The sequence below is a fragment of the Thamnophis elegans genome, chromosome 15, assembly GCF_009769535.1.
Source record: "Thamnophis elegans isolate rThaEle1 chromosome 15, rThaEle1.pri, whole genome shotgun sequence".
Lineage (NCBI taxonomy): Eukaryota > Metazoa > Chordata > Lepidosauria > Squamata > Colubridae > Thamnophis > Thamnophis elegans.
This window is the reverse complement of record NC_045555.1, coordinates 25,161,714-25,269,273: the sequence shown is the minus strand read 5'-3', so window position 1 is coordinate 25,269,273 and position 107,560 is coordinate 25,161,714. Positions and strand designations below refer to the sequence as shown.

General features: G+C 43.0%; 3 protein-coding genes across 9 annotated transcripts in view; 1 reads left to right on the top strand and 2 right to left on the bottom strand.

The window, feature by feature from the left end:
• Positions 1-27,020: 27,020 nt before the first annotated feature.
• Positions 27,021-57,070, bottom strand: GLUD1 (glutamate dehydrogenase 1). Its single transcript, XM_032231818.1, is given in 18 exon segments — positions 27,021-28,411; positions 30,778-30,840; positions 32,092-32,159; positions 32,162-32,182; positions 32,513-32,636; positions 34,400-34,480; positions 34,569-34,706; positions 35,650-35,787; positions 38,033-38,187; positions 38,190-38,211; positions 43,490-43,581; positions 44,147-44,213; positions 45,289-45,330; positions 45,332-45,345; positions 46,224-46,268; positions 46,271-46,303; positions 56,616-57,039; positions 57,041-57,070. Coding segments are annotated over 18 exon segments (1,662 nt in total). The 5' UTR covers positions 57,056-57,070; the 3' UTR covers positions 27,021-28,291.
• A 133-nt stretch (positions 57,071-57,203) lies between these two features.
• SHLD2 (shieldin complex subunit 2) lies at positions 57,204-99,159 on the top strand. Of its 5 annotated transcripts, XM_032231814.1 has the most exons (11): positions 57,238-57,326; positions 72,739-72,796; positions 82,871-82,916; positions 83,470-85,546; positions 87,641-87,748; positions 90,317-90,511; positions 92,103-92,237; positions 93,666-93,866; positions 95,331-95,565; positions 97,729-97,844; positions 98,879-99,159. In XM_032231814.1, exons 4-11 carry the CDS (start codon positions 84,127-84,129, stop codon positions 99,049-99,051), a joined length of 2,583 nt encoding a protein of 860 aa, XP_032087705.1. In that variant the 5' UTR covers positions 57,238-57,326; positions 72,739-72,796; positions 82,871-82,916; positions 83,470-84,126; the 3' UTR covers positions 99,052-99,159. The 5 variants fall into 5 exon arrangements, with proteins under 5 accessions (XP_032087706.1, XP_032087707.1, XP_032087705.1 ...); XM_032231815.1 differs by lacking the exon at positions 82,871-82,916 and having other exon boundaries at positions 57,204-57,291; XM_032231816.1 differs by lacking the exon at positions 82,871-82,916 and having other exon boundaries at positions 57,236-57,315.
• Positions 99,160-105,718: 6,559 nt separating this feature from the next.
• The window catches only part of NRBF2 (nuclear receptor binding factor 2), an 8,136-nt gene continuing 6,294 nt past the window's right edge, over positions 105,719-107,560 (bottom strand). For all 3 annotated transcript variants that reach the window (XM_032232066.1, XM_032232065.1, XM_032232064.1), the window contains one exon: positions 105,719-107,133. In XM_032232066.1, coding sequence (XP_032087957.1) covers positions 106,402-107,133 — 732 coding nt within the window. In that variant the 3' untranslated portion in view covers positions 105,719-106,401. The remainder of the gene's footprint in view (positions 107,134-107,560) is intronic.

Here is a 107,560-nt window from a genome sequence, read left to right as displayed (position 1 = left end):
CATGACCACAGAAATGTCTTCGGACAGCTCTGGTGCCTTGGCTTTGAAACAGAGATTAGCACCACCCTTTAGAGTTGGGAATGACTAACACATAAGTTCTAGGGGACCCTAACCCTAACCAAATCCCTAAAAAAACTCATTGGAATTTATACTAGAGACTCTACTGGCCTCCAGTATAAACTCTATTCGAGTGGGTGGGTTTTTGGAAAGCTAAATTAACTTATTTTGTTGTTGTTGTTTCTTCTTCTTCTTCTTCTTCTTCTTCTTCTTCTTCTTCTTCTTCTTCTTCTTCTTCTTCTTCTTCTTCTTCTCCTCCTCCTCCTCCTCCTCCTCCTCCTCCTCAGATTGAAAGAAATTAACCTTCTTCACAACTTCTACTATATTATGAAAAGTGAGAAGATCAGGAAGAAATGCAGGCCTATTAGAGGATGCAACAGCAGGGAAATCTTTCCTAGTCCTAAGTTAACTTCATGCAGCATGACCAATGCTTGCTTATCTAATTCTCACCTATCCTAGCTGGGTGGCAAAACTCTTGATTGTACGTTTTAGGGCAATTCTATGTGTCTCCCTTTGTGTCTCCTTTGTGGCTTCCTTCTTTGCCCATCTTTGAGCCTTCCAAAGTGTGGTTTCAGAGCCATTTCACACCCTTGTGGTGGGAATCACTGATTCATGTCCTTTCGGCTCATTAACAGCAGCACTTGATTTCCCTAGAAAGGGTGGACTTTTTTTTTAGAGACAAAATAAAAACTTGTTTCAACTAAGCCCTTGTCTATCTATTGTTGTTGTTGTTGTTGTTGCTGTTATTATTATTATTATTATTTCATCAGGCTCAGGGATGGGTTCCAGCAGGCACTACTGCCAGTTCGCTTGTGTGCACACTTTGTTCGTGCACGCTTGATGCGCGCTGCATGCACATGCGCAGTACAATTAAAATTGTTCTGGGCATATGCAGAACCAAAAAAGAAGATGGCAGCACTGCCAGCGCCAACCAGAAAGCTGGTTCAGGGACATGGCAGGCCTGGGTCGCAGTCTGTCAAGAGTGAATTTACAACCATAGACCTTATCAAGCTTGGAGAGCTGCCAGGCCGATATCTTCCAAACGCCAATCTGTAGCAGACAATACTTGGCAAGGAGCCTCCGAGAGTCACAAACAAATCTTCACTCTAATGAAGCGAACAAATTGTCTCCTGCAAACTCCACTCCCCTTTCATTCCTCTTTATTCCCTATAGGAGGGGCCATTCACTGTCCACCGGTGCCTTTACTCCTGAATCGGCCCCTTGTTCTTTAACTGTTCCTTTCTACTGGCAGCTCTGCACATGCACACACTGGGAACAGGCTCCAGCTGTTCTTCTGCCCCACTGATCTCCAACTCCGAAGGCAGTTGATAACTGTCAGACAGCTCTGGCCTCATCTCTGACTCCAACTCAGAGCCCTCATCAGAGGCTTCCCCAGATTCCAGGATTGGCCCATGTTCCTCCCCAACCTCCTCACTATCTGAGTCTGCCACCAGCTCCACTGGCCACTGGTGGGCCACAATACCTATGGGGAAATGAAAATAGTGTAAGGACCACTATTTCTGATATATATTTTTCCCAGAAATACAAAATACAGTTGCAATCACAGCTTTTTGTTTTTGCACATTTAATAAGTTTCCTTTTAGCAATGTCACCATCCCCTAAATGAGCTGGTGATCCATGGACCACTGGTGGTCTGCAAGAAAATTTTAATGGTTCGCAGAAAAATTATTTGCATTTTTTATATTGCACTAAATCAGGGGTTCTCAAACTACGGCCCCTGGGACAGATATGTGCAATGAATGCTTGTGTTGCTGCAGAGTCTCCCCCTTTGGGGTCTTTTTGTGTGAATCGAAGGGGAACAGAAATTCCGACATGGGGTCTGATTCAGCCTCCTGGTGGGGGGCTTTCGGTAAAGGCTGGAGGGAAGCGCCGCTGGTGGAGAAGAGCCGGAAGGCCTTGTTCCTGTAGGACTGTATCATGGCCTGGAACTGGCTGATCATCTCAGCCCACTGAGCCTCCAGGTGGGTTCCACCACAAAACCGCGCTCGACCTAAACCGCGTCCGACCTAAACCGCGTCGCTGATGTCATCAACAGGGCGACAACAGCGCGGAGACAGAAGCACGCTGTAAACCCTAAACCTAAAATTAACCCCTAAACCTAAACCTAACCCCCTAAACCTAATCCTAAACCTAACCCTAAACCTAATCCTAATCCTAACCCTTAACCTAACCCTAAACCTAACCCTAACCCTAACCTAACCCTAAACCTAACCCTAACCCTTAACCTAACCCTAAACCTGACCCTTACCTTAAGTTGAATTGGCTTGCTTTCAAAGCGCTATTTAAAGCGCCCTTCTTTCTCCGCGCTGGCTGTTGTCGCCCTGTTGATGACATCAGCGACGCTGTTTAATCGGGCGCGGTTTAGTTGAGCGCGGTTTTGACGGGTCACGTCCAGGTGCTGGTACCTGGCTTTGCACTCCTGCAAGTCTTCCCTCTACTTGGAAAGCCTATGCTTGTAGTCCTCAGTGAGGTGCTTCTGCTGAGCCTCCTTCTCGGTCAGATCCAATTTGAACTGAGCCGGTTGTTTTGCCAACTCTTTCTCTTGGTGGATGCTTAGTTCCAGAAATGGCTTCCTGTTGGGGCCCTAAGGAACCCAGGCGGGCGGACGAGGAGTGGCGAGTAGAGGTTGGCAAGGTGCCACTCAAAGTGAGTGACATCAAGTTGGCCACACTCACCCAGTCACATGACCACCTAGCCACGCCGACCCAGCCAGTCATTAGGCAGATCATATTAGTAGTCCACAGGATTTAAAATTATGAATATAGTGGTCTCTGAGGTCTGAAAGCTTGGTGATCCCACCCTAAATGACAGGAATGTCCTCTTTCCATCATTTCAAGATGCAGGCCTGCAGTTCATGCCCTTTTTATGATGACATGACAACACACGCATTGTCACTTGCTCCCTCTGGGAGGCCCGCAACCAGAAATGTTAGCTCAACACATTGGGAGAAAGCTGTAGTAAGGAAACTCCTAAACAGCTTCATGGAAACTATTATTGCAGTCCAAATTTCCAGGCAGGAAGACGAACAGCAAACATTCGTCTAAGGGTCGATGGAAAAGGAAGGCAATAAGAACAACCGGAAAAGTCCTGTTTTTAGAAGGATGAGGTAGTCATTGTGAAATGGTACTACTCCCAAAAAAGTGGTGTTATTAGCCATCAAACCTCAAAAATACACTTTTCCCAAAGGTTTCCACAATTTTGGCCACTACTGTACAACTGAAGCCTCAGAAATATTTAGTGTGTGTGTGAACTCCAGGAGAGGAGAAAAAATCTCCTATAGGTCCTACCAATCCAACATTGTTAGTGACCATATTTTCAGAAGCATCCAAGAACATGTCAACACATATAATATGACATAGGGCAAGTACATCACAGACAGAAATGCCCCCTTCCACTCAACTGTCCATCTTTCGCTAACATCAACTCAACTGTCTGCTTCCTGATGTTTCAATGTCCAACAGATTTCTCCTTTGTTCTTACTTCGTATAATCCCCGACCTCCGGTCCTTCCGACGCACCCTAAAAGTTGGCATTTCCAGCAAGCCAGCCTGGCCTGAACAAAACAAAATAAATTTATTGAGCACTGTTAATTTTAATTCGAATTTTTTTAAAAAAAAATGTCATTGTCAATTTTAATTGGGTTTGGGATATTCTATTTAATTTTTTTTAACTTTTGTATTATGTGTTTCTTTTAATGTTGTACGCTGCCCTGAGTCCTTGGGAGAAGGGCGGCATATAAATCTAATAAACCTAAACCTTACTGAACTCTCTTTGCTGCTGCTGCTGCAGCTACATGCATGTAAAGATGAAAATCTCCTGTCCATCCTAAGGTAAGGTTTCCCTCGCACATATGTACTAGTCATTTCCACTCTTAAGGGGAGGTGCTCATCTCCGTTTCTAAGCCAAAGAGCCAGCACTGTCCAAGAATGTCTCCGTGGTCATGTGGCCGGCATGACTAAAAGTCCAACAGAACTAAAACATCCTGTTTTTCTTTTTTAATATCTTAGCCTAGCCTACAGCCCTGAGAATTCATGGTGGCCTCCCCTTCAGCTGCAGAGATTCCTAGCCTGGGTCAGCTTCTTTTCTTTAAGCTTACCTGGGTGCTGGATGTCTAGGGAGATCTCAGTCATCCAGGTCCTGGCTGTCCCAAAGGTGCTTTTTCAGGAGGCAACTGGACTTTCTTTGTTTTTCTTTTGAAGATGTTTCATTTCTCATCCAAGAAGCTTCTTCAGCTCTGACAGGATAGTGGGGAAATGAAGGATTTATATTCCTTGCAGACACCTGGACTTTTGCATCCTTTAGAGCAGTGATGGCTAATCTTTTTGTTATTGGGTGCCAAAATGCAAGCATGTCGTGCATGTGATAGCATGTGTGTGTGCCGGCACCCATAATGCAAAGCATGCCTCCACATGCGCATGCATGCACAACCCCCACACACACACACACACTCCCACACACACACATACGCACTGCACTGCTTGCCTCCAAGCTGAGCTTGGTATTTCCTCCAGGGGGGCAGGGAAGACCATTTTCGCCTTCCCCAGGCTGCAGGAAAGCCTCCGGCATCCAGAAATGGATCATTTCTGAATTTCCAGTAGGCCCATCGGGCCTGTTTTTTCGCCCTCCCCAGGCTCCTGAAACTTTCCTGAAGCTTTTGGCCCTCCCAAAGGCCAAAAATCATGAGTGCACGCATGCGCGCTGGAGCTGATGGTTTGCATGCCAGCAGAGATGACTCGCGTTGCCACCTGTGACATGCGTGCCATAGGTTCGCCATCATAGCTTTAGAGGGGCAATGAAACCACATGCAGGTGCAGCCATGAAGGCTCCACACTCATTTGCACCATTCAGGTGACCCTGAGGACAGAGATAAACCTCCAAGTGTTTCAAGGACCCTCTAAAAGGATGCAAATCAACTGTCTGCAAGGAATATAAATCCTTCCGTTGCCCACCATCCAGTCAGAGCTGAAGAAGCTTCTTGAATGAGAGGGCAAAACATCTTCAAAGACAAAACCAGAAAGCTCAGTTGCCTCTTGAAAAAGCTCCTTTGGGACAACTGGGTGCTACTATTTGGCTGGTTCTTCAACCAGGAGCTATTAATAGGAGTCTTTGTGTCAGTATTTTGTATGGTTTATTTGTATTCAGATGGAGTTAAGGATTGTTTTCTTAAAAATCAACAATGTTATGAATGCAAAGCAGAGTGAATAGTCCGCTGGCCACATAGCATGTTTCAAATACTGTTTGAACTTAGTGTGTGTATCAGGTGTATTCTCAGCCTTCCATCCTTCTGAGGTCGGTAAAATGAGGACCCCAAATTGTTGGGACGGCAATAGGCTGACTCTGTGAACCATTTAGAGAGGGCTGGAAAGGACTATGAAGCGGTATATAAGTCTAAGTGCTGTTGCTATTCTGCAAAAAAAAAATGTTTACCGTGAATCAATGATGTAAAATTGCCAGGAGACACTACACAATATTTTGCAAACAATCCAATTCCATACAGATCCAAGCTTATGTTGTAGATGCCCCAATTTATGTCACCACCATATACTTTTCTAGCTTAAAAACTGTAACGTTCCAGCTCGAATTCACAGCCAGCTTATTTTTGCTTAGTTTCTGTTTACCATGTTTATTTCATATACCTCTGAGAAGTTAACATGTCGGGGTGTGTGTGTGTGTTGTGTGTGTGTGTGGTGTTGTGTGTGTGTGTCCAATTCCCTTGAATCTGGCCACGTAATGTTCAATTTCCAATCTCCCGATGTCTGTTTTGCTCTTTTTCCTCACTGAAATTCCAGCTCAAAAGACTGGCGCCAGTATGGTGCTGCATTAAATGGTGAGCAAGCATGCCTGATTACCAGAATAAACACACTTGGGTAATGCAATTGCCTAAGTCAATATTGGCAATGATGCCGATGAAGCATAAAGACCATTGACCTAAGCTCAACAGAATTGGATGGGAAGTTCAGCTTTGGCTTACCTGATTATAAGGCAAAAGCAAGCCATGATTGATTAATTACCAATAATCACAGGGATATTATTTATTCTCCTCTACGTTATGAGGCCATCGTTCGATAGGGTTTGGGGCTGACCCAGATCAGCCTTTGCTCAACCTTTTGAGGAGGGACTACAACCACGAAAATGATATCGTCAACACAGATTATTGACCGATGGTAATTTGGTGAATGCGATATGATCATCCTTTGTCACTTCACTGGTTATAAAGGGGTACTATAATTATTACAAACAACAGGGTGACACCACAGTTCTCAGTTCTTTAGTTGACTTATCATTCATATGTTTTTCCCAAGAACCTAGAACCGTGATGGCAAACCTATAACAGGTATGCCAGAGGTGTCACACTGCACCCTCTCTGATGGCACGCAAGCCATGCTCCAGTTTAGCTCCGACGCACATGTCTCTGCCACATATGCGCAGGGGCGGGTGCATGCAGGGGACCACGCATGCATGCATGGGGGGGGGGTGCACGGAGGCTATGCACACATGCACGGGGCAGGGCATGTGTGCAGGATGACACACACAGGCACGGGGGGGCAAGGTGAATGCATGAGGGTCACACACACATACATGTAGGTGGGGGGCATGCAGAGGGGTCGCATACACATCTGTGGGGCCTGTGTGCACACAGGAGGAGGCGCACACGTGCTCGGGTGCACACATGCCTGGGGATGCACATGCCTGGGGGTGCACACATGTGTAGAGGTGTACACATGCACAGGGCATACACATAGCAGGGTGCACGCATGCATGGGGCACGTGTGGGGGGTGGCATGGGGGGTGGCATGTGCATGGGGGGGTCATGTGCACAAGCACAGGGGTGGGAGCATGCATGGGGGCGCATCCAGAGAGGGTTGCACCTGCATGCATGGGGGATAGTGTGCATGTTAGGGGGGCACTGCATTTTGGGGGGGGGTTGGGTGCATGCACACTTTGGACACGGGGCCCGGAAGAGGTTAGCCAACACTGACCTAGAATATCATAATGTACAGGTAATCTATGACTTACATACATTCATTTTGTGACCGAAGTTACGACGTCACTGAAAAAAGTGACATAACCATTTTTCACACTTACAACTCTTGCAGCCTCTCTGTGGTCACATGATCCAAATTAGGACAGTTGGCAACTGGCATGTGTATATGGACGGTGGCAGCATCCAAGGTCACATGATCACCGTTTGTGACCTTCCCCATCCACAAAGCAAAGTCAAGGGGAGAATCCAGATCCGCTTAATGACCGCACACGTCACTTAACAACTGCAAATGATTTGCTGCCTAACAATGGCAAAAACTTTGTCAAGGGGGAGAAAATTTGCTTACCAACTGTCCCACTTTAGCAACAGAAATTTTGGGCCCCATTGTGGTCGTAAGTCAAGGACTGCTTGTACTGACCCAATGTATGCCTGGATCCAAGCAGCGAGGCCTTTTCTCATTGACAGATGGGAATTGGACAACGTGTGTATCAGTGGTGGGTTTCAATTTTTTTTAGAACCTCTTCTGTAGGTGTGGCCTGCTTTGTGGGAGTGGCTTCATGGCCATGTGACTGGGTGGTGAATTGTAAAATGTGGTGAAACTCACTTAACACGCTCTTGCTTAGCAACCAAAATGTGGCTCAGAAACTCTGGCATTTGAAGCACGCAAGTGTTAAAGCTGTCAAGTACATAACCCTTGCACCCCTAAACCTTTAGGGAAAAAACCCAGGAGTGTTCAAACCTGACAGCTTTAAGACTTGTGGACTTCAACTCCCAGAATTCCTCCTCTCGCTCTTCATCTTGATGATGTGTGGACAGGCAGTGGGAGGGAGCTGGAACCGGTTCTAAACGACACTGTAGATTTGTGGAACCTCTTCTATAGAAGAAGTTAGAACTGGCAGGAACCCACCCCTGGTGTGTATATTATTGTTTTACAGGACATGTGACGTTATTGCATCCCAGCAATTTCAACACCAGAGGGAATTCAATCCAACCTGCAGAATTAAGAAAAATAGCCATTACAGGGGAAGAAAATCATGTTGCAGTTTTGCCTTTCAACCACAAGAGGGAGCACCAAGTCCACAAAGATGTGCAGCTGACTTATTTCTGTTTCCCGTGGCATTTTTTTTTTAAAGGAAGGAAGCATTCTGAGATTAAACACAAAGGCTACCATTATTGTTGTTGTTGTTGTATTTGGATCAAACTGATGCAAAAGATATAACAAGAAAAGCATGGCTCAAATCCCTCTTTGGCTATGACAAGTCACAGGAAATTTGGAGGCTGCACACTGGTACAGATGTTATCCTAACCTCTGGAGCAGCTTTGCAGACAACAATGAGCCCTTTGAGGAAATGCTGGATGGGACAGTGGTGGGATTTTAAATCATTTAACAACCGGTTCTCTGCCCTAATTGATTTCTCCCAACAACCAGTTCACCAAACTGCTCAGAAAGTTAACAGTCGGTTCTCCCGAAGTGGTGCAACTGCCTGAATCCCACCACTGGATGGGACATGTATGGTAGGTCCTAAATGTTGTTGCATTTAAACCGTTTATATGTTTTAACTCAGTAACTGAGTTCACGGGTTTCCTGAGGTCGTACCATCCGTGGAATCAAACAAGTTTGCAAAGCACATCAAATCAGGTTTGCACAGGTAAGTACAATGCTAGATCACCTGATCTGACCTGCTGAACATGTGACTCATCCCATAACCCTCTTGTTTTTCAATTATTCATAATGATATATGTGTGGAGCTTAGCCTGACTGATAGAAGGTGTTTACTGCATGAGAACCAAGAACTGAGACACATGGTTCAAAGCATCAGTGCTGAAATAGATGCCCTGTCTCCAAAGAATGACACCACCTCGATGGGGAAGAGGATCTTCTCTCTCTCCTCTGCACCAAAAGCCTGGAGCTTCTGCTTGGGTTTTAGGAAGTTTTCACCCACCCTTCTCACAGAAGAATGAAATATCCTGGGAAATATTAAAAAGGCAGAATATTATATTTCCCTGGCTCAGAAATGAAGAAACATGTTTTTAAACAGGAAGCAGACTCACTCTTAATACCCCCACCTTTGCCAATGAACCATTAAAAGCCTGAACCAGTCTAGTCTACATAACAAAGATCTCCCCCCTTCAGCTCCAGGGTGATGGGATTTAAGGCATGATAGTATTAGCCCCTTTACCCACCTCACAACAAGGCGCCTGGGGAAAGCAAGACTCACCCTCCTTGACTTGGACTCCAACTCCCAGTATTCCACAGCCAGCCATGCCAGCAATTTACTCATACTGTGCCCCGTTTCTGAATTCAGCCCACACTCCCACCTGCAGCACTTCCAGTCCCACCATCCGTTTCTTCTCTTGTGCCATATCCATCATCGGGCGTTGGCGATCATGTTGGCAGTCCTATTTCTGTCAACAGCCTCACGAAAAAGTACTGTTGAGTTTGTCCAAACCAGTCCCTTAGATTTTGAAGCCGTGATGTTCTTCTTCTGCCTGGACCTCGTTTGCCTTCAACCTGTCCTTGAAGGGTTAAGTGAAGGATGGCGTATTTTTTTGAATGTCGCATCACAGGTCCGAAATATTAAAACTTTTGTTTTTAATGATCTCCCTTGCCTTTCCCAGGTGGCTTATAACCTCCTCATTTCTGATTTTGTCAACCCAGCTTATACATAACAGCCATCTGTAAATCCACATTTCAAATGCTCCTAGTCACCTGATGGCAAACCAGTGGTGGTTTCAAAATTTTTTAGAACCTCTTCTGTGGGTGTGGCCTGCTTTGTGGGAGTGGCTTGCCAGCATGTGACTGGGTGGGAGTGGCTTGCTGGCCATGTGACTGGGTGGCCGTGGCCAACTTGTAAAATGTGGTGAAACTCACCTTAACAACGCTCTTGCTTAGCAACCAAAATGTTGGCTCAGAAAACTCTGGCATTCGAAGCATGCAAGACTTAAAGCTGTCAAGTTACAACACCACTAACCCTTTAGAAAAAAAAACCAGGGTGTTCAAACGTGACAGCTTTAAGACTTGTGGACTTCAACTCCCAGAATTCCTCCTCTGTTCTTCATCTTGATGATGTGCGGATGAGCCGGGGGAGGGAGCTGGAACCGGTTCTAAACGGCATTGTAGATTTGTGGAACCTCTTCTATAGAAGAGGTTAGAACTGGCAGGAACACACCCTGTGGCGAACCTATGGACCTGTGCCACACAGGTAGCACGCAGACCCATTTGTTAGGGCATGCGATGGCATTGCCCTGTCAGCTCCAGTGACATGTGCCCGCTGGCCAGCTGACTTTGGCCTTCTTTTAAGGCCGTTTCTCTCCTTCAGATGCTTCAGGGAAGCCTCCTAAAGCCTACGGAGGCCCTTGGGGGGGGGGCTCCTAGAAAGCCTCTGGAGCCTGGGATGGGCGAAAAATGGGTCCATCCCAAAAATGTGCCCATGCCTTGGGGAGGGTGGGGTCACGTGCACATGGCGCAGGGGTGGTCGCATGTGTATGCGCAGGGGGGATCACGCGCATTGCATTATGGGTGTGGGCATGCCTGCACAGAACCCCCCTGTGCTCCCCTGCTTTTGGCACGTGATGGGAAAAAGGTTAGCCATCACTATTCTGGTCTCTTCAAGTGGCTTTCTGTCAGAGACCAACTCTCCACTCCGTAGAGCAGGATGGAAAAGATGTAGCATCTGACAACCCTACATTTTATGCCGTGACTGCAGAAGACCTTTTTCAGTTTGGAGAATGCTGTTTGAGCTTTCTCTATCCTTGCCTTGACTTCACTGATCATGTCCCAGCTTCGTGTCAATTAAAACGAGGTACGTGATCCTTTCAAGTTTTTCTAGTGGTATTCCTTCCGAATTTATCAGTGGTAAATGAATGGGTTGTTTGCAGATGGCCATGATCTTGGGTTTTGAGGTGTTAAGCTTCGAGTATTTTTCAGATATTTCTCAGACATTGTTGATGAGGAGCTGAAGGTCTCCATGCTTACTGGCATGTCCGTTTCTTACTTTTTTCTAAAATCTGGGCCAGGCTTGTTCTGTGTCTGTATGGCAGGGTAAACATTGGCCCCATTCATGCCATGGTCACTCCCCAAAAACAGGCTAGCCAACATCCTGCTTGTGTCCAACTCTCTAAAGCTCTGCTGCATTCCAATTCAGCAATAGCCCCACTCCCACCCCCGTGTCCAACGGGACGGTTCTCAATCCTTCCAGGCTCAGGCTGTCCTAGATCCTTCCTCCTGTCAAACCTGGAGCCATCTTTGAGCGTCCTCAGAGTTGCCACAGCAGGCTGGCTGGAGCTGTGGGAAAGGGAGGGGGGGAGTAGAGATAGCTGGGGGGAAATGTGTATCCAAAAGAACATTCTTTCTTCTGGGAATCAAGGACATTCTCACCAGCACCTGGAAGGGGCATGGATGGGAGGCATCTGTTGTGGCCCACCAGTGGCTAGCGAAGCTGGTGGCAAACTTGGACAGTGATGAGGTTGGGCAGGAACAAGGGCCAGTCCTGGAGTCTGGGGAAGGCTCTGATAAGGGCTCTGCGTTGGAGGCAAAGATGGGGCCAGGGCAGCCCGACAGTTATAACCTGCCATCGGAGTCTGATGGGGCCGAAGAACAGCTGGAGCCTGTTCCTGTTGTGTGCATGCACAGAGTTGCCAGATGAAGGGAACAGCTAAGGAACAAGGGCCGACTCAGGAATAAAGGCACAAGTGGAAGGTGAATGGCCCCTCCCATAGGGAATAAAGAAGAGCGAAAGGGGAGGGAGGAGTTTGCAGGAGGACAATGAGTTCAGTCCATTAGGTGAAGATCTGTTCCTGATTTCTTGCCAAGTATTGTCTGCTACAGAGTGGCGTTTGGAAGATATCAATCTGGCAACTCTTCAAGCCTGATAAAGGTCTTTAGTTGTGAAATCTCATGAAAGACTGTTGACTTTGCTGGAGAGGAATTCCCTTTAGCCTAAATGAAAGAGATTTTATCGGGACGAGGAGTCAGCTTCATGATCTTGGGAAGCCTCGTCAGAACAGCATCTGGGATGGAGAGAAAGACCTGATTGGGGCATGTGATCGTTGTGTGTGATGGGGGGCGAGAAGAACTCTGGATTTTGAACTGGGTGGGGGAAACCCGGGGGACTTCAGAGTTGGGTTTTCACCTGCCATGCTAATATGACATGCCTAATAATTTTATACTTTAGGAACCCTGCCTTGGAGTTTTGATTTCCTATGGACTGTTACTTGGAACTCTGACACCTCCTCTGTAAGATGCAAATGTTCAATCAATACAGACACCCCGATAGCACAGACTTACATACTACTTGAATAGTGCTCTACAGCCCTCTCTAAGTGGTTTACACTGAGGCATGGTGGCATGGTGGTTAGAATGCAGTACTGCAGGCTAATTTTGCTGACTGCCAGCAGTTCGGCAGTTCGATTATCACTGGCCATTTTTTAAAAGAAATAATGACATTTTTATGCCAGAAAAGCAGTGGTGGGGCAATGGTTAGAATGCAGCACTTCAGGTTAACTCCAGCAGTTTGATTCTCACTGGCTCAAGGTTGACTCAGCCTTCCATCCTTCCGAGGTTGTTAAAATGAGGAACCAAATTGTTGGGGGCAAGAGGCTGATTCTGTAAACTTCTTAGAGAGAGCTGTAAAGTATTGTGAAACAGTATATAAGTCTAAGTGCTATTGCTATTACTACAGAGTCAATCTATTGCTCCCAACAATCTGTGTCCTCATTTTACTCAGCTCGAAAGAATGGAAGGATGAGTAAACCTTGAGCCGGTCAGGATCAAACTCCTGGGAGTGAGTAGTGAGTCAGCCTACTGAATACTGACCACTGCACTTATACAGCTCACACATCACTTTTTGGTCCATTTTTTTCATTTTTGTTTTGAAATGCATGTTGAGAGGTGCTGATTGTGGACCAGGGCAGTTTTGTTAAGTAGGAAGAAAGCCAACACGGTTATTGGTCTTCTCTGAGCTTGGTTGTTTAATTGCAGATGTTCCGTTACCCAGACTAGGTGACATCATTAGGGCAAGTCCTAGTTTGGATAACAAAACATCTGCAGGAAAATAAGCGAGCTCAGAGAGGACCAAGGACCCATCATTCCAACTCTGAGTTACAACTATTCTCAATAAAGGAGAATATTTGTAGCTCAGGGTTGTGATGAGGGGTCCTGGGTGTTTCCTGAGTTTGCTTGTTTTCTTGCAGCACTCCTTACTAGCCCTGATGACGTTACCTAGTTAGGGTAATGAAACGTCTGCAAGGAAAGAAGCAAGCTCAGAGAGCACCAAGGACCCCCCAAATATTCTCCTTTTTTATGTGTATCTTTTTTGTTACAAATTTTAAATTCTTTTTCTGAACAAAGTGTCATCCAGGTTTTCCCCCTTTTACATTGTCTCATAATTCATTTGACATCATATTACCATTTCCAGTTTCAGCCATATTATTTTCTTCCCATATTTCCATCTTAAACTTATTTTTTTCTTAACAAATAGGCACTATCATTTTTTGCCCCTTCAGGAGCAAACCAAATTTATCATTTCATTTTCTATTTGTTGTTCTATTTTCTATAGGTAGCATATATCCTCAAATTCATTTTTAACATAATAAACATTTTACTTAATTAGTTATCCACAATCAACAATGTTAATATAATTCCCTAACATCTTATTTAGCTATATATCATTAACAGTATTAAGATATTTCATTTTTTTTTCCTACTGATACATCCCTTATATTCTCCTTTATTGGCACACGGTTATTTATTTTCAGATCACAGAAGCAGCAGAATCCAAACTGCCAATTTCATGACATCAGGCCTGTAAACAAGAGGTAAGATAAGAGCCTTTGCACTCCATGGATGGAAACATTGTTTTTGTGAAAGAGAGACACATTTTGTAACCAAATGAAAACTGGAGAAAACCATCCCAAACCTTCCAGCAATCTTCTCTTCTTGCAGAAGGTTCTCCTACCTCAGGGGTGTCAAACTCAAGGCACAAGGGCCAAATCCAGCCCACGGGGTGCTTAGGGGAGCACCCTGGAAACAGTGAAGGACTGGCCCACAGTGCCTTGGCCAGCAAAAATGGACCAACAAAAGCTCCGTTTTTGTTGGCAGAGGGATGCAGGAGGATGTCGTAGCCAAAAACGGAGCTAAGGAGCCCGTTTTCTCTGGCAGAGCACTCCGGTAACCAAAGGCACCCCCAACATGAGTGACATTGAGCTGGCCATGCCCACCCTGGCCATGTCTATCCCAGCCCCCCCCCCCCCGAGGTCAAAGACAACCCTGATGCAGCCTCAATGAAATCGAGTTTGACACCCCTGTCTTACCTCGTCAACTTTCAAAGGTGTGGACTACAAATACCATAATTCTGTTCGGTTATGGGATTAGGGGAGCCGGTTTGCACAATTTGCCCAGATTAGGAACAGTTTCATTTTTTTAAATTTAATTTAATTTTTTCAATTATTTTATGTTTTCAATCAAAGCTACTCATGCAACACTGGATCCATCAGACCAAGATAGCAATAGCACTTAGACTTATATACCACTTCCAAGTGCTTTTTCAGCCCTCTCTAAGCAGTTTACAGAGTCAGCCTATTGCCCCCAGCAATGTGGGTTCTCATTTTACCCACCTCGGAAGGATGAAAGGCTGAGTCAACCTTGAGCCGCTGAGACTCGAACTGCCAAACTCCTGGCATTCGGCAGTCAGCAAAAGTAGCCTGAAGTACTGCGTTCTAACCACTGCACCACCACACCTCATAGATCCCATCAAGAAGACCCAGAAGGAGGCAGGGATGAAGGGCCGGCACTCACTTCCCTTACCACTTGCCACCAACACCTCTGTGGGATGGAGGGTTACCTGCTCCCTCCCTGCTGGCTACAGCCTGGGCCCTGCCTGCCCTGCTTAGCTGGACAGTTGGCCGGGAAAGCAGTGAGGAAGCAAGCGGCAGTGAGTGGTGAGAGAAGTGAGCGTCGGCCAGCATCCCTGCCTCCATCCTCTGAGAGCCGTGGCAGCATGGGAAACTGAGGCTCCTTTGCCAGCCTTCCAGCTGGCAAAACAAATTTTTGCGGTTCTGTGGGCGTGGCTAGGTGGGGGGCATGTGACTGCATGTGTGTGAGTGATGCCAAGTAGGCCACACCCACTCAGTCACATTCCTCCCACCTAGCCACACCCACAGAACCAGTGGTAAAAAAAATTGAAACCCACCCGTCCTATACCATTTCAGACATGTGATTGTCCAGCCTCTTTTTTAAAAAAGCTCCAATGATGATGCACCCATAACGTCTGAATGCAAGCCATTCCACTGGTTGATTGTCCTCACTGTTAAGAAGTTTCTCCTCAATCCCAGGTTGCTTCTAACCACCTCCAAAGTGTTCCCTAAAACCCAAGGTTTAAGATGCATCATTTGCATCTACCAGATTCAAAGAAGGTCTGTCAGATCTTTTTTTAAATGATTGACCTGCAGCCCTTCCATTATTCTCCCCTTTTATAGCCCCTTTTAACAAAGAGCAAACGATCTTATCCGCCAGGCTGGGTTTCAAGGAATCACGAGGCTGCAAATTTGATTTAAAGTTGAATCTTTGCCCAGCTTAGCAGACCCCGATCCTTGGCAGTTGTTAGCCTCTCTCCACCCCTTCCATCCGTTGAAAACAATATATTTTTATTTTTATTGTGGCCATAGAGTCACCAAGTCGTAAACCTCCCACTGGAAATGTTTTTGAAGAGCCAGGAAATATGTCTACCTTGCCAACACTCCAAATAAGAATTATTTTCATTTTTGCTGCTATGGAAAACTACATTTGAACTTTCCTTCCTTCTCTTCTCTCTCTCTCTCTCTCTCTCTCTCTCTCTCTCTCTTCTCTTTCCCTCCCTCCCCCCCCCTCTCTCTCTATGTCTCTCTCCGTCTCTCTCTCTGTCTCTCTGTCTGTCTCTCTGTCTCTCGTGCTTTTAAGCCTAACCACACCCTCTTCCTCCAAAAGGAAACACTGTAATTTCAAACATTCCTGTTTGCTTTTGAAACTGGAAACTAGCTACCAAACAAGAGCTTGGAGAGAGCTTCTCCGTGTGCCCTCTGGGAGGGGTTCTCTGTTATAAAACCCCAACAGATTTGGAAGCAGAGCAACCAGCCCGGACTCCATTTGGAAACTGAGAATCTACCGCTGAGCAGACAGCAAGGCATCCCCCAACGGACAGAAAAGATGTTTAAATTCAATTTGTCAGAGGAAACATCCAAGATAGGCAACACTGCACAGGGCACAGGTAAATAGACTCTGGTTCACCTCTTGTCATTTTGGAATCTTTTCAATGCCCTTGGTTGATATCTAGCCTTTATAGGTGGAGAATTCCCTTCTAAGCTCACCGTGGTCTTGGTGTCCACATCTTGCTGGCTTTGGCTGATCTGGAGAATGGGTCGACCTGGGTAGTACAGGATGGGAGGCCACCAAAGAATTGAGAGTTGCAAGCCAGATTTGGAAGCTACAAAGACCTCCCAGAGAAAGAGTGGCCAAACTTGCGTAGCACAGCCAAGAAAAATAAACCAATGTGTCAAGTCATCAGGAGTTGAGGTCAAGGGAGGCTGCTCCCCACCCCAGTGTCTGTTCCTAAGTTGGAGTGTGCAAGTTGGTGTTAAAGGAGAGAAAATTGTTCATTTCCGGGCTTGCTTGGAGAAAGGGATATGTCCAATAAAATAAAAAAGGAAAGTTTGTGATATGTCCAATAAAAGGAATGTGAGATAGACCTGGGAAACCTTTACCTGTCTGCATTTTGGGGAAGACTCAGATAATGCCAGATAATGCGATACGCTTGCCAAACAGTTTAATTTAAATAGGTAAAGTGGTAGCTTATATATTTTTCCCTGCTGATTTTTAATACAGCTAGATTCAAAACATGGATCCTTCCTTCCTTCCTTCCTTCCTTTCCTTCCTTCCTTCTTTTCTTCCTTTCCTTCCTTTCTTCCTTTTCTTCCTTGGGATCTTTTGTTTCTTCACCATTGATGTCCTCAGTTTCTTCCTCCTTGTGGCATCTTGGGATGGAGAGAAGTGAAAAGGAGTGGAAAAAAATAAGAGCTCTGCGGGGAATCATTTCGTAGACCTGGTCTTTATTTCATTTCAAATCATTTTGTAGACCTGGTCATGGAGCCTTCCTTCCTTCCTTCCTTCCTTCCTTCCTTCCCTCCCTCCTTCTTTCTTTTCCTTTCTTCCTTCCTTTCCTCCCTTCCTCCCTTCTCCTCTCCCTCCTTCCTTTCCTCCCTCCCTTTTCTTCCTTGGGATCTTTTGTTTCTTCACCATTGATATCCTCAGTTTTTTCCTCCTTGTGGCATTTTGGGATAGAGAGACGTGAAAAGGAGTAGAAAAAAATAAGAGCTCTGCAGGGAATCATTTCGAAGACCTGATCTTGTATGTGAAATTTTAGAGAGGGGAAGAGTAAAAAACAAAACACCTCTGTCTTTTCCCCTCATGATTTTTTGGGGTGGGGTGAGTTGTTATGTAACACCAGTACCCATTTCAGATGCTGAGGGTGCCATGACCTTGTAGATTTCATAACTAAAAATCAGAGCACAGGGATGTAGGTTGAATAGAAACCCAAGAAATGTTTTAACAAAGAATTTCTTGTTTATTAGAAACTGAGAATGTTTGGTTTTCATCTTTATTCTCCCAGAACTGTGTCACCCTGAGGCATTATCTTGCCTTTTGCTCTCTCTTTTTTCCCAAAAGGTGTGGTTCAAAAATTGAAAGACACACTCACAAACGACATTCTGTAGCTTTCCATTCAAGTCCTGTCAAGTCACAAGATGTTATTTTAAACTTCTCCAAAGGGTAATAATTATATACATTTATATATGTTCACCACCTGACCAGAAATCAAGGTGACTTACAGAATTCTCAAAGCAGCAAATTTTACAGCTGGGAGACAAAAATCAGAAAGAATTAAATAGTGCCGTTTAAAAGTAATAATTCTTACTATAAGGCCCAAGCTTAAATTCCTTGTCCCTGATTCCTTGTTTTTGACTTTCACTGACTAATGTAACTTTCCCAGAGTTCAGTTATGACTGAAGACAGGATTAGCCCTCATAAACATAGATTTTGGCACAAGGAGTCCACCAATTATATTTTCTTAAACAGTTTTCTCATAGTTTTTCTTTTCTTCTACTTAAGAAGCCTCTGAGCCTCTAGCATCTGTTCACCTAACTCTTTTTTTGGGAGAATTTCTGCTAAGCTATGCATGGGGGGAAATCTGCAATTTCTCAGTTGTCCTATGCTGCCTCTATTTTCCTGATCCATTTTAAAAAAAAAATGACATTTTTATGCCAGAAAAGCAGTGGTAGGGCAGTGGTTAGAATGCAGTACTTCAGGCTAACTCACTTCTTACTCCAGCAGTTTGATTCTCACTGGCTCAAGGTTGACTCAGCCTTCCATCCTTCCAAGGTGGGTAAAATGAAGACCCAGATTGTTGGGGGCAAGAGGCTGACTCTTCTACATACTTAGAAAAGCACTGTGAAGCAGTGTATGAATCTAAGTGCTATTGCTAGTGCTATCCAGGTCATGTGGTTCCACGCAGAATACCAGAAGACATATGTGTATGTCTGTGTATATCTGTATGTGTGTATGTCTCTCTGTGTGTGTGTTCCAGCATAACTCTGGAACGCCTCGAGCAATTTCAACCAAACTTAGTACACAGATGACTTACTCTTTGGAAATAAATACTGTGGGGGTAAGACACCCCTAAAACCCCTCGGGGTGTGTGTTCTGTTTAGATACAGCCTGTTGTGCCTTAAATGGATTCTACTGTACTGCCGTAAAATGGCTTCTACTGTACAGTGCAGTGGAGTTGCCATGGTAACAGTTTCACAGTACTCCACAAGGGGGCTCCCCCTGGTAAGGGGGAAAATCCAACATTAGAAATTACATTTGGTCCTGATCTTTTCAACAAGGCTTTGATTTTTGAGGACAAATGTACGGCCAATATTACTGCAATTCTGCCTCCATTACAAGACCATACTTCGTACAGATTACATACGAGAAAAGAACTACAACGTTGAACAGCTTAGTGCAAATGTCATGGACAAGCAGTCACTTCTAAATTAAGTTCAGAAAAGAGCATACCAAATGATCATGGATCAACTAGCAGAACATCAAAGTGGTATCACTTTCCTTGACACTTCGGGGGCACAAGGAAAACATTTGCAACTAATTTAATTGCTGCTGAAATCAGGTCTTTTCCTGTCTTAATACAGGATTAGGATAAATAAATACCTAGGCAACGCCAGGTTATCAACCAGTTAACCATAAAAGCACAGAAAGAGAAGGAAGAACCAAACAGCCATTGAACTATGACCACCATCAAGCTTTCAACATTCCCTCTGCACCATCTTCCAAGGGACCAGTGAGAAATTATTGGGCTTCACTGGTATTTCCATAAGACAATGTTTTGACAAAGGAGACAAAGAGAACAGCAACATTTAAGAAGACTGGAACAGCAAGAATTCCATATAACTCCATTGACATAACCAAATGGTTTCTCCCTTACTTTCAGGTTTCAAACATCAGAATTAATTTTATTACTCGGAGAAGGGTTACCAAGGATGGAGAAAAGCCGTCTTGAACAACCAAATAGTTTGGTTTGGTAGTCAGTGAAACACAATAGAAGAGAATATTTGTAGCTCTGGATTGAACCGAGGAGTCCTTGTTGCTCTCTGAAACTCAGTAGTTCAACTGCACATGATGCATCTATCCACTGTGAAACATAGCCCAACTAGAATATGCTATTCTAAGAATTCAGAGGTCCTTTGCAATGCACTCTTTTGCTACATTCAGGATTCAATGCAGCATTCAGCACCCCACCTCTTGCCCTTTCCAATGAACAGAACTGAGCACCATCAGCTACTTGAGTTGATCTCCAAATGACCCCGGAGAAGGCTTGAGTGGGCCACCAAAGGGCCCTAGAAGTTGATCCCAATATACCTTGGACGCTGATGTTCAGACAGTGATTACTCCAGAAGCTTGAGTTGACCTGAAATGACCTCTAGAGGATTGGGTTGACCCTCCCTGATGAACCCTTGAGGCTTGATTTGACTCTCAAGTGACCTCTGTAGGCTTGGGTTGGCCACCAAAGAGCTCTAAAGTTGACCATAAATAAACTTTGGAAGTTGGTGTTAAGACCAGGATCACTCCAGAAGCTTCAGGTGACTTGGAATGACCTATAGAGCTTGGTTGATCCCAGAGTTAACCCTGGAGGATTTATTTGAATGACCTCTGGAAGCTTGAATTTGCCACCAAAGAGCTCTAAAGTTGACCCTAAGTATTGCTTGGAAGCTGAGGTTGAGATCAGGATCCCTCTAGAACACGGGTCATGCACAAAACGTAACTTTGTTTCAGAAAAATTGGAATGTAGTTATGAGTAACCTAATTTATTCCTACTACTGGGAATTTTTATGCTAAATAGGTTGTCAGTGTTCCAAATGTTATCCAAAAGTAAATCAGAGTCCAAAGCAAAGTTCCAATTTATTAAGAGAGCCATGATGGCACATCTGGGAAAACCCGAATCTGAAAGCCTCCCGGTTTTCCCCTCTTGGTTGAAAGTTCAGGATTTTGCCCCCACAACCACAAGTCCATGCCATGGTTCAATCTTCCACTGCCATCCTGGCAGTTCCACCCATCCAGTTCTGGTCAGGTGTAGAGACAAAGGATGACCTTGGCTTTCTAGAAAGAATTTTGTTATGGCTTCAAAGCATCTAACTCCTACAACCTTCCCTCCCATTTTCCCACAATAGAAAATGCACAGCAGAATAATAGAAAGTGTGGCAGGCCAAAGATCCAAAAGAAAAGATGGCTGCAGGCCTGACATAGGCCTTTCTAAATAGCATTGTTTTCACTGTACATGCTAGTTTGGCTATTTTTTTTTTAATGTAAAATGAACTGCTTTAGGCAACTGGTGTTTGATTGTTGTGATAATAATTTATGTTACTGTTTATGATTGCAGTTAACTCAGCAGGGCAGGCTGTGCAGCATGTTCTGGATCAGGTAACAGAAACTGGTCAGAAAGGTAAGGCAGACAGTTTATATTCAGTTACAAGCAGCACCTTTATTCTTACAATAAAAGAAAATGGTACATTTTTTTTCCAATTTGGAACAGTTTGCCTCCTGTACAGACATCTAACTAGAGAAGTCAGGTTCGATCTTGCTTGTAATAAACTTGTCTTCAGTTAGCCTATACCAGTGATGGGGAACCTTTTTGGCATCCGCAACCTGGAAGAAGAACTGCCCAGGGGCATGCGCACAACCAAAAATGAACTTCCGGTTTCCAGCATGTGCATGTAAGCTGGCCAACTAGTCCTCTGTTTTCTGGCCCGCATGCATGCACGACGATCAGCTGGCTGACATACATGCTCATGCTGGAAAACGGAGGACAAGCTCTTTCAGTTTCTGGCACTGCCGCACACACGAAGGCCAGAAACCCAAAAGAAAAACGGGTAACGCTGTGCATGCTAGGCGACATGCCTCCGCATGCCACTTCAGGCATGTGTGCCATAGGTTCACCATCACTGGCCTATACGAAAGAACAGACAACTCTTCAAATCAAGAAATTCTGTTCTTGAAGGATAAAGTCAATGTTGTTGTTGCTGTTTTAAAAAATCAAATGCACTTTATTAGGCACAGTTTTATACTAGGCTGCTCCTGCCACCGATTGATCTTGGTTGATCTCAAAAGAGCTAAGCAGGTTCGCGTTTGGTTAAGACTTGGATAGGAGACCCTCTCAGCATTATTGGTGAGACTGAGAAGCCAGAAGAATTTTACCGATGAAGAAATAGCAAATCACTTCTGGATCAGTGCCAACTTCAGTTATAATGGCAGGGTTATCAAGAGTGAACTTGATGGATGGTGGGCTTAATTTTTGTTTCTTTTTGGAAAGCCAGGAGGAGCTTCAAGTTTGTAAATTATCCTAGAAACTATCAATACTCACAGGCAATGGAAGATTACTTGTGTCCTCCATCTTTCTGAGTCTTCATGCCCCCACCTCCCACCCACCCCGGTGTTGGGTCGACGTTTGGGGCTCAGGAGTTTTAAAGAGGATTTGGACTAATGTCAGGGTTCCAAGTAACACCCCAAACGAAAGAAGACTCCGAGGCTTGAAGTTCCTCAAAGTTCCACTTAATTAGAGATGTTATATTGGCACATCTGGGAAAAACCGAATCTGAAAGTTTCCAGGTTTTCCCCACCCAAAAGAAAGTCCAAGCCCCTGCCCAGCACCCACATGTCCATCCCATGGCCCAATCAGGCACCATCCCAACTGAAGATGCCTCCCAGTCACACCTTCAAGGTGCAGGGCAGAGTGGCCTTAACTCTCAGAGAAAGGAATGTCATTATGACTATATAAACCCATAATCCATATAATCCCCCCTCCCATTTTCTCACAGCATTAAATGTGGCAGGCCTGAAGGTCCAATACAAATATGGATTCCAGGCCTGACAACTTGATTATGAATAGGATTAGGGTTCAGGGATGAAAACATGAAGTCATAGAAAATAAAATCCAACAATGACAGGTGTCATCTATTTTCAAAAGATTGAAACTGAACCATTGACAAATTGGTCTGGTCAATGTTTAATTATTTAGGATTTTTTTAAACTCATTTTGAACAAATCAGCATTATACTGGGGAAAAGCCAAATGGTATCATTAGGGAGTTTTCTGTTAAGAAAGGGTTGAATGGGATGGTATCTCTTGAGAAGTGTAATTTGTTAAGTGGACTGGATCACATGGATCTGGGAACCTTAAGAATTATCAGCAGCGTCCCAAGATCACATGGTTTCGGCAGATTTTAATAGGGGTGTCAAACTCGATTTCATTGAGGGCCGCATCAGGGTTGTGATTGACCTGGGGAGGGGGGGGGGGTATGACCAGAGGGTATGGCCAGGTCAACATCATTCATGTCAGGGGCTCCTGTGGCAGCCCAAGCGCTTTGCCAGAGAAAACAGGCTCCCATTTTTGGCTGCGACAGCCTCTTGCAATCCTCTGCCAGCCAAAATGGAGCTCGGGAGGGTCATGTGCGGCCCTGCCGAGCTCCATTTTCACTGGCAGAGACACCGAAGCCTGGTGCTTCACTGTTTCCAGGGAGGCCCTGTGGGCCAGATCTAAGAACCATGCAGATCAGATCCGGCCCTCAGGCCTTGAGTTTGACACCCTAGATTCTAATATAAAAGGCTCTGGGAATCTATCCTCGGAAGAGACTTCAGAGATAATTTATGACAGACTTCAGGAAAAGTCAATTTTGCTATATCCCCAGGGAGGCAAAGTTCTATATTAGGGGTCCTTAACCCTCTTGTGATTTCCCTTTTGTTTTATAGTTATTGATGACACCTGCAAAACGGCACAAGATACTGGTGAAAAAGCTGTGCAAAATGTCACCGGTCAGATAACGGCGTGGGGTAAAAGCTTTGGTGAGAGTGGAGAGAAGAAGGAAGAAAAGAAGAATGTTTCAACCTAAATGGGGTGGTCTTCCTTTTGGCTTACCTGGCACATTTGAAACGATGCAACTATCTTTTTATGCATTGGAAATTATCTTCCCATGGCTACCCTATTAGATGTATTTTACATCTTTGTTGGTTAAATATATATTGCGCAAATTTTGTCGCCATATCAAACATTAAAATTTTTAATTCCAAGTGAATGGGGACAGCTTGTTTCTGATCATTGCTTTCCATGATTATATCCTGCAGAGTGAAAAGACTAAATGTAAAAAAGATGCCACAATATAAAAAAGATGTGGAGACTCTAGAAAGAGTGCAGAGAAGAGCAACAAAGAGGATTAGGGGACTGGAGGCTAAAACATATGAAGAACGGTTGCAGGAATTGGGTATGTCTAGTTTAATGAAAAGAAGGACTAGGGGAGACATGATAGCAGTCTTCCAATATCTCCTGGGCTGCCCCCAAAAAGAGGGAATCAAGTTATTCTCCAAAGCACCTGAGGCTTCTCGCTTCTTGCAATGGGTGGAAACTAATCAAGGAGATAAGCAACCCAGAAGGAAGGAGAACAGTTAGAACAATTAATCAGTGGAACAACTTGCCTCCAGAAGTTGTGGATGCTCCAACACTGGAAGTTTTTAAGATGATGTTGGATAACCATTTGTCTGAAGCGGTATAGGGTTTCCAGTCTTGGCAGGGGGTTGGACTAGAAGATCTCCAAGGTCCCTTCCAACTCTCTTGTTCTATTCTAAATCGTACAATGAAGAGCTAAGGCAACATATGCTTCGCCTATCAAAGGATTAGGGGTGACATGAAAGCTCTCTTCCAGTATTTGAGGAGGCAGTCACAGAGAAGAGGGGGATCAACCTATTCTCCAAAGCACTTAAGGGCAGGACAAGAAGTAATGGGGTGGAAGATAGAAGGGACCTTGGAGATCTAGTCCAGTGATGGCAAAGGTTTCTGTCCTCATGTACCTAAATTGTGTGCGTGTGCCCCACATCCACAATGCAGTGCCCCCACCCCCGTGCACGTGTGACACCCACCCAACCCATGCTGGAGAGGAGTTTTTGCCCTCCCCAGGTTCCAGAGGCTTTCCTCGAGCCTCTGGGAGGGCGAAAACTGCTTCTGAACTCCGGAAAGCCTCTAGAGCCCAGGGGAGGCCATTTTCACACACACACACACCCAGAGGCCTGAGGAAAGCCTCCACAGCCTGGGGAAGAGCGAAAAGGGGACTTCCGGAAGCTCTGTTTTTTGCCCTCCCTAAACTCCGGAGGCTTTCCTGGAGCCTGTGGAGGCCCTCCGGAAGCCAGAAATGGTCTGTTTCTGAACTTCCGGTAGGCCCTTTTTCGCCCTCGCCAAGCTCCGGAGGCTTTCCTTGAGCTTGGGGAGGGCAAAAACGGCCCCCAGCCCTCTGGAGAGGCCAAAAATCAGCTGGCCAGTGTGCGCATGCGTATTGGAGCTGACATAGGGCTATGGCTCATGTGCCCGCAGAGATGGCTCTGCGTGCCACCTGTGTGCACAGGTGTGCCATAGGTTCGCCATCACGATTCTAGTCCAACCCCTTGCCCAAGGCAGGAGATCTTATTCCACTCTTGACAAACCTCTTCTTGAAAAATTCCACTGATGGAGCATCCAACAACCCCAGAAGGCAAGCTGTTCCATTCGTTGGATTCGTACTCTCAGGAAATTCCTCCTTAGTTCTAGGTTGACTCTATCCTCCACCCCATTACTTCTTGTCCTGCCCTTAAGTGAGGGAAGCAGTTTTCGCCCTCCCAGAGGCTCAAGAAAGCCTCTGGAACCTGGGAAGGACAAAAACTCCTCTCCAATGTGGGTTGGGTGGGTGTCGCACGTGCAAGGGGGTGGGGGCACTGCATTGTGGATGTGGGGCACACGCACACAATTTAGGTACATGAGGACAGAAACCTTTGCCATCACCGGACTAGATCTCCAAGGTCCCTTCCAGCCATGATTCTATTATATCAGGAAACTAAGAGGACTGTCTTCTCAAAGCGTACAGTGGAGGAATCTGAACAGAGAAAACCACCAAGCTCAGAGGGTACCAAGGACCTTTATTTTAACCCTGAGCCACAAATACTCTCCTTTATAAATTCCCATGAATGCCAGGGCTGGAATGATCTCCACATCAGGGGAAGGAAATGGATTAGTTGTTTTTTCTTTCTTTGTAATCTGAAGTGTGGACATGGGGCTGCCCCTGAAGAGTGTTCGAAGACTACAGTTGGTCCAGAATGCAGCCGCCCGAGCGATAATGGGTGTACCTAGATACACCCATGTTACACCTATCCTCCGCGAGCTGCACTGGCTTCCCATTGGTCTCCGGACCCGCTTCAAGGTGCTAGTCGTTACTTTTAAAGCCCTACATGGTATAGGACCTGGCTACCTGAGAGACCGCCTCCTGCCATTCACCTCCCAACGACCAATAAGATCACACAGGTTGGGCCTCCTCCGGGTGCCGTTGACCGGACAATGCCAGCTGGCGGCCCCCCGAGGGAGGGCCTTCTCTGTAGCTGCACCGGCCTGTGGAACGATCTACCCGTAGAGATCCGGACCCTTACCACTCTCCCGGCCTTCCGTAAAGCGACCAAGACCTGGCTGTTCCGGCAGGCCTGTGGCTGTTGTTAATATCCAGCCCCACTTGATTGAATGGATGTTGTATTAATTTTAATAATTGTATCTTTTTAAATTTTAAATGTTTTATTTTTGCTTGTGAGCCGCCCAGTCCCAATGGGCGTGGGCGGCATACAAATTTTATTAAACTCAAACGCAAACTTTTCATTTTGAACTGTAAATCACTTAAAGTAACATTGAGCTGGGTAGCCATATAAGTTCATTTAAAAAAATAAACATGAATAAAATGTCCATGTTTATCACTTCTTTTGGTTGAGCTCAAGTTGCTTCTGTCCAACAGGAAAAAAGGCATTCACTTTAAATATGCTTATTCACTATATTACCAAACTATTTGCTCACAACTGATTATGATTATGTGGATGGGTGAGCGAATACTTTTGGCAATATAGTGTACGTACGTATGGGATGTGGTGGCTCAGTGGCTGCGGAGCTTGTCGATCAGAAAGATCAGCAGTTCGGCGGTTCGAATCCCTAGTGCCACATAACATAATGAGCCCATTACTTGTCCCAGCTTCTGCCAACTTAGCAGTTCAAAAGCATGTAAAAATGCAAGTAGAAAAATAGGAACCACTTTTGGTGGGAAGGTAGCAGTGTTCCATGCACCTTCCGCATTTAGTCATGCCGGCCACATGACCACGGAGACAGCGCTGGCTCTTCGGCTTTGAAACGGAGATGAGCACCGCCCCCTAGAGTCGGGAACGACTAGCACATATGTGCAAGGGGAACCTTTACCTTATATGGACGTAATTTCTGGGAATGACTGAAAAATTCTGGGACTGTGTCAACAGGACCTGTGGGAACTGGAGTCTTCTCAGCCACATCCCAACCCGTCTCCACCAACGCGGAGTAGAAAACACACAGACCAGAGCATGTTTCAAAATGTCAACTTTTAATAATTGCTTTTGTTTGCCATGTTATGTCATGAGTTATAAAGGAGCTAGAAAAAAAAATAACCATGAATTTTCAAGAGGGGCTGGGGTGCATTTTAAAAACAACCTAACTGATTAGATAAATACATCTGGCACTTTATAGAATTCATCTGGACACAAGACCATGTCAAGACCCACAAGGCAGCTACGGGAACAATCCAATCCTGATTCGAGGCTCTCCCTCTAACCCATTTTTCCAGGCTCAGCATTTTCCAGATGAATGGAGCAAAAATTGTGTCGGTGTGCCTGCCAGTCTTCTTGGTAACGATAATTTCTATGTTTTAATTGTTCAACGGGCCAACGCTAATGCTAAAAGCACTTCAAAAACTAAAGTACAAGAATAAAAACTTACAAAAATTCTTCAGACGTCCCAAGGTTATGCTCAAGTACGTGTTATCCTCTTTTTAAAAAATAATAATACGTAAGCTAAGTGGATATGTAGTGACAAGAAGCCGTTCTCCCATGGTCATCTGTGAATCAACGATGCTTGTTCAGCTTATAAAAAGAATTTCTGGAACTCCTCTTTTTATGCACAGCTGAACAGTGCTTAAATCAAGGTGAGGCTAAGTACATGATTTAGAGGAAGGCCTGTAGCAGGAGCAAAGTTGTTGTTTTTTTTTTTAAAAAAGGAAAGAAATAACAGAACAGCGACTTAAAGGGAACAAGACTCTCCTGTAACTGTAAAAATGGGGAAAAAATCTAGGTTATTCCCTGAAGGTCACCCATTCAGTCTTCAGAAATGATCCAAGAGCTATTTACTCAAAAGTGCCTAAACTACAAGTATAGCGTTGCCTGAAGCCAAAGTGCTTGAACAGTTAATATTTCCTTCAGCGTTATACATTGTCAGAAGCGATGCTAAGTTTGCTAATGGTGGCAAGGCCACGCTTCCGTACAAGAAAAAAAGGGAACAGGTTTTAACGTCTCAAGATGAAACCTACAAAAAGAAAAAAAACTCTAGGCGGTGCAGAGGAGCTGGCTATCTGTAGTCGTCTCTCAACGTGGAACCTTAAATCTATGGTTTTCCCCTCCTCCCTCTCCCCAATATTGCATTTTAAAAAAAGGACTAGCTTGAACGGAAGCTATCTGAGAATCAATTCCACTATGGTTAAGTGAGAAAGGGAGTTTTTCTGTGTAAACTTCTCATAAACCTTTTTTTCCCCAACGGGACTCAGAACACGGGGGTGACAGGCTGAAGACGGGAGGAAGCCGCTTATGTGAAGGTCAGACCGGCTTCGTTGTACACTTTGAAGACTTTCTCAATCGCGTTGACGTAGGCAGCTGTTCTCAGGTCCAGACCCAGGTTGTACTTCATGGCGGTACGCATGATTTGCTACGGGACATTAAAAACCGCAGTTAGGGACTCCCAGAGACGTTGGCTATGCATTTTTTTAAAAAAATATGTGTGGGAAACCGTTGAACAATCATGGAGATTTTTCCTTCGTGTATTTTTTTTCCTGAAAGGCTCGTGGGTAATTTGCATACTGGTAAATCAAACCTGGGAAAACAAGGCTCTTGGGAAGATTACTGGAGTCCAAATGCTATTGGTGTCAGCTAAAACCCTGGTTCAGAGAGTAGAAGTTGAAAAATATCTAGAGCAGCGAATGCTGGCTGGGGAATTCTGGGAGTTGAAGTCCATACATCTTCAAGTTGACAAGGTTGAGAAACACTGATCTAGAGCAGGGGTATCAAACGCGATTTCATTGAGGGCTGCCTCAGGGTTGTGATTGACCTCAAGGGGGGCAGGGATGGGGGGGCATGGCCAGCTTGACAACACTTGTGTCAGGGGTGCCTGTGGTGGCTGAGCGCTTTGCCAGCGAAAATGGCCTCCCGAGCTCCGTTTTCAGCTGCAATGGCCTCTTGCAACCCTTTGCCAGTGAAAAGAGAGCTCGGGAGGACCGCACACAATCCTTCCGAGCTCTGTTTTCATTGGCAGAGGTACCGTGGGCCGATCCTTTACTGTTTTGCAGGGCAGCCCTGTGGGCCAGATCTAAGAATCCCATGGGCAGGCCTTGAACTTGGGAACTTTAAGACTTCTGGACCTCAACTCCCAGAATTCCCCAGTCAGTCATGCTGTCGGGAATTCTGGGAGTTGAAGTCCATAAGTCTTAAAGTTCCCAAGTTTGGACACCCCTGATCTTAGAGGGTTACCCATTATGGTTTTCTTCAAAGATCTATCTATTCCACTCTAATTTTCTTTTTTTAATGGAGGAATTCAAAACACAGTTATAGTTGTGAAACTGCATGAAAATAAGGATGCAGTTAAGGATAATTTCCAATGGCCAACTCCAACACTGGAGATTTTTAAAGAAGAGATCTGAAATGATTGAGCTAATTCTCGACTTATAAGAGTTGAGTTTAGTCATTTGACTAAACTAACAGTAATATAGTGACTGTTGAAAGTTACAACAGCTCTGAAGTAAGTGACTTATGGAGGTTTTTCCCTACTTATGACTGTTGCAGCATCCCCATGGTCATGTGATCAAAATTCAGATGTTTCGGAACTGACTCATATTTATGACGGTTGCAATGTATCGAGGTCATGGGATCCCCCTTTGAAACCTTCTGACAAGCAAAGTCAATGGGGGAGCCAGATTCACTTAAGAACCGTGTTACTAACTTAAGAACTGAAGTGAACCACTTAACAACTATGGCAGGAAAAGTCATAAAAAGGGGCAAAACTCACTAAACAAATGTCTCACTTAGCAACAGAAATGCTGGGCTCAAAAGTGGTGGTAACTCGAGGTAGGGGGCTGGACTAGAAGGCCTCCAAGGTCCCTTCCAACTCTGTTATCCTGCTTGTCACAAGACAGCAACCAAGAGAAACCAACACTTCCTCTTGCTAAGCTGATACTTTTTAAGAATGCAATTACTATATGCTTATATTGAGCTCTTCTCTTTTCAATAAACATCTTCATGGCCCGTTTCCCCAGTCGTGTTTCCAGGAATTCTACCTTCTCATCTAAATACAGAAAACCTGACTGCTAATGGCAACAAATCATGGCTACCCTCTGGTTTTGATTGGTAATGTGTTTTGGCCCCCTCAGTGGCCTGCGGAGCTGGCAGCAGATTCGGACAGTAAGGAGGTTGGGGAGGAACCTGGGCCAGTCCTGGGGTTTGTGTCAGAGGGTGAGAGAGGGCCAGGGTCACCCCGACAGTTATCAGCTGCCTTCGGAGTCGGAGATCAGTGAGGCAGATGAACAGCTGGAGCCTGTTCCCAGTGTGCCCATGCACAGAGTTGCCAGACGAAGGGAACAGCTAAAGAACAGGGGTCAACTTGGGAGTGAGGCCACAGGTGGATGATGAATGGCCCCTCCCAGAGGAAACAAAAGAGGAGCGAAAGGGGAGAGGAGTTTGCAGGAGACAATTAGTTCGCTGCGTTCATGACACTCCGAGACTCCTTGCCAAGTTCTGCAGATATCGGCCTGTCAGCTCTACAAGCCACAAAAGGTCTGTGACTGTAAATCCTCCCTTGAAAAACTTTGCTGGATGTGAATGAGCAGAATTCACAGTCAATTAATAAAAGGGGTTTTGTCGGGACAAGGAGTCTGCTTCATGCTCTTGGGAAGCCTCGGTCAGAACATAATCTTCCCACCATAAGGCAAGCAAAATAAGGCAGGAAGAGCTGACCAATGACTCTGACATCTCAGATGACCATCCATAGTAGCATTTAATGTTTCATAGCTGTGCAATACCTACCCGTGCGGATCGCTCCATGGTGTAAGCCAAGCCCGAATGCACAATGTCTTTTTCAGAGGCACCCTGTGGAAAAGAACAGCCATCACAACCCAGTCAAAAGTCACCAACCAGAGGCTGGTTTGGCTTAAGGGGTCAAATTCCCCTTTCTAATGTCACTTCTATGTACTGCCTTTTCATGGAAATTGGTTAATTGAAAGAGCTGTGGTGGCGCAATGGTTAGAATGCAATACTGCAGGCTAACTCACTGCCAGCGGTTCGAACCTGACGGACTCAAGGTTGACGCAGCCTTCCATCCTTTGGAGGTGGGTCAAATGAGCCCCAGATTGTTGGGGGCAAGAGGCTGACCCTGTGTATAAGGCTAAGTGCTATTGCTATTTGAACATCAGGTCAAAAACAGGGTTTTGGTTTCTAGTCAGAATTGTAATACGGATAGTCCTTAATTTACAGCCATTTATTTAGTGACTGTTCAAAGTTACAACAGCACGGCAAAAGTGACATGACCATTTTTCACACTTGCGACCATTGCAACTTCCCCATGGTCACATGATCCAACATTCAGATGCTTTATGATGGTTGCAGTGTCCCGGAGTGACCTTTTGTGATTCCTTGACAAGTAAATTCAATGGAGAAGCCAGATTCGCATAACAAATGTTTTACTACCTTAACACCTGTAGTGATTCACTTAATAACCGGGGCAAGGTAGGTCATAAAATGTGACAAAATTCATTTATCTGTCTTGCTTAGCAATTGAAATTTTCGACTCAATTGTGGTCATTATTCAAGGACTACTTATAGGTCCATTTATTTATTTTAGTTTGTGTGTGTGTGTGTGTGTGTGTGTGTGTTGCAGCATAACTCTGGAACGCCTCAAGCAATCTTGGTATACAGATGACTTACTCTCTGGAAACAAATACTGTGGGGGTAAGACACCCTAACACCCTTGGGGGGTATTCTGTTAACATACAGCCTGTTGTGCCTTCAAATGGCTTCTACTGTACAGCGCAGTGGAGTTGCCATGGTAACGGCTTCACAGTACTCCACAAGGGGGCTCCCTCTCATAAGGGGGAAAAGCCAACATTAGAAATTATATTTGATCTGGACATTTCCCCCCTATAAATAAATACCCAGACAACGCTGGGTTATCAGCTAATTTATTATAAATACGAACTAAGCCAAAACTTCAGCTTTCAACAGAGTTAAATGCAGCATTTTAGCTTCCTTCCTTCAGATTTCCCTGTGGGTTTTGTTGCTGCAGGATGGAAAGTTTGCTTAGATCTACATATTAAGGTAATAAAATTTGCAAGAGCTACTTACAGATATTCTATCCTGGAATTCTGCAGTAGGCACAACCGGAATACTTCCCCCGTGTTTCCCAAACTTCTTTCCAAGCTCTCCTGAACCGACACTAAAAGAAAGAAAACAGCCAGTTAAAACTCCTGGCCAAGGGAACTAACTGGATAATCAAAAGACAGTTCTTCTCAGAGTAGAATCAACTTTTTTAATGTGCTGCCAAGGTAGATCTACTTCCACGTATGGAGGGGGGGGGATTTCCTCTTAAATCCATTAATCTGCCAAAAACATTCAGCAACACAAGGCCAAAAACCCACCAGTCTTGTTTCCAACCAAAGCCTGCTAAAACCATTGGGCAAAGTGTGCCCCTGAAAGTGATCAAGGAGCCCAGACATGCCCACCAGTGGGCGAAGGCTGTATTATGGACAGAACCCATTAAACGTACTTAGTAGATGGTAGTTTGAGTCCCTTTCGTACTTGAAGGTCAAACGGCCGTAGCTGACGTGGTTCAGGTTCTTCAGCCATTCAAAATAAGATACAGTCACACCGCCAGCATTTAAATAAAGGTCCTGTGGAAAGAATAAGCGAGAAAATGAAAAAGAAGCAGACAAGTTAAGCTCAAAGGAGGGGCCAAATGCATCATCAGTCTTGAGTCCCTTGGCACCCACAAGAGATAGAAGTCCAGCCCACCTTGATTCTTAATACGTTGATTCTTATCTACCACCAATTTGCTTTGGCCACTAGTAGTTCAGATTCTTGTAGAGAGCCTCAGCCTGAAATAAACCTATATATTCATTTCAACTGCCTGGATTCCTGATTTTACAGTCATCGACTTAACAAGTGAAATGACAACTACAATTAAACACTTATTAACAGGTAGATCAAATTAATGTTTGGCTCCAGGTGAGATCAAGGAGCTAAATGAAGAGCAAAGAATTCAAAAGGAAAAGAATTCACTGTTGATAGAATCTCAGGCGTGTCTGTGTTTGATGTTTATTTTTATACTTCTTTCGTTGTATGCAGTCGCTTCTTGTGAGGTGGGTGGCCGCACATATTTGATACACGACTAAGTAAATGAAATGCAAGGCACTGAAAAAGGGTAAGGAGGATTCACTCGGCAAAGAGTAGCAGAAAAGAATAAGTAACCTGGGTGGATAAAAATCAATGATTTTTTAAAATTTAAATTGGAATTAAATCAAATTTATTATAATAAAATGCTTTTAGAGTAAAAAAATCTATCTAAAGATAGTTTTCTATTCAAGATACATTAATAATTTAGTTTATTCAGCATGAAACGGAGCTGAGTTATGTAGCATGAGGCTGTATATTCTGCAATATTGGTGAGTCAACAGCGGGTCAGAGGAGGAGCCGCTGCAGGGCAGAGATGACAGCTGCTCTTTGAACATTATGATTTAGATTAGTTGATTTAAATCAAGCTTTTTTACTACTTCGCATCCTGCTCAGCAACCCAGGAACCAGTATTGTGGTTTCAGGGAATGCATTTTTACTCCCACCCAATTGGCTGGATTAATAACTTGCCTGCATCCCTGGCTCTGAGCCAGCATTCAGGATGTAGTCCACAACAACGAGGAAGTCTCTCAGAAAGTTTCCTTCTCTTTGTTTAATATCTTGAAGTCTCCTCAGGTTAAAAAGCCCCCCATCAACTCGGTTAGCCAACTAACCCTGAACGCTTCTGGGAAACACAGGATGGAATTATTAGGAATCAAGATGAAGGTTGGGCCCCATCCACTAGCTGAGTAGCTGAGGAATTTTGGGGGAGTCAACCAAGCAAGGGGATCATGGAGATCCAAAGGTCCTATCTCTGCTTTATGGTGGCTGACGATGGCTGAGGACAACTCAGTCCTGCTTCTAAACTAAGCCATGGGCAAAGAGGAAGAGTGGGGTGAGTTCAACAGAACTTCCTTCCTTGTAGACAAAGATCAAAGACTTGCTAGGCTTGCAAGGGTCCTCCCACCTTGGCAACTTTATGGCTTGTGGACTTCAACACCCAGAATTCCTCAGCCAGGAAGTCCACAGGTTGTAAAGTTACCAAGGTGGGAGAGCCCTGTGCTAGGATATGATTGAGGATGAAACAAAAACATATTTTTTTTGTATCCAACCCAGCCAAAGGCAGACAGCCTTCATCTAATTTGCTACTAGTAGAGCTATTTGCCAGTTACATTCCTGGAAACAGATTAAAATCCATTCTGTCTATTTCAGAAAAGTCCTGCCGAATGATTATGTTTAAAAAAAAATATTCAGAAGTTATCTCCATCAATCAACTTAGCATTGTTTTTCCACCCAAGACAACAACTATCAAAAAGAACCTTACTGGAATAACCATGATGTTCCGTTCCAAGAATATCTTATCGGCTTCGGGGGTCGTGGGTCCATTAGCACCTTCAGCAATGATCTGGAAAGAACATCAGAGCATCACCGTTAAGCCCAGGAAATCTTTTAACGGAGGCAGCAAGAAGAGCTGGTGGAGAACAAAGTCTTACTTTCGCTCTGACATTGTGAGCGTTGGCTTTTGTCAACTGTTTTTCGCTGGCTGCTGGGATGAGGATGTCACAATCAGCTTCAAGAATGTGGCAGTCAAGAGCCTTAGCTTTTGGATAGGTGAGAATGGATCCGTGTTGCTGTTGAGAGAATGATGGGAATTACAACTGTTTAGTCAGTGTCTTAACAGAACAGAGTAACAAAGTTGGAAGAGACCTTGGAGGTCCTCTAATCCAACCTACTGCTCAAGCAGGAGACCCTTTCAGACAAATAGTTGTCCAATCTCTTCTTGAAAGCCTCCAGTGATGAAGCTCCCACAACATCTGAAGGAAAGCCATTCCACTGGTTAATTCTTCTCAGTAACAGGAAATTTCTCTTTAGTTCTAGGTTGGTTCTCTTGAACTAGTGGGATGCATGGAAGAAAAAATGGGGTGCACAGAGGTGGTGGCAGCAATGTTGGAGATGGGCGGTGATCCCCGCAGCCTGGAACAGCTGATCGGTGATATTCCAGGAGGCCGATCCAACCACCAATCAGCTGCTAGTGCTAAATTAGGCTGTGCTGAAGCTGACCAGACTGTTTGCTGCAAGGAAGCAAATTGCTGGGAGGCAGAGGCTGAAGGGTGGCCGGCGGCAGGTAGTCCGGGCTTCTGCAATTTTGCTCTATAAGACGCACAGACATTTCCACCCACTGGGGGGAGGAGTGCGTCTTATAGTCCAAAAATATAGTATGTGTGTTTGTGTGTATGTATGTGTGTGTATTCTATTTTGGTTAGGGTTAGGGTTATATATAATCTGTGTGCGTGTATATGTGTGTGTGTGTGTGTGTGTATTCTATTTTGGTTAGCTTCCGCATTTTTTGTGTGTGTGCTCCACCTCAATCAACATTCCCATTTGAGCTTCGTCCTCTTGATACTTTCTAAAGACCTAAAGTTTGAGTGCCCCACTCAAGCAAATCTGATAACTTCTTTCCAATCTGAAGCCTTTGTTTTGTTTACCATAAAGGCTTCTAATGCAGTAACAGAATGACTAAGCTTCATAGCCAGCGCAACAGGACAATAGACAATGGCAAACCATTTTGCATACCAGTTTGTAATCTTCCAACTCCTTTGGGTCAAGTCCATCAGGATTCCAGATAGCACCATCTTTTTCTCCAATAGCTACACATTTTGCTCCATAGCGATGAAGGTATCTCATAGAATGCAAACCTACGTTGCCAAACCCCTATTTTAAAAAAAAGTGAAAATAAGTTTTTAATTACCCTCCCTCGAACCTTTATTTTTCTTGAAGTAGCTTCATGAAGTACAACACCTTTCTAAAGAGTCCTTGTAGTGCAGTGGTTAGAATGCAGAATTGTAGACTCACTCTGTCCACTGACAGGAGTTCGATCCTGACTGGCTCAAGGTTGACCCATCCTTCCGAGGTGGGTAAAATGAGGACCTACATTGCTGGGGGCAATAGGCTGACTCCATAAACAGCTTAGAAAGGGCTGTAAAAGCACCGTGAAGTGGTATATAAGTCTAAGTGCTATTGCTAAAAAGCTTTAGAGTCAAAGCCACTTTATTCATGGCCATTCGTAGGTGAACAGCTAATACAATGGCCGGACTGACATGACAAAAATGCCATTTATATGTTACTTATAATAATCATTTGGCTGAAGTTCACTATGCATTTAATGCGAGAGAAATATTCTTCCAATATTTTATTTTTATTCAAAAATCAAAGCTTGACTCTTAATGACAAGGATATATAGCGATACTGTATATCCTTGCTATTTTCTTGGCTTGATATATCAATAATTTATCATTGCCACCTCCCGAAATGCACTTTTCCTCTTGTGACTTTCTGACAGATGGCAGTCCAATTTCTTCTTGAAAATTTCCAATGATGAAACCCCCATAACTTCCAAAGGCAACTTCTGTTCCGTTGGTTGATGTTTCTCACTGTCAGAAAGTTCCTTGTCTGGCCTTCAGGTGCTTTGGGAAATAGCTTGACCCCCTTCCTCTCTGTGGCAGCCCCTCGAATATTGGAAAACTGCTATCCTGTCTCCCCTGGTCCTTCTCTTCACTAGACTAGCCATGCCCAGTTCCTGCAACCGTTCTTCATGTTTTGGTCTCCAGTCCCCTAATCATCCTGGTTGCTCTTCTCTACACTCTTTCTAGAATCTCAACATCTTTTTTTAGTGTGACAACCAAAACTGGATGCAGTACTCTAGGTGTGGTCTTACTAGGGCTTTATAGAATGGTATTAGGACCTCATTTGATTTGATTGTATCCCTCTGTTAATGCAATTTAGGATTGCATTGGCTTTTTTGGCTGCAGCTGCACATTCCTGGCTCATATTTAAGCTGGTTGTCTACTAAGACTCCAAGATCCCTGTCACAGTCACTACTATTAAGCCTGGTTTCTCCCAGTTTATATGTCTATCTTTGGTTTTCCTGCCTAAAAGTAAGACTTTACTTTTCTCTACATTGAATTTCATTTTGTCAGATAGGGCAGTGTTTTTCAACCACTGTGCCGCGGCACACTAGTGTGCCGTGACATAGTGTAAGGTGTGCCGTGGGAAAATTATATATAGTCAATATAGGCACAGAGTTAAATTTTTTTAACATTTTCTAATGGTGGTGTGCCTCGTGATTTTTTCATGAAAAAAGTGTGCCTTTGCACAAAAAAGGTTGAAAAACACTGAGATAGGGCCCAGGGTTCAAGTCTGTCAAGATGGGAACTTGAGCCTATCTTCTAGGGCCAGGATGGCGAACCTATGGCACGCGTGCCACAGGTGGCAGGCGGTGCCATTTGTCAGGGCACGCGAGGCGTTGCCCTGTCAGCTGGCCAGTGTGCATGCGTGTGCTGGCCAGCTGATTTCAGCCTTTTTTAAAGCCATTTTTCGCCCTCCCCAGGCTCCAGAGGCTTTATAGGAGGCTGGGGAAGGCGAAAAGAGCCTCCCCTGCCCCCTCGGAGGCTTCAGGAGCTTCTCTGAAGCCTCCGGAGTGCAAAGAAACGGCCCTATGGGCAAACCGGACTTCTGGTTTGCTCGTAGAATTGTTTTTAGTCCTCCGGAGGCCTCCAGAGGGCCTCCGGGAGGGCGGGAGAGGCTGTTTTCGCCCTCCCCAGGCTCCTATAAAGCCTTTGGAGCCTGGGAGGGGGTGAAAAAGCATGCAAAAATGGGAGGGGGTGCGTGCCTCTCATGCACACTGGGGGTAGTGGTCGCGTGTTGAATTATGGATGCAGCATGCCCGCGCACGACCTTCCTGCACTCCCCCCTCTTATGGCACATGAGCCGAAAAAGGTTCGCTATTGCTGTTTTAGGGTATTGGTTATTCCTGCCAGCTTAGTATCATCTGCAAATTTGGTAACTTCCCCTTCTATTCCCTCATCTAAGTTGTTTACGAAGGCCATCTCAAGGCAATCCAAGTCTTAAGGCATCATTGCCCTTTCCTTCCCCATGTGACTCTTGTAAATCCACTAACCTGGATGGCAAAAGTTTTATCTCCAAATCCTGGAGTCATTCCCAAGAGGCTCATGTACGACGCTTCATTGATGAAGTTCTCGATCCCGTGAAAGACGCCACGGCCCGTGGCTGAGATGCGGCCGTGGATGCCACCCTGGCTGATAGGTTTCCCGTCACACAGGCATGGGCATTGATGTCCTGCAAAAGAAAGAAGGACATTCAGGTGGAATGGGATGGGCAGATATTCTCAAAACATCTACTGTCAGGTCTGCAAGGTTTGGCTTGGCGCCTCACAGGGATCCTGCCATCAAAGGCTACAGGGGGAGGGAGAGGATAGAGGGACAATAAAGCCGTACATGACGGGAAATAGGGAGGGAGAGAATGACAGGTGATAAAGCTTGGAACCAGTTTGTACCAGCATTCAAGGCAAGGCACCCTGAGAAAGCATGTGGATTACCCTGAAACAGCTCAGCGTTCTCAAAACACTTCGGGGAGTTCTGATTGGCTGAAGATGGGCTGGTAAGGGGGGGGGGGGGCAGGCAGGGAGAGAGCTGGGATAAGGGGAAGCTTTTCTGTATTTTTTGAATGCGAAAAACTCAGATCCACCCCGACTTTACTGCCGCCAACATCTTTTATTAAAAGAACCTTTCACTTCAACCAAGTGGAGTCAGGAGTCTTCTTTCTTAAGGGATCAGATTGGGGCAGATCTGACGTGTACCCTGCCACGTGTTAATGTCTCCTCTGCTGACTTTTATCTTTACTGGATTTCGATATCCAAGAATGAATTTAATCACAACCCATGCGAGGAGTTACTTCTACAGAGTCATCAGATTACGACAAAGCAAAAGATGGAAAAGTCCTCCAGGTTTTGTGAAATCATTTCTTTTCCAGGTTTTGCTGACCTGATTTTTCAGAACAGTGGGCATACTTACTTCACTTCGCCCTTGCTGGAACCAACTCCAAATGTAGCTGGGTTATTTCTACTTTCACACATGTTGGCATTCTTCAAAGAACAGTGAATTGCAAATCACTAGAAATGCAAAGTCACTCCAAGAAATGAAAATTTGGGGTCATGATCCAACTTTACAAAGTCACAATTACCAAGCCATATTCCAATTTAGGAGTTGTGGGTTCACATATTGTGTCACTGCCTCTAATGCAACAAAATGGAGAGTCAATTTGCAACTTTACCAATGTTCTCTGAATTTCTGAAATGGACCAGATGGGCTAAAATTCAGGAATCTATTATATAAAAACAGCCAGCTGCAAACTTCCCCCCCTCCACTTCAGTAATGGATCACAGTAGGGCCCTTAGAAAGAAAATAGAAACATCTCGGCTCTACAGTAGAAAGGCAAATTGCTTCTTAATGAGGAACAGTATAAAAGTTGCTCAAATCCCGTCTCAAGGCGGCTTGCTAAAGAGAGCCCTTGAAAATTGTGCTAAGAAACAACTTTTTTCATGTTTTGGCAGCTGCCAAAAAGATTGACACAGAACGTTCCAAATTTATCTCCTATTGTATTTGCTTTACATTTTTTTGTTCTTCTTTCGTTTACATTTGATGGGAATTCTTTCAAAATGTAAATGTTCTTCCTTCTTGTCTTGAGTTTTGAAACATCTGACTCACTGCTTCCACTTATTATTTTCTTTGGGCTGATGAGTCAGAATAATACAAAATGAAGCTCTCGCTTCATTGTAGAAAGTGTAGAATGCTATTGTCATAGTTCCCATATTATGCACTGTAAAACACTGTGGCGTATTCTGCTCGGCCGTGTTGAGCTTTGCAATTTGAGGCTTACCCAAAGAGAAGAGTTTGCAGGGCCTAAGCAGGGGGAACAGATGTCGAAATTTTATCTATGTGAAATAGAAGCCTCTGTGCTCCATTCAGGCTCTGGTATATATTTTGATGATAAATGTTGCATCTACAATTCATCAGTTTCTGTGCCAATCTTAATTTATTTATTCAGCTCCTTGGAATAGCAATGAAACAACAAACTGTTTATCTAATCTTAAATTATAATTTAGAATAAGAGAGTTAGAAGGGAACTTGAAGGTGTTCTAGTCCAACCCTCTGCTTAGGCAGGAAACCCTACACCACTTCAGACAAATGGTTATCCAACATCTTCTTAAAATGTCCAGTGTTGGATCATTTACAAGTTGCTCCACTGATGAATTGTTCTAACTGTCAGGAAATTTCTCCTCAGTTCTAGGTTGCTTCTCTCGATTAGTTTCCACCCATTGCTTCTTGTTCTACCCACAGGTGCTTTGGAGAATAGTTTGACTCCCTCTTCTTTGGGGCAACCCCTGAGATATCAGAATATTGCTATCATGCCACACCTAGTCCTTTTTTTCATCTAATAAGCTTTCAATCAGAATCCCAAAGATGCTTTTTCAAACTGCAAGTTGATTTTCTTTGTTTTGCCTTGAAGATGTTTTGCTTCTCGTCCAAGAATTTTCTTCAATTCTGACTGAATCAAGAAGCTTCTTCAGCTTGACTGAATCAGAATTCAGTCAGAACTGAAGAAGCTTCTTGGATGAGAAACAAAACAATTTCAAGGAAAAAAGAAAGTCCACTTGGCTTTTGAAAAAGCACCTTTGGGACAACCATGACCTGGATGATTAAGAATCTCCATTGACTTTCAATCAGAACATCCTATAAACCACATATTTTTTAAATCAATTCTTGTCTATTAGTAGCTTTTGAGTGTCACAAAAATCTTTGAAAAAGCAAAGCAGACGAGATCTCACACTTCAAATAAAGAAGCATTTTATCATACACAGCTAATCCGTATCAAAAAAGAGAAATCTTTTAAATTCACAAACTGCACCAGTCACATGAGCAATAAATTAAATCCTTTATGCAACAAACTATGGATTATATTCCCAATTATGATATAAAATAAGGAGTTTTCAGTGAAGTGTTAGACCCAAGAGCAAGAATGGCTATTTTTAGCAATCTGCTACATCAGAGAAAAATGCCAGCTCATCAAGGCAGCAAAACTGCTCTTAATAAAACTAGCCAAAAAGGGAAAAGTTATTTAGAGCTGCAGCTTTACTGACTAGAATACTAAAGAGCAAATTGTTCTCTCCTTCTTTTCTTCTCTCCACAATGTGTGTGCAGGAAAACAAACATTGAAGGCTTTTTGCATGTACCATTTGTCACTTAATTGAAACTTTATAGTCTTGCAATCCGGAGTGTTTTTTTTTTTTGGCCAAAGTTTAAAGTATCCATCTCAAGTAAAATTATGTGAGAGAAGTCCACAGAGTCATTCAAGAGGCTGTTTAGAAAACAGTTTCCATGGTCACCCTGAATAAGCAAAATGTTAACTCAGATGAACCGAAGTGTAATATAATTTAATTGCTTGCTCATGCATGAATAATTAAAAGAATTTTGAAAGAAAGCACTTTTTCTTGGTGGCCAAAAAAAACCACCCTCGTCTCCAATTTTCCCGTTTTCTAGTTGAAAATGATTACAAAACTGAATTCAAAAGAAAAGCTGGCACTGTATTTCCAAAAAGATGATCTTGCCTAGTCGATGATAACACAGTTGTTAAAATCAGAAAGCAGAGCTTTCTATTATTATTAAATACTGACCATTTTTAGAATTGGGCATGGTCTCATTACAGGACTAATGCAGCCTAGATGTAATTTATGTCAACAGATTAATTGTTTTCATAATTTTATGTCACTTTGTTAACAGCTAAAGACACATTATCAACTCTGCAAAAACAACCACCTCAATAAGTGACTGCCAGGTATATTGCAATGAACTACAAATTACTAGTACAGTTTATTATGGACTGGTTTTCTCAAAGTCTATATTATTTAATTTCAAGCGGCATCTATGGCCAACTCTCAGGGCATCAGTCTTTGCAAGCATGCCAAGATCTCCTCCTCACTGTGCATCTTTATGATTTATAGCTCCAATACAGAGAAACTAGCACAGGGAAGAGAATCCAGTGCGGCCTTTGCATTTGAGTCGATACATTATATTAGGAGGAGCCGATGGTCTGGGGAGAAAAAGGATGCGACAAGGGCTTGCCCTACATTATGGCAGCTTATAAAACAAAATGATAGAAATTAACCGATTTGCAAGTTTCCAAGGAGCAGGTGCCGTGGTAGAGAAGCTCTCGTATCCCCTGCGTTAGGAGACCCCACTCAATCACATAGCACAGGGATGTCAAATTCAAGGCTCAGGGGCCAGATCTGGCCTGGGAGTGTTTAGATATGGCCCAGAGGGCCGCCCTGGAAACAGCAAGGGACTGGGCCACCGTGCCTCTGCCAGTGAAAATTTTTGCTAGCAAAGGGTTGCAGGAGGCCGCTGCAACTGAAAATGGAGCTTGGGAGCCCATTTTCGGTGGCAGAGTGCTTGGGCCACCACTTCCGACACGAGTGACACGCACCTGGCCAGCCCCCCCCCCCCGAGGTCAACACAACCCTGATGAGGCCCTCAATGAAATTGAGTTTGACACCTCTGACCTAGCACATTGCTAGGGAGGACAGCAGGCACACAGATGCAGCCCCCTATCATGTTGGAAGAGAAGCTCCACATGGGATTGAGAGTTAAAAACTAGATGGACATCATTCTGCAAACAGAGACGATTCCTGAAGGATGCTTCCTACATTACAATTCTATCTGGAGAATGTACTTTATGAAAGAGTAATCCCGGTTTCTGACGATGTTACCTAGTTTGGGTAATGAAACATCTGCAAGAGAACAACCAAGTTCAGAGAGCACCAAGGACGCCTCCTGTATAAAGCAAGTAGCGTGTCAGAGATACACATATTCTCCTGTGCATTTCCAACTAAACTATTTATTTGGGGAAAGACACTCATTCAAAAGTGATGCTTGCAGACATGTAGACCTTATGTTGGTCTTATGTTGCTTATCCAAAGAACTGCAAATCTGTTCTAAGGTCTGTGTTAGTGTTGTGGCCCGCCAGCGGCCAGCCCAGATGGCAAAAGATTCGGACAGTGAGGTTATCAGTTATAACAGTGACAGTTATCAGTTGCCTTCAGAGTCAGACATCAGTGAGGTAACTGGAGCCTGTTCCCAGAATTGCCAGACGAACGGAAGAGCTAAGGAAGAAGGGTCAACTTGGGAGTAAAGCCATAGGTAGATGGTGAATGGCCCCTCCCACAGAGAATAAAAGAGGAGTGAAAGGGGAGTAGACTTTGCAGGAGACAATTAGTTCATTCCTGCATTCTTACAAAGTATTGTGGCATCTGAAAGATATTGGCCTGGCCACTCTCCAAGCCTGATGAAGGTTGGTAATTGTGAACTATCTTGAAAGACTGTGGGCCGGGACTTTGCTGGAGAGGAATTCACTGTAAATTAAATAAAAGGGATTTATCGGGACAAGGACTCAGCTTCATGCTGCTGGGGAAGTCTAGGTCAGAACAGTTAGATTGTACAGAACTTGAAGAACAGGTCGGAAGGCCACTGCACCATAAGGGAAGCTTTTGTTCAGAACTTACATAGTGCCCTATGGTATTAGCATAGGTGTCTGCAATCCACGACATCCTTTCACCGGTGCTCATGTCAGGAGCTGGCACATCCACACCGGGCCCTGTTTGGCACAGCCGGGAACAAAGAGGGGACACCATTAAACACAAATCCGTTCCATCCAGGGAAAACCAGAAGAATCAGCTGTGATATTGCTTACAGTTATGTTAGGGTTAATGCTGCCAAGCCATTGGAAGCAATGTTGTCTTTATTCATGGATGCAATGATTCATGGTCTAAATGGAGGGAAACGTCTCCATTCAATCATTTAGAGCAGGGGTCTCCAGCCTTGGTAACTTTAAGCCTGGAGGACTTCAACTCCCAGAATTCCCCAGCTAGCTTTGCTTTATGTTGAAAATTTTGATATGTCTGTCCTCGCTGAGGGACTGAGTCAAAAGCTGGGGAGCCCTAGCAACAGAGCTGTGTCCTCCTCTAAAGCTAACATGTGTCTTATAGTGTAAAAAATACAATAATTAAAACAAGGAAACAAAAGCATTCTGTCCTTCCGAGTGTCTTCACAACAGGCACTACCACATTCAAAAAAAAATTTTTTTGGGGGGGGGCACAGTTGTACTATCTACTGCTGAATTATTCTTCTCATCCAAATCAATACATATATTCCAGCATTACATACCAATGAAGCCTTCTTTGCCAGTTCTATGGTAAACCGCCGTGTGATTTTTTCCAATTCATTATCCTACAACACAAAAGAAGAGAATGAATATCTGGGAGATGAATAAGCAACGCCCAAAGTCCACACTTAACTTTAACAATGACTTTTAATGACATCAACTGCCACTTTAGGATTGCTAGAAACACACCATAAATAAAATAAGGATTACATTCTATTGCAATGATTCTGAGCCACCCTGTATGTTAAAACCTTGCGACTGGGATAAATCCCTTTTATTTCATTTATCCTAAGCGTTCATCACTGCACAGCACATACCCCCAAAACATATGTTAGCTTGCAAAATAGACATTCTACATTCTAACTGTGTAGAATGACAACATATTAAGTAAACTGGTTGTTTATTGGCATATTGGCCAAAACATGCAACTCTGACCATACTGCAGTCCTTCCTCATATACAGGCAGTCCTCGACTTACAACAGTTCATTTAGTGACTGTTCAAAGTTACAACGGCACTGAAAAACTCACTTATGCCCGTTTTCACACTTATGACCATTGCGGAATCCCCATGGTCACTAGATCAAAATTCAGGATTTTTTGGCAACTGACACACATTTATGACAGTTGCAGTGTCCCGGGGCCATCTGATCAATTTTTGCGACCTTCTGACAAGCAAAGTCCATGGGGAAGCCGGATTCATTTAATAACCATGTGACTAACTTAACAACGGTAGTGATTCACTTAACAACTGTGGCAAGAAAGATCGTGAAACAGGGCAAAACCTACAACAAATGTTTCGCTTTGCAACAGAAATTTAGGCTCAATTGTGGTCGTAAGCCAAGGGACTACTTGTAGTGATATGGGTACAATTCGGCTGCTTAACTAAGTCATTCCTTTTATTTGAGAAAAAAAAGATGACAGCCTCAATTGACAAAAAATAATTGCAGGCAGCATTCATAAGTTTATCTGGCAACTTTCCTTGTGATTATTGCTTATCTGAAAGGTATGATAGGCATGAACGTATGCAATTATCTCTCCAGCCCAAGAACATATATAGAATTCTAGTGGTCTATGTTAAGAAAACAGCTCCTCAGATATCATGCCGATTAAAAGCATATTTTTCTGGAATTTGAACTTACTGTATATAGCCTAGGATTGATCTTAACACCAGCCTTTGCACCATCCAAATGGCACATCTGAAAACAAATGTTCACGCTTAAGTTAAAAAAAAAACCAAAGGACAAGAATGTAAAGATGGTAAAGATTTATTTTATCGCTAACTCCCCTGTCTGGTCTTTTCCACTTTTAGGAATTAGTCACAGAGATATCAACAGAAAAATGAAAAAGAAGGAAAGAAAATGCAATACGACAACAATGATTTAGTTTAACATAATTCACCATAATGAAAAGACGAGATTCAGAATTTTTTTTTACAAGAATTATTTACATATGAAAAACAGGATAATTCTTTATATAGTGTAGCATTTAATTAAGTGTGGAAACCTCTACAAAGGTTTAGTTGTGCCACGTAACAGTAGTTGAAGAGCATCTGAATTCAGGCCTTTTTAAGACCAGTGGCACCACTCTTTCTTGCTTTGCTAATTTTGATCAGCTAAGACAGACAGAGTTTAAAAATCTTGCATTACATCAGATTTAATCAATTTTTTCTCTGTTTCATAAACTGAAAAGGAGCTGCGTGCTGAGGCTGGATGAAGGCTAGAAATGTTATCTCTAAAATGCCCCCAAATTGGCAAAGCAGACATCTCTACTCCCAGGGACATCCTTCATTTCAGGCCCAAGAAACAGAAAAGAAAACTTAAAATCCCCAGGAAAGCATAGACATACTTTACAAGCTCAGCCCACCCACGCCATCTGTGGAGAGAGGTCACCTCCCTCACAGGCCATTACTCCGCATACGTTCTCAAGGAGCTCACTAGAGCAAGATAGATCTTTCTTACTCCCTCAAACTCCTAGCTCTTATATGGGAATAATATCCTACACAGCTCATAAACATCTTCCTGACAAAATTAAAGGCCTTAGGGCTTTAGAGTGAAGTTAATTTAGAATTACTTACCAACTACTGCACACTTATATGTCATAAGAGAAGCTAAAGCTTTACTTCATCAACACTCACTTCCGTGCTGTAACGAATACCTGTTTAAAGAAATATGAATGTTAGCAACTGATGCCCTGTGTCACCTGTCCAGTAAGAAATCAGCCACCAGCACAAGAAGGAAGAGAACCATTAAAAAAAGCAATTTAGCAGGGAGGTCAAATACAATGAAATCTACCATGTTTCCTCCCCAAAAATAAGACCTCCCCGGATAATAAGCCCAATAGGCCTTTTGAGCGCATGCGTTAAAATAGCCTTCTCCCAAAAATAAGACCTCCCCAAAAATATTGCAACACAGCAGCATCCATGAGATGACCACGCTCGCCGTCTCCTGCACATGAAAAAAATTATAACACCTCCCCAAAAATAAGGCCAAGGGCTTATTTCAGGGGTCAAAAGAAATAAGACCCTTTCTTATTTTGGGGGAAACACGGTATTTGCGCAATCTTTTGGTGATAGAAAAAATAAAAGCAAAATTTGTCACTAATTCTACCAGCTCTGATATTTGTTCCACCATGCAATCCACAACGTGAGTCATTTTGTTCAAGGATTGAATTATCATCTTCACGTCTGGTTTTAAGCAGGAATCCAACCTGACTACAGACCCAGGTCCCAACTTCGCTTCCATAATTCTGTAAAATACTTTTTTAATTAACCTAGTATTATTCATAGGGCTCATTTTTCAACACTGTATATGCTGCTGTTCGTCTGGAAAATCCAACTGTGATCAAACCAGCACTAACAGCAGCTATTATGCAATATTTGAAGCAATAGCAGAATACTGACAAAATAATAGTAGTTGGGTTTAAGGAGACTATCACTGAATGAAAAAAAATGCCAATGATTTGCACAGAGAGCAATGAAATCAAGGAGACAACCAAACTAGAAATAAGGAGAAATTTCCTGACATGAGAAAAATCAATCAATGCAATATCTCCTCCAGAAGTTGTGGGTGTTCCAGGAAAATATTAGAATGTGCAGAAATGAATAGACTAACATTAGCAATTAAGGAGAAAGAACAAACTGATTATTAAATAATATGGGAAGTGTTTTACCAACGATCAGAGAATAAAAAAAAAGGAAATTGGAAATAAAAGAAGATAAAAAGAATAAAAAAACATATCAAGAATAAAATGGCAGTGGTTAGTATTAGTCAGATGAGAATGACTATGTTGAATGTTATTATTTTATTTTTATTAGAAGGTATGTTAAGAAAGAAATGAAGAGCTTTACAATGCTTAACTGTTCAATGTATTATGATCTACGGAAGGATGCTGCACAGAAATATTTGTACTCAGATGACCCACTGCTTAAGGAAAGATGGAATGTTTATATTTTTAAAATTGAAAAAATAAACAAAAAACTTTAAAAAAAAATCTCACTGGAGATTTATAAGATGAGATTGGACACCCATTTGTTTGGAATGGTCTCCTGCTTGACAAGAACTAGGCGGCCTCCAGCCTCCAACGTCTCTTTGAACTTCTGAACTACTATTCATAAATAGTATTAGAGTTTGTTCAGCAAGATCTATAACTTCATACCATTCATCATCATTAGTGGTTTCCACTGATGGATCTAAAACACGCCAGGTTAAAAAGTCTACAATATCCTGGATCCAACTGCTAAAATATAAAAAGTAAAGGTTTCCTCTGTCCGGTCATGTCCAACTCAGGGGGAATGGTGCCAATCTCCATTTCTTAGTCGAGGGAGCCAGCATTATCCAAAGTTATTTCCGTGGTCATGTGGCCAGCGTGACTATACGTTGAGCACACGGAACCTGTTACCTTCCCACCCAAAGTGGTGCCTATTTATCTACTTGCATTTTGCATGCTTTTGAACTGTTTGGAGCAAGGAACGGGAGCTCACCCTGTCGTGCAGCACTCGGGTCCTGAACCCAGGCTGTCAGCTTCAGCGTCTTTAACCGCTGAGCCATTATGTCTCCCTTTGGCAGAAGTGGTGTTCAGCAGGTTCTGACCAGTTCTGGAGAATCAATGCCACCTCTGACTGGTCCCACCCCCATCTATTCTCTGCCTCCCGAATCCCAGCTGATTGGGAGGAAATGGGGATTTTGCAGTAACCTTCCCCTGTCACACCCACTAAGCCACATCCACAGAACTGGTAGTAAAAGTTTTGGAATCCCACCACTGCCCTTTGGCTAAAAATAAAACATGCTAACACAAGTGTAGAATGTCTCTGGTATACGCCAACTACTGGTTCTATTCTGTGTTATCTGGTCAATCAAGTATTTACTTTTATGAAAAAGAGATGAATTACTTTTTAATGCCTGCAGTGACAACTTCATTTTGCAAAGTCTGCTGTACAGGAAGCTATCACTTCCTCATTTCCAGCTTTCTGGCTGCACGTTCATCTGAGGCAGCCTGTTTCCTGCTCTCTTATTTAATGTTCCCTAACCTTCCACAACTAAGCAAGGAGCAAGTTCACAGCCACTCTCATTGCACTCTTCTTTTAACAATTAAAATTTACCAAGTTGGAGCCACAAAGCATTGAAACATAGCATGCTATCCACCAACTTAAAAGCAATGGCAGTCACTGAACGACATAATGGAAATCTCCCATTAACTAGAAAGAAAGAGAAAATGAATGTACCTCGTTTGATAGGATTATAAAAATTATGGCTATTAAGAAAGTGTTTTTGAATGTAATGGAGAGTTTGGTTATGCACAAGGAATAATAAGAGACACATTAAGAGAATATGTTATCAAAATGGTATTTGGGAATAAATAGGAACAATTTTGAAAACAGAAATTAAGTACCTAATAACGGGGCCTAACTTATGCATATGAATCTTTTACTCTGCCTTAAATCTGGAAAACTGTTTCGCGGTCCCTCAAGCTGATGTTACCTATTATAATTGCAAAAAGAAACATCTGCAAGTAAACAACCAAGCTCAGAGAGCAGGAAGAACTCCGCAGCTCAACTATGAGCTACATTTATTCTCTTCCATCGCCCTGTATTCATTTCACAGGCTAAGGTATGGTTAAGATTCAGTCCATCGTCCTAATCAAATTTATTGCAATTGAACTTGTCTCCAGAAGTTGTGGCTGCTTCATTATTGGAGGTCTTCAAGAAGGGACTGGACAGCCACTCATCTGAAATGGAATTGGGCTGAGGTGTCAAACTTGATTTCATTGAAATCAAGGGTTGTGTTTTGACCTCGAGAGACCGGGATGATCATGGCCGGGGGTGGCGTGGCCAGCTCAATGTCACTCATGTCAGGGGCGCCTGTGCTGGCTAAAGTACTCTGCCAGCAAAAACAGGTCCCCGACCTCCATTTTCAGCTGCAATAGCCTCCTACAAGCAGCAGTGGGTTCATATTTTGTTACCACTGGTTCGCCCTGCACCCCCGCTCCACTTGCTTCAATGCATGCGGCCAGCCTTCCATGCATCTTTTGCTCGTGCATGCACACATGCCTTCCATGCATGCAGCCGGCCTCAAAAACATGCCTAAATAGGACTGCACAGAGAAGGGGCGGGTGGGTCCACCTGCAATTTTCACTACCGGTTCAGGTGAACCTGTCCGAACCGGATGAATACCACCTGTGCCAGTGAAAACGGAGCTCGGGAAGGCCATGTGCAACCCTCCGAAGCTCCATTTTTGCTGGCAGAGGCACCATTGGCCAGTCCTTTACTGTTTCCAGGGTGGCCCCAGGGGCCCGATCTAAACACCCCAAGGGCCAGATCTGGTCCCTGGGCCTTGAGTTTGACACCCCTGGAATAGGGTTTCCCTGCCTCAGGAGGGGGTTGGATTAGAAGATCTCCAGAGTCCCTTCCAATTCTGTTCTGTTCTTTTGTGCCTTTTATTCCAAGAGATGGAATAAAACAGCCATTAGAAATGCAAGAAAAACTGCACCAAAGTTAGCAGTATTCTTGCCCAACCAAGGCTAAGCTTCACTTTGTTTAAACACTCAGGCAATTCGTTTTTCTGTTATAAAAGCCTCCGACTACAAAATGACTCACAGCCATGGTAAACTTTCCACTGGAACTGGCACAAGATGTTGTTTGTTAAGGATTTTCTTTTCCTCCGGCACACCCGAAAAAGTTAACCAACTAGGACATCACAATCTGCAAAGAACAGATTCGTCTCCTTTGTACTGAAGCAGCAATGAAAAATCACCAAAGAATCCTGAAAAAAATGTTCAATTTGTGAGCTTTTAACTCCCTTCTGGAAGAGACAAGACTTGTAGGTAAAACTGTACGCCACACACACAATTTAGCAACTGCTTACACACTGCAATAATTTTGTGAGTAGCAAATGCAATACGTTTGTGAATAGTGATACAAAAACATGGTGAAGCAAGGATCCTACCTATAGATATTAGGAATAAATCCACATACATTGGCAGTAAAGTTGCCAATTTTTCACCCTCCGTAGGCTTCAGGAAAGCCTCCGGGGCCTGGGGACGATGAAAAAGGGGTCCAACCAGAAGTTTGGAAACGATCTGTTTCCGCCTTCCAGAGGGCCTTCAGGGGATGCCGTTTTCCGCCCTCCACTGGCTTCAGGAAAGCCTCCGGAAATGGCCTTCCCTGGCCCTCCGGAAGGCTGAAAATCAGCTGGACAGTGTGCGCCAGAGTTGAGGCTGCAGTGCCGGCAAATATGGTTCCATGTGCCATAAGTTCGCCATCACAGCTCTAGTAGTTGATCCAAAGTACAAAAACAAAGACAAAATGTCAACAGGACTATTATTCAACACGATTGTTTCTACAGGAACAATGGTCTCCTTTAAGATAGGGTATCTCTGCTAGAGTCTGGATAAAGAGTAGAGATTAACATAGGACGCTCCATTACTAGAAGGTCATTCCTGTTTCCTGTACCTTGTTAGGACACTTTTAGTTCTCTGGACAGCTGTCCATATGATAAATAGGAGCAGCTGTAGTTTCTTCTGAAGCACAACCTCTAAGCACATGATCATACAGGCAAACTAACACCAGTGCACTCTTTACTGTATTATGATTTATTGTGAATTGTTTGCATGGTTTCCTTATAGCTGAGAAAAAAGGGGGGGACAGGGGGAGAGGGAAAACAGAGAGAATAGCCTTTTAAAAAATCCTTACAAAATTAAGGCTAAGTATTTTTAATCTATTCATGATGCTGTTGCTTTTCTTTCCATTATTGAAAATGTATTTTTTTAAAGTTTTAAATAAATATTTAGGAAGCAAACCAGTTTTATTAGTTAATTTAATGGCATATCTAGAGATGCTCTTAGAAGTCACAATGTGCAGGTTTGGATAACCACAGCGTTTAAAAATGAAATCCAAAAATTCAGCGAAGCATAGTAAGATATATACCTAATTAGTCCAGTTGACTTGGAATACAGATTGAAAATATTTCTCAGGTGATGAAATAGCCTGAGTTGTTTCTAAAAGCACTCCAAAAAACCAATCTTGGGATTTGGGGCAAATATATCTGCTCTGAAACAGCCAGGCTTACATCATAAAAACATTAAAATCATCAACTATAATATGCCAAATACAATCATTGATTCTTATGAGAATGCACAGATTACAAAAGGCAAAAGAAACACTTTACTTTTATTCCACATTTCCATTTTCAATACTGTTCTTGCTTCTTGCTAAATGTCATATCAGATTTTATTTACTATGGTTTAAAGAATAAGTATCTGAATTTTCAAAAAAAATAGGGCGTAATTTATATCAAGGAATACTCAATAAAGTTTGGAAATAGATTCCTGCTTCTTGAATTTACAAAACATCCTTCCAAAAGTCAAAGTATGGTAGTCAAGAATTCCTGACTAGAAATCAAAACTTGTTCAAGGTTTTTCAACACCACAACATGTACTACTTTCTAAAGATAGGGATGTTGCCATGGACCAGCAATTCAAATTAGTTCAATACCCCAATGGAATTATTTTAAGGACCTCCAAAGATTCAAGGTTTAACTTTATTACAGATGATCAAACTTTAAAACATAGTAATTTTCTTTCATAATTTTATTTGTCAAGGAATAATTCAACGACACCCCCGAATATACCAAAATCCAAAGCATGTGAGATGGTTATATTAGAGGGGTCTCACTATTGTCAAATCCATGGACTATACCAGAAACTGCTAGTGTTGCTTCTGTACTTACGCATTATGTGAACAATGGATAATATATAAGTGGTGTGAAATTTAATGTTACAGAGAAGGAAGACTGCCTTATCCCGATTTGCAATTACCAACAAGCCTTATTAAAAGACAAATCAGATAAACAATTAACAAATTAAATACAGAAAAAGGGAGGGTGTGAAGTCCCAAATGTGCTTTTTCAAGAGACAACTGGGCTTTGTTTTTTCTTGAAGACATTTTCTTTCTTATCCAAGAATGAGAAGCAAAAACGTCTTCAAGGAAAAAACAGAAAGTCCAGTTGCCTCTTGAAAAAGCACTTTTGGTACAACCATTGACCTGGATGAGGGTGTTAAGGAAACAAAAAGAAAATTGGAGCAAATCCACAAAAAGCAAGTGGATGTAGGAAATGACCAGGCTGAGCCTGAGGGAGGGGAGTGATTAGCATCATTAGTATCAAGTCCCTTAACGCCTACAAGAGATCTAAGTCCAGTCCACCTTGAATTTCTCTGACTCTTATCTACTGCATATTTGCTTGACCATTAGTAGTTCAGATACTTGTAGAGAGCTTAAGCTTGCAATAAATCTTTATACCCATTTGAAATGCCCTGGATCTTTTGATTTCCTATCGCTTGACAGTGGGTCTATTTACTCTTGGATTACTTGTGTCTTCTAAACATCACCTAGGCCAAAAAGCAACAATGACCATAGGCACGTCATATCCATGTTATGAATCTATTATCTTTCCCAACCTTCCCTTCTTTGTAGAAAACATTCACAAGCAAATAATTAAAACACTCTAAAGCTGCTTTGGCAGCCTTGAGATTGGTATGGGAGAGTCATGCAGTCCACCACACTAAAATGCAGAATATCTGCAGGGTTCTTGGAAGCTGCTGTTATTTACCAGCACTGGGAAGCTCAAAGAAGGCAATTCAGTTTACTGAAGCTTCTCAAGCAAGACTTTTCTTTTTGGTTACAAGGATTTGGAGATCGATATTAAATGATTTGGGTTTCCTACATAGGTTGGGGAAAATATTATGGGTCTTAAGAGAATGACATTGGGATGTAGAACTTTGTCAGCAACTTTGGAGAGATTGTATTATGTGGTGATAGTTATGTCAAGATTATTGTTACAACACCAAGCACACCAAGAAAACCAATCTGGATGCCAGAAAGTGCAAGAAAATATTGCATTTGCCTTGAGTAATTTTTGAAATTATCCTCCTTCTATGTAAATGTTAAAGGACAAATATCTTGATCAAAACAATTACTTTATTCAATGTGTTTCAGTGGCCACAATGGAATTTTTAACCTTGTGTCCACACTAATCTGGACAGGCTAAACTTGGACCACTCGTATTCAAAGAATTCTAAGAGACCCTATTTCCCAGTCGCATAAACTTCACATCTGAAACCTTCCACAGAGGTTCTTCAGCGTTTCTTTTGTAAACCTCATGATCAAATAAAAATATACATTTTGATATGCTGATATAAAACCCTGAGTGTTCTTACTCTCTGAAGATCAAGCAACTGAACAAAAATAAGCACCCAAACACAAATTTTCCAGCAATTAATTGGCCCTTGGGCAACCTAGTAGTCTCTTTCAAACCTATGGAAACGGCAGGCTCCTGCAAACTCCACAGAAAACTTTTATTTTTCTTGTGAAACTCAAACAAGGAGGAACTATGGACTGCAGGAAAATTTTCGGAAACTTGCAGAAAGCTTATCACACAGGGGACTGAAGGGGGGAGCCAAATCTCCTCCAGAGGATGGTATGTCTCCATTATATAAAATATACCTTTCTAACCTTTGGCGCAGATTAGAGATAACACTCTGGAAAGGATGTTTTGCAATTCTCACCATTCTGGCCAGTTTTGTCCTTAACCAATCATCAACTGCCTGATATGCTACATATGAACAAGTCAATGACGGCACACCAAAGATAAACAAATGTCTGAGTGGTTTTTCCAATTCATTTTAACTGCAACATTCACAGTAAGTCTAGTGCGTTGAATTGGGATGGGGACAAACAGCCACACAAACCCAGTGCGTGATTGAGCCTCTTAACTCTTCCTCAGTGCAAACTTACAGAGAAACTTAGCTGTTTGGGGGAGAACTGGAGGAAGATACCTTTGAGCTCTTACAGAAAACTGTAGCTCAAACAAACATGGGTGTGATGAATCACACAATATCCAAAGATGTTCTCTTTAGCCTGCAGGGGTATATACTGCCAACTCTCAGCTTACTTTTTGCCTCCTTTAAGGGAGGGGTGGTTCAAACAAAGAGCACTGCTTACACTCCTTTTCCTTGCAAGAATGCCTGTGGGATCCACACAGCATCAAAGGGCAATCTTGTTGCCACTGTGTAACACACCGGCCTTTCTGTTTACTGTTTAGTCACACAATAACAGCTAAACTACCAAAGAAGCCATCTCTGTTTCAAGTATAAGGCTTTAATTCCCCCTCTTATCCCAGTGTAATCCTAGTATGAAGCAACTAAGGGAAAATGCTATAAGGTTCTTTGATAGCCAGCTCATTCTTACAGTGACTTCCATACTCAAGGCCCATTATCTCCTGTTTCTTGTGCTGAAGAGGACTAGCACAAGTGTAAAGATTACCAGGATAGTGTAAGCCGTGATCCTAGGAAATGTATCTATGCAAGAAGCAGGAAAGAGAAGACCTATCTATGAAACGAATTAGATCAGCTGTTACTTCCATCTTGAAAAACACACAAAAACTTTTCTTCACAGTAAGCAAACCAGAAGTCACAAATGCAGACCAAACACAATAAACACTCCCAACTGTCCACCGCACTCATACACCTTTTTCCCATAACTGAAAAATTCAGTAACAGAATCCCTGTACTATTCCGCAAAAGAAAAAAGAAGAGTTCCCTAGGAGGCCAAGCCAAGGAATTTGCCATGTTGCGGGCTGTTATTATTTCGGCAGGACCAACTTTAGAGATTTTTTTTCCATTTGTAATATCGCAGTTGACATATCCACACCATTCATACACAACTTGGCACCACCGAGAATGGAGATATCGTCAGAGTGGGAAGGTAAATTTAAAAAAAGAGAAGAGTCTTGCAAGTTACACCCATTTTTTTAAAAAAAATACACAGAATAGCCAATTTCACTAGCCAGTTTTAAAGGGGGGGGGGGTGGCCAGATTCCTAAAAGGAGAAGGAAAATCGCTTCCTGCAATGTTAAGAACCAGACAATAACTGTATATTCCACAATAACAATCAAATGCCATTGTCTTTGTCCCATATGAGAATTAAATATTGAATAATTATATTATTCAATTATACAAATATAAATTGTTTCAACTCCTACCCTCAGAAAGACGCTATAGGGCACAGCACACAACAACAACTAGACACAAGGAGTTTTTTTGCCCTAATGCCATCACTCTGCTAAACCAATAATCCCCTCAACACTGTCAAACTATTTACCAAGCCTGTATTACTATTATTCTTCTCATCCTTCCTATTACCTATCTCCTCCCATTTATGGCTATAACCATGTTGCTTGTATCTTTACATTTTTTTGGTATTTGTTTCCTAGTATGATTTGATTGCTTATTAGTAACATATTACTATCGCTGTGTTGCATCTTATGATTCTTGATGAATGTATTCTATTTTATTTTTCTTTATGTACACGGAGAGCATATGCACCAAAGACAAATTCCTTGTGTGTCTGATCACACTAGGCCAATAAAGAATTCATGTGTGTGTGTGTGTGTGTCACACATGCAGTAAAATGACAATGGAGAACCGTTTATTATCCTATCCATATAAATGTTTGTAGGGCTTTCTGTACATTAGCAAACCAATCGCTCTCCAAGAGATTTCTGCAGGATAAATAAGATAAATAAAATCCATTTTACCTCCCAGCAAAAGTACAACACAGAGAGAGAGAGAGCTCGTGCATTTGTGCCAGGCTGGACCCTAAAGGGGGAGTGCCCATTCCTTTCCTCGTATGCCACACACACGACGGCCAAAAGACACACACCCAGAGATGGGGAAGGAAATCTCCTCGGGTCACGTATGGGGAATAAACACCACCACCCGTGTTTATTTCAGAGAAGCGGCGACGCCCAAAGACCCGCGTCTGGGGAAGCCTTGCCGCGGAAGGGACGCAGGGCGGCCCCGACAGGGCCCGGATCCTTTGCAGGGGTGAGAGTAGGCGGGGCGCCCGCCCTGCACGCGTGTCTGCCTGCTTCCCTCTCTGACGCGTGTCGGCGAGGGCACGTGTGAAAGGGCTCACCTCCCTTGCAGGGCGTGCGGTGCTGGCTGTGCTGGGCGCGGTAGCCCTCCACCACCTCCCACTCGCCGTTGTCGCGCTTGATGGGGAAGGAGACGCTCAGCACGTGGTTGCAGGGCTTGATGATGCGCAGGATACCCCGCACGCGGTGCAGCTTCTCCTCCGCGCTCTCGCGGGTGCGCAGCCCGGACACCAGCTGGTCCTCCACGATGCCGGCGCCGCGGTCGAAGAAGCCCTCCACCATGCGGAAGAAGTTCGGGTCGTCCTCGGAGGCCTCCTCGCGGCTTACCGCCTGGCTGTAGCCCCGCCGGGACTCCCCGGGCGCCCCCGCCAGATGCAAGGCCGAGGCCGCGCAGGGCTCCGCGCAGGGCGGGCAAGAGGCCGAGGCGGCGGCAGCAGCGGCACGGGCGGGCGCCAGCAACTCTCCCCAGGCGGCGGTACATGATGGCGGCACTCCTGAGGCGGCGACGGGGACGGCCGGCCGGGTCGCGGCCGCTGCCTTTAAAGGCGGCCCCGCGGGGGCGGGCGGGAGCGCGCTCCCCCCCTGACGCCCTCTGCGCAGGCGTGGGCCGCGCCGGCGCCACGGCAACGCGCCGGAAGGACTGCCCCGCACCGAGGCGTGGTTCGCCATTGGCCCGCGTTCGCCCCGCTCACCGTTGCTGCGGGAAGACCCGAGCGGGTAAGATGGCAGCGCCGGCTGTGGGTGTGTAGAGCGTGAGTCTATTCTTCATTCGCTTGAGTGGGGTGGGTGTTTTGTGTGTGTAAACACACCATTTAAAAAAATATATGCAATCATATGTCCTATTTCTCTGTGTCTGTCTATCTCTTATCCATCGATTTATCTACCCTGTCTTATCTATCCATCCTATTATCTATCTATCTATCTATCTATCTATCTATCTATCTATCTATCTATCTATTATCTATCTATTATCTATCTATGTCCTATCTATTTCCTATCTCTCTCCTATCTATTTACCTATCTATCTCCTATCTATCCATCTCCTATCTACCTACCTACCTACCTACCTAGCTATCTAGCTATCTAGCTATCTATCTATCTATCTAATCTTGTGCCATATCCATCATCAAACGTTGGTGATCCTATTTTTGTCAACAGCCACATGAAAAAGTGCTGTCGAGTTTCGTCCAAACCAGTCCGTTAGGTTTTGAAGCATTGTGTTCTTCTTCTGCCTGGACCTTTTTTCCTTCAAACTTTCCCTGGAGGATTAAGTGAAGGATGCCGTATTTTTCTGGGTGTCACATCACATAACCAAAATATTCTTAACTTTTGCTTTTTAATGGTTTTGATTATCTCCCTTGGTTTTCCCAGGCCGCTTATCACCTCATTTGTGATTTTGTCAACCCAGTTTATACGCAACAGCCACCTGTAAATTTGGTTGATACCTAGGACCCTTGCAGCAACCTGTATCAATCATCAGTGCAAGTCAATAATATTTGTGATACATTTTAAAATGTTCAGTTAACTGAGTTTCATGTTCAATGAATAATAATAGCAATAACAACAGTAATAAAATACATGGTTGATATCTAGGACGCTGGCAGCAACCCATTTCAACCATTAGCACCAATCAATGGTATTTGTGACAGATCTTTAAAGGTTCAGTTGACTGAGTTTAATATTTAATGAATAAAACAAATAATAATAAGCATAATAAGCATAGGGATGTGGTTGCTTAATGGCTAGGACGCTGAGCTTGTTGATCAGAAAGGTTGGCAATTCAACGGTTCAAATCCCTAGTGCCACATAATAGAGTGAGCTCGTGTTATTTGTCCCAGCTTCTGCCAACCTAGCAGTTCGAAAGCAGATTAAAAATGCAAGTATAAAAATAGGAACCACCTTTCGTGGGAAGGTAACAATGTTCCATGCACTTTCGCTGTTGAGTCATGCCGGCCACATGACCACGGAGACATCTTCAGACAGCTCTGGCTCTTTGGCTTTGAAACGGAGATGACCACCGCCCCCCAGAGTCAGGAATGACTAGTACATATGAGCAAGGGGAGCCTTTACCTTAACAACAACAACAGCAGACATAATAATAACAAATAACTAACAAACAACAAATAAATTGGAACAACTTATATCCTCTGACGTTACCTTAACAGTTCCTAGGTCCTTTTTTAGGACTCGAGCTGTTGAGCTACCAACCAGCCCCAAAGGCTGTGAATCTCACCAAAGACTAACATAATCATCGTAATCATCATCATCATCCTCTGGAAAATGAAGCTTATAGCTAATGAAGAAGTACTGGGTGAAGTTGAAATTAAACAAGGCATTTTCCAGGGCGATTCCCTTCTACCCCTACTATTTATACTCTCAATGCTACCACTGACAATCATTTTGAGGAAGGTGAACTGTGAATACGAACTTGCAAAGAAAGCACTGAAAATTTTGCACTTGGTGTACATGGATGATTTGAAGCTGTTTGGTAAAACAAAAGCTGAACTGAATTTATTAATTGAAAGCACAAAAGAATTTAGCCAAGACATTGGTATGCAGTTAGGAATTGACAAATGTGCAACAATGGCAACCAAAGCAGACAAAGTCATAAAAGATGATGGACTAGAACTTGAGAATGAAGAAATGATAAAGGCAATAAAACCAGAAGAAGAATACTTGAGGATTTTAGAGGCCTCTGACTTAATGCATAATAAAGTCAAACAATTAACTTCAGCCAAGTACATTTGACAAATTCGCAAGATATTTAAGTCCAAATTGAGTGGAGGAAACATCATAAAAGCCATAAATACCTGGGCTATACCTGTGATTTGATACTCTGCAGGAATAATTGACTGGACCCAGATGGAGTTGGACAATTTGGACAGAAAAACAAGGAAGCTTATGACAATGAATCATGCTTTACACCCTAAAAGTGATGTTGATTGATTATATCTACTAAGAGCAGAGGGTGGTTGAGGACTCTTACAAGTAAAACAGACACTGGAAGAAGAAAAACACAGCTTGAATGATTACATCCAGAAAAGTGAAGAACCAATGATTAAGGAAGTAAATAAAGAGGCCTTTTAAAGACAACTAAGTCAAAAGCTGAATATAAGAAAGAAGTAATTGAGAAGTGAGCTGAAATTGGAAAAACAAAGGTATGCATAGCCAAAACTTGAAAAGTATTGAAGGCAAAGCTGTCCAAAAGCTAACTTGGTTAAGATCAGGAGCACTGAAAAAAGAAACAGAACGCTTTATTTTGGCAGTTCAAGAACAAGCCTTAGCCACAAACTGCATGAAGGCAAAAATTCAACATGTTATCACCAACAGCAATTGTCGCCTCTGTAATGAGAAAGACAAGACAGTCGACCACTTGATCGGTGGGTGCAGCAAAATTTCACAAACTGACTACCTACAACGCCATGACCGTGTTGCTAAGACCATTCACTGGAAATTGTGCCAAAAGTTTGGATTTGAGTACAGCAAAAACCACTGGAACATCAGGTTGAGAAGGTTTTAGAGAATGAGAAAGTCAAGATCTTCTGGGACTTCAGAATTCAGACTGACAGGCACTTGGCCCACAACACACTTGACATAACAATAGTTGAAAAGAAAAAAGCATGGTTCATTGACATTGCAATACCTGGAGATGCATGAATTGAAGATAACAGCAAGAAAAAAATCACAAAGTACCAGGACTTGCAAATTGAAGTTGAGCGACTGTGGCAAAAGAAATCGTATGTTGTCCCGATTGTAATTGGCGCCCTTGGAGCAATACCTAAGGGCTACCTCGCTATTTGGAATTTTAAATTTATCAGACTTGAACATTCTGATTCAACAAAAAAACCATCCTACTTGGAACAGCTTATATCCTCCGACGTTACCTTAACAGTTCCTAGGTCCTTGGTTAGGACTTGAGCTGTTGAGCTATCAACCAGTCCCAAAGGCTGTGAATCTCACCAAAGATTAACCACATAGTAATAATAATAATAATAATAATAATAATAATAATAATAATAGTAATAATAATAACTCCGCTGTTGCCGGTCCCAAGCCCGGATGAGAAAGGAGGAGGGTTGGGGTCAGGTTGGCATCTGGTCCCGTAAAAAAACCCCGCCAACCCATACAATATGGTGAAAAAAACAAATAAGAATTCCATATCGCATCGGTCGTCGGCGCGGGTTAACAAGGACCGCGGCGGATGTTGGGGTCCCTGGACATCCGTCGACAAGTGGGCTACAAGTGGACCAGCCAACAAAACGACAAAAATATAGTGCAGATGAAAACCGTGCCATAATGGCCTGTTACTACAACTCAGCCAGAAAAAAGAGGCTATTTAAAGCGAATGTATGAATTATGGAAACAACAATATCCAGATTCAAATGTTAGTGAACAACGACTAGCAGATCAAAGGCGATTTATTAACCCAAAAAACAATATCACAAGCGGAAATAACTGATATTCAAGACAGAACTAAAGACATTATAGTAGAACTCCCAGAAGAAGCTCTCGGGGAGGAAATAACATCACCACCACTAGAACCAGTTATCACTGAACCAACTGATGAACTAACTCAAAAACAAAAAGAATTGAAGGATAAGATCATGGAGCATTTTCTGCTTAATGAGGAAAGGCAACGTTTACCATCACTAAAAACTGTGCCTAAGAAAATTTTGGCCCCTATCATGAAAATGGTTAATGCAGTGTTTTCAACAATTGAACCGGGATCCATCTTGGAAACAAACCAGTTAATGTACAGCGCAGCTGTAATAGTCACTAATGAACTAGGCATTAAAATCAAAGTACCTAGTCACACAACAGAAAAAGCCTCAAAGCCAAAGTGGAAAATCCGATTAGAACAAAAAGTCAAAAAATTAAGGACAGATGCTAGTAACTTAAAGAACATGCATGAGCAACGGCTCAAAAACAAAAAAATCATAGATCGACTAATCAGAAGATATAGATTGGATACAAGAAACATCAATGAAGCTGTAGAGATTGTAAAACAGCAGATAACAGCAACAGCTAGAAAAATTGAAAGATATGAGGCACGAATCATCCAATATAAACAAAATCAGCAATTTCGATCAGACCAACGGCGTTTTTATCAAAGTCTTAATGTGAATGGTGACACCAAAAGTGAAAAACCAGAAAAACAGGCCACAGTTGAATTCTGGAAAAAATTGTGGGAAAATGCAAAGGACTACAACAAGGAAGCAAAGTGGATACATGACTTTGAGAAAAGCATTGGCAACAAACAAATGCAAGTATTAGAAATAACAACTGAGATGGTCAAAAATCGAGTTAAAAAGGTAAAGAATTGGACATCACCTGGAAAGGACCAATTACATGGTTTCTGGCTCAAATATCTGACCAGTTTACATGCAATATTGGCCAGGCAACTGAATGAAATTTTACAAAAGGGCCAAATTGATGAATGGTTGACAACTGGAAAAACATACTTGATTCAGAAAGATGCAACTAAAGGAACAACACCTGAAAACTACAGACCAATAACATGCTTGCCAACAACCTTCAAATTACTCACAGGCATTATTGCAGATAACATGATGGATTATTTGGAAACAAACAACATCTTGCCAATAGAGCAAAAAGGCAACAAAAGAAGGAGCAGGGGCACAAAAGATCAGCTCCTAATTGATAAAATGATATTAGAAAATTGTAATAACAGAAAAACGAACTTGAATATGGTCTGGATTGATTACAAAAAGGCATTTGACTCACTGCCACATAGTTGGATCATAAAATGCTTAGAAACAACTGGCATTAGCAAAAATATTACATCCTTTACTGAAAAGGCGATGAAACAATGGAGAACTGAGTTGGCAGTAGGGAATGAGATCTACGGAATGGTTAATATCAAGCGAGGAATTTTCCAGGGTGATTCACTTTCACCTCTTCTCTTCATCATCGCAATGATCCCACTATCAGTAATCTTAAAAAAAAATGAAATTAGGCTACCAAACAGCCAAAGAAGCTGAAAAAGAAGCTGAAAAAATTTCGCATTTACTATATATGGATGATTTGAAACTCTATGGAAAGTCAGAAATAGAAATCCAATCATTGACAAACACAGTCCGAGTATTCAGCACCGATATTTCAATGCAGTTTGGCATGGAAAAATGCGCCACTGTATCCATAATAAGGGGCAAAATCACTGCATGTGAGGGAATTGAAATGCCCAATGGCCAATTAATTAAATGCAAAGAAAATGAAGCCTACAAATACTTAGGCATTCTGCAGTTGGATAACATCAAGCATGGAGAAGTAAAAACTGTTGTCAGGCGAGAGTACACCAACAGAGTTAAGAAAATTTTGAAATCTAAATTGAATGGTAGAAATACAATCAAGGCCATAAATACCTGGGCAATACCAGTTATAAGATACACAGCTGGTATAGTTAACTGGACACAAGCTGATTTGGACATTTTGGACCGAAAAACCAGGAAACTAATGACAATGCACTACAGTTTACATCCACGTGGTGATACTGATAGACTATACCTGCCACGAAAATCAGGTGGCAGAGGATTATTACAAGTGAAGCAAACAGTTGAAGAAGAAAAACATGCACTGGCTGATTATTTAAAAGAAAGTCAAGAACTTTCAAGTCAAGAAATCGAAGTAAAGAACAAAAATCTACTGAAGGCCCAACAGACAAAACAAGAATACAGAAAAGATGTGATAAAATCAAGAATGAAGAGTTGGCAGAACAAAGCACTGCATGGCCAATTTCTGGAAAAAATAAAAGATAAAGTGGACAGTGAACAAACTTGGTTATGGTTAACAACAGGTACATTAAAGAAAGAAACAGAGTCACTAATCCTGGCTGCGCAAGAACAAGCTATCCGCACAAATGCCATTCAGGCCAAAATCGAAAAATCCTCTGATGATGCCAAATGCAGACTTTGGAAAAGAAGCTGATGAAACTGTTGATCACATACTCAGCTGCTGTAAAAAAATCGCACAGACTGATTATAAATTGCGGCACAATTCAGTAGCGCAAATGATCCATTGGAATTTGTGCAAAAATTTTAATATTAAAACAGCAACAAACTGGTGGGAACATCAGCCTGAAAAAGTCACCGAAAATCAGATGGTCAAGATCTTGTGGGATTTCCGTATACAAACAGACAAAATACTGGCGCATAATACACCAGACATCACACTGGTTGAGAAAAACAAGGTTACAATCATAGACATCGCAATACCAGGTGATAGCAGGGTCGCCGAGAAGGAACATGAAAAAATCACAAAATACTAGGACTTAAAAATCGAAATTCAACGACTATGGCACAAACCAGCAGTGGTAATTCCAGTGGTAATTGGCACACTGGGTGCTATTCCAAAAGCACTGGAATTACATTTAAAACAGTTAAAAATTGACAAAATCACCATCAGTCAAATGCAAAAAGCCGCACTGCTTGGATCTGCACGCATATTACGAAAATACGTTACGACGTCCTAGGCCCCTGGGTGGGGCCCGACTAGTAACCAATGCCAATCCAGCGAAACAACTGGCCGCTGTGATACAATTGTATAATAATAATAGGCATTAACAGAATCCCCATCCCCAATTGTAAAAGGCAGCTTTACTTGGAACAGTTTTCATCCTTTTACATCAGTGTTTCTCAACCTTGGTGACTTTAAGTCCTGTGGACTTCAACTCCCAGAATCCCCCAGCCAGCTATGCTAAGGTTGAGAAACACTGTTTTACATCATCAAGCATTCACATCTGCCTATCCCATAATAATATTGTCTTTGAGAAATTTACCATCAATCAATTGTAAAAGGCAGCTTTACTGGAACAGCTTCCATTCTGCAACAACACCTTTAATAACTTCTGCCTCTCCCAGGTCCTTAGGAAGGACTTACTAGGTGGATAAAAATGCCAAATCCAGTCTAAACATCTGGCTGACTGTCCAATGAACCATAATGATTTTAATTGTTAAAAAAGTCAATCGCAGAAGTGAATTGCAAAACTTGGAACAGCTTAGATCATGTAACAATACCTTTAATATTATTAAGCATCTACATCTGCCTATCTCAGGTCCTTGGGAAGGACTCAATAGGTGGATAAAAATGCCAGATTAAGTCTGAATAGCTAGCTGACCTGGTGACTTGCCATAATGTTGTCATTCCTATCCCATTGTGAAATGAAAGGGTTTCTTGGACGCAGCAGTGCAAGCTGAGCCTTTTCCAAGCAAAAGGACTCCTTACAAAGCATCCGTGTTTCTCAACCTCCTAAATTTCAGTTGAAGTCCACACAACTTCAGATGGCCCAGGTTGAGAAACACTGCCCTAGGGCCTGCCAAGCTAAGCCACATTAAAGAAGGGGACAGTTGAAGTACCTGGAGTTCAGGCATCCCATTTAATCTTGATTAAGGATCAGCGCCTTGCACTGTGGCTGTGCCCAATGATCTTAGGGGCCACCCTGTTAAAACCAGCTTTTTGTCCATCACCTCTCCGTTAACTCTTACCACACCTGTCAATTTACTGCTCCAGTGAACATCGCACTATAACTGTCACTATCACCTCACCAACACCAATGACATTAGTTGGCCCTTTAAATATAGCCATGAGACCTGGGGATAGCATGCCTTTCCTTCCCCAGGCATTGTCAACCTCTCCCCCCTGGTAAAAAAAAACCCAACAACTTAGAGCAAAAACTTCATGCAGTTTAAAAAGAAGAATAGAAAAGAGGGCTGCTGTGTGTTGTTTAATGGACTGCTAAGTTGGCCACACCCACCCAGTCACATGACCACCTACCCGTGCCCACCCACCCTGTCATTAGGCAAATCAAACTATCCTTTGTCGTCCCCCCAACAGTCTGAGGGACCATGAATTGGCCCCGTTTAAAAAGTTTGAGGACCCCTGGGCTAAATAAATAGGGCCCACTATTATCCATTATGCCAGTGTAACTGCTTATTCTTGGAGATCCCTTCCTCCCAGTTCAGTGTGTCAGATAAACACAGCCATGTATGAATGACTAAATGAATAGCAACAGATGAGCATTTTGCCCCAGGATGGAAAGTGCTGAATTTGTTGGATTGTTTTTACTTTATGTGTTGTTAATGTGCATTTTCCTACGACCCCATTCCCTTGTTTTGGGTTAGGTTGTCTTGGAGGATTTCCTGTTCTTTGGTCATATAAATAAATACTGGGTTAGATCAATAGTACCCCATGTAATGCCAATGCAGCTGCTAGTTGAACTGTCCTGACGAATAGTCTCATGTGAACACAACCACAGCATAATGGATAATGGATGTCTTTTTCTCGCTTGCGCTGTAGTGTCTTCAGGGCTCCTGAGTGAAAGCAGAGTTTACACGGTTGCAGCTGAGATACTGGCTGATGAAGTAAAAAAATAAAATATGAATATTTGCAGGGAGGGCACATCTAGCAAGGAATGAGGGCCAGCACTCGCTCCCCCCCCCTCCATCTCTCTCTCACACACACCAAATTTGACATTTCTAACTATTAAAGAGTTGAAACCAACTCTTAATGGGAACTACAGATTGACTGTGCCAACTTTTAAATCAGATTCTGAGCTGGATGTTGGCTTGTTTCATATCAGCTTCAATACCAATCCTTGGAGCTTTTTAAAAATAAAAACGGAGATTTGTAGAGCTATCTTTTAAGATTTCATCGTCCGCTTTTCAGAAAGGAAAACTGAAGTGAGCATTTTCAGAATTGCTAGAAAAAAAAGGGAGTCCAGAAACTCACAGGAGATCACATGTTCTCTGTGCTGTGTCCCGTTAGAAAAATAAGTGTGGAAACTTAAAGGAGAGTTACTTCTGATTAAGGCAAAGCTGAATTATTGTACAATAAAATATCAAAGCCTATTAGATATATAGCTTGATACTGTTTGCTTCAGGTTTCATTGGGCATAGGGCAGGATATATATAACCCTGACATAAATACACTTACATTGTTTACATTTCATGAAAGCAGTGTTCATTATATGCTGTATGGCAACCTACATTAATAGAATAGAATATTCTTTATTGGCCAAGTGTGATGGGACACACAAGGAATTAGTCTCCTGTGCAGAAACTCTCACTATACATAGAAGCAACAAAGTCATAAATCATAAGATACAACCCACAAAGGAATAGTCATATAAGAGATCAACAGGAGTAGGCAATAGGAAAGGTGAGAAGGATAACAATAATACAGTCCTGCTACAGGGTTAGATGTCCTTAGGCAAAGGAGTGCTGTGGGAATTAAGCGTTTAGCAAAACGATGGCATGGGGTGGGAAAAAACTGTCTTTTGTGTCTAGTTGTTTTGCCATGCAGTGCCCTATAGCGGGGTCCCCAGGGGAGTAGTTGAAACAGTTTATGTCCAGGATGTGAGGAGTCTGCAGATATTTTCTCAACCCTCTAAACTGTTGTGACCTTCAGAATGCTAGAAAGCTGCCATAGTGAAGTAACAGCTGTACTGATGCAGGTTTTTTTTCTCCTCTCTTTCCAGTGTAAGAAAAGGGGCATAGCTTGCAAAAAACAAACAAACACGTAACCGTCATGTGAAGTTGGCATTTTGAAAATCCTCCTCTTTCCATCTGTTTGCATTGAAGTTGCTGGCGCAGGAGCCATGGCAGGAAGGGCTTGCATCAGATATCCCAAGAGATAAGAAGAGTTTCCATAGTTGGCCGTGCCTGTGGACAGTCTGCATCCCTAGCCTGTGAATGGACAGGAACTGTTCCCCTCCCGACCCCCAAAATGAACCATGCTGTTTTCTCAAGTTGAGGCAAATATTGTGTTTTTGGAGTATAAAATGTACCGGAGTATAAGACACACCAAGATTTTGAAGAGGCAAATTTTTTTAAAAAAGTTTTTGCACTCTGCAGACCTCCTGAAAACGGCCCATGTTTTGCGAAAACAGGCCCGGTTTCCCCCCCCCCCAAAAAGGGGCATGAATATCCTCTACGAGGTTTGTAGGGTGCTCATGGGGGGTGGGGGCAAAAATGAGCAAAAAACAGTCCGTGTTTCGCTCATTTCTGCCCTCCGCAGCCCCCAGGAGCACTCTGAAAGCCTTCTAAAGGTGGTGTACAGCCATTTTAGTTGAGGGGACAGGGTTTCGGGAGGCAAAAATGCTGTATTCAGTGTATAAGTCGCACCCAAATTTTCAGCCTCTTTTTTGAGGGAAAAAGGTGCACCTTCTACTCTGAAAAATACAGTACTTTAAAAGTGGGCTTCTAAATCACTTTGAAGGTGGAGTAACAGCTTCTCTGAGATCTTTAAGGATGTTTGCTGATAACCAACCATACCGCATGCTATCTTTGTCTCAATCTGGAACATGTGCACTTCCTTCTTTTTAGAGGCCATTTTTCCCCCAAAAGAAAGGAGAAATGTCCCCCGAGTCCCTGATGAATCAGTGTTAACCCTCCATGAGCTGTGATGGAAGTTACATAAGTAGGAGAATTTGTTAAGGAAACTCTTTATCCAAATCTTTGGGCTCCGAATGAAACATTGCATTTCTTAAGCACTATAATAAGAGACCAATAAAAGTCAAATAAAAGTAGAAATAAAGGAAGTGTGGCCTACATTACTCGAGAATGTGTAGGTCAACCTACATTCAGTTCCTGTTAGATGCAAGAAAGAAATGGCAGTGTCTAATCCACTTATGCCAGTGACGGCTAATTTTTTCCATCACGTGCCAAAAGCAGAGTGCGGGGGGGGGGCATGCGTGAGTGTGCCCACACCCATGATGCTATGTGCAGAAGACCCTCACCCTCCTCCCGCACTTTTGGCACACAATGGACCCCATTTTTTGCCCTCCCCAGGCTCCAGAGGCTTTCCAGGAGTCTGGAGAGGGTGAAAACAGCCACCCCACCACCCCTGGAGGCCCTCTGGAGCCTTCAGGCGAAAAACGGCCTTAAAATAAGGCCGAAGTCAGCTGGCCAGCACGTGCCATAGGTTTGCCATCATGGACTTAGGCTAACATTGTACTTTGCATGTGTCATTAATCGCATAAGGCTGCATATAGAGACACAAGGCATCAGCAAAACCACATATACAGATACTCCTCGGGTTATGAATGTAATGGAGCCTGCCCATTTCATTCCTAACCCGAGGATTCGTGGGAGTGAATCTTGTACCTTGAACGGGATCACTTCCTCCTTTCACCCATGCATTCGCTAATTGAATGTGAGGCTCATAAAGTGCACAAGGGGTATTCCAGGGTGGGGCAGGCCATGGGAGGGGGGCTACTGATGGAATAGGCACCTGCTTAAGAGTACCCAAGGCTTCCCCAACCCACTGAAATGCTTCATATTCCCCACAATTGCTTCCCCCTCCAACCTGTTACGCTGGGTCACTTACCTTGTGAATATCTAGCAAGCAGTCACCTCTCAGCCATGTGCGCTCCTCTTCACTTCTATTTGGGCCTTTGTAGGCCTTGCCAAGCATGTTGCCGGCCAAAATGGAACTTCTGAGAGGTGAATCCACCTCTCTGATGCTCTGTTTGGGCCTCCGCAGGGCTTCCATGACCCATTACAGGCCAAATGGAGCATTGGAGGGGCAGATTCACCCCTCAAAAACTCCCATTTCGGCTGACAACCTTGGTGAGGCCTACAGAGGTCCGAATGGAACTGCAGAGGAGCGCACATGGCTGAGAGGCTGGAGAGGAGACTGCTTGCTAGATCCCCAAAAGTAAGTGTCCTGGCGTGGCAGGTTGTGGGGGAAGAAATTGTGGGGAGCCTGAGGCCCAAAGGGAGCTTCTGAGGGAGGGGGGAATCCCCTCCTCAAAAGCTCCATTTCTGCTGGCAACGTTCAGGATGAATGTTTCAGAGAGATTGCGGTTATTCATAAGGGAGAACAACTGCTGTGGTGCTGCAAGATTCATAGCTTTTGGACTTGTTTGCAGACACTAGGGGGCCCTTATCACAAAACTTTGAACGTTCGCTAAGGGAACACTTATAACCTGAAGATTACCTGTACTTTTCTTTATTGCAGGTATCAAAGCGTCATTAGATTCCATAAATGTTTTTCTGTCCAAGGCAAAAATAATGTAGAAAAGTTAAAATTGTCATGACCTAGAGCCAACCTATCTCGCTCCCTCCCTCCCTCCCTCCCTTTTCTTTCTTTCTTTCTTTCTTTCTTTCTTTCTTTCTTTCTTTCTTTCTTTCTTTCTTTCTTTCTTTCTTTCTTTCTTGTCCTGAATGAATGAAAGAGATCAGCTGCCACAGGGTCATGCACTCTGTACTCTGCAGCTTGTGATCACGTAGGGGCTGGGGCACAAGCTAAGGGCATGTACCTGTTGCCCTTTGCACCTTCCATTTAGTATTTTTTACTACCCGTTTAGTATTTCACATTTGGTCTCATTTGAACAATCATTTGTACGATCCCGGAATGAAAGAAATGAACTAGCGACATAGAGCAGAGATCAAAGATAGGAAGACCTTTCCCCCCCACTGCACAGCTGAACTCTCAAGCTATGCACCATTGCAAAATCAGTCAGAAGAGTTTTCTTGTCTGCAAATACATTTTTTTGCCTGCTTTGGAGTTCTCGTTTCTTCTCTGGGTAGCCATGTTGAGGCTGGTGTGTTGTCCAGCACTTTCCTTTTGTGGGGTGACAAGAAACTGTAAGGAATTCAAGAAATACATCCAGAGAGATATAGGTAGTCCTCAACTTACCACAGTTCATTTAGTGACAGTTCGAAGTTACAACGGCATGGAAAAAAAGTAAAATGGCTGTTTTTCATACTTATGACCATTGCAGCATCCCAAGGTCATGTGATCCAAATCAGACGCTTGGCAGCTGACTCACATTTATGACGGTTGCAGTGTCCCGGAGTCATGTGATACCCTTTTGCGGCCTTCTGACAAGGGGGAAGACAGATTCACTTAACAACTGTGTGGCTAACCTAATTATTGCAGTGATTGACTTAACAACTGTGGCAAAGAAAGGTCATAAAATGGAGCAAAACTCATGTAACTAATGTCTCACTTAGCAATCAAAATTTGGACTCAATTGTGTAGGTCAAGGATTATCTGTACTGCAATGAGTGGTTATGGAACTTTGCATCTCTCTAAGAGCTGGTCTGGTAAAGTGGAAAATCTGGTACAGTACTTACTCATTTTCTTGCTGGGGTGGGTAGATATTTAAAAATAGAAAATCCACCCCAAATTCTGGATCTTGTCTGTCAGTCCCAGTGACATCCCTGATTGCATTAATAGATACACTGAGAATTCAGTAGCTTCATTTTAAAGGTAATAGGAATATAGAGAGATCTTTCACTTGCCTTTACATTTTTATATAGAACTGTACAGGTAATCCTCGAGTTACGAATGTAATGGAGACTGCCAATTACATTTGTAACTCTGAAGATTCGTAGGAGTGAATTATGTAACTTGGATGTGATCACTCCCTGCTTTTGCCTTCGCATTTGCTAATCAAATGTGCGGGTTGTTAAGAGCATGAGGTATCTTAGGGTGGGGAGGGCCGTGGGGGGGTGTTTAGTGATGGAACAGGCCACCCGATCCACTGAGATAACTCATGCTTCCCCCACCTCCCTTCCTGCCACACCTGACTCACCTTCAAGGATCTGTCTTCTTTCTGCCACAGTTTCTTTGCCTTTGAGGCAGAGGAAAACAGGATGACTTTGCTTCTTGCGTCTGGTTGGCTTGCAAGTGCTTTTTGCGTTAAGAGAATCAGAATAGATCTGGAAGGGACCTTGGAGGTCTTCTAGTCCAGAGTGAAAGGTTCTGGGGGCTGTGATCTCACATGACTTCCGGCATCTCTCCACTTTTGCAGAGAATGGGTGCCTGAAGTCGCATGAGATCACGGTGTCCCCCCCCCCCCCAATACTTCATTATCGGCACGAAAAGCATTTGCAAACCGACCAGATGCTGGAAACGAAATCGTCCTGCTCTCCTCTTCTTCAAAGGCCAAGAAACCATGGCAGAGTCAGATCTTTGCAAGGTAAGTGAGTCTGGTACGGCAGGATGGATGTGGGAAGCAGTTGTGGGGGACAGGGAATAGGGTGAATGTTGCTGTCATTCATAAGGGCGAACAACTGGCGTGGTAATGCAACATTTGAAATTTTGGGACTTTGTTGTAAACACTGGGGAGGCTAATCGTGTAACTTCAGTCACTAAGTGAACTGTCGTAACTCGAGGATTACCTTTATTTCACTGCTGGTCTGAATCATTCGCCACATATGCATTCTGATCCACAGTCAAAGAGCGAATAGATTTTTTTACCAATATATTACCTTTGAAGCTGGAAACTAACAAGGTCATGTATATTTGTTTGGCAATATTGGTGTCCTGCTCAGCTCAGCTCCTAGTGATTTGCAAAATAAAAACCAAATAAATAACCTTAACGGACATAGAGGAATAAAAGACAAAACCACACAGATCTCCAAAACGTTAATCCCCCCCCCCCCCGCCTTGTAAAAAAAAATCTGGGCTTCACTGCTCAGTGAAAGCCAACAGAGGAAATGCCAGGCAACCTTCAGCACTGCAGGAAAATGCAAATGCCAGTCAAACGTTTATGAGCAGAAATCTGGCTGACCTCAGGATTTCCAGAAAGGGCATTTTAGGTGGGGGAGGGGAAGACTTAATTGGGCACTTTTTTGGTCTTGTGAGTAGCTGAACTCCAGAACCTTTGCATTGCTGTTCACAAGCAGAAGAGCCGAAGTTTATGGCCTGAATCCTAGATGGTTACAAAGAGACCTTTTGTCTCTTGTGCCGGGCTTTGTATCCTGCGCTATAACACTCTCTAAACTTTGCAATAGCTTTTGCAGAGCAGAAATATGGCAGAACCATTATCAGCAATTAAGAATAAGCCAGCGAGACAAGTTGCTCTCCTCTAACCCACCCCCCCACCAATCATTTGTTCAACAGCGCACAATTTTGGGGTTGTGTTCTGCTGGCCTCATATAATCTTACATAATTTAGCATGACGGACGTTGGAAAGGGACTCCCAATTGCTAAGAATTTTTAATCAAAACCATTTGGAGGAAAATGGGACCCAGAAATGTGAATTGTAACAAAGGCACACAAGGCAGAGGGGTTTATATCTGGTTCTTCTATTTATTTTGGAGAAATTTGGGTAGCAGTGCCCAGCGCTTTGGCCCACACAGGTATTTTGGCTTCTGTCAGATCTGTAAAACTGGCTTCTTTTTTTTTTTTTTACAGACTGCTGGAAGTTAACGAAGAGAATGAAAGGGAACTTCTTCATTAAAGGTGGACAGAGGTAAAAATGAGAAAGAAATATTGCCCTTCAGATCTGATTTTTCATGCCGAGTTGTCATTTCAGCAATCTCGGTTTTGAGCTGTGAAAGACAATGGTCTGTGGACCATTGGTGGTCCGCAGAAAAATAATTTGCATTTTTTAATATTGCACTAAATACTGTGTATCATTTTTTTAAAAAAAATCGGTATTAGTGGTCCGCGGGATTTAAAATTATGAATTTAGTGGTTCCTGATGTCCAAAAGTTTGGTGACCAGGGAAGGAGTCCTTACTATATCCCAGACAATCTTTTCTTGACAACTTTCAGCGATGGAGCACCCACAACTTCTGGAGTGGATTAATTGTTCTCACTGCCAAGAAATTCCTCCTTAATTCCAGGTTGGCTCTCCCTGTGACCAGTTTCCACCAGTTACTTCTTGCCCTACCTTCACGTGCTTTGGAGAGTAAATCGAGACTCTCTTTTCTGTGGCAGACCTTCAAAAAGCTCCAGAGAGGGCAGGAAATTCAGGGGAGTTGAGCATAGCATGCTTAGGAAAAAGAGCCCATCGTGATGAGATAACATTCTTTTTCTCATTGAACTTTTGCAGCAGTGATGTCATAAAGAGAATTTTAAGGGGCATTTCTTAAGAATACTTTTCATTCATCTTTCATCTATGTCTGTCTGTCTGTCTGTCTGTCTGTCTTTGTGTCTGTGTATGTATTTAGGGATACACACACACGTATGTACATACATACATACATACATACATACATATATATATATATATATATATTATATACATATACGCACGCGCACACACACACACACATATATATATCCCTAAAACCTCTCAAGGGGAGGGGGATAAGATACAGCCTGTTGTGCCTTAAAATGGCTTCTACTGTACAGTGCAGTGGAGTTGCTATGGTAACAGCTTCACAGTACTCTATAAGGGGCTCCCTCTGGCAAGGGGGAAAATCCAACATTAGAAATTACGTTTGGTCTGGATATTTTCCCCCTATAAATAAATACCCGGGCAACGCCACATTATCGGCTAGTCTTAAATTAAAAGACAAAATCCCACATAATAGCAATCCAGCTCCAGGGAACTCTGGGTCAAAGAAGCTTATCTGGGTGGGTGTTTACTGTCTGTGAGTCTGGGGCACAAATACTGTACTAATATTTGATCTTCGTCAAACACCAGAGAGAGGGAATATATTGCTCTGTTGACATTTTCGGTGGCTTTTGATGCCTGTTCCTGTTCCTTCGTTAGATTCATATCTGGGAGTTCAAGGCACATTTGGTAGGTGGGCAGAGGGGGAGAATTGGTCCAATGGCTGAGGGTGAAGCAGAACCCTAGTCTCCCCAATCCTACTTCAACTTCTTAGGAAGTTGTGCCTTAAAATGCCTTCTACTGTACAGTGCAGTGGAGTGGGAAGATCTTTACATGGGAAGTGGGAAGATCTTTACCTGTCTGTCTGTCTGTCTGTCAGATAGCTACATTATTTATCTATCTTATCTATTTCTCATCTCTCCATCCATCCCAGGCCTCTAGTGCATGCATCCACCCACCCATCTATCCCAGGTCTCTGGTTTGTCTGTCCGGCCTCTGGTCTGTCCATCCATCCATCTATCCAGACCTCTGATCTGTCCATTCATCCATCCATTCATCCATCTATCCATCCATCCATCCATCCCAGGCCTCTGGTCTGTCCGTCCATCCCTCTATCCCAGGCCTCTGGTTTGTCCGTCTATCCATCCATCCGTCCATCCCAGGCCTATGGTAGAGGACCCTAGATTGAGGAAGACACATACCCACCATAAGGATGAGAAAGGAATTTTTATATTTTTGTCTGTGTCTAGGTGTCTGTGTATACAGTACAGTGTGCTGTGGTGTGTGGGTGTGGATGTGGTATTTCCCACCATTATATATACTGAACTTTAATTCATAATTTCACAATCTTTTACATAAAAAAAATGATGAAGGAGCCACTTCACTTCAGAAACTGTGTCAGAAATCTACCCTGGGTAGTAATATAAACCTATTAAATGATTTATGCTCCTCCTCAATCCCTTTAAAATCTTCTGGTTGAAATGCATCCAAACCTTTCAAAGATCCCCCTTGACCACATGAGCAATTTAAGATTGCTATTGAAGAGTCCTCCTCCATCTTTTGATATTTTTTTTTTCCAAGCTAGCTTTCTGCTGAGCATAATAGTCGTCCGTTCTTGTAGCTGTCTTGTGACCGGCGAGTCCATTCCTTGCTCTCATTCATTGCATAATGCGGTCTTAGTTATGCATTCATCTTTCACATTAGTTACATTTTAATAGGAACACTACATGTTGTATAACTGTAAACTTCCTTGATTGTGCCAAAGGTATTTGTTTACATTTCAGGCCAAGTGTTCTACTTCATAGACTTCTAGGAAATGCAAAATTCTTATTTCCTAACTTCTCTCCGAGTTCCCATTGTTATTGGAATCTGATTAGAACCTATAACGATGGATGGTTTTTAATTGGAAAATTTGGGTATGGAAAGAATAATTGTGAGAAAGATTATGTCATGTTGGATTGCAAGGGATTGGTGATCCTGTCATAATTGACTTTGACATAAAATATTCAGAAACAAAGTACAAATACATGTCATTCAGAAATAGATCCTTTTCAAGTGAGAGGATTCAATTAAATGTTACGTGTTGCATTGGAAATTTTATCTTGTAATTGTTGAACATAATAAAAGTATAGATAGCAACAAAGAACAGGGTAAACTAGGTGATAAAGTTGGAAAGAAAAATAGGAGCAAATGACTAGAAGGATAAAGGAAACAGAATAACAGGAGGTATTTTAGTCAAACCTCCTACTCAGGAGTATCTTACACCATTCCAGATAAGTGGCTGTCCAGTCTCTTCTTAAAAATCTCCAGTATTGGAACATCCACAGTTTCCAAAAACAAACCGTTCTAATGATTAATTGTTCTCACTGTCGTGAAACATCAGTTCTAGATACCTTTCTCCTTGATGGAAAATGATGGTTGTCCATTCTTTTGAAAACATTGGCAAGAACATACATAATTCTTGTCAGTGTGTATGAGACTTGGCAGAGACATGGTAACCAGGTCAGCCAATGAATAGACATGGCAACTAGGTCAGCCAATGAGTGCTGTTTGAAAACTGAAACATTATTTGCTAGAGACAGCTAGGAGCTTGGGCGTGGCTTAGCTTAACTTCTGTACTAAAGCTCTGAGTCTGTGCTGAGCTTTAAACTAGTCTGCTGCTCTAAACTGTTCTCTGAAACTGTTATCTCCTCTGCTTCTGCCTGTGTTTGCTTGTATTTACTATCACGTTGGAAAACCTGCTTTTGGTATTGTATATTTGCTTCATGTGTTATATTATATATAAAGAGAAGTTAATGAATCTTGCTGAATCAATTTCCTGTGTGTGATGTGATTGTTGCAGCAAACTCTGACAGTCCTCTTATCCTCACATCTATTTTTTGAGAAAAAAAATTATTCCATAGCAATAGCACTTAGACTTATATACTGCTTCACAATGCTTTACAGCTCTCTTTAAGCAATTTACAGAGTCAGCCTATTGCCCCCAACAATTTGGGTCCTCATTTGACCGACCTCCGAAGGATAGAAGGCTGAGTCAACCTTGAGCCAATGAGAATTGATTTGCTGAACTGCTGGCAGTCAGCAGTAGCCTGCAGTACTGCATTCTCACCACTGTGCCATCATTAAATGTTGTGCCATCATTAAATGTTGTTCATCCATTGAAGTCGATGCTGGCCCGCTTTTCAGGATCAAATCTGGTTGTGTTATGTGGTATTTTCTTTGTAGACTAGACAACCCATGACCTGTTGGGTTCCTGCAAGGTCCCCATTGACTTTTTCCTTGCGAGCTTCCCAAGGAAATAAATTTCAAGGCCAAATCTGTGCTCTTGCCATCAGCCGGGTCATTGAGTGATCCCCATTGATTTTTATTTTATTTTTTAACTTGCAAGCTTCTTAGGCTTTCACATTAACTCATGGGAAGATGTCAAGGAACATGAGAATTTCATTCACATGGGAGTCACAAGTCCTGGCATTCTGTAAAACTAGCCTGTGTGAGATATGTTGGTTGAAAAGGTTTTGCCCTTTAATGTCCTTTTTCATTCAGTTAAAAGTTACAGGCATGGGAGATTATGTAGAAAGTTTCTGACTGAACCTCAGAATTTCTTAAAAAGCAGTTCTTCCTTTGATCTAAGACTTTGTCCCAAGTTTTTCTGAAGATTCTGTTTTGTTGTCATTTAAATCAGATAAATAACTTTAAAAATGCAATCAAATGAAACTGGCCAAAATATATTCCATAGGAGAAAACGGTACCGCTGAGCTAATACCCTAAGGATTACCAGTTTATTAAGTCAATTTCCTTTTGTACCTTTTTTATGCAACACCCAACTGAAAATTAAACTTGAATAATGATGCTGTTGCAACTCAGGCTTAATTTTAAAAATGCACTTTGTACTTTTTGCCTGCTAAATTTTGGCTGCGTGAGCAGCACATTATTGATAACCTAGAACTTCTCATTAAATGGTTTGTTAGTCTATAAAATCTGCCACTTGCTTATTTTTTCAGTCAGAAACTGGAATATCACAGTTGTATTTTAGCTATATCTGCCCACGATATCCAAGGTGACCCATACCTTCATTATTATTTTCATGGCACCCAGGTGTTGAGTATACATATGCTTAAGAGCAAAGTTATCTAATTTGATGCCTATCTTTATCTGTTCTAAAAAAATAACGATTAACTTGATTTTGAGATAGCTGTGGATTTTACAGTGGCTTGTGGTAACCTGCCCACTTCAAACCTAACTCTGTTCTTCCTTGTATAGTAACACCAGCTGGTACTAACACTAACATCCCTGGTGCAAAGTTAAAGTGTGAATTCTGTAATTCTGAATAATTGCAATGTGTGAACCTGGCCTTATGGTTGGTAATACATAATTTCGAGTTCAGACTCTAAGGTGTAATCCAGGCCATTGAGAGAAGTGATCTGGAATCATAGTTGCAGAAAAATAAAATGTTGCATTGTCTTCTTCTTCCTCTTCCTCTTCATCTACTACTACTACTGCTACCACCACCACCACTACTTCTACTTCTTTTCCTCCTCTTCTTCCTCCTCTTCTTCCTTCTCTTCCTCCTCCTCTTTTCTTTCCTCCTCTTCCTCTTTTCCTCTCCTCCTCCTCTTCTTCCTCCTCCTCTTCTTGTGTGTTTCAAAACCTGTGTTCAAAATCATTTTCGAAACACGTACAGCCCTAAGTACAAAAACATACTAAACAGTATTGCCCAAACAATCGCAGATGATCAAGAATTGCACATACAAATCTTTCATCTTATTAACATGCTTGTGCAAGTACTTTTTTCCTCTCAGTCTCTTCCTTCCTTTTGTGTGTTCAAATACTGTGGTAAGAGCAGTTTCAACAATTTGTTGCAGTGCCTAGCAAAGCTCAAAAGCTGCTGATGCAACTAGTTGGATTTTAATAGATCATTGACCCATCTATAAGACTCTGACCACTTTACAGATAAAGAGGTAATGTTCTATTGGCTGTCCATATGGGGAACATATTGAGAAATGGTGTAATAATTAACTGTGCTAATGGAAATGTGCCTTTTCACTTCCTACCAGGACATGTGAGTGGCAGATATTTTTCCCCCCATTCAGTAACTTTCACTATTTTTTTAAAAACTTTATTGCACGATCAGAATGTAAGTTAGAATTTCAGGTGATCATTAAGCTACCAGGGAGATGCAGAAACGTTGAACCAAGGGTCATTCTCAACACTTGACAGTATTGGCTGTAGCATAGTCTAAAACCAAAGCAGGGGAAGATTTAATTGGAATTGATGGGAGACACCACTACCCCAAGACATGCCAAGACTATAGGCTACACTGGCAATTAGAATCAAAAAACAGGAGGAGGGAGGAGCAGAAGGAGAAGGGGAAGAAGAAGAAGAGGGAGGGGAAGGAGGAGGAGTGGGAGGAAGAATAAAGAGGAGGGGCGGGGAAGGAAGAGGAAGAAGAAGGGAGGGAGAAGAAGGAGGTGGTGAGGAGGAGAAGAAGAAGAAGAGGGAGGGGAAGAAGAAGGAGGATATAATAGAATTCTTTCTTGGCCAAGTGCGAAGAAGAGGAAGAAGAAGAAGAGGAGGAGGAGGAAGAAGAAGAAGAAGAAATGATGATAGGCAAGTCCCATGATTTCACAGACATAGGCACAAATTCACAAGGAACTGAAGAACACCAAAACCAACAGGATGGTACCTCAAATGCCATTATATCCCCCCAAAATCTCTCCTGACTTGGCTATTGAAAAAACATTATTTTAATATTAACAATAACTTTCCCCAGGTATGCCATATGGCATATTTATTGTCAAGTACTTTTGGGGTTCACTAAACCAATCTTGCCCAGTTAGACCTGAGTCAAAAGGCAGGATATTAGTTAATAAATTAATCCATAAAATCCCCCAGAAGGCAACTGGGCTTTCAGATTAATGGTGGTGGGTCATGGGTACTGGTCAGCCCTTTGTATGAAAGGTGGTTTCCTCTGGCTACTCTCAATTGCGTATCTACTTTGACCTCCAGCCTACTCTTTATCCAGGAGTACTGTATGTGCTTATGGTCTATAGAAGTGACTAGGCAAATAATCCCTGCCTAGGGATGAAATGACCAACAAGGATGTATGTGATGAAACCCAGGTTAGGCCTCTTGTGGCTGCAATTATCCAGATTTCTTTTGGTTGATTTTATCTAAAAACTTGAGCAAATTGTTTGACCAACGCTGCCGTGTTGCTTGCTCAACCCTTGTCCTTCTTGGCTCACGGCAGCAAAGCCATCAACTCCTCCCTGGAGGATGGAGGCTTCCCAAGTATGGTGATCAAACCAGGTTAGAGGCCACCTTTTTTTTGGCCACGCATGATTGGGAGCTGGAGGCCAGGTAGGGCCAGGGCAGACAATTGTTCCATGCCTTCCTTTGCAAGACCAAACTAAAAACCTTAGCCGAGTCAGAAACCATCCTACTGATTTTGATCATTATGCAGTTGAGGATCTGCATAGAAGTGACTTGGGTGGTCTCCAGTCTTGGTGTCTCTGTTGCCTCCTTATGCAATGGGAACATGCCCATCCTAATTTCTCCCCTTTCTTCCTCTAGTCTGGCCTACGGTCTGTCCTGGCCTGTTTCACCCAACATTGTTCTGGTTTGTCTGCTGTTTGCAAAGCAAAAGAATACTTCAGCAATCATTCTCCCCCTCCTCCTTCTCCTCCACTCCTTCCTCCTCTTCCTCCTCCTCCCTCTTCCTCCTTCTCCTCTTCCGAGTTTACTGGGAGTAGAGTTTGGGCACATATTCTGTTCCACCATCAGCATTATGACCCTCAAGAGATACTGAGGCCTTCAGTAGAATGTGCTGTTGAAGAATGAGGATAATTGCAGATTTTTGAGAAGTTGCAGGTCAAGTTGACAGGTGGAGTGAATGTCACCCAGTTGTTGGGAGAGCATTTTATCCAAGGACATTTGGAGGAATAAAAATACATTATATTCTTTCAAAATTCTGATTTTTAAACCAGCAGAAGGGAAGTTTCAGTTCAGAATGGCCGCACCTGGTCTGGCATCTCTGTCTTCTAGAGCAGCGGTCACCAATTTGTGGTCCACGAGAAAATTTTTGTGGTCGGCAGAAAAATTATTTGCATTTTTATATTGCACTAAATACTATTTATTGTTTTTAAAAAATCATATTTGTGGTCCGCGGGATTTAAAATTATAATGAATTTAGTGGTTTCTGAGGTCCGAAAGGTTGGTGACCCCTGATCTAGTCCAATCATTTGCCCAGGGCAGGAGTCCTTACTATATCCCAGATAATCTTTTCTTGAATACCTCCAGCAATGGAGTGCCTACAACTTTCTCTGATTGCTTCTGCTGAACAATCTCAAGATTGTTCAGCAGAACAACTGTTTCCAACAGTTCCAATAAAATAAATAAATAAATAAATACATACATACATACATACATACATACATACATATTAACTGAGCATTTTGAAATGTTGACCCTTACAAAGTTACAAATATAAAATAAAATATCCCCTTTTTACTAGTAAATGTAATTTATTTACGAACAAGGATGGAGTGGATTTCAATTTTTTTTTTGCTTGAAATATTTACTTTTGTTATTCCTTTTTTTACTTTTGAACTCTCCCAACAGATAGCAAATTCCATCTTGCTGATAGTAGGCCACTGCCTAAAATTTCATCATGCCTCTCGTTAAACATAGCATAACCTTTAATCTCTGCTTGGCTACTACTGAGACATAACTGTTTATGGAATTTCCCCAGAATTATAATACAGAATAAACATGTTTGAGCTCAAACTGACAACACCTGCAGATTTTATTTAAGCATTCAAATTGTTAGTTGAAACTATTCTTCATTGAACTGAAAGAGTTTCTCAATTTTTTCCCCTTTTCTGGATTCTTGAATTCTCATCTGTTAATTCCATCCTTGGTTTATTTGGTTTGGTAATCTACAAATGTTTGTAGCGATTTCATATTGTACTTTATTGCAATGAAAAAGGTTGGAAGTTTTCAAGGTGAAAATTTAAGAGCTCACCAGCTGATGCAATGAGGGGAATGAGTCAGCAGGGTCTTTGGCTGTTATCCTTTTAAGAGGCTCTGTAATAAGAGGAGGCCCTACTGATGGGTTCGTCAGTTCATCAAGTTTCTTCCCTGCTATAATTGCTGTTTGTTTAGATACTGCTTGTAGCACGTGTAAGTATAGTATTCCTAATTTCCTATTGTAGAAAACCACTCTTTGATATAAACCACTGTTGACTGTACTTGTTTCTGGGTTGATACACATGATAGACCTGTGCACACTCTGACAGAAGTCAATACTATTTTTTCTTCTCTGTTATCCTATACCTTTCTTTTCCTTTTCTTTCCATTCCCTGCTTCCCTACTATCTTTATTTTCATTTTCCAGTATGATAATCTCAATAAAATATATAGGAAATAATAATAGCATAGGGAAGGAGGTTTTCAGAATTTTGTCTGAGATTGCTTGTAACTAACCAATGTTGCCAGCAGATGGTCTTCGTTGGGACCTGTAGGTTTCTGTATAGGTCTTCTTCGGTTCTTATCTTCTAGCTTATTACTGTACTTTCTTGTTATTTCCTTGAAAAAGTTTCACTTGTCATCCAAAGAAGCTTCTTGGATGAGAAGAGAAACATTTTCAAGGGGGGAAAAAACAAGAAAGTCCAATTGCCTTTTGGAAAAGCACCTTTGAGTCTAGGGATCAATTGACAACCATCCCACTCAGTCATCTAGCAAAGATGTTTTGCCTTACCAAAGCTTAAACGCTTACAGAAGTAGCGTAAGCTGACTCTGAGATTTTCCCGTGCAAACAACACAAAGGAAAGTTCCCAGTATTGTGCTCTTCATCTTTTTCAGCTGCATTTATTTAATGACTATAATCCAGGGGTGTCAAACTCAAGGCCCGGGGGCCGGATCCAGCCCGCAGGGCTGCCTTGGAAACAGTGATGGACCGGTTCGCTGTGCCTCTGCCGGTAAAAATGGAGGTCAGGAGGGCTGCCCTACTGAGCTCCGTTTTTGTGACCAGAGGGTTACATGTCATCACAGCCGAAAACAAAGCTTGGGAGCCTGTTTTTGTTGGCAGAGCACTCGGGCCAGCACAGGCGCCCCCAACACAAGTGATGTTGAACTGAAAATGCCCCCATCCCTGCTTCTCCTCCCGAGGTCAAACACAACCCTTATGCAGCCCTCAATGAAATCAAGTTTGACCCCCCCCCCCTGCAATAAGCAGTTTTAAGAAAGGCCTACTGGAAATCCTTAAATGTTTTTTTATTTGTATGCAATTTTGTAGTGTGAACATAAAAAAATACCATTATTTCTGGAAATATTTTTTTCCAATTTTTTTACTTTTTATATTATATAAATGCTGTTTACAAAAGCAGAATGAAAAAAAATGTGCTTCCGAAGTCCAAAGTTCAGGACATTTTGCTTGAAATAATGATTATGATTCAAATTATCTTCAGAGGACTTACCGTATTTTTCAGACTGTAAGATGCACCGGCGGATAAGACACACCAAGATTTCAAAGAGGTAAGTAAGAAAGAAAAGTTTTTGCCTTCTCTCGGCCCCCAGCAACAATCTTTAGGCTTCAGCAGGGCTGGGGAGAAGGCAACAACACGACCCATGGGAATGGGATGCAGGGGCGGGACTTCAGAAGACTAAAAATAGCTGTATTCGGTGTATAAGACGCACCAACATTTCCACACTCTTTTGGGGTGGAAGGTGCGTCTTATACTCCGAAAAATACAGTATATCTTCATGCTTTACATTGGAAGTATAAGCTTCATATTTAACTCTTGAAACTGGAGATAGGAGATAAGTGATAAGTTCTTCATTGTGGTTGGATGATGCTGTAATTTTCTGCAACAGCACAACTGGATTAAGTATAAAAAATATGCATGCACATCTCATGGAGATTTCTGAAGACATAGTGACCTCTAATGGTCAGATAAGCACCAACATTCAACATTTTTGCCTATATTGGAAAAGATATATGTACTGAACTCTGATTTTTGAAGACAACTGGAGATTGTTATTAAAATGCTTAATAGGCTTTTGTATGTTTTTCAATTCTTTCCAATAGAACAAAACCTTTGAGATTTCTATCAGAGACATTGGATTCCTGACTCGCAAACTCTACCAACGTATATTTTGCCATAATATTCAAAAATTGCTGATGCAAGAAATCAACTTTCTGCGCTTTGTGATGTAACACAAAGCTTGAAGATTCCAGGAAGGTGAACAATGGTCTATCTCACTTCATGAACAAAATTGGATATTTTACCATTTTTAAAAACAACAGTGTTTCAGTGTATCATCGTATCTACTTTTGAAAAAATCTCCCCTTTTTCTTTGTCCATATTGATGAAGGTCAATATTTTAGGAGGAGCTTTTGACAGTAAATTAAAGAACAAAAAGGAAAATATAAAGTATAAGATAACATTAATTTTGAATTAAAGAAAACAGGAACTCCAAGAGGACTAAATTCAATGTTTTTATCCATTGATGAAATCAATTTTGAGTATTTTTATGAATATTTATTATTGTACATTTCCCCAAACCTCCATGGATGGAATTAGTTTCTTGAATATTTTATGACAGATTAGCACACAATCCTTGAATGAATTGTTTGAAAATCTATGAATGAGTAAAGGTTATGTTTTAGGCACTATAAAATGAACTGTTGTGTACATCCCATGATATATTTTCCCCACAACCCAAACCCTGCAAGGAAAACAAAATGTCCAGAAGACCTCAAATTCACCTCTTCTTTGGCGCACCCATTCTTTCCACTGCTCCAAGCAGCCCCAAAGGAGAGAATGATTCTTCGGCTAATGAGAAACCATGGAGAGAATTACACCTTTCATTTACCAATGAGACTTCTAACCTTTGTATCACAAACTTGAGCTCTCTTGAACATGAGTCTGCAAATGATGCAGTTTTGATTGTCCATTCCAAAGATCACTTCCCAGTAAACTTTGAAAAAAGAGGTGGCTCAGTGAATGATGATTGTGCAACATCGGTTGGATGTGTCAAATCCTTCAGCCATAAAAAGAAGGTCCTGGGTGAGTCACGTGACGGTGGTTCTGTCTGCAGTGGTATAAGCAGAGGGAACCAGAAAAAACACCATGTAGCTCAACAAAGCAAAAAGGATTATATCAAAGGAGATGCTAATTGTATCATAGATAGCTGTCTTGAGTCTTCTCCCTTGGTTTTTGAGGTGAAAGACTTAAAAAATTGTGTGGTAGTTAATCACAACCCGTCTTATCTTCAGTCGGAACCTCAGGGTGAAAATCTACTCCTGAGTCAGTATCTGAAAAGATGTTCACAAAAAGCAGATGAATCGAAACCCAGAAGCGTACTAGATGTACCTTCAAATCTTGACCTATCCACAGACAATGAATTCCTTAGTATTCTGACTTTAAGTCAAGTAGCTCTCTGTTCAGGACAATATGCCGTAGGACAGAATGAAATGCAAAATAAACCTACAGCAGGGGAAGGAGTAGAATTGGCCCTACCTTGTAGGGAAGACATAGAAGATGGAGAACCTCTACGTAAATCAAATGAAGATGGTGATACGGCGGCAAAGAAAGTTGACACAAACTGTGAAGCTGACTCTGATTGTTCCATTCAACTCTTTGATTCAGATAACTCAAGCCAAGATAACTCAGATTTCAAAAAATGTAGTCCTCTGTCTTCACCTGTTAACAACGAAGGACAGGACCTTAAACCCCAACAGAAAAGACAGTTATGTCCTCCAGAAGACCACCATGCTGAAAGATCTCAAGAAACTGATGATAATGTGATGACTTCTCGCTTTACTTCTGGAGATCAGCAGCTATCCAAAAGAATCAAATTAGCATCGTCTCCTCTTTGCCCAGTTAAAACAACGAGGATCCTGGGAATTGAAAAAGCTCAGAAGCAGCTGTCATTGCTCAAGGATTGTGTTGAGAAGAGCCGGAAGTTCTCTGTCTTGGTTGTAGTGCTACATCCTTGTCATATCAAAGAAATCAAGACGGGAAGTACCGCATCCTGCAAAGTCCCCTTAGCCACAGTTGTTGTTGCTGATCAGTCAGAAGTGAGACAGAAGGTTGTGTTGTGGAGAGCAGCAGCATTTTTATCACTTACCGTCTTTCCTGGAGACATCGTACTCTTCACAGGTGAGTCTGTTAAAACACTTACATTTCCAACTGTAAGAAGGATATTTATGTATGCTTAGATTTCACAATTATTATGCTATTTAAACAAAACCCAAGCCATAATCTTCCATAAACTCTAAACATGACCTGGAAATGTTTTGGTTGGCACTGCTCCTTCATTGTGAGATCAGGTACAACTGTATCAATAGTTTTAGAAGATGAGATTATCCAGCCCCTGGAAAATGGTATCCTTCATTATTGTTGCACTGATGGATATATGATTATGTCCAGAACGGAGATCATACAAACAGACCCATTCTGCGTATGTTTCTGTTGACTTTCAGATGTCTGGTAGTATTTCTGTATTTTTGAGTCCCCTTCTGTAAGCGCAGATTTAAAAAAAGTGCAAAATAAAAATATTCCCAGAACTGCACAGAAAATGGGAAACAAAATGAGGTATAGGCCTGTAGCCAGACATGGGCTTCACATAATTTAACAACCAGTTCACCTAGTGCAGAACCAAAATTTGAGTGCATGCGGCTTCAAACACACTGCAATTTCATGCTCGCAACTTCCAGCACACCTTCCCGGGCAGCTGCAGTGAGTAGAGCGAGATAGCCAGAGAGTGTGATATATAGGATGGGATAGCACCAGGGCAGGTGGGGGGACCCAGCCGGTGGGTGGAACTACCAATTCACCCGAACCGGCAGCAGCCACGTCTGCCCGTAGCTATATGGAAATCCATGAAACATTGGTGGAATTATATTGTAATGTTCTTTCTTTCACAGAAGCTGTCCCACACTGCATTTATTCTCTCTTTAATTTGCCTTAATTCAAGACACGTTTAAGCAAAAGCATGAGGTTTTTGAGGTCCCTTTCTTTTTCCTACTTTCTCCCACCATGTGTCCATTCAAGGATTTTTCCAGACCAGGGTTTGAGGAAGCTCTTCCCTTGGGTGTAGTCTCACTTTAAGGTAGCAGTTTAAATTTTATCTACAGTTTGCCATATTATTGAAATGGGAATCTGTTGCTTTATGGATGACCCTCTAAGCTAAAATGAGTTCCTGAATTTGTTTTTGAGAGTATGGGACGCGAAAGATAGAATGGGTCTCTTAATTCTCACGAACATGGATTGCCTAAATTTCAGTTGTTATGAAACGAATGTCCCTAAAATGTCACTGATAATTAATTTTACTGGGGTCTGCCATTGATCTAATGGAGCAGCCAAAAAAGGCAACCCAGTGCTAGGCTGCATCAACAGAGGGATAGAATCAAAATCATGTGAAGTATTAATACTACTTTATAATGCCTTGGTAAGGCCACACTTGGAATCCTGCATCCAGTTTTGGTCACCACGATGTAAAAAAGATGTTGAGACTCTAGAAAGAGTGTAGAGAAGAGCAACAAAGATGATGAGGGGACTGGAGGCTAAAACATATGAAGAAGAGTTGCTGGAATTGGGTAGGTCTAGTTTAATGAAAAGAAGGACTAGGGAAGACATGATAGCAGTGTTCCAATATCTCAGAAAGGAGGCAATCAAGCTATTCTTCAAAGCACCTGAAAGCAAGGGAAGAAACAATGGATAGAAAGTAATCAAGGGAAGAAGCAACCTAGAAATAAGGAGAAATTCCCCAACAGTGAAAACAATTGGCCAGTGGAATGGTTTGCCTTCAGAAATTGTGAATGCTCCAACACTGGTAGTTTTTAAGAAGAGATTGGATAACCATTTGTCTGAAATGATGTAGGGCTTCCTGCCTGAGCAGGGGGTTGGACTAGAAGACCTCCAAGGTCCCTTCCAACTCTGTTACTCTATTCTAATGGAGTGGTCAATGGTTTTGAAGGCCATTTCCCAACCCTCTTGAACATTTGACATCTTTGTCTGGTTAAAACAGACCCATTCCATATACGTTCTTGTTGACTTTCAGATGCCTTCTAGATTCTCGATGTTTCTAAGTTCTCTTCCATAAGTGCAGATTTTTTTTTTAAGTGCAAAATAAAAATATTCTGAGAACTGCACGGACAATGGGGAGTGACATGAGTGACACGCCCCAAAACCAAATGGCACCAAGGCAAGCTCATTTTCCATTGATGAATCTCCTTTGTCTTTTTCTTGCAGATGTTGTTGTTTGCGAGAACCGTTGGGTTGGAGAAATGATGCTGCAATCAACTTTTACAACCAAACTGGTCAATCTTGGAAGCTGTTCAGCTATTAATCCTAAAGAGGGTGAGGATTGACAAACTCCAGGCAGAGGGAACATGTCTCATTACTAACTCACTGTTCTTTAAGCCATTAATTTCTTGCAGCTTTTATTAATAGAAATATATTTTTCTGAGCCAATTAAACAAATGATAGACAGAATTTAGAATAGAATAGAGCTGGAAGGGGACCATGGAGGTTTTCTAGTCCAGCCTCCTGGTCAAGCAGGAGAATCTCTACTATTTCAGAAAAGTGACTGTCTAGTCTCTTCTTAAAAACGTCCAGTGATGAAGCACCCACAACTTCTGGAGGTAATTTATTTCACTGGTTAATTGTCCTCACTGTTAGGAAGTTTCTCCTTAATTCCAGGTTGCTTCTCTCCGTGATTAGTTTCCATCCATTGTTTCTTGTCCTGCCCTCTGGTGCTTTGGAGAATAGATTGACCCCCTCTTCTTTGTAGCAGCCCCTGAAATACTGCTCTCATGTCACCCCTAATTCTTCTTTCCTTTAGACTAGCCAGACCCAAAACCTGTAGCCGTTCTTCATATGGTTTATTTGTTTCATGACTGCTCGAAGTTCCAACAGCACAGAAAAAAGTAACTTACAACCATTTTTCACACTTACGACCATAGCAGCATCCTCATCGTCACGTGATCAAAATTCAGGCATTTGGCAGACAGCTCATATTTAGGCCGGAGTCTAATGATCTCTTTTGTGATTTTACGACAACAGAGTCCATGGGGAAGCCAGATTCACTTAACAACCCGTGATACTTAATTTAACAACTGCAGTGATTCAATTAACAACGATGGCAAGAAAGATATTAAAAGGGGCAAAACTCAACAACCATCGTGTTTAGCCACAGAAATTCTGGGCTCAATTGTGGTCGTAAGTTGAAGGCTATAAATACAGAGGGAGTGTTTGAAAGCTAAAAGCAGTCTTAACCTTTGGATTTGTTAATGATGAGATGCATCTGGGGCTCAGTAAAATCTCTTTTTATCTGCTGTTCATCCCACTATCTTACTCCAGCCTCTTAGCCTTGGCAGTGGTTGATCATGGACATTTACTCTTTCTGTTGAGGAGATGGATATGGGGTCAACCTTCTGCTTATTGAAAAGGATTAGAACAGGGGCCATGTACTTGCGTCCCTTCAAATTCTGTAATAATGAGAGCTTTCACAATGAAAATTACCGTATTTTTCAGAGTATAAGATGCACCTTTCCCCCCTAAAAGAGGGTGAAAATTTGGGTGCGTCTTATACACTGAATGTGGAACCACCCACCGTCTCCCACCCTTTGGCCTCTGCATCCCAGCAATTTACCACCTTGCAGCAAACAGGAAAATGGGGCTTGTGGAGGCTGCAATGGGCTATAGCAATCCCTGCAGCCTGAAAAAAGCTGATGATCAGGGGGCACTTAAACTGAAAGTGAAACTTGCTGTTCGCTCCATGGGGCAAGTTGCTGGGAGGCAGAAACAGATTTTTTTTCTTGTGCTAAATCAGGCTGTTTGCTGCGAGAAGGCAAGTCAATAACTATAAATGCTTAGAGAATGTTCAAATTATTAGACATTTTTAAAGACTGCTTTATTATTGTTCTAGACAGCTTAACAAAATGAAGAAGCTTTTAAAAATAAATGCTTGATCTGAAGAGGCCCAGTGCTATTGCATCTTCTCTTAAATAGCAGAGAATAACTATACTTCCAGAAAGCACATCAATTTTAACAGCATCTGTACAAGTATAGTCTGAAATGTAACACTACAAACAGTGTATATTGTCTGTACTGTTTGCTGTTTGTTGCAAGGAGGCGAATTGCTGGGAGGTAGAAGCAGATTTTCCCCCCCTGGTTTTCCTCCCCAAAAGTTAGGTGTGTCTTATACTTCGGAGCGTCTTATACTCCGAAAAACATGATACAAACAAAAAGATTAGAAGAGACAGAGAGAACGGATAAGACTTTGAAGTCTAGTTCTTCAAAGACTCAGTAGTAGAGGAAGCCCTAAACTGACAGTTATATACCCAAGTATATAAGACGCACCTTAGTATTTGGGGAGGAAAATAAGAAAAAAAAATACTCTGTCTCTGCTTACCAGCATCCATGGTATTCATCTGGCTAGCGTCCTGTCAGTGTGTGAGAGAGTTGAGGGCTGTTTGGAAACAAACAGTATTTGCTGTGTGAGCAACAAGGGAGGAGACAGCAAGGAGCCTGGGCGTGGCTTGTTCTGTACTAAAGCTGCATGCTGTGCTGATATCTGAAACTAAAACTGAAAGTGAAACTTCTCTCTGCTGAACTACCTACCACTTTGAAAAACCTGCTTTTGGTATTGTATATTTACTTCTTTTTTATATATATATAATTTTATTTTATTTTGTTACATAGACAACATAATCACATAACAATAGAAAAGGAAAGGCAGAGGGAAAAGGAAAAAAAAACCCACACACAAGAATTTTCACCCTCTTTTGGGGGTGGAGGGAATTGCATCTTATACGGTAATTCCACCTGCTAGTAATATTTGGTGTAGAACCGCCAACAGAAGCAATGTACGTAACCTCCGTAGCCAAAGGTGAGATCAATTATAATCTCTTTTATCTTCCCCAGCCTCCCATATAGTAGACTGGCGTCGTCTCCAGGATTTGCTGACCTACGTTTGTACAAAACACAGCCCTCTTCACGCTCTCCCTCCAAGGCCAAGGCAGAGCCTGGACCACGTTCCGCGTGTCCTTCTAAGTTGGCTCAAACCAGATACTTTGGTGCATGCGGTGTTGAGAGTGATCAACATTGCAGTGTTGAGAGGTGAGCTGGGTATCTAATCCAGGAAGTTCTTGAAGGCTCCAAATTTGGTGTATGGCATGGCGGTGGAAAGATATATTAGAGATGTAATTGCTGAAAACTCTGGATTTTGTATGTCTACAGAGATTCTCAGGAATCCAGGTCATGGTTGTCCCGAAGGTGCTTTTTCAAGAGGCAACTGGAGTTTCTGGGTTTTTTTCTTTTGAAGGTGTTTTGCTTCTCATCCAAGAAGCTTCATAGATTCTGTCATTCCCTTTTTCCTGCTTTCCTTCTCTGAGAAAAACACCAAGCAAGCACTTGGGTCCAGCCCTTTGTGAGGGATATTATCCTGTCTTCCTATTAAGCGTGCATGTCAGGTTTCCTAAAAATGCCCTAATTGATTCATGAGTATTGAGCCAAGTTTCAATACAAAACTAGTCATTTATTAGGAGCACCATTAGGCAAGGCCTTTTTGCAGTCACATCTAAGCTTTGTTTGAGTTATAGCTGAACTTTACCCCTGTTCTTTCCCTCCCCTCAGTCTGTGTCATAAATCACATTCCCCAATGATGTGCACCCCTCCCAAGCCTGCTGCAATTCTCTTGAGAGCCGACTTTAGCCTAAGGTATGCGTGGAATGCACTACCCACCCCCTTCTCTCACTATGGCAATGTTAGGAGTTGACAGTGCAAATATCCTTTCCAAGTCTACCTCAAGGAGAAAAAAAAGAGTAATAGCAGAGTACCCTGTATCTGAAATCTGGTTGGTAAAAAGAAGGTCATGAGGTGATTTGAGACCACCTGATGTCTCCTTCTTGACAAAACCAGCAGCTTAGATTCTTGAGTGGTCGTCTGATTTCACAGTCATCCTTTTCTGAGGATTGATGTGATGCTAGTGATATGAAGGAATTTGTATCTAGCATCAGCCTTTGTTAACATTCATAATTAACTTCCTAGAGTGAGATGTTTTGATTTCATGAAATCAGGGGTGTCAAGAATTATAGATTATTTTGGGGACCTTTTCATTTCTTGCTCTCCACATTAACTTCTTGCTTCCCAGTCTTAAATGGAGAGCCTCAGAATGCTGCAGGGTTTCTGCCACTGTTAAAGGAAACCTATCAGTTACCCGTTAAGTAGACTGAAAACCTAATTATAAACATTCACTGGAATCCTGATTTTGAAATTTAATTGTTTTGAAAATGTAACATCTAGAATCTGTTAATGAATTTGAAGAAAGTATAGCTACCTCTTCCCTCTGCCTATTAAAGAAATCCAAAGCACCACCATCAAAAGCCTTGAATCTCATTCCTTCACATACCATGTAGAAAGTCCGGTTCCCCCACCATAGAATCTCCTCCTAGCATAGTCTCCTTTTTCTTCTACCTGTCCTAACGGAAAGCCCTATCAATTGTGGAGTCGACCGGTGACAGGGAGCCGCAGCAGAGGGATGAAAGAGCCACATGCAGCTCCAGAGCCACTGGTTGCCGACCGCTGGTGTAGTGAAAACCAAGTTCCCAGTGACAAGACTGGCCCGTCCTTACCAGGAAAGAGGGAAGGGGGGGTGTACCATCACAGAAGGAAACAAATCATGCTAATTGTTCCCATTGTTCAACCTTAGAATCCGTGTATAGTTTTAAAGGAGAAAAGCAAAGTAAAATCGTCTTAACAGTGGAACAAATCAAGGGCCAACCTTATGCCTTGGTCGTTTGGGGTGATGCAGCCACCCAGTGTCTTCAGCTTCAGAGGAAAAAAGGTAAGACAATCATTCAGCATTTTAAAATGACTTTAGGTCTATGGCTGTGTCACACTGCCATGCAAGAAGCAAGGGAATGCAGGACAATCATCCTTTGTTTTAACACGAATTAGCTTTTCATCAACAGACCGCTCAAAAGGAGGACAAAGGCAGGCGCACCAGATGGTGAAAAGTTCATTCATGTTAAAACAACTCCCAGAATTTTAAGCAATGACTCAAATACCCAGGATTTTATTTCAGTTATTATTATTTCGTTCTTTTGTTTCATTAACCTTATTATATAGCAACACGCTCCAACAGATTCTGCATTCTTAGGGTCATGCCTGTAGATCAAGAGGTAGCCAAGATTGAGATACATTGGCCTAAACTAAAGCTCTCCAAACTTGGCAATTTTAAGACTTGTAGACTTCAACTCCCAGAATTCTCCAGCCAACATAAGGAATTCTGGGAGTTGAAGTCCACAAGATGCCAAGTTTGGAGATCCCTGATCTAGGCCCTTAATTAGGAGTGGGAGCTGTAATATTGCTTCTTCCACATGGCTTTGGTTATTCAAGCTGTGTAGAAACTCTGCATTCCCAAAATATAATTTAATTACTATTTTCACAAGTAGCAAAATACGAGTTACCACAGGTAATCCTCGACTTACAATTCATTTAGTGACTGTTCAAAGTTACGACAGCCCTGAAAAAAGCGACTCACGACCATTTTTCACATGTACGACTGTTGCAGTATCCCCACAGACATGCGATCAAAATTCCGATTCTTAGCAACTGTCTCATATTTATGACGGTTGCCGTGTCCCTGGAGTCATGCGATTTCCCTTTTGTGACCTCATGGACAAGAAAAGCCAATGGGGGAAAGCCAGAGTCACTTAAAAACTATGTTATTAACTGTGGTGATTCACTTAGCAACCATAGCAAGGAAGGTTGTAAAATGGGGCAGAGCTCACTTAACAGATGTTCCGAGCTCAGTTGTAGTCCTAAGCCGAGGACTACCTGTACTTTAAGATGGGATAGGATTTTGAGCCAGTTGGTGCAGCAATTAAGGTTCCCCACACTGGGAACCACCACGAGGCAGTGAGTTCTAGTCCTGCCTTTGGCACAAAGCCATTTGGGTTCGGCAAACCACTTCTGAAAAGGAATGACAAAAATACCACAGGGGCTTGTTTAGGCAGTCTCTTGAAAGGAGAGAGAGAAAAGGATTTTGAAGCTAGCGTCTCCTTTATTAACAGTTATTTTATCTTTGAAAGAACTGTAGGGCAGGGGTCTCCAAGCTTGGCCATTTTAAGACTTGTGGACTTCAACTCCAGCTGAGGAACTCTGGGAGTTGAAGTCCACAAGTCTTAAAGTGGCCAAGCTTGGAGACTCCTGCTGTAGAGCATTTTGTCCAAAGCATCACTGATCTGGATGTTTTTCTCCTTCTTCCTAGATCATATTTGGGAATTTAGGTATCTCTTGGTAAAACACCACCCCGTCTCTGGGGACTTGGAGCTGCACACGACCCCTTGGTCGGTCATAGAGTGCCTTTTCGACGACGATGAAAGAGCTCTGGCCTTCAAAGAGAAGTTTGAAATGAAGGCGTCGATGAAGATGACTACTCTGGCTTCCCATCTAGAAGAAAAAAGTTCGGGTGAGATTCCTCTTCCAGGATTAAAAGTCATGCTGTGTCTTGAATACTTTCTTTGGCTCAGCAGGGTTAGACACAGGACGAAACATGTCTCCTTTTCAATTCCAAAGAGTTTGAGGCAAAGCATGTTGTCTCAAAACCAGTGTTAGGGTTCCGAATAGCATCCAAAAGTAAATCAGAGTCCAAGGCAAAGTATTGCTTAAAGTTCCAATTTATTAAGAGAGCCATGTTGGCACATGTGGGAAAATCCGAATCTGAAAGCTTCCCGGTTTTCCCCACCTAGTTGAAAGTTCAAGATCTTGATCCCACACCCACAAGTCCATCCCATGGTCCAATCTCCCATTTCCATGCTGGCAGTTCCACCCATCCAATTCCAGTCAGGTGCAGAGACAAAGGATGACCTTGGCTTTCTAGAAGGAATTTTGTTATGGCTACATTGCATCTAACTCCATACAATCCACCCTCCCATTTTCCCACAATAAAAAATGCATAGTAGAATAATACAAAGTGTGGCAGGCCAAAGATCCAAAAGAAAAGATCGCTGCAGGCCTGACAACCAGACTCAAAACTCTTTGAGAAAGTTTATAATGGACAGGCAGTATATATTTATTATGTTTTAGCATTGAGAATAAAATACAAAACGCAAAAAAACCCAGAGAAAAACATGCATCCAACAGTAACAACAAAAATATATACATACATAAAGAAATGATCCAAAATCCAACATTAAACATTAATAAAACCTATTCTGGCTGGATGCTGCAAAGAAAAATAATTTAAATAACCTTTGTCCAGCATAAGACCATCCACCCAGTCTCCCCCTCCTCCAGTAGTGATAGAGGAAGAAATACTCCAGGTTCTATAGGGGTTGTTTACAATATTTAGTGCATTGGAAGGGGTACCCTTTGTCCGAAGCAACTTGGGTAAAAAGTTGAAATCTAAAAGCTGATAAGTTAGTATAGCAATTCCATGATAAGTTTCCCGATAAGCCAAAGCCCCCCAGTGGGGGAGAGGTGGTTAGTTATGTTAACCCCTACTTTACTCTCTTTTTAGGAATTGGTTTTCTTCTGAAGAGAGGCCGCCTGTCAGGCCTGCAGCAATGTTCCTTTTGGATCTTTGGCCTGCCACACTTATTACTCTACTATGCCGGAATTGGGAGAGGGGGATTGTAGGAGTTAGATGATATGTAGCCATAACAAAATTCTTTCTAGAAAGCCAAGGTCATCCTTTGTCTCTGCACCTCTGCACCTGACCGGAACTGGATGGGTGGAACTGCCAGTATGGCAGTGGAAGATTGGACCATGTGATGAACTTGTGGGTGGGGGGCAAGATCTTGAATTTTCAACTGGGTGGGGAAAACCGGGAAGCTTTCAGATTCTCCCTGTCCATAAATAGTTATACACTTTCTCATTCTTATTTAACAAGAAAAATATATAAACATATATTCCATTCTTGTGGTTTTTATAGGAATAATCCAAGTGAAGGCCTGTGTTTCAAAGCTCAGCTTTACAGATGCTTCCCTCTCTCATGGACAGCTGGTCTTTGACGCTGATACTTCCCTGGAGCACATATTCGCTTCTCTTCCCCTGATCACCTACAAGGGGTGTGGAAAATGTGGCCGTGAACGACAGACAGATGACAATGAGATCTACAAAGAGTGCCTTACCTGCTTACCTTTGAACCAAGTCAAAGTCTTTTACAGGTAAACAAAAAAACAAGGTGGAAGATGAAAAACTAAAATCTATAAAGTTGCTGGCAGCTTCCTGCTTATAGAATAGAATAATAGAGTTTGAAGGAACTTTGGAGGTCTTCTAGTCCAACCCCCTGCTTAGGCAGGAAACCCTACACCACTTCAGACAAATGGATATCCAACATCTTCTTAAAAACTTCCAGTGTTGGAGCATCCACAACTTCTGGAGGCAAGTTGTTCCACTGATTGTTCTCACTATCAGGAAATTTCTCCTTAGTTCTAAGTTGCTTCTCTCCTTGATTAATTTCTACCCATTGCTTCTTGCTCTGCCCTCAGGTGCTTTGGAGAATAGCTCGACTCCTTCTTCTTTGTGGCAACCTCTGAGATATTGGAACACTTCTATGAGGTCTAGACATACCCAGTTCCTGCAACCGTTCTTCATATGTTGTAGTCTCCAGTCCCCTAATCATCTTTGTTGCTCTTCTCTGCACTCTTTCTAGAGTCTCCACATTGTGGCGACCAAAACTGAATGCAGTATTCCAAGGGTGGCCCTACCAAGGGTTTAACACTTCATGTGATCTTGATTCTATCCTTCTATTGATGCAGCCTAGAACTGTGTTGGCTTTTTTGGCAGCTGCTGCACACGGTTGGCTCATATTTAAATGGTTGTCCACTAGGACTCCAAGTAACAGGAGCTCACTCTCTTACGTGGCGTTAGGGATTCGAACCGCCTAACTGCCGATGTTTCTGATTGACAAGCTCCGCATCTTAGCCACTGAGCCTCCGCGCGTCCCTTAGAAAAATAATACCACTGCTCTTTTCAGTGCACTATAGAGAAAAAAATGCCTAGTAGGTCTTGTGACTCCATTTTTGAGTCCTAGCCTTTTGCTCAAGGTGATTTTTGAGCTGAGAGTCTCTCTTAAAACTCCCCTGCTTTTTCAGGTTTTCCAAAGTCAGAGAGGGAGGTTGAGTACACGCGGTCCTCATCTTAACAACCTAATTGAGCCCAAAATGTTTATTGCTGAGTATAAAACAATTGTTTTCTTCTGCTTTACGGCCTTCCTTGCCGCGGGCATTAAGTGAGTCTGGCTTCACACTGTCAGAAGGTTTAAAAAACTGTGGAAATTTGTATGTATAATGAATTATTTGGTATGTTAAAAAATGCACCTGAAACGCTAAATGGTAAAGAAAAAGTGGAAACTCAGAGGCAAAACCTAGAACAAGATGGAGGAGAAAAGGAGATAGAAAAGGGATTAAATGAAGAACAAGTAGATATTACAAAAGAAAAAGAGATTGAGAAAGAAAAATACTCAGATGATTGTATTGAGATTTACAGTGACACACGAAAAGGAGATGAGGGGAAAGTGGCCCCCAAAAAGGGAAAATTAAACAGCAAAAGTGGGAACAATGGAGAAAGTCTGGGGGGAAAACTGGGGACAGTTACTAAAACGTTACAGCCAAAAGGGAGAAAAAAGAGTGGGAAGAAAAAATATAGAAACTACAAAAACAAGAAAAAGAAAAAAAATAGGAGAATGTGTGAAAAGAAGAGAATGTAAGAGAAGTGGAGGTCCTGAGACACTTAAGAGAAATGGTTGAAAGGAGGAAAGAAGAAAAAGGATTTACTAGTAGAATAGAATGAAATACGATAATATTGCCAATGGCTTAATATGTTGTGAGGGAATCGATCAATACTATTAATTGTGGATAATTAACTAAGTAAAATGTTTACTATGCAAAATTAAATTTGAGGATATATGTCATTGATAGTAAAACAGAATAATAGATGGAAATGAAATGTTAAATTTAATTAACCTGGAGGGGCAAATAATGATATTATATTAAGAAGAAAGTAAAGTTAAATTGGAAAATATGGAAAGAAAATAAGATGACTGAAATTTGAAATGGAAATACGATGTAAAATGAACTATGCATAACAGAAGATGTAAAGGGGAAAACCCATACAAAACCTTGTTTATAAAAGAAGTTAAAATATGTAACAATTTAAAAAAAAAACTTTGTTTCAGAAGGTTAGAAAAAGGGATCAGGTGACCGCACTCAGGTAAACAATATGCATTGGAGACAATAGCATCCTTAAGTATCTTGTAGCAGGAAACATCAAACATTACACTGAAATTCCATTAAGTCCCCCCCCCCCCGCTCCCTTTCTTCATTTAGACCTGCTGTGATGACTGTTGAGGAGGGGGACTATGAGATCTCTGTTCGGGTGGGACCTGAATTGATGGAGAAGATATTCCTTAACATTCCTGCAGCATGGCTGAAGAAGGTTGTAGGTAATACTGTTGGAAACTGTGGGGTAACTGGAGATTTTGTTGGTCTTTAATCCCTTAATTTAGGGCTGTCAAACGCACGTCTTCACGGCAGCGTCACATGACATATCGGAACATTTCCCCCCCCTTTGCTAAATCGGGTATGGGCGTGGGCCGCAGGCTGGGAGTTTGACCGCCCTGCCTTAATTGCAAGTTCATGAAGCAATGAGTAATAATTCTATAAGCAGAGAGCAAACCTCACTTTCTTGTAGCACTGATGACGTTACCCAGTTGGGTAAGGAAACATCTGCAGGAAAATAACCAAGCTCAGAGAGCACTAAGGAGCCCACAGTAATCAATCTTCCTTGGCCTCTGTCATCAGATCACCTTCCATCTCAATTGTCGATGGAGATTCTCAGTCATCCAGGTCTTGGTTGTCCCAAAGGTGATTTTTTTCAAGAAGCAACTGAACTTCTTGGTTTTTCTTTGAAGACATTTTGCTTCTCATCCAAGAAGCTTCTTCAGCTCTTGCTGAAGAAGCTTCTGGATGAGAAGCGAAACATCTTCAAAGAAAAAAACAGAAAGTCCGGTTGCCTCTTGGGGGGAAAAAAAGCACCTATGGAATTCTCTCTCAAAGGTCCAGATATGACTCAACCTAGCCTGGTGCCCTCCCGCTGTGCCTTGCAGCTCAGGATGATGGGATCTGTCACGCCAGAGATCTCTAGGGTTCCTGCCTAGGGAAGACTTGGTTGGCTGGACTCGGTGGTGGTCTTAAGTCAAGGACTTCCTGTATAAGGAATCGCTAAGAACCCCCACAGACATTCTCTCAGCAGAAACAAGGAATTTGGGGTTCATGGCTCGGGATTACCCTCTGTGGAATGGATTTCCAATCTCAAAATGCAGATAGTGACCCGTTCACATTCTATAAATTCCCCCCCCAGATCAGAAGAGGTTCCCCACATGTTTTGCACGCACATTCCATGGCCTAGCCAGGGAAAATATATTTTCTCTGGAGCCTCTGATGGTTGCGAAGCCCTCTTCTACTTCTTCTGTTACAGAACGTCCCTCAGACACCACCTACGGGATGCTGGTGGCCGATCTCTGCCATTCTCTGCTCACCGACTCCAAGGCATCCTACCTTCTCACTATCAAGAGCCATTTTGTCCTGGATGAAAACAGTTTTCCTCTGGAGAAGGACTTCCAGCTGTTGGAGTTCCACCTTGATCTCTGAAGCAGCCACTTCTAATGAGGTTCCTCACCAGGGGTAGGCTGCTGGGGGTTCGCATGGGTTCGGACGATCCCCTAGCTAGGATTCTGCCCAGTTTGGTGAACCCCCAAACGCCACCCCTGGCTGGCCATACCCACCCTACCCCTCCCAGGAGTCTCCACGTGGCTCATTCATCATGCGGAGGCTCAGGGAGGGTGTGTGTGAAAAAGGCCTACTGGAGGTTCTGGAAGTCTGGAAATGGGCCTCTGGAGCCCAGGGGAAGCAGTTTTCGGGGCTCGAGGAATACCTCCAGAATCTGAGGAGGGCAGAAAATGCCCCCACCACCATGATGCAGGAAGCCAGCTAGGCCACGCCCACTATGCAATGGGGCAGCGAACCTGTTACTGCAATTTTTGAAGCCCACCCTGTAAATCCTCATCCAAGTTCACAATCACATAAAAAGACATAAAATGAGGAGGACAAGTGAATGGAGTTTTTGTTTGTTTGTTTGTTTGTTTGCCTTGGAATGAATATGATTTATTTTTATAAGTACATTTTCTACGATTTAAGAGGCATGATTTCTTCAGACAAGTTATTAATAGCTACTCAAAAGATGAGTGATGTTTCCTTTGTTGGGCTTTGGTTCCCCAAGACCCCAGGAATTTCCTGAAAGAGAGTTAAAGGCGTCTGAAAACTCTCCCTGCCAACATTTTAAAATGTGTCACCTAAAAAAATATTTTTCCTTGCCGCACCCTTTTTTGCCGGCCCCCATTTTCGCCTTCCTGCCATTGCGACGTCTTATCTCTTAGAAGTTCCATTTTTCAAAGTAAATATTACAATGGCAGAAAGAAGTTTTTCTCTTTATAAACGGTGGCTTTAGCTACATTATCAAACGGCTGCAAGAATTTCTATATTCACACTAAAAAAAAAACCTTTTACTTTCTGGAGATGTGCCAAGTACAGTCAGCCCGCAAAGCAAATAAATGCTTCAAAGAGAGAAGTCTCAGTCTCTTCCTCTGGAATACAGGCGGATTCAAAGTGCAGCTTTAAGGGAATTAAATGAACACTTTCCTCTTTTAGTATAATTTATGGATTGTAGCTTGGTGAAGCCCAGCTGAGCTTTGATTTCTGGTGGGAAGCCTAGAATCTTAAATGTTTGCTCTTGTACTGGGCGCAGACCTCACTCCCTCCTGGCACTGATGATGTTACCTAGTTGGGTAATGAAATATCTGCAAGGAAACCACCAACTCAGAGAGCACCAAGCACCCCACATCTGTCTGTCTGTCCGTAAACCACTGCCTAATCAAGGAACCACCAAGAACACTTCCATCAACAGGGTAAGCCACTTGTATATAAATAGAGAGCAAACCCCACTCCCTTCTAGCACTGATCACATTACCTCGTTGGGTAATGAAACGTCTGCAAGGAAACCACCAAACTCTGTATCCCAGGGGTGTCAAACTCAAGGCCCAGGGCTGGATGGTACTTATACCCGGCTCGCGGGGCCAGCCTGGAAATATCAAAGGACCGGCCCACAGTGCCTCCGCCAACCAAAACATGCCAAATGAGGGAGGGGGTACCCACAGCCCATTTTCGGGCGCCTGCAGCACTCTGCCGGCCAAAAACGGGCCACACAGAGGCCTCTCCACATGGCCCATTTTGGCTGGCAGAGGCACTGCAGGCGAGTCCTTCCCGTGGCACGACAAAACCGCGCTACGCAAAATAGCGGAGATTAAATCGCGTCGCTAAAGTCGCGACGTCATCACCGCGCGTCATCACCGCGGGGACAACAGCGCGGCGACAGAAGGGTGTTCTACATACTTCGTTCTTTGCCTCCAGACAGCGGCAGCGGGCACGGGGCAAAGCGGGCTGCCCAGCAGCAGCAGCAGCCTGCGGGAAGGGTCCAGCACAGCCACGGGGGGCAGCAGGAAGCCCGCGGGGGGCCCGAGCAGGGCTGCTGACGCTGGCGGTGGAGGAGGACGCAGCAGCGGCGGCGGCTGAGGCTCTCCCGGGGCCGGCGAAGCGGGCTTGCCCGGCGGAGGCAGGCTGCCCTCTTCTTCCTCAACAACATCTCCTTGGATGGGCGACCGCCGCCACCAGGCAAGCCCGCTTCGCCGGCCCCGGGAGAGCCTCAGCCGCCGCCCACCCTGCCTCTTCCTCCGGGGGAGGCGCCAGCGGCGGAGGCCACCCGTCCAAGGAGATGTTGTTGAGGAAGAAGAGGGCAGCCTGTCTCTGCCGGGCAAGCCCACTTCGCCGGCCCGGGAGAGCCTCAGCCACCGCGCTGCCACGTCCTCCTCCGCTTCCTGCTGCTCCCCGCGGCTGAGCTGGACCCTTCCCGCGGGCTGCTGCTGCTGGGCAGCCCGCTTTGCCCCGTGCCCGCTGCCGCTGTCAGCTGGAGGAGGAGGGCTACCTTTGGAGGCAAAGAACGAAGCATGTAGAACACCCTTCTGTCACCGCGCTGTTGTCGCGGCGGTAGGGTCGTTTTTTTCTTAGCGCTTCGGACGCCGCGGATTTGCCTCTGCACTTATGTCGGCGCGGATAAGGGCATCGCGGTTTTGTGGTGGAACCAGTCCTTCCACATGGGGCGATGGCTAAGACCACACAAATAAGCAAAAATCGGGAACGTCTTTCTCTGGACAATGTCCTCTCAGCTCCCGGCAGCCATAGAGAGGGAGAAAACTCAATTTCAGAGACGCCACCCTTCCGACTGGCTGGTTCCTGGTCAGGACCGACCCAAGACCAATGCGGAGTACTTTGGTCAGCTGGGATCACACCTGCCTGTAAAATATAAAAGGATGCCTGGTCAACTTCTTACTGGGGCTTAGATCCTACTTTGTGAGCCTGAAGAACGGACACCAGCTTCTTATAATACAAGAATTAAAATAAAATTACCATACAATAAAATGACAAATGTACAATACCCAAGGTCATTCATAAAATCATTCCCCAAATACTGTTCAAGGTGACTCGACCCACTTCCTGGGTTTTCTTTAAAAGCCATGTTTTACCAGTTCTGTAAGACGACAATCTTCTCATTCAACACAGATATAACTGGGAAACGGCTATTTCAGGATTGGCTAATACATTGTATTAAGGTAAAGGTAAAGTTCCCCTCGCACATATGTGTTAGTTGTTCCTGACTCTAGGGGGCGATGCTCATCTCTGTTTCAAAGCCGAAGAGCCAGCACTGAAGCTTTCTCCGGGATCATGTAGCCAGCATGACTAAATGGCAAAGGTGCATGGAATACTATTACCTTCCCACCAAAGGTGGTCCCTATTTTTCTACTTGCATGTTTACATGATTTCAAACTGCTAGGTTGGCAGAAGCTGGGACAAGTAATGGGAGCTCACTCCATTACGCAGAACTAGGGATTCGAACCACCTAACTGCCAACCTTTCTGATTGACAAGCTCAGCGTCTTAGCCACTGAGCCACCACGTCCCTACAGTTGTGTAACCTTGTGTTACAATTGCACAATCTGTAGCTGCCACCCCTGAACCATTAAGGCTTTTCAGGAAAATCATGTAAACAGCAGCCACTGGATATAATTTCTCCCATAGGCAGGCTTTCAAATGAAAATATAAATGCAGGATATTCAATACCCCATTAATATTTAATGTATGTCAAATCATTAAAGAAACAGCAGTTCATCTCAAATCAAAATATTGTTAAATAAAAACATCTTGGCCTCAACAGGTTTCGGGCAGGACCTGAGAACTATCTTTGAACAACACCTCCTTAAGATCTAACAGAAGAAGCACAATAGGAACACCATCAGAATCAGAGTTCAACTGGAAGGGACTTTGGAGGTCTTCTAGTCCACCCCTCTGCTTAAGCAGAGAACCTATACCATTTCAGACACGTGGCTATCCAGTCTCTTCTTAAAAACCTCCAGTGATGAAATATCCATGACTTCTGGTGGCAAGTTGTTCCAATGGTTAATTGTTCTCATTTTAATAAGTTTCTCCTTAATTCTAGGTTACTTCTCTCTGGTTCGTTTCCACTTTGTTTCTTGTACTGCCTTTCAGTGCCTTGGAAAATAAGTTGTGGCAGCCCCTCAAATACTGGAATACTGCTATCATGTCACCCTAATTCTATTCTTTAGAATAGCCAAACCTAAATCCTGCAGCCCTTCTTCATATCTTTTAGTCTCCAGGCCTTTAATCATCTTAATTGCTCTTCTTTGCACTTTTTCCAAAGTTCCAACATCCTTTTCGTAATGTGGTGGCCCAAACTGGATGCAGTATTGCAGGTATAGTCTAACCAAGGCTTTATAAAGTGGTATCTTCTGCTACATCCCCAAATCCCAGGGCTGGGGAAACAACAGCTGCGTTGCTTGGCAGCCCACCAGAAGACACACATCAGACAGCAGGAATCTCATTCCCGACCCGGACCCAAAAGCCCTGCACGTGCTCTGCCCACCACGGCTCTAAAAAGGAGCCCGAGGGGCTTTGTAGTACCGCAGAAGGCTGAGCCCACTCCACAGAAAGAACCCTGAAGTGTAGATTGAAATAAACGAACTCTATCTCTATGTTCCCCGTTTGGCCCGTCGTTTTTCTTAAAGCTGAAAAGGGCGCGGGGCAGTGCAAAGAGACCCGGCTTCCCAACCTTCTGGTCATCACCGGTTCCTTACAGATGCACCGAAAGGCCAGGGAAAAAGCGGGCAGTCAAAGTTATGGGCGATAAGCAAATGAGTGGTATGGGGGGCGGGGGAGGGATAAATAGGTAATGAAAATAACCTCTATCTTTGTCTCTACCACACACTTCAGGGGCTACTTCGATCACGACTGCTCAGGAGTCAGGAAATGCGGGGCTGATCTGGCTCACTTGCGGCACCGCCAGGCTTGTTGCTAGACCTGCACTCCGACAATGTAGCGCAGAAAAGAGGGGTGGGGAGTAGGGCATCATGCTGCAAATAGACCGGAAGCGGAGGACAAGGATAAGAACGGATGGCAGGAAGTTGGCCATGCTGGAAAAGTCGTTTTTCTAAAGGCCTTAGGGGACCGCCGCGGAGCTCTGACAGGAAATCCGCCATGCCTGGAAGGTCGCTGTGAAAGGACGTTGGAGGAACGACAGCGATGGACGGACAGGAAGTCGGCCATGACTAGAAGGACGTTTTCAATGGCATGGGAGACGGGCGCGGAGATCGGACAGGAAGTCGGCCATGCCTAGGTTTCTGCATAAGAAAGTTGGGGTTACGGCTAAGGAGAAATGACAGGAAGTCGGCCATGACGAGAAGGTCTCCCCCTCCAACCAGGCACTAGGGGAGCGGCAGCGGAAGTCCACCATAATGGGATGGTCGCTGTGAAAGGAAGTGAGGAAAGCGTGTGAGAGAAGACAGGAAGTCGACCATGTTGGGAAGGTCGATATCGAGGCAGAAGCCGGCAGCCATGCAGAGAAGGTAACACAATTATTAGGCAAGTGAATATTTTGACCGCATCATCACCCATACAGAGACAGACAGCTATAACGGACATTTTTTTCCAAAAGCATGTAAAAGGATTTCATTCTGACTGAAATTTCACAAAATGGCAAATAAAAGCTTCCTGTTTTGAACATGAAAGTCGAAACGTGGGAACTTTTAAGACTTGTGGACTTCAACTGAGGAATTCTGGGAGTTGAAGTCCACAAGTCTTAAAAGTTCCCAAGTTTGGACACCCCCGTTTGAGCATCTGGAACAGGATCTTGTGCTTTGGTGATAAGCTTCCCGAATGCTCAAAATGGTTCAAAATGGAATTTTTCTTATGGACCCAAAGCTTTTTGTTGTCCCACTGCATTTAAAACATTTCTTTTAAAAGTACACTTTCTCTGCAGGGCTGCACGTTTTTTACCCAGAAAATAATTTGGTGTTGAACTAGAACAGAGAGATGGTTAACAGTTTATGGATGATTTGGGTGCAATCGGTTCTCTCTACTTGCTGGATGTATCAGTGCTGACGCTATGGGGGAAAACTGAAGGACAAAATGTAGATCAAATGACAAATACTGAGAAAGAGAAAGGAGACTTCAATGACCTGATATTGTCTTATTTTTCTTTCTATCTTTTTCTTTCTTTCTTTCTAATCTATCTATCAATCTGGTATCTATCTATCTGTCTATCTATATGGTATCTATCTATCTATCAATCATATATAAAAATGGCTGTGTGTGTTCTAGCATAACTCTGGAACGCCTTGAGCAATTTTAACCAAAGTTGGTACACAGATGACTTACTCTATGGAAACAAATACTGTGGATGGGGAGGGGGGGGGAGACACTCCTAACAACCCTTAGGGTGTGTGTTCTGTTAAGATACAGCCTGTTGTGCCTTAAAATGGCTTCTCCTGTACAGCACAGTGGAATTGCCATGGTAATAGCTTCACAATCCTCCACAAGGGGGCTCCCTCTAGTAAGGGGAAAAATCCAACGTTAAAAATTAATTTGGTCTGGACATTTCCCTCCTATAAATAAATACCCAGACAACGCTGGGTTATCAGCTAGTTCAGAATAAAATCCTGGTCTGGAGAGCTTTAATGGGTGCCTGATTCAATCTTTGTCATCTTGGAATAATAGATCTCAAACAAGATTTTGATCAAAATGATGTCTGCTAAAATCTTTAAACATCCTACTACATAAAGGCAGGCTACTGTTGCATTCAGTATTGGAATTCCGAAAATCAATACTTGCATGTTAAAAAGAAAACAAACACATGATTCAAGTTAGACCTGTAACATTTTATTCTTTCTCAGCTATGCTTTCCTATCATGCACCAACAAGTATTCTTATCTAATTGTTTAGAGCAATGCTTGTTCCATATGCAGAAAACACATTACGAAGCACCCTGATTATGTAAACAAATCAAAATATTTCAGAAGAATTAAATTTGGGTCCTTAAAAATATCTGGAAATTTAGCTTTACTCCTGATTGGCTGATGTTATGCATTAAGCTAGGGGTGCAAAGTGTGGCACACAGATCTGTCCTACGAAGGGAGGGAAACAAGAATCGCTTACTAGTGTCTGTGCATGATTAAAAGAAAACGGTAATCCAATGCATGATAGATAATGTCTTGCACTACCAAAATTGTTACCATGTGCCACACAGGATTCACCTTATTTTATGGCATAAGAGATCCGTTTGCATCCAAAGAATACTTGAGGGAGCCCTGCAGGAGGGAGGTTCAAGACTCCCTCCTTCCGGCCTTTGGCTTGAAGAAAGAACAAGGAGAGCTTAGCTTTTACCAACGATGGTAAATGCCTTTGCTTCACCAATTCATAACATCAAGCATTTTTTTTCAGTGACCAAGTAACAAGGATTTCTCCCTTCAGTTATGGATGTTCCAGCAGCGTCCACTCCCCAAAGTCCAGGACAAATCCACCACCCAGTGGTGGTCCTCCCTTAGTTGTTCATGAACCCCTTCAAGAGATCTTCAGAGAGTTCCACCAGTGGGAACTCCGGGGAGGGAATGTCCAAGGGGGGAAGGCTGGGGATGGGAATGTCCTTGCCCTTCCCAGCACTGACAGCCAATTTCTGCCAGGGGGTGGTGGTGGCGGCGGCGGAGGCGGCGGCAGATTCCGGAAGCTGCTGGAGGCCCCACAGCTCTGACTTCTCCACAAAGTCAGCATCTGCATCCAGCTCCTTTTCCAGTGGGGACTTCAGCAGCCTGGCTCGCTCCGCTTTTAGCTGCCGGTTCTCCCGCCTCAGTCTCTCATTGTCAGCAAACAGCATCTCCACGTGCTGCTCCAGGACTGCGATTTTGGTGGCCTGCTCCTCCATTTTCATCTTGTCGTCCTTTGGAGGCCTGCTCTTCACGCAGGTGTCGGGGGAAGGCTCCTTCCTCTTCTGAAGCAGAAAGAGCAGAGTGTCCGGATCCCTGTCCAAGACCCCCTGGAAGCCCTTCATCTCCTTCTCCAAGGGGGCCCTGTACTTGAGGCTGGCCGGCGTTCCATGCTGGTCCTCGGGGTCCTCCGCTGAGGGCTTAGTAGAGCTCTGCAGGTGGGCCACGCTCTCTTTGTCCACAAGAGGGCGCACTTTCAACCTTTCGTCCCTTTGCGTCCTTTTCCATCGCTCTTGGATAAGGGGGATCTGTTTCAGGTGGCTCTTCCTTTGCAACTCCAGGGATAACTGGGCCTGCCAAGGAACAAAAAGGATAAGTCTTCTTGATCAGCCTCTCAGGGAATAAAATGAGTTTTGGCATCCAAAGAACCACAAGTCCTAGAGCTCCCACCAGTGGGCCCAGTTTTAGAAGCCAGTTGGGCATAAAACATCTGTTTTATGAATTCTGTTGTCTGAATTCTTAAGCCATTGCTTTTAATCAGAAAAACAAACTCTTTTCCCCCACAATGTCAAGCTAAGTTAGACCCTGAGTTGGACCTGCCTTCCATTGAGGACCTGTACACTGCACGAGTCAAAAAGGGGGCCATGAAAATATCTGCAGACTCCTCATATCCTGGACATAAATTGTTTAAACTTCTCTCCTCAAAACGACGTTATAGGGCACTGCGCACCAGAATAACTAGATACAAGGACAGTTTTTCCCCAAACGCCATCACTCTGC

What these genes read in the sequence shown, in the direction of transcription:
- SHLD2 (XM_032231815.1), top strand. Translation starts at nt 84,127, where the DNA reads ATGTCCAGAAGACCTCAAATTCACCTCTTCTTTGGCGCACCCATTCTT. An exon ending in CAACATTGCAGTGTTGAGAG is followed by an intron (nt 90,512 to 92,102) that starts GTGAGCTGGGTA and finishes GTTCAACCTTAG; the next exon opens with AATCCGTGTATAGTTTTAAA. An exon ending in CAAGTCAAAGTCTTTTACAG is followed by an intron (nt 95,566 to 97,728) that starts GTAAACAAAAAA and finishes TTCTTCATTTAG; the next exon opens with ACCTGCTGTGATGACTGTTG.